Below are 117058 nucleotides of genomic sequence, written 5' to 3' on the forward strand. Positions count from 1 at the left end.
TTTTAAACATGGGATTTTAGCCTCCAGGTAAGGAACTGTATGGCTCCTGAAATCATCCTGGGGACAGATGAATCTTTAGAAACCAAAAAGTGGCTCAGATTACTACCATTTGCTTCACAAAATTGCCTGCTTGAACAAATAATCCAACTCTTTTACCATCCTCTATAAGTCTCAAATCATTATGGTTTGGAAACAATGCACATGAGACCGTGACAGCAATAATTACTTTGAATGAATGAATAAAAGAAAGCAAGATATTGTGTTTTTTCCAGGCAACATTTAAATGCAAAGTCTTTCATTTTAGATGCAGTAAATACCACAGAAGCCAGTAGATAAAGATGATGTCCCAACTCTCAAAACCATACCAGAAGGAGTGGGAATTCCACTCAGGCAGGCAGCTGAGACAAGGACTGTGGGTAAATATGCTGCAAACTCATCATTGCTCAGAAATAATGGTATGTCTGAGTTATGTTACTGTCTAACTATCTTTTAGATATATTTAGTGATGCCTAATATACTAGTAAATTTCCAAACAGAACCACAAAATGGATGACAATTTAGGGTAATTCCATGCCTATAATTTTGTTTTTAAAAAAAAGCCTGGTCCATTAGTCACTTCTATCTTTGTTTAACACCTTTCCCTTTCCCATTCACCCTCTGGTGCAGGTGTTAATGAAATTTGAAATGACTAATGGACCAAAAAAAGTCCTGGAAAATCTATCAAATGGATATTATAATCAGCCTCCACACAATCTAACTTAAATGTTACTTGATAGGTGTAGAGCAAGAACTAGAAAAACCAGAAAAGACATTCCACAAAAAGCAAAAAGGAGAGCGATTATAAAGTTCAATTCTCTGGTAAACCAGAAATTAAAGACTTACTCACGTGAGGTGAATTAACATTACAATGGTTATCTTCTAAATAATTCTCTAAGCCTGCCTCAGGGAGGTAGGAAGTTACCTGTCATGGATGCTTACAGACCACTTGAGAAAAGGCTGTAATGGGCAAGGAAGACTCTGCAGTTTCCATGGTTCTTACAGACACAGATACACGTGTTTACAGACACAGAGCTCACCTCTAACAAAGAGCTTTAGCTAATTGGATAAGGTTTGCTCATCCTTATAGGACCCTAGGTTCTGTTTTGGCTTTGTTTCTGCCCTCCTGCCTCAAGACAGAGATCAGCTTCTGCTTTCATCAGTGTTCCCTCAAGCATCTCTAGATGGCTCCAAGTCAAGGTCTAGAGAAAGTTAGGTGTTCTCTCTCCCCTCTGTAAGGTCCTGTTTGTAGGGCTGATTTCCTATTCCGATGCCATCTCCCTCCACATGAAAGACAGGGCCTGTCCTAGGGTCTGAGCAGGATTTGCATATCGGGACAAAACAGTAATCTTCACCTTTGTTGCAGAGAGATATATAGAGGCATGGGGTCATTATCTTATGTTCTCCAGACCCCTTGGCCTCGCCTGTGGTGTCTCGCCTCCTTCTTCCACCACAAAATCTCTGTGTAGTCAGTTCATACTAGCGTTAGCGAATGTCCAAGTCACCACATATTCTGCATACCGTTTCTATTGCTGTCTCCTTTCTCCCTAGCATCTCTCCATCTATATAGATTCTACGCAAAATGCTTTCCCCAGTATAGGCCAGGTTTAGTATTTAGAAAGAATTTCAGGGATATACAGAAAATATAATCTATTTTTCTAAGGATGTACCATGGTCGGTATTTATTAGAGAAAATTCTTTAACATTTTATTGATCAAAGACATAAACTCTTGATTAATCATATTTCAGCTGCTCAGGAATATGTAAATAGCTACACAACCAAATCTTGCCTGAAAATCTATAAAACCTTGCCCCTTCACCCTTTATGCCCCACAGACCTTTCTCCCACAGTTGCACTTCCTACTCTTAGCCTTTGCTTCCCAGAGGACCGGAGTGGACACAAACGCTGAGATCATCACTGTTCATTTGTTTGGCATGATTAGTTGACTTATAAAAGGAGTATTGACTTGATTCAAATATTTACCTTACTTTAATATTAAAGGAACAAAGGTTGTTCACTGAAAACGGATTTTCTTGGAAATCTCAACCTGGGTGATTTTAATTAGGTGACTGATGTTTGGGGGGACTGATTCTCTAGGTTCAGACCCTGATGGAGGTTTCCACCAAGGCTGCAAATGGAGGACATGCCATATAAAGAAGTGAAGCAAGAAAGAATATTACAATACGGAGCAGAGGAAACTAGAGATACAATACAGGCTGCCAATAGGATCGTAGGGTCAAAGCATAGGAGTGATGTATAGCTTTGCCTGAGTCAGGCTGGGCAATCAGTGCCTGACATCAGACTTCTCATATATGCCTGGTGTATCCGTTTTCTAGGGCTGCCATAACATATTGCCACAAATTGGGTGACTTAAAACAACAAAAATTCATTCTCTCACTGTTTGGGAGGCCAGAAGTCTGAAATCAAGGTGTCACTGGGTTGTTCCCTTTTTGGGACCTCAGAAGGAGAATCTGTTCTAGAATTTTCTCCTAGTTTCTAGTGGTTGCCAGCAATTCCTGGCATTCCTTAGCTTGTGGTAGCCTAACTACAATCTCTGCCTCAGTTGTCACATGACATTCTCCCTGTGTTTCTGATTCTCTGTGTCCAAATTTGCCTCTTCTTATAAGGACAACAGTCATATTACATTTACGACCCACTTTAATCCAGCATGACCTCATCTTGATTACATCTGCAAACTATTTCAAAAAAGGTCACCTTCACAGATTGAGTGGACATGAATTGGGGGGAGGCACTATTCAACCCAGTATAGCTGGGAACTTGAGTGATTAAAAACTAGCCTTTAGATTGGTGTCATAAGAGATGAAAAGGCATTTTCACTGCTCTCTTTATCTCACAATCCATATCCGATGTTAGGAAATACCACTGTCTCTACCTTCAAAATATATCCAGATCGCAACCACTTTTCACTGCCTGCATTGCTACCACACTCATCCAAGCTGCCATCACCTCTCATCTGGATTACCTGCAAGTCTCCTCAAAAGTCTTGCTATTGCTGTTTGTCTTCAATCTACTCAGAAGGATCCTGCTATAATGTCAGAGTATATCCCTCCTCCACTCAGAATCCTTAAAGACCCGCCATCTCAGAGTAAAGGCCAAAGTCCATAGCAGGACCTACAAGGCCTCTCCTACTCTCCAGGTTCATCTCCTACTCCTCTTACTCTCAGCTACTAATGGCTTCCTCCCTGTTCCTTAAGCTGGGCAGGCACAGTCCTGCCTCAGGGCCTTTGCACTAGCCATTTCCTTTGTCAGAATACTCTTCCCCAGAGACTCATGTGCTAGCTCCCTCATTTCCTTCAGATATCATTCAAAAGTGAATTCCTGGAAACTATCTATGGTGACAGATATTAACTAGATTTATTGTGGTGATCATGTCACAACATATACAAATATCAAATCATTATATGTTGTGCATCTGACACGGATACAATGTTATGTGTCAATTATAACTCAATTAAAAAGACAAGTTCGGGGGTGCCTGGGTGGCTCAGTCGTTAAGCGTCTGCCTTCGGCTCAGGTCATGATCCCAAGGTCCTGGGATCGAGCCCCTCATCGGGCTCCCTGCTCCGCGGGAAGCCTGCTTCTCCCTCTCCCACTCCCCCTACTTGTGTTCCCTCTCTTGCTGTGTCTCTGTCAAATAAATAAATAAATCTTTAAAAAAAAAAAAAGACAAGTTCGTAGCTTTTTTTTTTTAAGATTTTATTTATTTATTTATTTGAGAGAGAGAGCGCGCACATGCAAGCATGGGGTGGGGCAAAGGGAGACAGAATCTCAAGCAGACTTCCCGATGAGCATAGAGCCTGATGCCTGGGCTCGATCCCAGCACCCCAAGACCACGACCTGAGCTGAAACCAAGAGAGTCAGATGCCCAACCGACTGAACCACCCAGTTGCCCCAAGGAGAGATTTTTCTAAATACTGTATCAGTGGAAAAATAAAAATTATACATTACAAAAAAGCAGATTCTTCTGTGAGGATTTCCATTGACACTACACTTAAATTTCAATCTGTCACTCTGACACCTCACAACCCCATTCCCTTTTACTTTTTTTAATTGAGATATAACTAACATATAACATTATATTAGTTTCAAGTGTATAGCATAATTAGGTATTTCCTGCAAAATGATCACTACAATAAGTCTAGTTAACATCATCACCATACATAGCTACAAAATTTTTTGTCTGTTATGAAAACTTTTGAGATCTACTCTCTTAGCAACTTTCAAATATACGATATTATTAACTATAGTCACCATGCTGTATATTACATCCTATGACTTATTTATTTTATAGCTGGAAGTGTCAAGTATGTATTTTTTAACCACCTTCATTCTGCATACCCCACTCCTACCTCTGGCAACCACTAGTCTGTTCTCTGTATCCATGAGCTCTTTTTTTTTTTTTTTTCCTGATTCCACATGTGAGATAATATGCTATCTTATCTTTCTTCTTATTATTTCATTTAGCATAGTATCTCCAAGGTCCATTCATGTTGTCACAAATGTCAAAATTTCCTTTTTTATGGCTGAATTTTATACACACACACCACATTTTCTTTATCTATTCATCCATTGATGGACACTTATGTTGCTTCCACATCTTGGCTATTGAAAATAGTGTTGCAAAGAACATGTGGGTTCAGATATCTTTTCAAGTTAGTGTTTTGTTTTCTTCAGGTAAATACCCAAAAGTGAAATTCTAGATCATATGGTATTTCCATTCGTAAATTTTTGAGGAAACTCCATACTGTTTTCCGTAGTGGTGGCAGCAATTTACATTCCCACCAACTGTGCAAGAAGGTTCCCTTTTCTCCACATCCTCACCAACACTGGTTATTTCTTCATGATAACAGCCATTTTAATAGGTGTGAGGTGATCTCACTGTGGTTTAATTTGTATTTCTCTAATGATTAGTGATGTTGAGCATCTTCTCATGTACCTGTTGGCCAACTGTCTTCTTTGGAAGAATGTCTATTCAGGTCCTCTCCCTTCCCTGCTTTATTTTGTCCTTAGCACATATCACTGTCTAACACACTATATACTTTACCCATTTATTTTCTGTTTCCCCAAGTCAAAGGGAAACACCACAAAGCAAGCAATCTTGTCTAATCGGTTTACTGCTGTTTTGAATAGTGCCATGCACATAGCAAGCACTCAAAACATATTTATTGAATGACAGAATTTCTTAGAATAGTTTATATTACCCCAATCAAAGGAAAGAATGGGTGTAAAAGGGAGGGGAGGAGGGGAGAAACAGCTAAAGAAAATTCTAACGAGTAAGAGCTATAATTATAGCTTTCATTTATTATGTCTTCTTTCAATCATTTATTCACAATTTTCTAATTGCATTCTTGATGAGTATCTGGGTTCAACAAAAAAGGAGTGAATGCACTAAGCAAAGTTTGTTTCTTTTTTTTTTTTTAATTTTTTTATTCTTATATTATCCCCATACATTACATCATTAGTTTTAGACAAAGTTTGTTTCTTATTCACGATGTTCCTCTTTTGATTTTGCGTCTTTACTCTCCTGGACTCCTAAGAGAATTGCATCCGCTTCTAGTATAGTTGTATCTGCAGTCGCTCCCAGGAACCTAGATGTAAGTTCAAGATCTAATAGCCGCAGTCGGACTCTGGTTCCCTTTTGGTATTTCCTAAATAGTAAGAAAAACAATTCCATGAATTCTGCACATCACAATATAAACAACTAGTTTAAAGTAAAACTCAAATTCTAATTTTAATGTGGTGGCTCAAAATAAAGAAGTTAATACATCTTTCTTTTTTTTTTTAAACTTTATACCAGTATCTGAAAAATAGTTGTTTTTGACAGAAAAGTAATTTAGATGTATCAGAATTTTTATGTTAAGGTGCCTCTTAAAGATTTTATAAGCAAAATAAAAACATAGTCCAAACCAAAATTCAAACAAGTCAATTCTTGAAATTGACATTTATTTTAATATGTCATTCATTTTTTAAAATCAGAGAGTGAAATCAAGGGGAAAAAAAGATTTTCAGATACATTTTTTTCTTCTAACGTTAAAAATCTTCTTTTAAAGTAAAGGAAATTGTACAAAAGCAAAATGGAAAAAAGTCAAAATGTGAAGCTTAGCGCTGGGGCTTGACCACACTGTAATTAGTGTGATGACAGCCATAACATGCACGATGGCTCACTTTGATCAATAAAATCATATTTTATAATACCAAATGAAAACCTAAAGTCACTTGCCTTCTTCCCTGAACAAGTATTTTAAGAGTGCAATACCAACATTACGAAAAGGTGCAGGAGAATGAAAATATTGCTACTGATTGAAATCCAAAAATCTTTAAAGATCTAAATATACAGGTATACCTTGTTTCATTGTGCTTCCCTTTGCACTTTGCAGATACTACGTTTTTTACAAAGATTTGTGGCAACCCTGTGTAAATGAATGTATTGCTGCCATTTTTTCAATAGCATTTGCTCACTTTGTGTCTCTTTGTCGCATTTTGGTAATTTGCACAATATTTCAAATTTTGTCACTGTTATTATATTTGTTGTGGTGATCTGTGATCAGTGATTACAACTGGTTGAAAGCTCAGAAGATAGTTGCAGTTTTTAGCAATAAAGTATTTTTTAATTAAAGTATATGCAGCTAACCTTTCAGTAGGGTTTGAACTGCACAGGTCGACTTATATGTGGATTTTTTCCAAGAAATACAGTACAGTACTGTAAATATATTTTCTATTCCTTATGATTTTTCTCAATAACATTTTGTTTTGTTTTTGTTTTTTTTTTAGAAAGAAAGAGTAAGCACAAGCAGGGGAGGTGCAGAGGGAGAGGAAGAGAGAGAATCTTAAGCAGGCTCCATGCCCAGAACTGAGCCCGAGGTGGGGCTTGATCTCACGACCCTGAGATCATGACCTGACCTGAAACCAAGAGACAGACACTTAACTGACTGAGCCACCTAGGTGCCCCCAATAGTATTTTCTTTTCTCCAGTTTATTATAAGAATACAGTACATATAATACACATAACATACAAAATACACGTTAATTGACTATTTATATTATCAGTAAGACGTAAGACTTCCAGTCAAGAGTAGGCTATTGGTAGTTAAGTTTCTGGGAAGTCCAAAATTATACACAGATTTTCTACTGTATGGGGGCTAGCGCCCTTAACTACTTCATCGTTCAAGGGTGAATTGTACATTGCTTTTTTAGATACAATGCTTTTATTGCACACTTAGTAGGCTAAAGTATAGTGTAAACATAACTTTTATATGCACTGGGAAACCAAAAAATTCATTTGGCTCACTTTATTGCAATATTTGCTTCACTGTGGTGGTCTGGAACCAAGCCTGCATTATCTCTGAGGTATGCCTGTGCACTCTGAGTATTCTAATTTTATTATTTATTTATTTATTTATTTATTTATTTTAAGATTTTATTTATTTATTTGACAGAGACAGAGATAGTGAGAGCAGGAACACAAGCAGCGGGAATGGGAGAGGGAGAAGCAGGCTTCCCCCCGAGGAGGGAGCCCGATGTAGGACTCGATCCCAGGACCCTGGGATCATGACCTGAGCCAAAGGCAGACGCATAACGATGCGAGCCACCCAGGCGTCCTAAGTTAATTTTAAAATTAAATAATTTTACATAAATGGAAAGTAAAGAAACAAAGTATGCCAAAAAGGTCACTGGAAAAGGAATTTTGTAGAACATATAACGAGTAGGCTCCACATGATGTTTGATTAGGTGTTCTGAAGGAATTTATAAATGGTCCATTAGGTAAAAATGAAGGCTATTCAGTTTTTTTTCTGTTTGTTTTTTTTTTTTAAAGATTTTATTTATTTATTTGACAGAGAGAGCAAGAGTCCAAGCAACGGAAGCTGCAGGCAGAGGGAGAAGCAGGCTCCCCGCTGAGCAGGAAGCCCGATGCAGGACTTGATCCCAGGTTTGAGCCAAAGGCAGACGCTTAACCGACTGAGCCACCCAGATGCCCCAGGCTTCTTGGTTTTTTTAAAAACATATTTTTCTTTCTGATTGTAGAAGCAAACGTTCTTTTGTAAAACTGTAAAACAGTGAAGTCAGTCATATTTTCTAGTCCTTCTATATGTATATTTACATGTATGTATACATGAGTGTGTATTTGACAGCATAGATCTTACTTGTTTAAAAAATTGAAGATATCCTAGAATATTAATTGAGGCATAGCTTTATATTCTTAGAAAACAGCAATTATAAGACATATTCTATATGAATGAACCACTGGGAAAATAAGGTTAGTGCACAGACAAGGTAAAACTGAACACTATTTTCTATATTACTTGGAACTATACTCTATGTTCTAATAGATTCTTTCATTTGTCCTTACAGCATGACTCACAGTAATTCATCCAATCAGCTTTGATTCACGTTGACCCCTCCTCCCCTCCTTTCCTGCAACATCCAGTTAGCAAGTTTAGTTCATTTCTTTAACAGATATTTCTTGAACTTAATCCTTCAAGTCTCGTCACCCCCCCCCTTTCTTTTTTAAAGATTTTATTTATTTGCGAGAGAGAGAATGAGAGACAGAGAGCACGAGAGGGGGGAGGGTCAGAGGGAGAAGCAGACCCCCTGCCGAGCAGGGAGCCCGATGCGGGACTCGATCCCGGGACTCCAGGATCATGACCTGAGCCGAAGGCAGTCGCCTAACCAACTGAGCCACCCAGGCGCCCTAGTCTCGTCACCCCTTAGCTGAAGCTTGAGGCCTGATGTGATCTTCTCAGAGCCACATTTCTAGCCCGCTTCTCAAGATGGGTTCCATACGTTGGCCTAATGCCCACTCCCACATACTTCTATTCCTCTGTACCTTTGCTTCTGTTGCCAGCACTGCTTGAACTTATCATCTATCCCATTGATTCTTAAGCTCTAGGCAGAACTGGATATATCAAATGTAGCTCCCGAGAACCTTGATCTTCTCCTTGTTGGAATGAAGAGTCTGTCACTGGAATGCCCATGGAAGAAAGAGGTTTCGCGGTCATAGACTTAATGTAAATCTGAGCCCTGCTACTTACTGGCTGGGTAATCCTGGGTAACTTGCTTTCTCTGAACCACAATTTCCTCATCTACAATGATAGCGATTCCAACTACTTTGCAGGTGAAGGTTAAATGGGATAATATGTTGAAAACACTTAGCATATGACTGCAAATGTTAGCGCGCCTCACATACTTGTGTTGGTTATCTGCATAAGTCTCTGATTTCTCATTAGTCTGTATGCCCCCCCCCCAAGGTCTGGCACTGTTATTCATCTCTGGATCCTTCCAGTACTGATGTACCAGGTACTCAAATGTCAGTCAATAAATTAGTATGATAAAAGCCACCAGGTCACAGATGATCTAGAATTTCTATTTTCTTGGCTTTAGCAGCTGTGTGGACTGGTCCATTTACTCAACCTCTCTGAAATTTGCCTGGCACTGTGCCTAGCATATAGTGGTTAATAAATGTTAGTTTTCTTCTTCCATTGTTCAATTGTTGGCTTCTTTCTTTTCACTTAGTTTTAGGAGTATTACTCATCGGTAGATTATAAACTAATCATGAGGAGATGAACAGTGGCTTTTTATAAAAACAGCTGAACACGTCACAAACACTAGGGACAAAAAATTCTGGGCAAAGTCATAGCAAAGAAGAAGTTCACAGTATAAGTGGTTCTGTAAATGATAAAAATCTCCAATTAAAATAAAAACAGAAACACCATGAGTGCCCAGTATGCTTGGTAATTTATGGAAGGCAAAAGTTTGTTCCCATTTTTAGATGTGGTAGCCTTTTTCTTTTTTTTTTAAAGATTTGTTTACCTATTTTAGAGAGCGAGAAAACGAGTGGGAGGGGGAGAGGGAGAGAGAATCTCAAGCAGACTCCGCACTGAGGACAGAGCCCGACACTGGGGTCGATCTCAAGACCCCGAGATCACAACCTGAGCTGAAACCAAGGATACGACACTTAACCAACTGTGCCACCCAGATGCAGTAGGTTTTAATGATTTTAATGCTTTGCCTTCATCTCTAAAAAATATGGAAATTCTGGGAATTACCCAATGAGATGGAAATGGGAGATGAAAAACAAACTGCAGGCCTTTATGTGTGTTGAAAGAAGAATTATCCAAATATATGCATTGTGCACTACATAAAACAAAACAAAACCAAACCTTTAAAAGATTCTCTTACTTCTGCTATCTAGAGTAGCTGTTTCTACTTTTATGGTACTTCATTTTTACTCTGTATTATTACAGTTACTTCCATGTGTTATCTCCTTTAACAGACTATAAGATCCTTCAGGGTGGGGATTTCATATCTGTCTCTTACAGTACCATGACGACATTTCACATAATGTAGCCTTCCGAACAGTGGTTTTCACACTTTCCAGTATATCAGAAACACCTGAGGTACTGGTTAAAAATGCAAATAGAGGGAAGCAACCCTGAGAGTGAGGTGGCAAATCTGAGGTGGAACTTAGGAATTTACCTTTTTCGCAAGCTTCTCAAGTGATTCTTACTCAGGCTCCTCTGGTCACCACTTGAAAAAAATCTGGCCTAGAATTATGTTTATTATATACAGTCAAGTGCAGGAGGACAGGACAGTCTACATAAATACAAAAGGCCAGTAAAATGAGGACCTGTGACAAAACTTTGTGACCACCATTAACAAGCTTCAAGAGTAACAGATGTTTTCCATAAGTGACGACCGTCTTCTAGGGTAATTTAGACAGGTGAAAAAAAAAAAAGAAAAGAAAAGAAAGAAAGAAAAAAAGAAAGTCAGGAATGTATCATGGAGAAATGCACCTAAAAAGAGTTCCCTGAACAAAGCCCACTGACGGCCTGGAGTGGGGCTGCCTCCCCTGCACTCAAGACTATCCGTTCTGGAAAATCCAGGACATGGAAAGGTCAGCATACTTCCCCAACAGAAATAGCAGCATACAATTAATATGGAGTTTATCCTTACTTTAACTTTGAAACACTTTTTAAAGAAAAAAAAAAGAAATAACTAATGTATTTCTGAGAACTCCATTTCTTCCAATGTAATTCGAGGTGAACCTTCTGTAGTCTTTGATAATCACTAATATTACTTAGTCTTCCCATTTGGGTTTCCATTGTTCCACATTACAATATTTAAAATGAATATGCCAGGGGCACCTGGGTGGCTCAGTCTGTTAAGCGTCTGGCTTCAGCTCAGGTCATGATCTCCAGGTCCCGGGATCCAGCCTCCAGTCCGGGAGTCTGCTTCTCCCTCTCCCTATGCCCCTCCTGCCTGCTCGTGCTCTCTCTCTCTCAAATAAATAAAATCTTTAAAAAAAAATAAACAAGAAAATAAAATGAATATGCCAGTAAACTCTTTTCTCAGATTGTTTATGCAGCCTTTTTTTTTTTAAATTTTTTGAAGATTTTTTTTTATTTATTTGACAACAGAGACACAGTGAGAGAGGGAACACAAGCAGGGGCAGTGGGAGAGGGAGAAGCAGGCCTCCCGCTGGGCAGGGAGCCCGATGCGGGGCTCGATCCCAGGACCCTGGGATCGTGACCTGAGCCGAAGGCAGACACTTAAGAGTAGCCACCAGGTGCCCCTACGCAGACTTTAAATGGTCACTTTATTCAAATATTTTGGCCTAAGTATAAAAATCCAGAAAAGGCAATGTAGTGATTGAGAACATGGACTCTGGAGTCAGATAACTAGGCATGTGAAGTTTTATCACTTATAGATATATAACTCTGAGCTACTTTATCTCTGTTTCAGTGTCCTCATTTGTAAAATGGGAACCCATGTCCTAGGTTCTTGTGAGCATGAAGTAAATTAACACATGCTGAGCCCTTATAAATGCTCATAACTGTTAGCTATCACCATCACTCACACCCCCCCCCCCCAGCATCATCAACACGAACCCAGTAAAAACTGATCCTCTATGTTGGAGTGATGCAGAGTACAAGAGCACTTTCAGTTACAATGGAATCAATAAAAGATTCATACAGAAGGGAAATTTGGAGGTGGGTTTTCTTCCCATATTTGCTTTGATTCAAATTTTACTTATTTTAATGGTATAAGCACTCTTCTTTTAAAATATATTGTAACAAAAATGTTCTACAAAAATGAAAACCATTTCTTTTGAAATGAATGTTGAATTTCCAATAAGGATGTGAGGCAAAATAGCTCTGAACAAAAGCAAGTAAAATCCAGAGAACTACACACTGAACGGTCATTTCCCAGCACTGACCACAACATAACTAAAAACAAGAAAACCACATATACTGTCAGTCACAAAAGGGTCACATTGATTTATCTACTCTTGTACTTTTTTCGGGAGGGGCTCAGGAAAATTGAGGGGCAGGAAAAGGTGTCTCATTTTACCTATCTGCTATCCCTCTTGCTTCATTAACTTTTGGTGGAGTTAAACCTTTTATGAATCTATTTGTATTTTTAGCACATACCATTTCTTAGAAGAGGAAGACAACAATTTCTATAGATTCATTATTTGTTCCTCCAAGAAGCAGTCTTTAGCTTCATTTTAAATTCAATAGTAGCCTTAACTTCTAACCTAATCAACCATCCCCTTTCATGATTTTTCTAAACCTGAATCTGTCTCCTCTGTCTTCTTTTTATAATGGAGTTTTATTATTCTTTTATCTAGTTCTTCCTCATTCTTTTGATTGTATCAATGGACTCTTCTATAAATTGCACAGATACCCATAACAAAATTTTACTACAGTGTGAAAGGGGTTCACAGATTACCTGAAGGCCAACCATGGACCTCTAAGATTAAGCAGCCCCGCTCTAGATTTTAAGTCTGTTTATCTTTCTTGAAGGAAAAGAAATGGGTTCTCATTTTATTGACACATCATGGCCCTGTGATAATTACTTCTGTTTTATTTCCAAAGTGCTTCTTAAGGAAACCCAGGACTTTACTGCACAAGCTCATGGAGCTAATGCTCAAAGCCATACAAAGCTATACAGCTTTATTTTCTAAGGGATATAAAAATCCATAAAAGGGGCACCTGGGTGGCTCAGTCATTAGGTGTCTGCCTTTGGCTCAGGTCACGGTCCCAGGGTCCTGGGATGGAGCCCCACATCGGGCTCCCAGCTCCGCGGGAGGCCTGCTTCTCCCTCCTCCACTGCCTCTGCTTGTGGTCCCTCTCTCGCTGTCTCTCTTTCTGTCAAATAAATAAAGAAAATCTTAAAAAAAAAATCCATAATAAATGTAAAGAAAAAATTTTCTTTTATTATCCTTGGTCACTTAATAAAGTCTACCCATAAGGAATGAATAAGGGCAGGTGTTCTAAAAGAAGAATTAGATGCACAGCAGCATTATGTTTTCAAATTAAAAATATGGAAGAAGAAAGATAAATCAATAAAAAGTATCCAACAGGGCGCCTGGGTGGCTCAGTCGGTTAAGCGACTGCCTCCGGCTCAGGTCATGATCCCGGAGTCCCGGGATCGAGTCCCGCATCGGGCTCCCTGCTCGGCGGGGAGTCTGCTTCCCCCTCTGCCCTCTTCCCTCTCGTGCTCTCTGTCTCTCATTCTCTCTCTCTCTCAAATAAATAAATAAAATCTTTAAAAATAATAATAATAAAAAAAAAGTATCCAACAAAAAACAGGTTTAAGATGATTATCTTTTAAGAGACTGGATGGACCCACTGTCTTGAATATTGGGCCCACCATAAAGCACAGATTTTCTAAAATGTGTCAGAAATGCTTAGAGGTACTTTTTGGTTGTCACAATGATCAGGTTGACATTTATTTGTCAACCCACCCAGGGGGTGGGTGGAATGGAGACATTCTGTAATATACAGAACTCTCTGCACAACAGAGTTGTCCTGCATCTGTGCTAGACACTGATGTGGGTGGAAAACCTACTTATAATTATCTAAGCCTAGAACTATATCTGCTAAAGACAACAAGTTATTTTTTTAAATAAAAGTTTAAGTATTCACTAAATTTCCAGAAGTGTGATTACTGTGTAAATGAAGAGAAGACTGACTTTGTTCAGAATGTTCACTGTTTCAGAAAAATCACATCACCATAAACAACACCGCCATTTCATTTTTGTGTTTTGCTACATGTGGTAAGTGTATCTTCTTTGTAGTTTAACCTTTGGCCTACTCTTTGCATTGGTAGATCAGTCCCCTCTATACCTGCCATCTAAGACACATGATTTATGTTCTTATATTTCATTGAAATGGAACGATAAAAACTTAACAAAAATATCAATAATACCAAACACCACAGCCCAACATAACTTTTTGTGAGAACAGAAACACTTTAAATAAGGCTTGAGCACTTGAAATATGGCTAGTGTTGAGTGAGGAACTGAACTTTTAAATTATACTTAATTAATTTAAATTTAATTTAAAAAACCACATCACAGTGCCACTTCAGACCATTTCAAATTGACAAGTAAGCATACTTGTCCCACAATATATAAATATACATTGTGGCAGAAAGGCTAGTTTTGCAGGCAAAATAGCATTCTGAAATAATTTGTTATAATAAATACCACTAATTAGATTCAGCAATAATAAAGTCAGATACCTGTTTGCCATCACTAACCCCTCAAACATTTCTCTCCTTTCTGTTACCTTTTGTATTCTTCCTCAATTCCATGTGTGACATTGTACTAGACCCATAAGCAGCTCAACTGTCTTATTAGATATTTTGAGGTTATAGTTAAGTTCTCCATAAAGATAGCTTTCCCCATATTACAGGCATAAAATTAAGATACATGGAAGTAAAATCACTTGCCTAATGCTACAAAGTGGTATGAAAGGATTCACAGATTTTTTTTTCCTCTTCCTTTTCTCAAGTTCTCAATTACCTGTGACTTCTGGCAAGAACTATAAACTTAATCCCTTTAGGGGTGGTAAGAATTTACCACTTCATATAAGCTTATAATGTCTTCCCTTTTAAATAAAACGTAGAACACACTGTTGTCATCTGACTCATTATTTTGACTGCTCCCCCATTAGAAAAATGATGACTTTCAGTGGTAACAAATAATAACATCCAAAAAAAAAAAAAAAGAAATCTCTGTGGCTTTATGCAATTTTTTTTTTTTTTTTATTTTTTTTTTTTTTTTTTTAATTAGGAAAAACATCCCAGATATTATTTTTCAGAAATCTTTTGTTTCATAATAAAACCACTGAATAATACTGCTGTCTTGAAAGGCAAATAGGATGTCTCCAATGAGCACATTCAAAATAAAAATAGCCTGTGTTTCTACTGCTTGGTGTGTTCTTTCTTTTAACTTCAAGTGCTTGCTTCTGACTGATCTTTGTGAACTCCAGCCTAAATGGATTCAATCCCAGCCTTCACCATGACTGCTCTCTTCCACTGTGTGCTTTCTCAGACCATATGCTGTAGTAAATGAGCCTGCATGGCTGAGCTGTTTAGGAAAAGGGCAATTAAATCTGGTTTTGCATTTCTTTATTAAGGACATGCTTTAAAGACTTTCCTTTGGAGAGGTTTTTGACATTCTTTCCATAGACATTCTTTAACATCTGTCAGTGCATGCTAGTGATGGTTCTTACAGACTTAAAATAGAGAGAATCCCTGTGACTAGTTCTTTGATATAAATATATTAATAATACAAAACTGACAAATATAAGGCTTGGATTAAACCTCAGTATCTAAAGAGAATATTGTGAGGAATTCTGCCTTTGCTAGTCAATTTAGCTGTCTTGCTGTAATCATAATTCTCAGAGGTTCTTAAAAATAGTTCTTTTGAAATCATTAGACATCTATGTTTTTATTCCAATGAATTAAAATAGTTTAGAACTTTTTCTGATTTTCATATAATTCTTCATTTAAAGTTTTAAGACTTTAGAAGTAAATTTTTTCTTTTCCTTTTTGAAAAGAAAAAGTTAAAATATTTCTACTGGTTCAATTAACACCTATTTGATTTTTTCGAATTTATACAAATGTTCACAGTAATATTGATCTCTATGTGAAGCCAGAAACTTGTCCGTGTGCATGTGTGTGTGTGTGTGTGTGTGTGTGTGTGTGTGTGTGTGAGAGAGAGAGAGAGAGAGAGAGAGCACATGTGGAAATGTGTGTACTTTGTTCTCCAAATGAACTTTGTGGACATCAATTTCCCATCTTTAAAAAGCACAGTGTTATGGGGCGCCTGGGTGGCTCAGTCGTTAAGCATCTGCCTTCGGCTCAGGTCATGATCCCAGGGTCCTGGGATCGAGTCCCACACTGGGCTCCCTGCTCAGCAGGAAGCCTGCTTCTCCCTCCCCCACTCCCCCTGCTTGTGTTCCCTCTCTCGCTGTGTCTCTCTCTCTCTCTGTCAAATAAATAAATAAAAATCTTTAAAATAAATAAATAACTAAATAAAATGAAAAGCAGTGTTAGAAAAGATCTAAGATCTTTTGCAGTTCTATGATTTTGTTCTACTTTTATACAATGTTAAGTATTTGAAAACTGATATAGTGTAAAATGACTTTAAGTGCAAAACATATATATAAAATGCAAGATTTTAATAATTTTTATTAGCTATGTAAAATATATAAAATGTTATTATAGCCTTAAATATTCAATTAACAAGTGAACCCTATGCAAACTACTTGGTGCATTCTGGATTTGTCTCACTTTTTCAAAATACCATCTGCCATGTTTCCCTGACCTATCTGGTCTACTGCTTCATTCTGTCCAGTCTGTTAGATGTCCTTCAAGATTTTCTCACCACCATATTATCCATACTGTATTATCAAGCACAGTAGCTATGGTTAACAAAATGAAGGTAGTAAGTGTTCATAAAGTTCTACAGCTCTCCAATATTTCCACTCATTAAAATTTAAAATGCAGGAGCACCTGGGTGGCTCAGTCGTTAAGCATCTGCCTTCGGCTCAGGTCATGATCCCGGGGTCCTGGGATCGAGCCCCGCATCGGACTCCCTGCTCCGCGGGTAGCCTGCTCCTCCCTCTCCCACTCCCCCTGCTTGTGTTCCCTCTCTTGCTGTGTCTATCAAAAAAAAAAAAAAAATTTAAAATGCAGCACAAATCTTTAGTTCTAATTTATTATCCCAGGTCATCAGAAGATGTAAATGGGAAACAAAAATTATTATAACTAGAACTTCTGCTACCAAAAGCCCTTTGAAAAAACTAATGATTATCCCTTTTAAAAAAAAAACTAGAGAGCGAATGTGCTTATTTGCTAGGCCAAAATAAACAATGCAAATCAACTGGCAACTGGAAACCTACTTGCCATTGTGGCCAGAGCAACAGATAGTGTTCCTAATACCAAACTGCCCTCCAGTTGCAATCGTCCTAAATAAGGATTTTCATTTTTTTCTGTAATTCTAATATAAATGTATGATTTTGTTTTTCCCCTTAACCAAGTTCTTTTTAACCTTTACTATGCTAGCCAGTATTCTGTGTCACCATAAACAGAAGTTTTGTTTCATTCAAGCATTGATTTATTTTATGAAATGTGAAAATGAAACATCTTTAAATTATAATAACTTTACTTTTTAATAATGTGGAATATGCATACAATGTAATATATTAGATATAGAATCAATAATCTTTTCTCAGAGCTACAAAATAAGATGTATCAAGATTTGAGACACCTGAGATATGCTGATGACTCACGCTGGGATCAAACCTGGAGCAAGTATTATGACAGGGAAGCAAAAAGGGATACATTTTAGGGTATATAATTTTTAAGCAAATATATGTATTTATTGCCAGAAAAGTTTTGTCTGTGTAGAACAGAGGAAGGAGTATGAGCTTTATATAGTCATAGAAAGATCTAGGTTTGACTGTGATTGAGTACAAGAAACTTACCTTGAATGGACTGTTAATTTATCTGTAAAAGGAGGTTAATATATTCCACCTGGCAAGGTTGATGTGAAGCTTCATGCATTATAAGGTATGGAATGTGCCTGGCACATAATACATACTCAATAAATACTAGCCATTATGAAATTCACCACATTCATACTTCTATAAAGTATAACAGACAACTGAAAGGATAATAACGTCAAATATGGATGTACAGAAGACACCAGAACACTGTTCAAATGAACAAGTCTAGTAGCAACAATCTTCAATGTATATAAAAGAAACAAAGGAACATAAAACTCATTGAAGGCATTCTTCTGAGTTTGAATTTGGAGCTGAGGGAAGGGGCTAATAAAATCCAGAAATTACTTTACAATTTATAGGGACAGATTTGTTGACTCTACAGGGAGTCAGAACTGGAAGGCGTAACAGAATTGCTCCTGGAAGCTTTTTACAATTTTTTCCCTTTTCTTCTCTTTTCTTTTTTCTTAAGAGTACGTATGCCAGGGGTCCAACCCAGACCTACCCCATCAAAATCAATGGGGTAGAGCTGGAGATACATGTACATTTGGGAAAAAGCTCTTCAAAATGTGTTTGGTCCCTGACCTTGTTCAAAAAGCATTGGTTAATGTGTTCATAAGTTAGATTCTCTGAGTCTTTGTCTCAATCAAATTCCAAATGAATCGTTCATGGTAGTTTCTGGGCCAAGCTGAATCTTGCCCAATTCAAGCTTTAATTTCCTAACAAGTGCATGCAGTACAGATATTATGTAGAAGGTCAAAATTAGAACTGCACTTTTAAATGTCAAATATAAGATGAGCAAAGTTGTTTTGCCATTATGAATACTGAAGAGATTAATACGTATTTTCATCTAAGCAAAGGGCTGAATCATCTTATGTTAGCTATATAAGATTTACTGCAGTTAAGGATATATTTTCATGACCAAAAGATTTTCAAAATCACTTCCACAGTGCTTGAAAACCTAACACTTACTAACATATACAACAAGAGTAAATTTAGCTCAAAAATTACCTTATGGCAGAGGTTATCTCCTCATTACCTCAGCTCTAAAACATCTTTGATTATTTCCTCCACTGGTAGAACCTCTGTCTCCAGATTCCTAATTCTCTGCACTTTTGACTACATTAAGAGAACAGAAGACTTCTAAATTCATTGTACCAATGCATTTTCAGAGTTTCCTTTTTTCTTTTAATCTTGTTTCTATCTCTCTAAATTAATTACTTATTAAATAAGTATTGTTGAATTTTCAACAAATACCTACTCAACATCTTTATGAGGTAAGGGGATACCAACAAGAAAGAGAGAAACTATCCTGTCCCCTCCCAACCCACAGAGTCAAAAACAGAGTGAAGAGCTATATTCCACTTTGGCGGGACATAGAACTACTTTCGGAGGTTGGTCCTGACTTCTGTGCCCTTTCAACAAGAGATGAGACTATCAGATGCCTTTTGGAAAGCCAAATACTTAAAAGATGATTATTGCAGTAGCTTATGTGGGCTGGCAAGGGTGAGAGAGGAAAATCTTTTATAAAAGAATTGGACCCATACTGCAAATTTCACGCAATCCAGAGTGTTTTTAATTTTTAAACAGTCTCCGGTGTAGGCCAAGAACCAGTGTCAATGAGGAGAGAAGATGGAAGGGGGAGGAGGAGGGAGAGTAGAAGGTGCAGGGGGTGGGATATAAAACTCCTATCACAGACCAATACTGAAGTTAGGTTGGTTTTAAAAAGACCCTCAGACTTGGAATAGAGCTTGTGACTTGACACTCATAAGCCTTGGCTGATACTTGCCCTTCACACCTCCAAATCTGGGCATATTTATTAAACACTCTAGTTCATGCCCTTTAATTAAAAACTGAGGTCACAGAATCTTAGAGAAGTTAGAAATTAGAAATAAAAAATAAAACTAACTTTAGTTTAAAGGCATTTCAAGTGATAAGGTGGTTTTAGATTAAGTTCAAGCTCAATAAAAGTCAACAATGTGGCTTTGCTTCCCCCAAAAATTAATGGAATTTTCGGCAGAATTAGTACAAATATATATTCCACATAATAATCCCAATCTCCTTTCACTTCTCTGACCATATCTAGAGAATTGTCATCTATCTGGGTAACACACTCATAGGGTCTTGTTATTTGAGGTCTATCCCGAAGAAGACAGTAAAATAATGTTATGTTGAATGATGAATTAAGGGAAGGAAAACATGTAGCAGGTTGAAAAAAAGAAAACAAAAGAAGAGAAAGGACCTTATTACATGAGTGAAGAATCTGAAAGGCTTTAATATTAAAGAGGTCACAATATTTATTTCGTGCATCTATTCTGTGTACCTCCAAAAAAGAGAAATAAGAAAAATGGGTAGAAATTATAGGATGGCCAACTTAGCACACTTCAGTTTACTATGAGGAAGAACTTCTAACAGAGTTGGCCGGAAAGAGAATCGGTTGTTTTGTGTATTAATGGAGGAAATCACAGGGAATTTTTTTCCTTCTGATTTAAGTTGTTTCTGAGAACATTGGTATCTCTAGAGTGATTTTGCTCTAAATGCTAACAGAGTAAAATACTGTCGACTCAAAAATCTTGGAATGGAATTCTGCAAAAAAAAAAAAGAAATACTACATAGTTCAGAGTCTCTGAATCAAAATCAAAGCACCTATTTATGATTAAAATTATAAATAAAAGCTTTTTTGTTTGCTTTTGCTTTTATTTAGTAGGAGGCTGTGGTTAATTCCTTGGGGTTAGGTAATGATATTATTTTAAAGTTATTACTACCCAGAACACAACATTCAAAACATACTAAAATTCCAAAAGAACCGTGTTAGGTTAGCATTTTGACTAACGTAAGTATCTCTAAATAAATTCTTATGCTTTTAAGGTAAAGCAAAGCAAGACAGAATAGTGACTTAATTTTTCCCTTTACAATAAAAAGGGATTAGTGGTCCTTAATAAGAAATTCTTAACTTCGGGGCATCTGGGTAGCTCAGTCGTTAAGCGTCTGCCTTTGGCTCAGGTCATGATCCCAGAGTCCTGGGATCAGCCCGCATCGGGCTCCCTGCTTGGCGGGAAGCTTGCTTCTCCGAGCTCTCCCACTCCCCCTGCTTGTGTTCCCTCTCTCTCCGTCAAATAAATAAATGAAATCTTAAAAAAAAGAAAAAAAAAAAGAAATTCTTAACTTTGACAAGTACTCAGTTCCCCTCTCAAATTCTATTTACCTGCATCTAGATTCCCTTGGCCATGTAAATGCACTTCCTAAATCAGTGCCTACAAAATGGGAGAAAAAAAAAAATCTCAAGATCCTGGAGCTTTTTAACTTGCCAAGAAAATGCGAAAGAGCAGCTAAATTCTGTTCAGAGAACAAATGCCACGTCATATTAATAGCTAAAGAAAGCCATAGTTTATTGGTTTACTGACTAGATAACTAAAACCTTGGATAACAAACTGACAGCGTTTAAGAACAATTGTTTCCCAATTTTCTCATTTTATGTGAACAATTCTATGATCATTATGCAATCTTGGGCAAGGCTACTTCTTTTGTGAAATGGGAATCACCAGATTACCTACCCTACTAGGATTTCTGGTGAGACTGTGCAAGAGAATATGTCCTCACATGGCCCTTCCTCAGTGCACACGTAGCAAGTATAACTAGCAAGTATAACTAGCTACTTTCTGTCACAATTAATGTAGGCCTGGCTGTAAGGTTTACTGTGGCTGGCAAATTGATGTGTCAGGAGGTTGATGCTTGTTGGGGACGGAGAGCAGTTGACAAAAAGTTTCCAAAGATGCCCTGTTCATAGAAATTGGATTTAACTTTTGATGGATGTCAATCAGCTAATCTACCAGATAGGCAATAGCAGCTGGACTTCTGAGGAAGTGTGTTTCTAGACCCTAGAGGGCCTCTCTGTTGAGAGCAGGACCCATGTGACTAAGCATATGGGAACAGAGTATGAGCGCTGAGGGAGATGGGCCTGGCATGACTGCTTGCTCTGGATCTGGTGCTCCAACCTGTCAATTTTTCACTGGTTTATTCACTCAACAAGTATTTCTTAAAAGCCCATCTGTGGCAGGTACTCTTCTAGGTGCTGGAGTAACCAGTGTTTAAGACAGGGTTCCAGCACTCACAGTTTACACTGTGGTAGGGAGAAAAGGACAATGAACAAACCAGATAGGAGTAAGTGCTGTATAGAAAATGAAAATAAGGTGATATGATGGAGAGGGATGACATTAGCCTGGGTGGTGAAGGAAGGAATCTCTGAAGAAGTGACATGTAAATGGATCCCTGAATGACAAAAGAGTCAGCTGTGTAAAGATGGGGGTAGAGCATTTCAGGCAGAGGCACAGTTAGTTCAAAGGCTCAAAGGTAAGACAAAGCTGGCATGATTGAAGAAGCAAGAGAAAACCAGCGTGGCTGGAGAGCCCTGGGTGACAGGGAGACGGGTAGGAGCCAGAGGCAGAGAGGAAGGCAGGAGGGAGGCCAGATAGTGCTTCATATACCAATGTAAAAGGTTTGGGGTTTATTTTAGATGCTCACGAAGAGCCCGAGTAGAAGGGGAATGCATGATTAGATTTCTTTTTAAGACCACTCTGGCTGCTCTTGGGAAAATGAATTGTAGGGGACAGGGATGGAAAGACGCTGGGTGGGGAGGGCTCAAGGGCTAATCAGGAACTTATCCACAGGCAAATGCATTTCAGGGGGATCTAGGCTGTGCTGGCATACCAAATTGCAGACTTACAACAACCAGATCTAGCTCTATCGATAATACTGCCTGTCTTGGTTATAAGTCATTCAGGATCACAGTAGAGCTGCGCTGATTCTTTAATATACTGCTTGTATTCTTCTTAGTTTAACAAACAATTTAGGCAGGGGCATAACCATCTATTTCCTATCATAATTGGCATAGGCCTGGCTGTAAGGTTCTCTGGGGCAGGCCAACTGACTTGGCAATAGAGTTGGATCCTTATGAAGACAGACAGCAGTTGACAGCTTTCAAAGATGTGCAGTAGGATCTAGGGATGCAGGACTTTCAAAAGTTTCTAAAGCAGTATTTACTCCTGCACTTACTCATTTATATATGTGTGTCTTAGTCTGCCTGGGCTGCTATAAGAAAATACCACAGGATGGGTGTCTTAAACATCAGACATTTATTTTCTCACAGTTCTGGAAGCTAAAAGTCCAAGATCAAGGTTCTGGTTAATTTGGCTTCTGAAAGAGACTGTGCTCCCAGCTTGCAGACTGCTGCCTTCTCACTATGTCCTCACATGGCCCTTCCTCAGTGCACACATAGCAAGAGAACGCTCATGTGTCTCTTCCCCCTTTTACAAGGACACCAATTCCGTTGGATTAGGATCCCACCTTAATGATCTCACTTACCCTTTATTACCTCCTTATAGGTCCTATTGCCAAATATAGTTGCATTAAGGGTTAGGGCTTCAACATATAAACTTTGGGGGAACACAATTCAGTCCATAACAATGTGTTATTGTCATATGAATTCCTATTTGTACGAGTACATGCAAATATCAATTTGAAACATATATTTGTTATAATTATGTACCACACAGATACTCAGGATATGAAGAATAAGTGTGATCTTAAGGAGTTTAGGAGTCTAGCAGGAGAGACAAACAACTACAACAAAATATGGAATACTACACTAGAAGTATATGTAAATACAAATAGTTCTATTAAGGAAAAAATGTCAGGGAGCCCTACGGAGAATAACTGGTATTTATATTAAATTTTATAGAGTAAGTGGAAATTCACCAGTGAGGCAGACAAGAAAATCAAGAACTACCTCAAAACCCAATTTCTTTTTTATTTTTTAAAGATTTTTATTTATTTGAGAGAGAGAGAGCATGAGCAGGGGGGAGGGGCAGAGGGAGAGAGAGAGGGAGAAGCAGACTTCCCGCTGAGCTAGGAGCCTGATGTAGGACTCAATGCCAGGACCCTGGGATCATGACCCGAGCCTAAGGCAGTCACTTAACCGACTGAGCCGCCCAGGTGCCCTCAAAACCCAATTTCTATGAAAAAGGTCTCCCTCTGACTACCTTAGCCTGAAAATATATATCCTTTTACTGAGTTTCAAGAATAATTATTGTTGACATAGTTCATTTGGCCATTTAAGTAGTGCTCAGAGGTATGACTTCTACTATTGAACTATTTAAATCTTTCATTACCAACAACTTTGAATGAGTGCATGCCTTGTTTTCTAACTAGAATGTAGGTTTCTTCAAGGTAAGGATCATATCTGATGAATCCTTCAACAGAGTAGGAGCCTAGATAATAAATGTTGCTTTGATTTGATGAGACTAAAGGATACAGAAGAGAGCTTAAATGTGAGAATCGGAGCTTCATAATCAATTAGGTTCTGACTCCTCACTAATGAAGAGAATAATACTGGTTAATTTCTCTGGGTCTCACTTTTTTCTGGCTCTTACAAGCTCTAAACCTCCATGAACATACAAGTTCAAACTCTTATTCAACAACCCCATCTAATTAGGGGTGATTGTAAGGGTTCCAGTCTCTACTACTTTTGATAGTCTCCTTTCTTGTTCAGACTTTATATAACAACTAAAAGGCCATAAAAATTCATTCAATATTATATTTAACATAAAAGGGGGAGAGGGAGGGTAACTAAAAACAATTCAATGATCAATCCTTAAAGTTTAAATTTTAACCTTAAAATACAGTTAAAATCTTTGTTAACATCTAGTACAGCACAGCTAATGGTTCTACTTCAAGTAAATTACAGGGAAGACTAGGACAGGTGACACTGGCAAGCAAATGAAAAAATACGAACTTTTGCTTTCTAGTGATTAGATTTAAACATATGGTTTAAACATTTCACAATACAGTATTTATATATAAACAAAAATACTCCAATGCTGACGTAAAACATTTAAGTTTTGCATCTTCTATTTTGTAAGAAAACCTTATCCTAAAAGAACAAGTGGGCTAAGAAGAAGCAATTCAATTCAAGAGTATTTTCTCCAACAATTCTGAAATAGACTAGTTTAGTAATTGTAAAAATGAAAGAAATTAAAAAAAAGAAATAGTTCCATTTGAAAAGTGGTTACAGTTCTAACTTTATAGTGGCAAACTCCTTTGTTAGATCACATTAAATAAATTGGTTGTTAAAAACTAGTGCTAGCAACAAGTAATTCTGATGTCCAAGTATGGGACAAGCTCCATGACCACAAAATGATGCCAGTTCTACCTTTTAAATAGAGTTTGCCAAGAGGAGTGTGTTATTAGCCAGGCTTGGGTGAAACAATCCGCTGCCCACAAAGCTACTTTAATGTACTGTCTCTATTGAAAATCACAGCAATCCAACAATACATGACGATACTTTCCCATCACTGCAGCAATTCCCACCACAGGCAACACTTTGTCTCCAACAAAGAGGGCTCACATTCTATGTCTGCAAAAACCCCAGTCCTGACTAGTACTGTATGGCTGCCAAGAGGAACATCTGTGTGCTCCACAGTACACAGCGCTGTCTCTTTTTTCTCTGTTTTCTTCTTTTTTATTTCCTAGACAATAAACTTTGTGATTGCTTGGTAAGGAAATTGTCTTTCATTCCTTTCCTCTTCCTTTTATTTATTTGTTTGTTTGTTTAACATGACAGGCAAACAACTACATCTGCCATCTATTATTACTTTGAGTCCAAATCCTGAACACATAGTAAAGTTAATTTGTTTTCTGACTTCATTTGATCTTAGACTTGTAATCCTCTGAAAATTGCTGACTTTAAAGTTGAGAACCCTAATAAAAAGCCACTCAATTCTCAGAATATTCTAGAACTTTATTTATATTTAGAAAGTCATAAATTGAAATAAAATACGAAAGAACGGCAATATAGTCTCAAGAATAAAAAACGTGTAAACTACACATTCCCTGTAGAAAACTTACAATATAAGCTATTAGTTCCATAAGAATATTACATTTTGGTATTTTATACCACAAAAGACTTCTGTTATGTTTACCTTTACCTCAAATCAATATTTGGGCTTAAAGAAGTAAAAAAAAAAAAAAAATTAAGGCACACCAAGACATAAATGAACACAGAATATAATTAGCAATTTCCCAGAGATAAAGGACATGTTAGGCCCCCAACTTCTATCTGCTCCCCAAACAAAAGAAAAAAAATGCTCAATTTTATTATTAATCAAATGGATGCAAATTAAATCTAGATACTTTTGCTATTGATATGATTAATATTTGAAAACGGAATACCTATGTTTGCAAAGGAACAGACTAGCTGGGATTTTAAACCAGTACGACTACCTTTCTAGAGAGCAATTCTGCAATATGAGTGTTTATACCAGTTGGCCCAGAATTTTACTTTTAGGATTTTAACCAAAACAAGTGAGAAGAGATGGACATCAAGATGTTTACTATAGCTTAAGAACAAACAATTTAGAAAGAGCCAAGTATCTAACCATAGCAGATTTGTTAAATAAATTAGGATACATCTCTACAAGGAATACTATACAACCAAGAAAAAATATAGTTTAAGAGACTATATGATAAAAATATTTTTACTGTATAGTTAATAAATGAAAATAGGTTATAAAATATGAGATATGATGGTAACCCACCTTTTAAAAAATATGCTTGCTACGGCGCCTGGATGGTTCAGTCGGTTAAGCATCTGACTCTTAATTTCAGCTCAGGTCATGATCTCAGGGGTCGTAAGACAGAGCCCCGTATCAGGCTCCATGCTCAGCAGGGAGTCTGAGATTCTCTCCCTCTCCCGTGCCCCTCCCCTCACTCACAAAAATAAACTAATTAAAAAATCTTTTAAAAAATATCCTTGCCCAGAAAAAATTAAAATGTTAATAATAGTATTATTTCGTGGTGATATGACAAATTTCTCTGTTTTGTAACAAATATGCTCTTAGTTTCAGAACCAGTGAAAAGACCCTAAATTACTGCCTTCTTAAATGATGCCAAAATTTAATTTACTATCATTAATAATAATGGAAATAAAGGGTAACTCATTTCTTCTTAAAGATATATTATATGTTTGGGCGCCTGGGTGGCTCAGTTGGTTAAGCATCTGCCTTCAGCTCGGGTCATAATCCCAGGGTCCTGGGATGGAGCCCTGTGTCAGGCTCCCTGGTCAGTGTGGAGCCTGCTTATCCCCTTCCCTCTGCCCCTCCCCCCAATTCGTGCGTGCGCACACTTTCTCTCTCTCAAATAAATAAATATAATCTTTTTTTTAAAAAGATACCTTATGTGTTTTCAAAACCTGTTCCACTGAACATCATATAAAACTTCACATGAAAGCTATAGCAAGAGACAAGTAGGAAGAGGGAATTAGTACTTAAGGGACTGGGAATGGAAAAATCTCATAGTTTATCATTTTAAGTAGTAGTGGACAATCACAAAATTATAGTTCAGAAAGTTTAATGAAGATAGAGCTGACTTACACTACTTTACATAGCCTGAAAGACCAGTCCATGTGACGTGCATCTCTCAGTTTTAGTAGACTGAAAAAACATCAACAACAGATAACTATAATTTGTGTGTGTCATCACTGATAGAAATGGAGTAAGTGGAAAATAATGAAATTTTTTATTTCTTAAATCAAAGATAATACAGAGTGTATTTTTACCTTTCATAGTTTGATAGTGCCTTACACTATAAAACTGGGTTAGAAAGGAAATCACTTTCTGCTTTTATTTATTTATTTTTTTAAAGGTATTCTCTAATACTTTACATTTAATATGCTTACTCTCCTCTGACATCTTGCATAGGAGCCAGGAAGCTACAAAGAGAAGATCTAATGAGTTCTGAAACCATGTAAAATGTGGACTTAATCCCTTGATTTATATTGTTCTTTTTCCATGACACATTTTGTAAACTAGTATTAAACCAGATAGCTGTTTGTGATTCTGCTAACCTGTCCATGTATTTCTTTTGGAAAAAAATAAAATAATTTTTTTTAAATGGCCAAAAAAAGTGTTTCCAAAGCAGCTATTAAATAAGTGAGAGAGACAGAGCTGTACTCTATTAAGTGATACTGATTTACTACATGGTGTTTAAAAACCATCACCGGAGGGACGCCTGGGTGGTTCAGTCAGTTAAGCATCCGACTCGTGATTTTGGCTCAGTTCATGATATCAGGGTCCTGAGACAGAGCCCTTGTCAGGTTCCATGCTCAGCAGGGAGCCTGCTTGAGATTCTCTCCCTCTCCCTCTGCCCTTGCCCCACTGGCACTCTCTCTCAGAAAAAAAAAAAAAAATTAAAAACCATCACCAAAAAAGCAATGAAAAAAAAGTACCTGGTTTGTGATCTGGATTTCTCCTCACTGTACACAAGCAGAGTTCATGTTATATTTTTCTTTTTTTTTTTTTTTAAGATTTTATTTATTTATTTGACAGAGAGACACAGCGAGAGAGGGAACACAAGCAGGGGGAGTGAAGGGGGAGAAGCAGGCTTCCCACGGAGCAGGGAGCCCGATGCGGGGCTCGATCCCAGGACCCTGGGATCATGACCTGAGCCAAAGGCAGACACTTAACCGACTGAGCCACCCAGTCGCCCCTATTCATGTTATATTTTTAAAGTATTCTTATTATAGAAGCCAATTAATCTGTTTTCTGTATTCAGTAGTATACCACCAAATCATGTTCATAAATAAAGGCAAACTAGACAAATGAAGACCTGTCAACAAATAATACAACTTTTAAGAACATATAGACTCCTTCTGATTTAATTACTAAATAAACGTACTGTGGGGGAATGCTTGTCTATCAAGTGAAATGTAATGCCACATTACCAAGACAAGGTGGGGGATATGCCATAGATACACACATGCCTTCACTGAACACTGAACTTTTTTTTTAATGGAGCTTTAACTCCTACTATTTACATGTTATTTCACTTATCTCACACAAACAACTTTCAAGATAGATGTTACTATCACAATTCTCCAAGTGAAAAAACTTTCCCAAAGTCATACAGATAAAAAATAGTACAGCTCAAGATTCAAACCCTGATCTCTCTGATTCCAATCTGTGTCCTTTTCACTGTGTTATTGGGTCAAGAGAAGTAAAATGATTGAATGCTAACATTTTGTGACACGTTATGGGTTGAAATTTTAGCAGTGAATGCCACCAGATTACAAATACTCTATTTGTTGCCAGTGTTTCCTCTCTCCCCAAAGACACTGGTAAAGTCCATTTGTTCAGACAAGTTAAAACCAAACTAAAGTGTTTGACAAGAGAAAACTGGTAGAGGGGAATGGGGGAAAAAAAAAGAAGAGAGAGAGAGAGAGAGGGAGGCAAACCATAAGAGACTCTACTGAGAGGTGATGGAAGGAGGTGGGTGGGGGATGGGCTGAATGGGTGACGGGTATTAAGGAGGGCACTCGTTGTGATGAGCACTGGGTATTGTATATAAGTGATGAATCACTAAATTCTACTCTTGAAGCCAGTATTACACTGTATGTTAACCAAGTGGAATTTAAATATAAACTTAAACATTTTTTTCATAAAAATTTAATGAGAATTGATAGGAAACTGGACAATTTTTTTGTTGTTGTTGTTGTTGCAAATCTGTCAAAAAGGTACATTAATTGACTGTCAAGTTATGACCTAATTGATTTCTAGAGAAGCTGGACTATCAGTTCAGTGATATAAATGGGTTTTCTGTTCAGGGAACTCTGATACAATCACACACATAAATTAAAAAAGAAACAAAATAGTGTTTATATGCATTTACAAATATTAAGTGAAGCCAAACATTTAACATGAAATCTATGAGTGGAGGACTCTGGATATGCCGAGCCAGCTATGAGAGTGGGGAGGAGCGTGCTGGGGTGTTCTGTGTTGACTATTGCTCTGACTTTCCGTTTCTATCCACATGTACTAGCAATCACAGTTTCAGAGACACTTACTGAAAGATCAGGGCAGAGTTTCTCTACAAATTCCTAAGAATGGATTCGTTTACCTCACCTGATTTCACTAACGACTTTCATCCTTCCCTTCAAGAAAATTTTGTTCAGACTGAAAAAAAAAAAATCTTTTGTGGTCACACCTCATCCTTACACATTTGGAAGCAGGACACACTCCTTTGACAAAGTTGTTGCTGGCTGAGCGACATACTGATTACTTAAGTATCATCAAGATGCAGTCATGCAATCAAACATTTCATATGTCATCAATCAGCCCATTATTTTATTGATCCTTTTGCCTACATGATGGTTTTAACGCAAAAAGTTTACCTAATCAGAGATACACACACTTACTTGCCCTTTTAGGTCGCTGTGACCATAACTGCATGTAAAAATTTATTGTGCATGCAATAAATTATTTTTGTAATACAAATAAACAAAAAATCAGCCTAGGTTCCATCATCATTAAGAAACTGTTACTAAGTATTCTTTTAAGGAAATTCCTTTTAAGGAGGACACCTTTTAGTTTTCTGGTCTCTTTCCACAATGTTATCAATTCCTCCTGCCATGCTGGAACCTGCCTCAATTTCCCACATGGCTTTTTTTTTTTAGTGTTCCATGATTCATTGTTTGCGTGTAACACCCAGTGCCCTATTCAGTACGTGCCCTCTTTAATACCCATCACAGGCTAACCCATCCCCCCACCCCCCTCCCCTCTAGAACCCTCAGTTGTTTCTCAGAGTCCATAGACTCTCGTGGTTCGTCGTCTCCTCCTCTGATTTCCCCCCCCTTCATTTTTCCCTTCCTGCTATCTTCTTTTTTTTTTTTTTTTAACATAAAATGTATTATTTTTTCAGAGGTACAGGTCTGTGATTCCCACATAGTTTTTAGAAGTACTCCTCTTTGTTGGGAAACCAAATAATCTTATTAAGAAATACATGTTAATGAGGGTTGATAAAGCTCTTTATAAAAAGGGCCAGAAACATCAATTCTTAATTTTTAGCAAGTACTTGAAGTAGTTGGGGGATGTACTGAAGGCTGATTTCCGGGCCTCATCCGCAGATACTCTGATTCTTTACGTTTGGAGTGAGATTAATGGATTACATACCAAGCAGAAATGTCTGGTAAGAAGATACCAGGTTCTAATTCAGAGGTTCTGTGGCCACTGTTTTTAGAACGCCACATTATTTTCAGATTCTTTCCTCTGTTTTGGAAAGCTGTCATTACAGGAGTCTTACTCTAGACAAACTACTTCTAAGGTTTCTCTTATATAGTATGCTTTCGACCTCAGTCTTGCAGGATGGTTATATACTACAAAATTCTGAAAGAACAACAGACAAGTGATTAAGAAGCCCTGCCTTTATTTCACAGCAAAAGCATCTATACAGCAGAGCCTTTCTTTCTTCACCATCTCCAAAGTTGCGTGTAGTTTTCCCACAGTATCGGATTGCTGGTCTAGGTACACACACAACCTAGGTGATAATTCACTTAGATTTAAACTACTTTCTTCAAAGCCGACTTTTCCAAACAATGCATCATCTACATATTAAATGCTAGGTGAAATTCTACCACCACTCTCAAAAAAAAGGGGACAAGGAGGTGCATTGTATTGGACAAAAGAAATGGAGGAAAGTATTGACAGTACAAGCAATCTATAGTACCCTTGGGTAGAAAGAATTGTTGAAAAGAGTTTTCTTACACATGAAAAGGCAATGAAGCTCACAACATTGATTATATTTCATGATTTTTTGGACCTAGTATTGAAATACCTGAAACGAAGCCATCGTTTGTAAATAGGTATAATCCCTTCTTCCTACTAATAGACAAATCAGTGATATAAACCTATGCTTAAAAATAAAATTTAAATTTTAAATCAGATTAACGAGATGCTAGTCCCAAGATGCTAGAAAAAAATATGTCTTTGAGAAAAAGTGAGACATATAATCTTTGGTAGTTAATTTATAAATTTAATCATTTAGAGAAATTCATGAAAGGGGTGCCTGGGTGGCTCATTCGGATGAGCCTCAGACTCTTGATTTCAGCTCAGATCATGATCTCAGGGTTGTGAGATCGAGCCCCATATCAGGCTCCACATCAGGCTCCATGCTCAGAACGGAGACTGCCGGAGATTCTCTCTCTCCCTCTGCCGCTCCCCTGCTCACACTAACTAACTAACTAACTAAATAAATAAATAAATAAAATCTTAAAGTAATACATGAAAATCCTCAAATCTTCTAGTCCTTCCTCAATCCCAAATGAGGCAGTATAACATCTTGATCCATTACTCCCTCTATTCTTTCAGATCACCAGTTGAAAAAAGATGCTCAAATAGTACAAAGCTGTAACTACTATTCTATTTTCTCTGTATATAACACATTGTGTTTGTATAAACTTAAAGCCAGAGATCTTCAACATTCACTTCCCCACACTACACAACTGTTAAGAAAGACATCTGTGGAACAAAACAAACTAAATGTAGTCTAAAAATTACATTCTTGAGGCTCTCTGAGAAGTCACCTAGTCAAACTTCCTGCCCTTAGCCCTCCTAAATCAACATGCTGCTTATAATGAAACTCAGACTCTTCCACGATTTTAGACTCAACTTTTTAAGTCAAATTAGCTAGCATGATTTTGAAAGGTTTGGTTTTAAGTGTTAAAAAATTAAGTTCAGGGGAGCCTGGGTGGCTCAGATGGTTAAGTGTCTGCCTTCAGCTCAGGTCATGATCCCAGGTCCTGGGATTGAGTCCCATGTCAGACTCCCAGCTCAGCAGGGAGTCTGCTTCTCCCTCTGCCTCTCTCCCCTGCTCATGCTTTCTCTGTCTCTCTCTCTCTCTCAAGTGAATAAATAAAATCTTAAAAAAAAAAAAAAAGTTAAATTCATTACGAAAGGTAAGTCACTTGGAATGAAAGAGAAAACTTTCAACAATTTAATCAGATCTAAAGAGAAGGTAGATATGTATATCTTCCATTTTATTATTCAGCATAATTTATGACTTGAATATTATAAATTAGAGAGAAAGAGGTTAAGATGAAAAACATTTTTCATGTTCATGCTCATGCTAATTACTCTGACCAGCTGCTATGGAAGAAGGCAAAGCATATGGGGTGCCTGGGTGGCTCAGTTGGTTAAGCATCCAACTCTTGGTTTTGGCTCAGGTCATGATCTCAGGGTTGGGAGATCAAGCCCCGAGTGGGATGGGCTCCACACTCTCAGTGCAGAGTCTGCTTGAAATTTTCTCTCCCTTTGTCCCTTCCCCTGTGTGCATGCATTCTATAAATAAATAAATAAATAAATAAATAAATAAATAAATAAATAAATAAATAAAAATTTTTAAAAAGAAGGTAAAGCATATCATGTGCATTTAACTTATTTTAATGTGGTCAGCTAGCAAGGAAATTTGTTGAGGAGGTTAATAAGTAAGCTAAATCGGATAAATCATCTGGAGATCTAAGACTCAACTAGTGCACACAGCTTCCTACTGAGGTGACAAGAGATCTGAGCACAGTGAACTTAAAATTGCAGGGTAAAAACTAGAACATATTTGAGTTGCTTGAGGAGGTGCAGGGACTATATTTTAATTCCACAGAAGTGGGTAAATAGATGGCAACAGAGTCCACACTGACTCCCTGGCCGATCCAGGCTGCACACTCAAGGAAGGGTGGTGGGAAAGGGTGGAAATAAAGTCATATTTTCAAGAGATTCACAAGTTGTCAAGAGCAGGAACAGTGCTTTATACTTACCTCAGGATAGCTCAGTTTCAAGAACTGACTATGCTCAAATTAAAGACATGACTGACATCTCTGGGATTTTGAGGATGAGGACGAGTCTCAAAATCCCAGAATTCTCCCCAAATTTCTGGCTAAATGAGCAACTGCAGGAAATGTCTGCATCCACCTGGTTCTGTAACACTAGTTTCTCTCATGAAATTTCTGTCAACAAAGCTGAGAGGACCAGTCCTGGAAGCCTAAAGTCAGAGCTGTTACGAGGTCAATGTGAATTTAGCCAACAGTTCTCAAGTGCGTTCCCGGACTTCATCAAAACTGATCTCTGGACAACACTAGACCAGTATTTGTGCACTTTTATCATTTAAAGTTAATTAAATTGGTCTTTTAAAATATTAAAAAATTAATAAATATTCTTAAATTTTCTAATAAGGTATTATAGCCATAGTTAATATATGAAAAACCCGTCATATGCTGTCCATAGATAAAAGGTTTGACTGTGTAGCCCACTTTTGAATAAAACAAACAAAAAACCCACGGTTGTATGTCCCAGTCCTAAATTAGTCAGGAAGGGGAGATTCTGAAAAAAAGAGAAAGAAAGAGAGAAACAGAAAGAAAGAAAGAAAGAAAAGGAAAGAGAGGAAGAAAAGAAAAAAAAAAAAAAAAAAAAGGCTACCAAGAAACTCAATTAAAACTATTTCAATATCCTTCCATTAATTACCTATATTTTTAGGAGGAATCAATAGCCCCATTTCATTTGAACTGGCCAAGATCTAAGATTAAAAGACTTCCCCCTGCCAATTGTCTTTTTCATACTTCTGTTAAATTTTGTTGCTAATACCAAGTGCTATTTCCCCAGCTGTGGTCAGACCAGCAGCTGCCTTAGCAAACCATGCCAACACTACACCAGTACATAAAGACAGCTGCCTTTCCTGTCCTTACAGATGAAAGAAGAGTGCTAAAGGCCTAGAAAAATCTCCAGCACTGGCAATGGCTGTGAAGGCAGCTGCGTGCCTGTCATACTGTTATAGAGTGTACTATGTGACAACAGATATAAGAAATGAAGAAAAAAATAAATACAACTAATTTTTACGGATAACACATATTTCCAAATTATTTTATTTATGGGCTATGACATTATTTTTGACAATTTTATTTTTAGATTCCTCAGCATTCTATGCACAGAAGCAAAACCTTACTATTTATAAACACTTACATAAGTCCTAATTTCTACTTTAACAAACTAAGCAATAAAGCATCTTGAAGATTTGTATCCAAAATTTTAAGTTACTAACAGCAATTGATTTTTCTAACATTAGTATTGTTATAAAGCTTCAAAAATCTGAGAATCATACCAAGATAGAACAGAATTTGAGGCTGGCAATGATCTGGTGGGAACTAACATTTCCAAGAAAGACTGTTTTGTTTCATTAAAATGGACCTCTTTCCATACATTCAGAATGGATTAAAAGCCTACATAAAGTTTGTAGGCAGAACTGATATTTGTATTTCTCTTTTAGGAAATATTTTTACTTAAAAACATACTGACTATACTTGATCATGATGTCTGCAACTTACTTTGACATATTAAAATATATACATTTCAGAGGGTGGTCAATTGTAGTCATAATAAAAATCCATATTCTAGGGGTGGCTACTATTAAGTGCCTCTGTTGTCTATATTTATGTAGACAACTGAACCTTGGCTAATTACTACATTAAATGTCAGAGAAGGTCTCATTGGTGAAAACAGTGGGCTATAACTAGCATGAATATTAAAAATAGGGCCCCATTTTTTAAATAAAAAGCATTTGCAAAATATGGACTGGCTAAACAGTATTTTAACAACTTGCCCCAGCCTTTCATAAAAAAAGCATAGGAATTCACTAGAGCATGGATCCTTTTCCCTTATGGGTGATGTCCCCCTTTAAATTAAATACTTCTCTATCCAGCCATGAATGTGGAGGATTCTATTTGCCAGTTGCTGGTATGAAGAGAGCAGAATTTTCCCTTATGTGACCCCTTTCTGCCATGTTGGTCAAAGCCTCTCTGAGGACTCAGAGATGGGGTTTCCTCAGGTTCCAAAAACTGCCTTGTGCCTGCTTGTTAATATTTGGTTAATAAATCTCTATATATGTGTCCATATGTGCAACAGAATTTGTCTGATACTTGCTTTTAGAATTTGTCTTGAGATTTTGCTAAAAACAGGGCATGACCACACTGGCTTAGGTCAGTATGGAACAGTAGTAAGATATGTATTAAACACTTAAAAATAATCCTATTTAAAGCCACGATCTTGCCAAACACAAAATTTCAAATCAACATATGACTATTACTATCAAAGCACATTTATTAATAATATAGTTAGATTGATCTGCATAAGAACATACGACTTTACACCAAAATGTATAAAGCATAGTAAGTTTCAATGGAGCCAGTATGTAATTTTGCAAAGTCTAGCATCCTGGTCACGTGGAAGGCCCTTTAGAGATCTGTTATAGCTTATTAGGGAAAAGAATACACACACACACACCAGAACTAAAGAGATGATAGAGCCTGGCCAATAAAGCAATATATTTTATAAATATTAGAGAGAACTGAGAAGAATAAACAGCCCTTAAGAGAACACCTGACTGTATGTAGGAAACTTGGTATACAATAGAGAAAGCATTTTGGGGCACCTGGGTGGCTCAATCAGTTGGGCATCTGACTCTTTTTTTTTTTTTTTTTTTAAAGATTTTATTTATTTATTTGAGAGAGAGAGCATGAGAGAGAGCACATGAGAAGGGGGAGGGTCAGAGGGAGAAGCAGACTCCCCGCCGAGCAGGGAGCCTGATGCGGGACTCGATCCAGGGACTCCAGGATCATGACCTGAGCCGAAGGCAGTCGCCCAACCAACTGAGCCACCCAGGCGCCCTGGGCATCTGACTCTTGATTGCAGCTCCAGTCATGAGCGCAGGGTCATGGGACTGAGCCCCGCATCAGGCTCCGTGCTCGGAGCAGAGTCTGCTTGAGATTCTCTCTCTCTCTCCCTCTGCTCCTCCCCCCACTCACACTCTCCCCTTCTCTCTAAATGAATGAATAAATAAAATCTTAAAAAAAAACAGAGAAAGCATTTTACATTTGTGAAAAAAAGAAGGGGCTATTCAATAAATCATACTAGGAAAATTGGCTATATATCTGGGAAAAAAAATTAGATCCCTATGTCAAACCATACATAAAAATAAGTTACCTAATGGGTACAGGGTTTCCTTTGGGGTGATGAAAACTTTTGGAATTAGACAGTGGTAATGGTTGCATAACACTGTAAGTATATTAAATGCCATTAAATTGTATACTTTGCTATGATTAAAATGTTAAATTCTATTTTTTATTACAATAAGAAAAATAAGTTGCAGATATATTACAAAATGAAAAATCAAGTTTTGAATATAACAAACACAAGGGAAATATCTGTTTGACCTCGGGGTAGGAAAGGCTTTTCCAGATAAGACACAAAATACTATTATTCCAGCTGCATAACAAAATTACCCTAAAACTCAGTGACTTCAAAGAACAACAATCATTCATTTTGTTCAAGAATCTGAAATATGGGCAAGGCTCAGCACGGAGAGCTCATCTCTGCTCCATGCCATGTCGCTGGGATGGTCTGACCGGAACTAGAGAATCCATTTCCAAGGTGGCTCACTCATGTAGATGGCAAGTTAGTACTGGCTGTTGGTTCTTGTCTACGTGTACCTTTCTGCAGGGTTTGGGCTCCCTCACAGTATGATGGCTATATTCTAAAAACATCCTAAGAGACAGGAAGTGGAAAAGGCCGGTTTCTTAAAGCCTGGGCCCCCACATCTGGCACAGTGTCACCTCTGCTATATTCTATTATTCAAGGAATCACTTAGCCCAGTGTTAAGGGGAGATACAGACTCTCTTGATGGAGGAATGTCAAAGGGTTTGGGGGCCATGTTTTAAGACTACACAGCAACTCATAAAGGAAAAGATAGCACAGCTGACTATATCAAAATTTAAAACCCCTGCATGACAAGTTACTGTGAAAAAGGTAAAATATGAGATAAACTGAAAAGAGGGAATTTGTAACACATGTAGGAAGGAATTAATATGCAGAATACACAAAAACTATAAATCAGTGAGAAAAAGGTAAACTATCAAATAAAAAATGCATGAAGACTATGAACAGTCAATTCATGGGAGAGGGACCTCAACAGCCAACAGACATGAAAAAGATGTTTAATATCACTTTATAGAGATTAGGAAAAAGCAGATCAAAATATCCCACATTAGACTGTCAAAATAAAGTCTAAAAATTTCCTCAAGTTTGGTGAGTACATGAGAAAATGTGGACCACCATAAACTCTGGGTGTAAAATGGAGTAAAAACATTAGAGTGTAATTTGGCAGTATCTAATAAAATAGAATATGTATACACAGTCTTCAACCCAACATTTAAGTTTCCAGGTAATAACAGGCAACAAATGCATTTGTCCCTGGAGACATGTATAAAGAATGCTAATGTTCATAATGTTCATAAATAATTAAAAATTAGAAACCACCTAAAGGTTCATCAACAGGGAAAAGTATAAATAATAACTGGGATATATTTATAGAATGGAATTTATATTGCAGTTAAAATGAATGAACTAGATCTCAATGTAGATTCTTAGATTTCAAAAACATGTTGATCAAAATGTTACAAAGTGACACAAAATTAAACACAAACAAAAACACATATAAAGCAGTATGTATTTTTTATGGTTATGTATACACATAGCAAAAATATAAGAACCTGAAGTATATGCTACATATTCAAGATGGTAGCCGCCTCTGGAGAGAAAGGTAAATATAAATAGTACAAGGAAGCTGAACAAAGTAAAGATACCAGAGAAAACTAGCTGTTCATCAAAGATTTGTATGCCCTCTTCATAAGTTGTTGCCAGGAGGCCAAGGATTTTATTTCCAAGCACCCTTACATCTAGATGTGGTCCTGTGACTTCCTCACTAATGGAATATGAACAGAAATGAGGCATTGTCACATGAAGACCAAGGACCTTAAACAGTGGGAGCACCTTCCACAATCTCTCTTTGCTTTTCCATCTGCTTATTATGCATGAGCACTATGACCTTGGAAACCATGTGCTGAAGGTGGTAGAGTCCTAAAATGGAAAGAGTCTGGCTCTTTATATCCCCACATGAAATGCCAGCTACCAACCAGGAATAGTTACATGGCAGCGCTCATGTGAGTGAGAAATAGTGGTAAGCCAGGAGAATTCTGGGATTTGTTTCAGTTTAGCTTCACCCAACTATATAAAAGGGGACTTCCATTTTTTTTAATCTACTGATATCTGTTTCTTTGATTAAAAGGAAGTCTGAAGTAAAATCACCACCACCACAACCACCAAAATGTCAGAGTCTGTTAATTCTAGGTGGTGGACATTCAGGCAGCTGTTATACTATTTTCTGTAGTTTTGCAATTAAAAAGAAATTTTATTAAGAAAGATTCAAGAGAGTTGGCCATTCCTCTAATATTTTATAGGAACACTGTATTTTTATTGTAGTTTACATTTCCAGTGTGGCATACTCCTGTAAGTTATGTTCTCTGCTGTGGCCACCCCAGTTTTCCCCAGATTGTACATATCACTTTCATGTCAAGGATTCAACTCAATGAAAATGTGTAGCTCCAGAGCTTTCCTCCTTTACTTCCATGTTTATCTGAATAAATGTAAAAACCACATTAATTGTTAAAATAATGAGTGACTTAACATTTTTCCAAACTACATAGAAGAAACTATATGGTCTAAAAAGCTATGGGAGAATAAAAGAAAAAGCAAGTCCATGCATGTAATCCTGTGCAAACTAGAAGAAAAATAGCTAACATTTAATATATGCCAAGTGCTATTACAAGTCAATATTTTTAGTATTAACTCATTAAGTCCTTAAAACAGCTCCACAAGGTACATTACTGTAAAGCCCCATTTTACAATGAGAGTGAAAGACAGTAGATGAGAAATCTTCCTAAAACTACTAAACCTAATTTGTGTTAGGGACCAATCCAAAAAGGTCTAACAATTTCAAGACCAAATTTCACTTAAAGATTCTTAAGATGGAAATCTAAAAACCCTCCTTGACCCTAATGTTCCATTTTAAACACCAATTCCATTACTTACTATTTTCTAAATATTTCATGAACTCATTCTTTCCTTTATATCCCAATGTCACTGCTCAAAGCTAAATCAACCAAATACCACACCTTGATAATGGCAATAATCTGTTACCTCTCCTTTGGGCTCATCTCATTCTTCTTCCACCTGAAAATTACCACCTAGATCTGTTACTTAAGTAATCTGTATAAAATGCTTCCCAGTGGGATATAACCATATTCTATTACCTTACTTCTCAGGCTTGTTTTGAGACTTAGAGATACTTGTAGAAACTCAAAAAATGTCAATGTCTTTGAAAAGCAAGAATTATCAACCCTATTTTATAGAGGAGCTAAGCAGTCCAGAGAAGTTAAATAATTGAACTGAAATAACTTGATAAGTGGCAGAACCAGGTTTGAACCCAGGTCTGTCTAGCTCCAAAACGTATGTATTTTCATTATAACCTCACTGCTTCCTAAATACTTTTTCCCAAATTAAAATTTCAAAAATAAATTTCACTGTAACTTGAGGAGGTAATGAAAATCATGCTGTTATATTTCTTTTCACATTTAGCAACAGAGAGAAGCTTTTTAATAATGAGAAGTGCCATTCTGGCCAATGTATTTAGAAAACAGAAATAAAAAGCATAAAAATTAGGAAGGGGGCAGATATGTTTTGTTCACAGATGATGGTGGCCCTGGAAAATCCAAAACAATCAAAACAATAAGTAATACAAACTATAAATTTAGGAAGGCAATTAGATACAAAATTAATACAAAATCAAGCAGTCTTCATAATATGCAAACAAAAATTAGAATAAGACACCACTGGCAATAATAACAACAAAAAGATAAAATACCTGGGAATAAACATAAAACACGTACAAGATCTCCATGAAAACCAACCAGCAGACTCTGGAATGAACTTGTTTTAAAAAAATTATTTTTGGAATGCTAGCATTTTGTTAAGGGTTTTTGCATCCAAGTTCATGAGCGATATTAGTCTGTAGTTCTCTTTTTTGGTGACACTTTTGTCTGATTTTGGTACCCGATACTTATTTTCTCTTATCCTTATGAGTTGACAGAGAGTAGGAAATCAAACAGGGCAGGATAAGCTTGCTTGTGCTTGACAATCAGTAGCCGAGTAAAAAAATTACATCGACGAATCAATATAAAGTAGTAGTTTGGTTGAACTCTGGAAGCAAAAACAAACCCCTAAATTTTAATACAGATCCTGTCACCACAATTATATTTTATTAAATATTATCCTTGAATTCCACCTTCTCAGGTATCTCTTAAGATCAGATATTATATAGTATAATAATATGTGTATTATAGTTCTTGGCATAATATATTTACATAAGGGCTAGTTCACAATAATTGTTGTTCTCCTCAAATGACAAAACAATCATTTTTTATGGCTCTCATTTTGTTGATGGGAAAATGATTTGTCAACAAACACCAAGTCTCTGGGATGGGAGGGAGGCTGACTTAATGGAATCACCAACTAAAAATAAAATACTGGATATGATCATAAAATTTGATTAGCGTTTCCTTATTTCATCTTCTTGATCTCATTCTTCTACCCCAAGGGTACAACTATATAAGTTTTCATACTTCATACATTCTTTCAAACAATACTTTTATATTATCAAAAAAACATTTGCTTACTTAATTTTTTGGTGGTGATCTTTATTTTTAAGGAGCTTGAATTAAACAAAGACCCTGGTCTTCAACGTATTTCTCTGGCAGCCTTTCTCAACTGGGGTTCACCAGACAATTAAGCCCCACAGAAAATGACTTCAATGACTTTCTTCTCAATTCTCCCAAGGATGATAAGAATAAGAAGTTAACTCATTATATAAAATGTGTTAGGACATTAGGGTATAATTCTCTAGCAAAACCTTTATGAAAAAAGTTACCTGGTAATTCTTTCAAAATGACCTAGGTAATATAGTAATAAGATTTATCTGTAAACTGTAATATATGTAACAATAATTAAGTGTCTTAGATATATGAGTGAAAATAAGAATAATTTCACAAAAATCTAAAAGCATCTTTACTAATATAGTTAGAATAAATGTCTTGTGCTATCTGAAGTAAAATTTTGAGTGTAGGGGCTTTTCCTTATCAGACTAAATGACAAGTGCTAACCAATGTTAAATAAATAAATCCTTGCTGCTAACCATCCTGGAGTATCCAATGTGAATTCAGACATCTGCCCTTGTGAGTTGTACTTTGGGGCTAATATTCCAAACCACTGCATTTTCTCTGGTCATGGCATCTTACAGCAGACACTGTTGATTCCCAACTTATTACCTACTCTTCTCTCTCACTTCCATTTCTTCCTTTCTGACAAAGCCCCATTTTGAATGTTCAGGAAGCCACCCTGATATTTGTCAGGGTGGCTGGCTATAGTCCCAATCCCAAAGAGATCTTAGCTTAGTAGGAGTAAGAGTATGACCTTAGTAAGTATGATACTTAGTAAGAGTATGACCAGTGCAGTCACTCAGGGCCTCATGCACCAAAAGGCGCTGTGCTTGCGGTTTAATGCTCTGTGGTCGCTGACCTGAAATTCTTAAGAACTTTATCTTTGCATTTGTGTTTTATAAGTGAAATATGATGGAACAATGGTGCATGGACTGGAGCCCTGGCTTACATGTGAAGGTAGCCCTCAGCTACCTTCTTCCATCCCAAGATGGGTGGGGAAAGCCCATGTTTCACTGTCACCCACAGTCCATAATGGGGGCCTGAGCACATGCGTAGATTGGACACCTACTCTTAAGAATCTCAGTGCAGGGACGCCTGGGTGGCTCAGTCGGTTAAGCATCTGCCTTCGGCTCAGGTCATGATCCCAGGGTCCTGGGATCGAGTCCCGCATCGGGCTCCCTGCTCCGCGGGGAGCCTGCTTCTCCTTCTGCCTCTGTCTCTCTCTCTGTCTCTCATGAATAAATAAATAAAGTCTTTTTTTAAAAAAAAAAAAAGAATCTCAGTGCAAGGAGAGTAGGTGGTCATTCCTACCTCAAGCTGATGGTGCCACGTCCCATGGGTTAACTGGCTGGCACCTCCCACTCATGCACAGTAGAGGTATCTCTGTGCATCCTGGCAGGCAGGCAGCAATCCCTCATGGTTGCCCTCCCCTGTGTGGACTGGGGTGGTGGGCTCAAGGGAAGAGTAGATTAATTTCCCTACCCCCTGGCTTGGGCACCACATTTTCAGTTTGCACTGAACCCTGTTAATTTTGCAGTGAGCCTTAGAAGATAGTGTCTGAATCAGTCATGGTGGTCTCTCCCTGAGTCCATGACTGTTTTATACCTAGGCATGTGATGAAATTTTGGCCATAATATATGAAAAAAATATCTGCAGGGGAAGTTCTAGGAAAGTTTTCTTACGCTTAAAGAAGACACAAGAAAGAGAGGCCTGCTTTTCTGCATCTGTAAGTTCTCAATTCTGGATGTGATGCCTGACATCCACTGCCACTTTGTAACCGTAAGAGATCAAGCCTGAGTATAACCTGTCTGGGTAGGAGGGCCTGGTTAGACTAGAGTTACGAAGAGGAGGACCTAGGGCTCTTTTCACAACTAAATTACTGCCCCATCTCTGGATTCTTTGTTATGTTGGTTAATAAATTCCCTTATTGTTTAAGATAGTTAAAGTGAGGTTTTCTGTTAATTGCAGCTGAAAGCATTGTAAATGCTGACAACACCTTGATACATATGATAATATACTTTTAATAGTAATACAGATTTCAAAAGAACCTAGCTTATCAACTCTGGAAAAAAACTGTCCATCCCTTTGACATGTTCCCAGCCTCCCTTTCCCCAAGTGAATTTTATATATTACATAGCCCATATTTTAAAATCAAACCATTTAAAAATACCTACTTTCAAAACGTGTTAAGATTATTTTCAGCAGTTTCTAAGATCACAGATAAAATTTATTCATTCAAATTGGGATATATTATCATGATGGACTTAACATGGAATATTAGAAAGAAAACTACATTTTTAGTAAGCCTACTTTCTTTCTCTTCCTACCCAGCCTTCTAATATCCAGCTCATCATCAGTGAGCTACATACCATATAAATGGAGAATAGGAACAAACATATTTCCATTGGAAACAGAAATGTCACCACACTCTACTTGGCAAGAGAATGACATGAAATAGTTTTCATGTACAGGTAGAAATGTTTTTCCTATGGAATATTCTGGTGTCAAGATTCAAAGGGGCTGGGGAGCGCCTGGGTGGCTCAGTTGGTTGAGTGCCCGACTCTTGATTTCCGCTCAGGTCAGAATCTCTGGTTGTGAGATCCAGCCCCACGTTGGGTTCTGCACTCCACAAGGAGTCTGTTTGAGATTCTCTCTCTCCCCCACCCTCGCACAACTGCATTCTCCATCTCTCTCTCGCAAAATAAATAAATAAAACCTTAAAAAATACAATAAAAAAGATCCAAATGGGCTGGAACCTCATCACCACATGGCAAAATAACCATCACAGAAAGTGCACCAACAAAGACATCCCAGTTCTCACTAGTGGATTTCTTCCTACCTCCTCCATGGGGAGTTTCTCTGCTATAAGAACCAGCTGTTCAGTACAATGATAGGGCCTCTCTTGAGAGCTGACTAGTTCTGGAAGGCAAATTATCTATTCCCAGATAATAATAAAGAGAAGATTGAATAGTAACAGTTACAATTAGATAAAATTGATAAACTTGTTAGGTAAAGCACACAAGAGCAGGCCAGGGACAAAAATTTCATCGGATTTGGGGGGGGGGGGAGCATTATAATCTCTTGCGAAAAAACAAAACCAGTTAAAACACATGATTACAGCTTTCTACGAGATAACTTTTGGTAGTGAGAAAATTATTAAACATTCTTCAGAAGCCATGGAGCTGAAGTCAGTGCACTGACTAACAGAGCAGCTGTCGGTGCAAAGGGGGTTCCTGTTGTAAGCCTGTTCTGACCTCAGATTCAAGCCTGAGAACCTGTCAGAAAGGTGCTCTCACAGTAGAAGACAACAAACAGCAGCTGCTTGCACTCGTGGGCTGCAGCCCTTGCCCTCCCTTGTAAAAAACACAGCGCCCCTCTGGTTGTGGATTCATGATACAAGGCGTTTGCGCAGTCCTCGCTGCTGCGGAGGACAGTGAGTTTTCAATTCCATTGGTACACTGCTCCCAAGGGCAGGGTGTCTACCAGACTCTCTTCAGGATCTGGAGCTGCATCTGTCTGTACAGATACATATAGTTCTAGCTATAGAGTAGTTAGCAGTAAGAGAACTATCCTTTCCCAGGAGGTTAGATCTCATTTACACAACTGAAACAAAAATGACTTTTAAAATTCCTTTTAGGACAACTGAGGAAAGAAATGAAATAAAAAAGGTTGACGGAGAGGTCAATCATATACTATAGAGAGCCAGACAGACTGATACATATAAAGAGACAGATATCAATTTAGAGAAGCATGACAGAGACATGCTGATACGTCCTTTTAATTTGGGATGGTCATTTGTGTAACAGTGCTATATGTTGAGTATGTTCTCCCCAGTGGCAACATTTCCAATGGTTTCTCTCTGATCCGTCCCTTTTATACTTGCCAGTTGAAGGTGAGAAAGTCATGATGAAGAATAATGGAATTAACATGCTTGTGAATTCTTCTTGATACGACTACACAAACCCTTTACAATGCCTGACCCAGAATGGCCGCTCCATGGGTCTCTTTCCCAGGTTTCACTACTACCCGCCCTGCCCCCCCCCCAAAGTGGTCATTTCTCTTATCTCGTAGGCAATAATGCTATTAAAAATACCTGTGGCTTTACTTCTTCTACACTGATTGGTGTTACATATAGTAGATGGTTAGTTTTATGTGTCAATCTGGTCAGCCTCTAGGACCCAGTTATTTAATCAAACACTAATCTAGGTGTTGCTGTGAAAGTATTGTGTAGAGACTGGGTTAGCCGCCAGTTTATAATTACCCTCAAAAATGTGAGTGGGCCTCATCTAATCAGTTGAAGATCTTAAGAGCAAACCCTGAGATTGTCTGAAGAAGAAATTCTGCCTCAAGACCAAGATAAAGTAAGCTAGAGGAAAAAATGTAATTAAGAAAATCATAAGGAAAATCATAAGGAAAAGACATATATGATGTCTTTTGCAGCATCAACTCCTGCGTCAGTTTTCAGCCTGCTGACCTGCTCTGCGTATTTTAGACATGCCAGTCTCCACAATTGTGTGGGCCAATTCCTTAAAATAAATCATCTACAGCTATATCTGTATCTCCAATTGGTTCTTTTTCTCTGGGGAAGCCTGACTCATAGAGATGGTAACACCAACTTCTATTTTGTGAGTGGAAAACCTAAATTTCCAATCTATGATGGGTATCCTGTCAGGGCTGGGATACTGATTCCAGGTGCTATAAGAGACTCAGGGGCATACAGGCTCCAGTCTCATGGGGACTAAGTTCACTACCTTAAGGTTTGATGAAGGTTTGAACCTTTCATGCCTGACCGGCAGCTTTCCTTACTGTGCCATCTCAGCTGGATTCCCCCTGGCTGGAAAACTGCAGAGAAGAAGGGCCTTTCCTTTCCCTTTTCCTCCATATCCTTTGCTATATCTGATTCTAATTAAAGCTAAAAAAGTATATATCATATACATATGATATATACATATACATATGATATATATAAATATATATCAGATATAAAAATATAGATATTTAAATAATAAAAATTATATATAAATACATATAAATATATAAAAATAATATATAAATACTAAATATATATCATATATATTTTTAAATTTAACTATATATTAAATAAACATAGTTATATATAATATACACTTGACCCCTTGAACACCACCAGTTTAAATTGTGTGGGTCCACTTATATGTGGATTATTTTGATAAATACAGTATAGTATTGTATGTCTTTTCTCTTCCTCACGATTTTCTTAATTACATTTTTCTCTAGCTTACTTTATTGTAATAATACAGTACATAATACATGTAACATACAAAATATGTGTTAATTGACTGTTTATGTTATAGCAAGGCTTCCAGTGAACAATAGGTTATTCGTAAAGTTTTTGGGGAGTCAAAAGTTACACACGAATTTTTAGCTGCATAGGGGTTTGTGCCCCTACCCCTGGGCTGTTTCAAGAGTCAACTGTATATATTTTTTATACTTTAATTTTTAAAAATACACACACTTAAAAAGTGTGGTACTTTTCTTTCTTGAAAATACAACAGGAAGATATATGCAGCAAAACCTTGATTATATCAAAAACTTAAGAGGATGGGGCCCCAGTTAACTGAATTTCCTGGGTTACTGGAAATGTCTACTTTCTTTGTTGGACATATTTAAAAACAGAAAAGGAGGAGGGAAAAGCAAATAGTAAAATGTTGATTTAAACAGAAATATATGAGTAATTACATGAAATGTAAAAGGTACAATTAAAAGTCAAAGATTGGCAGACTGGATAAACAAAGCCCAAGGAAATGCTGCTAAAAGAGTAATACTTCAAATAAATATAAGACACAGAAAGGTTGAAAGTAAAAGCATGGGAAATGATATACCACATGAATTTTGACTAAAATAAAGCTGGTGTAGCATATTGATAAAAGACAAAATAGACTTCAAGGTATGAAGCATGAGTAGAGATAAAAATGTTTCATAATAACAAGTAGACCAATTCTACCAGAAAGATAAAAATGTTCTAAATTTTTAGGCACTTAATAATATAGCCTCAAACTAATGTAAATCAAAAACTGACACAAATAAAAAGAGAAATGGCAAATATACAAACACAGTAGCTACTTTACCAGTACCTAACATACGAAGCAACTTTAAGTAAGATTTTTTTTAAGGATTTGAAGATCTAACCACAATAAACAATATTTTACCAATTGACATATGCAAGCCACTGTACCCAACGAGTTAAGAATACACATCTATTTTTCAAATGTACATGAAACATTTTCCAAAGCTGACCACATGCTAGGCTATAAAGTAAGTTTCAACCAATACAACTATAATATTTAAGATACTAGGGTACTGGTGCAAGGACATATAAACAGACCAATAGTACAGAATAGAGAATCCAGAAATAGACCCACTCACCTACAGCATTTAATTTCTGAAAAAGGCAACATGCATAGAACTAGAGAAAGGAAAGTGTTTTTAAAAATGGTTCTGGGGGGGCGCCTGGGTGGTTCAGTTGTTAAGCGTCTGCCTTCAGCTCAGGTCATGATCCCAGGGTCCTGGGAATCGAGCCCCCGCATCGGGCTCCCTGCTCCGCGGGAAGCCTGCTTCTCCCTCTCCCACTCCCCCTGCTTATGTTTCCTCTCTCGCTGTGTCTCTCTCTGTCAAATAAATAAATAAAATCTTAAAAAAAAAAAAATGGTTCTGGGGTGGGGTGCCTGGGTGGCTCAGTTGTTAAGCGTCTGCCTTCGGCTCGGGTCATGATTCCGGGATCCTGGGATCTAGTGCCACATCGGGCTCCCTGCTCCATGGGAAGCCAGCTTCTCCCTCTCCCACTCCCCCTGCTTCTGTTCCCTCTCTCGCTGTGTCTCTCTCTGTCAAATAAATACATTTAAAAAAAAAAAAGTCTTAAAAAAAGAAATGATTCTGGATAACTGGGTAATCATATAAAAAAATAAAATTTGACTTCTACCTCACACCATACTAAAATCAATCCCAGGTGGATTTTAGAGCTATATGTAAATGGTTAAACAAGGAAACTTCTAGAATATATAATAGGATCTTATCTTTCAGAGTAAGGAAGGATTCTTAAACTGAAAACAAAGATTACTGCATACAGAAGATGAATACATTGAACTACTACCTCTATTTACCAAGATGCTGTTAAAAGAGTGAACAGGAGAGCCACAGATATTTTCAACCTATATAACCAATAAAGGGCTGATATGCAGAATATACAAAGAAATCCTACAAATAATTTTTTTCAAAATGACAGAAAATCCTATAGAAGAATAGGCAAGTGACTTAAGTGTCACACACATATATACACAAAAAGGATTTCAAAATGGCCAATAAATATATGGAAAGTTCTCAACCTCGAGGAAATACAAATTAAAACTAAAATGAAATAACACTACCATCCACCAGAGTGGCTAAAATTTTAAAGACTGGTAATAATAACTATGTGAAGTAACTGGGACTCGCATTCACTCCTGGTAGGAGTATAATTGTTATAGCCTTTAAAAAAAAAACCATTTGGCATTATCTCCTAAAGTTGAATATATACATACCCTACGATGGAGCAATTTTACTCCTATGTGTGTGTGCGCAGGTACACTAAAAAACATGTACAACTTTAACAGCAATAATAATCAAAATAAGAAATAACCCAAATGTTCATCAATAAGTTATGGTATATTCATACACTAGTATACTATCCAGTAACAAAAATGAATATACTACTGTCATGCACAGCAACATGGCTCATCTCAATAGGCTAGCAAACTAATCTAGATATAAAAAACACCTACTATATGATTCCACTTAAATAAAGTTAAAAACTAGCCAAATTAATCTATGTTATTAGATGTCAGGATAAGGAAGATTTTTGCAAAGGAGAAAAGAGGTAGTGACTGGAAGGGGGGCACATGCAAGTCATGTGAGGTACTAGTAATTTCCTATTTTTTTAAATGGGTGGTGGTAACATATGTGTGTTCACTGTGGGATAATTTGTTAAGCTAGATACTTAGGATTGGTACACTTTTCTGTATATATGATATTCTTCAATTAAAATGTTCAAGAAAAGAAAAGAAGAAGAAGAAGAAGACGACGACGACGAAGAAGAAGAAGAAGAAGAAGAACTGCCAACCAAAACTAATAGCTACTCTGACCAAGCAATTTATCAATGAAAAACCAGCAAGCAGCTCTCACTCCAGGTTCCTTACATGGTGATAGTCAGTCGCTGGACCTAAAGTCATTTCAAAGGCTTCCTCTGACACAGGCATGGCAGGTGATACTGGATGTTGGCTGGGCCCTCAGCTGGGGCTGTCACCCAGAATACCTATATTTGGCCTCTCCATGTGGTCTGGGATTCCTCACAGCAAGGTGGCTAAATCACAAAAGACAAAAAGGTATCTTTTGTCCATTATCCCAAAGGCTGCACTGCCTTATGACCTGGCCTCAGAAGGTGAAGGCTGCACTGCCTTATGACCTGGCCTCAGAAATCATGTCACTTCCTTAGTCACCTCCACTGCACTCTGTTTGTGATGAGTAAAGCAAGCCTATTCAAAAGGAAGGAAATTAGACTCCACCTGTAGATGGGAGGAGCATCAAAGAATTTGTGGACATGTTTTAAAATCACCAGTCTGATGCCGCTCACAAATTATTCACATTCCTCTCAGAAGCAGAATGCACTCATTCCCTCTTCCAAGATCTTCGCAAAGTCTCATTTTTATAATCATGGCACCAGATATGGTTCAAGGTCCAAGACCTTATCATCTAAATCAAGTCCAGGTGCAGATGAGGCTCCCTGAGTATAGTTCCATGGGAATGGATCCTTTATTACTATTCCTCTTGATATGAAGATCACTAAACTAAAAAACCATATGCCTGCATACATAAACACCCAACACACAATGGTGGGACAGGCATAGGATAACTGCTAAAGACACTTCATTCTACAAAGGGGGAACCAGGAGGCACATAGCAGATTCTAGTCCACAACAACTCTGAAATCCAGCCAATGTTGCCAGTTGCTTGCTTAGGACTTGGTCTTACTGTCTGGGAATGAATGACTCTCTAGGGCTTTCCTCTGCCCTAGGGGTTCTTGGTTTCATCCTATGAATTATGCTTCCTTGTTCAAAAAGTGTAGCCTGCATTTACAGCTGAGCAGTAGTTCTCTCAGCCTGCTTCCTCTCTTCAGAAATTCAGGGATTCAAATACATCTTCATTTTATTTTAGACTATTTCTGTACCTTTTAGTCAAAGCTGACAGTGCCTTATTCAGTACAATTCTCTTAAAAACTCCGTGAGTTTTCTATGAGTCATATTAGGGGCTCACTCCATTATACCAAAGTTAACACCCACAAATCTTGTTGAGATTAGCCCTTCTCTACCTTTACAACTGCTATGGAAAAATGTCCTTGAAAATATTAGAAGCTCTATTTAATCTCTAATCTATGAGGCACACCCTTAAGACAATCTATGAGGCACACCCTTAAGATTTTTAAGAGGGCCCTTTTGAAAAAGTCTGTAAGACACCACCTTAAATCATTCTGAGGTCTTGACAAAGGGTTTTACAGTGACATCTTTAACTTCATCTTTAGACCATGTTTTCCTGAGAGCACCCTTGGATTTCATCTTTGCCCATAGCCATTTCTTAATTTTAGAATCATCTACCATCCAGAGAGGCTTAGAATGAGAAAATAAATTTATATTTGAACCCAGGAAGTCCTAGCTGATTTATATTTAACATCTTGTTTTTTTAGTTCATCTCTTTTCTCTCCTCATTTTATTACAGATAGGGTAGAAGAAGCCAGGTGGCACTTGTCACCTCTGCCTGGAAATCTCCTTAGCAAGATCATCTGATTCAGTAGGTACATTTTCTACTTTCCCTATTATTGCAGATAATTATGTTGCTAAGCTTTCCTCTAATGTATAACAAATTCCTCCTTCCCTTCAACTTCCAGTAACATTTAAGCCTTCCTGATGCCCTTTGGGCTTCTGCTAACATATCAAGGTCCTTACAGCTTCTGTCCACTGCCTGGTTCCAAAGCCAAAGCCATATTTCTAGGTTACTTTTATAGCGGCATTCCACTTCCAGGTACTCAAATCTGTGCCAGTTCTGTGGGTATATAAGAAACCACTCTAAAACTTAGTGGCTTAGAATAAAAACAATCATACAGTTTATAAACCTATGATTTCAATCAAATTTCAAAACAAATGTTTTGGTTGAAATATTTGTTTTATGTGTAAAGCTGACATTCCATAAATAAGGATGACAATTTTTTAGTACTTCTTAGTTATCACTGGACAGTATTAAAAATATATTTCTGAAAATTAAGAGTAGCTAACATTTACTGAGTGCTACTAAGCCTTTCAGCCTCCAATTTTCCAAAGGCAAGCAACATAGGGTCAATGTTGCTGGAATGGGACTCAAGAGTTCTACATTTCAGTCCTGGTTTTACCTCATATTTTCTGACTTTTGACAAAGTTTAGTTTCGTCATTTAAAAAATAAAAGGCTGTACTGAATACTTCCTAATTTCTTTTCTGTGCTTACATTTGGTACTTATAAATTAATTAGATTAAATAATTAAACAGTTCTCACAGCTGTTCCATAATGAATTTAGCAAAGGCCTGTGCTTGCCTTCCTGGGCAGCTCCCCTCCTGCCGCAGCTCCTGTCACATGAATCCTGAGCTCAGAGGTGACCTGGGCTACCTGCAATTCTTGAACGGTCTGGGCTTGTTTTGTTTGTTTTCATCTGGCCCCTATGCCTTGGCATAGTCTATTCATCTCTCTACCTAGAGGGTCTTTTCTCTCTGGGACATTCTCTTTTCCCTTCAACTTAGACCAAAGTCCTCAAAGAATCTCAAAAAAAACACCTTAAGGTAGAGCACAGCACTTTCTTTCCCCCTCCCCCAAATGCTAGTCAGCTATAAAAGAAGAGCCATATCTTTACAACATCAAGTCTGATACTGCCACACTTTGTGGCATGCTTTTGCTTTTGTCCGTCCACTCTACTAATGATGAGACACTAGAGGGCAGGAACTATACTCTGGTCATCTCTGTACCTTCAACATCTAGAACAGTATCTGACATAAACTAGAAAACCAAGAAATATTTGCTAAATAAATGCATTTTAACTCTCCTAATAATGTAGCCCAAGAAGCCACAAAGGCTGTTAAACAGTCAACTTTTAGGACTATACAGATTAATGCTGTTATATTGTGGGTACTATTGTAAGATATTAAAATCAAGCTAGGCTAATGGTTTAGTTCACATATAACATATTTACTACTCTCAAGTAGGGTACACTTTGGGAGAGGTTATACATTTTGCAGATATTTTCAGAACAGCATTCCACTTTCAGGTACTAAAATCTATGCCAGTCACCTATCACCTATATAAGAAACCACTCCAAAACTTGGCGGCTTAAGACAAAAACAAGCATATAGTTTATAAATCTATGATTCTAATCAAATTTCAAAACAAAAGTTTATAAGCATAGAATATTAATAATTTTTAAAAATTATTAACTGAAAATTCTTCCCATTACTACAATTTTTTAAAACTCTTTATTGAGATATAATTCACATATCATAAAATTTACCCATTTAAACATATAATTCAGTGATTTAGTATATTCACAGAATTATAACACTATTACCAAATCTAATTTTAGAACATTTTCATCATCCCAAAGAGAAGCCCTGTACCCGTAACAGTCTCTCCCCATTTCCCTCTTTGCTGGCCCCCTAGCAATGACAAATCTATTTTCAGTCTCTGTAAGTTGCCTATTCTGGACATTTCATAAAAATGAAATCATATAATATATAGTCTTTGAAGACTGGCTTCTTTCATTTAGCATAATGTTTTCAGGGTTCAGTCATGTTATATTACAACTTCTTTATCTTTTACAGTGTTTTCAAAAGTAAGAGCTAGAAGAGAAACAGGTTATCTTCATTTTTGAAAATCTCCCCCAGTTAGTGAAGGAGAAAATGTTGAGATTCAGAGGAACTCAAGAACTGTTTTTAAAATAATTTTTAAAAACTGAACCACTTTTGGGGTGACTTGCTGGCTGGCTCAGTTGGTAGAATGTGCAACTCTTGATCTCAGGGGTGTGAGTCTGAGCCCCATGTTGGGTGCAGAGATTACTTAAAAATAAAATCTTAGAAAAAAAAAAAAAACTCGATCACTTTCTTACCAAATGCAAAAATAAATTAAAGACCTAAATGTTAAGACCTGAAACCATAAAATTTCTAAACGAAAACATAGGCAGTAAACTCATGGATGTCAGCCTCAGCGATATTTTTCTGGATATGTCTCCCCAGGCAAGGGAAACAAAAACAAAAATAAATAATTGGAACTGCTGTAAACTAAAAGGCTTTTGCACAGCAAAGGAAACCATCAACAAAACAAAAAGGCAACCTAATGAAGGGAAAAGATATTTGCAAATGATCTATCTGATAAGGGATTAATATCCAAAATATATAAAGAACTCATACAACTCAACACCAAAAAACATATAATTTGATTAAAAATGGGCAGAGGACCTGAATAAACATTTCTCCAAAGAAGACATACAGAAGACATGTGTACCACAGACACGTGAAAAGATGTTCAACATCAATAATCATGAGGGAAATGTAAATCAAAACCACAAAGAGATATTACCTCGCACCAGTCAGAATGGCTAGTACCAAAGACAATAAGTAACAAGTGTTGACAAGGATGAGGAGAAAAGGAAACCCTTATTTTGTTGTTAAGTTACCAGCTTTACTGTTGGTAAAAATGTAAATTGGTACAGCTACTATGGAAAACAGCATGGAGGTTCCTTAAAAACTAAAAATAGAAGTACCATACAATCCAGTAATTCCACTTCTAGGTATTTACCTGAAAACAAGAGAAACACTAATTTAAAAAGATATATATGCCCCTATGTTTATTGCAGTATTATTTACAACAGCCAAGATACGGAAGCAACCTAAGGGTCCAGTGATAGATGAATGGATAAAGAAGATGTGGTATAAATACACAATGGAATATTAGTCAGCGACAAAAAAGAATGAGATCTTGCCATTTGTAACTTGTAACAACATGGATAAACCTAGAGGGTACTATGCTAAATGAAGTAAGTCAGACAAAGAAAGGCAAATATCAAATGATTTCACTTACATGTGGAATCTAAAAAGTAAAACTAACAACAACAAAATAGAAACAGATTCATAAATCAGAGAACAAACCGGTAGTTGCTGTGGGGGGAGGGGTAAGGGAGATATGTGAAATAGGTGAAGGAGATTAAGAGGTACAAACTTGTAGTTACAAAATAAATAAGTCTTAGAAATAAAAAGTACAGGATGGAGAATGTAGTCAACACTGTAAAAACTTTGTATGGTGACAGATGGTGACTACACTTACCATGATGAGCATTTTGTAATGTACATGACTGTCAAATCCTGTTGTACACCTGACACTAATGCAATATTATATGTTAACAATACTTCAATAAAAATCAAAATTGTTTAATAAAAATAAAAGTAATTTGTATTGCTAACTAATTTTACTTGTTACACCAGTTTTTAAAAGACATTTACTGAGAAAGAGTCACTAACTGATTCAGTTGAGTTTTTCTTGAATGAGAAAAGGGAGGCTGGAGACTTTGCTGATGAGCGTATATCAACACAAACTGATTTAGAGAATGACAGGTGCCCTGTTATTCTATCTACTCTGTCCACACAGCTAAAATAATAACAAAAGCCATGTGTGCTCTACACCACAGACACTGGATTCTGTTAGTATACAGAATCAGGTGAATTTTTCTTAGATCTTATAAGAAATGTTACATTTAACCCCCCAAGGGCCTACCAAAACTAGTTTGGATTTGCTTAGCTCACTTGACTCAAGCAAATTACACAACTGAAGTTAATAAGGGTTCACTCTGAGTCTTAATACCAACACTGCCTTCAGCATAAACATGGGGTTACAATCTGGTTTTGGAGACTTATGTGAGTTAAGGAAATAATACAAGTTGTCTACAAATGAGTACCAAAATAAATGCGTGGTATGAACAACAGCAGTATGCACTTCAGCAATTGCAGCTACAAAACAGACTTTAAAATGAAATGCTTTTCTATTTTCACATGTAGGCATATAGAACATCAGCATGTACAGGATCATGTTATTTTAATGCAACAAAGCTTACTGAACTAAGAACATTCTATTGTTAAGTTGACTTTAATTGTAGCAGTAAATCAGCTCCAAAATACTGTTACTAATTTTCTTACGGTAGTAAAATAGTACTATATTAAGTAATGCTTCAAAAAACAGGTCACTGGATAAGTGCTAGAAATCTTTGTTCTACAGAGGCTATAAAACATGAAAAAAAATTATTATTCTCAGGGAGATATTCCACCTATTTTGAAGAGTTATGGGAAAATTGGCTTTTCTAAATAAAAAGACTACTGAAGCTTTTTCTAAGAACTACAAGATTTTGTTGCATATACATAGTCTTTTAAAGTTGGATTTCATCCTGAAAGATTAAATAGTACACCTCTAAATAAATGGGACAGATGGAGGTTTCTAATACAAAATGGTTTCCTCTATCTGAAATAATTTTATCCAGAAAAACTTTTCAGCAGATATAAATTCAAGCCCGTTTACAGGAAGGGGTTTTGGTTTACAGGTTACTATAGAAGCTTTATTCCTAAAAACTTCAGTTATGAACCATCCAAATAGGAAATCAATTTATTTTACCTAGTAAGACACGTAGAAAATATTGAATTACAATCCTTGACCTTTTGGATTTGTAAACTTCACAAAACTAGTGTATATATGTTTTAAAAAAAATATATTTGTTTTATTTCAAAGGCTCCTAATCTTATGACCAATATTAATTTTATCTATAATAGCAACAATAAAATCATAGTACTTTCCTTTCATGAAAAAACACAGAGTCTAACGTTGACTGATTGAAACTTCTCGACATTGCCAAATCTCCCCATGGATCCTTCCCAAACTTCAAATCCTGACAACATCCTGCTTTACAGGGAACACTGCTTTCCACACGGTGCAGTCTCAGAGAGACGACAGGGCTTTCCTCAGTGGGTTTAAACTAGCCCTTCCTGAATGGAGCAAAGCATTGAGCAGTGAATCACTACAGAAGTCGTGCTTGATGACAGGTACTCCTGCCTCCTTTTTAAAGAGACAAATACAATAGGAAAGCTGGATGGGAAAATGCCTGGCTGCTTTGTCCCTTGTCTGGACAGCCTCTCACTTTCCCACAACAGGTAGGCACAAGCACAGACTGCGGCTGAATGCTCCAGACCTTGCCAAGATGCTGAAACCCACTGGTTTCTGTGGTTGTCCCATTTTCTACTGATCCTGGCTCTTTGCCAGAGCCTAATTAAGCCACTGAAAATGCCGGATGGTTAACCCTCTCTGCACTACACCCACCTATAATTATTTGCAAAGCACTCCGATATGCTTTCACTTTTACCAAAGATAAAGATATGTACCAGACTGTACCAATGTACAATGCTGGGGAGCGAGTGCATGCAGGTACCCAGAGTCCAGGACTTGCTACCAGTACTTACTGTAAAAGATGAGAAACCCAATACCTGAAGCTAGCGTTCAGAAAACCGCTCTAAAATATATGTGCACTTTGGTTTTATTTATTAGGGTTTGGAATAAAGTGCAAAAGAATTCTATATTTTAATCATGTTTAATCTTAGGGAAGTAATTTTCCATTAAGAAAAAGAAACCAAGTATTTGATCCCAATGTCTGTGGTGAATCCTTTTTACCATATGAACAAAACATTCTAGAGCTTTTGAAATTCCCAGAGCCACTGCTGTTCATTAAAAAAAGAAAGCACCCTTTTAAGATGTAGGTGCTTTATCTTTTTTACAAAATGAAAAGATCAAACATAAAACCTTATTTGTAAGCAAAGCAATAGTGTCTCTGGGTCTCTTGCTAAGATCAACAGCAAAGAGGATGAATGAGGGGAAGCAGTGACAATGGTCAAAATGGGTGAAAGGAAGCTCTCTGTTGAGGCCAGCCTTCCCTGATTGCAATCTTCAGACCCAAGGCCCATAACTCTGTTTAACTACTATATCCTGAATAAAAAGTTAATTTTGCTCTAGTGAGAAGCAAGTAAAGTTACAGAAGAGGAACGCTAAGTAAGCTAATTGAGCCCATACGATCTGCTATCAGGGAAGACCTGTATTTGAAGATAATTTAAGAATTTATAAACTGGATTTAGCAGAAACGCAGGAAACTGACTGGTCAGGCTAATTATTTTCTCTCTTTGATAACAGGGTATCCACTATATACACAACACAGAGTTAAGTAGTTCCTTCTCATTCTAGATTCTCGAGCAACAGACATCTGCTACAGATGTTCAGCTTTCATCTTCCTGTCAACAGTGAGACAATTTTAAATGGACCAAAGTGACAGGAGTCTCTTTTTAGCTATCCCATGCCAAATTCATATTCACATTTTATCCCAATAGCTTTTCCCCCTTCTTCTTGTGCTTCAATTACGTGTACTTGCAATTCCTATTATTTTGTAGGAAGCCACACCAAAGTTGCCTGCTCTCCCTAATAACTATGGTGGATACATAGGAATATTCCTATCTGATGAAGACAGAAAATTTCACACCTATGCAACACCACAGGATGGCCAAAACAAAAGAGATGCTTAATTAATTGCTGGCCAAGAGCCACATTCTTTCCAAATCAAGGCTTCTGCAAGATGGCATGTGGTTTGTTATTACTCACAAATATGAAAAGCCTTTTGGTATCTGTTAAAATAATTCTGTGTATGAAACAGCAGCATGAAAAAATGAAAAAAAAAAAACCTATTTGTAAAAAAGATTTCATTATAAGAATTTGAAATAGTTTTCACTTCTAAGGGTTAAGACAATGACTGGCATGCATTTCAGTAAATATTTTAATTCCACATAAGGTTCCATGTAGAAGATGACAAATTTACTTAGGAACACTAAAAGAAAACATTTTTTAATTGGAGGTAAAACATATTTAGTACTTGATTTTTTATTATATTACTTATTCCTTTAAATCTAATCACTATGCCTTTTTTTCCCCCCAAAAATTGTGGTCGTGGTGAGGATGGTAAAAAAAAGAAGGCATTTAATCTGAGTTCCCTGAGGGTAAGGGTTTTCTATTATTTATCATTGTATCTCCAGGACCTAGGATGCAGGAGGTGATGATGAACTGTCGTGTCGTCCTCTGAATAATACCACAAGCTCACAAAGAGCCCAGCGCCACCAGCCCTAGCAAACTCTGAGCGGCACACGGCAAGAAGGCATGAGCTGAGCCCAGCTTACCAGACTGTGACTCAAAACTCGGCATGATCCGGGCACTCAGGCATCCTGAGATTGCTCACCAAGGTCCCTGTGGGATTTGTAACTATCCACTTAATGAGCTACTGCAGCAAAACCTGAAGAGATAGAAAGTGCCAAAACATAAAAACCCTGAAGTTACAAGGTCTTAAAATTGTTTTCCTTGATCTCCTGCTTAAGATCCACTCCTGATATACCTCATAATGCTACTAGTGACAGTGAATTAGAAAAACTAAGGCAACAGACTTTATTTTTATTTATTTTTATTTATTTATTTTTTATTATTTTAAAAGATTTTATTTATTTATTTGACAGAGAGAGACACAGCGAGAGCAGGATCACAAGCAGGGGGAGAGGGAGAAACAGGCTTCCCGCGGAGCAGGGAGCCCGATGCGGGGCTCGATCCCAGGACCCTGGGATCATGACCTGAGCCGAAGGCAGACGCTTAACGACTGAGCCACCCAGGTGCCCCAACAGACTTTATTTTTAAACTGCACCCAATACCTAGCACAGACTCTATCACCTACCAGGATTTTAATAAATTTTTTTAAAACAAAGGGTGGAGGTGAACGAAAATATATGAATAGCGTGCTCTAGTGGTAAATGGATTTTCATGGCTGATGGGAACATATTTCTAAACATTTTGTTCTTCTACTAATAGAAAAGTAGTGCTTCTCCAGGACTGATTTATTCCTAACTTTTGCTCTTTAGAATACTGAAACTAGGGGCGCCTGGGTGGCTCAGCCGTTAAGCATCTGCCTTCGGCTCAGGTCATGATCCCAGAGTCCTGGGATCAAGCCCCATATCAGGCTCTCTGCTCCGCGGGAAGCCTGCTTCTCCCTCTCCCACTCCCCCTACTTGTGTTCCCTCTCTCACTGTGTCTCTGTCAAATAAATAAATAAAATCTTAAAAAAAAAAAATTAGAATACTGAAACTAGAAAGGATAGGCTTTATTAGCATAATCACTAGCCATAAGGCTCAACTCACTCCAGTGTACTTGTCATGACTGGGAACCATGGATCTCTTGCAAATACCATCCCAGGCTGGGGGAGCAGAGCAATGAAACACAATGGGTAAAATCAGTAGGTGAGCAAGCAAAATGAAGTTATGAGAGGCAAACTTTTCAAAGTGACTTAGTATGACGATGAGATCATATAGGATGGAGACATAAAAATTATCTTTACTTACACTCCTTAAAAACTAAAACTGAACGAAGATGACCCAATCTGGAGTCATGGGAAAGCACTGTGTTATCAAAGGAAAATAGATGCCAACAGCTGTGGCAGAGACTATTTTAAAGTATCACCTTGTTGATCTTCTAGTCCTCCTAATCCATGATCTATCTTCAGTTAAAAATCATTAATGTCCAGCATCTAAGAACCTAGGCACAGGACCAAAAAACCACGCATATTTCTTTCCTATGGGGCGGTAACCAGATGTCAGTAGCTGCAGCTGTGACTATATAATTACCTGTTTGCATTACCGTAGACCACAGTTTAGATTTAATAGGTCAGATGACAATGCAGCAAAATGCATTTAGCCTATGATTACCCCTTTTCAAACATTCTCTCACTCGCAACTTCGACCCTGGGAACATAGCAAGCACAGACTTAGGTCAATACGAAACACTGGCCAGCACAATAGGCCTTGCCTCAAACAGCGCTGTTGACAGACACCAGCACAAAGGAAATGAATAGAGTCCCCCTCAGTTCTCACACAGAGCGAAGAATGACTCAGTGTACTGCTGCTTTGGTGCTCTGTTTGTACAGTGTATACAGCTTTTGTCCTCAGCCACTGTTCACAGCTCAATGGGGGCTAAAGAGCCGAGGAAGTGAAGGCGGAAGAATGCTCCACACTCTTCCCTGTGGCCAGCACTTGTATCCATATGCACATGACAGGTCAAGTGAGAACTGGAAAGTCACTAGATAAAACTCCTCCTATCCCAGCTTCCATGAGTAAAGTGATTTCTGAGTTAAAATACAAAGAAGGCATTATTTAGAGTGTCTAGAATAGTCATCATTAATCTGATACTAATATAGCTATCGATTGAATTATTGTTTGGCTTTTTCTTTTCTGTCATTTTTATCTTTCAAAGGCTTCATTAAGTGCAAGGAGACATCAGGACTGGGTTAAAGTAAGGAGCTCAAGTAATATAGATCAGGACTCTGTTAACAGAGACCACTGTAACAGGGCCAGAAAGCAGGTGAAAAGGCGAGATCCAGGCAGGGTGTCCACAGCATTAGCAAGACTGGCAGTGGCATTTCACTCCTTGTATATATAAATATCATATTGTCCCAAGTAGATACACAGCTCTCTTTATGCCTACTTCCCAAGGTAATGGGGGTATAACAACAAAGAACCGAACCCCGGGATAAAACAGAATTCTAAGACAATTCAGTGGAGACCATGAACAGACAGCTTCCATAGGTTTAAGACTGGTCTGCTTGATACTGGCCAAGAAAACCTAGCTAGCTAGAGCAAGGGACAAGCTCCAGTGCTGAGTGAAATGTCACTGCCCTAAGCCAAAACATGTTGGCAGAACTGCATCTGCATTTAAGGGGACATGCTTTGGAGTTAGAGTGTGTTCAAATTCTAGTTCTGCCAATTACTGCTTTGTGACTTTCTATTACCCCTTGATATCTTAATATCTGTATCTGTAAAATGGGATGTCCGCCCATTTCTTTACTTAAAAAATAATTATTGAGATGATAACAGGACCCATTTCACTAGTTGCTGTGAAGAGAAAGTAAGTTAATACATGCAAGATACCTAGAAGAGGACCTGGTACCATGTAAACGTTTGATAAATATTGCCTACAGTGAGCATGAGCCCCAACTGCTTTAGCTCCACTACAACAATTTCACAAGTGCTGCTAACACTGCAAACACCAACACCACTCCCATAGTGAGGTAACTGCTATATTCATGACTCTACATGGAAAGTCTTACCAGATGATTGAGATCACTGATCCTTGAGTCTCTGACATTGTCCCCTTTACTCAGAGGTTGTTTTTAGTTGTCTCTAGTAAACAGATAAATTCAAGCTTTATGGACGCTATACATGTAAAACATATAGGACAAACCTATTAATATTAAAACTCCTAAAAATGTAGATGATTGGAATTTTCCCCCAAATCTACATCAGTGTACAGCCCAATGATTATTATAAGAGGAGAAAACAAGAGCAAACAGTTGCTTGCTATTCCAGGGGCAAGATATTCTTCTAAGTGATTTACGTAAGGCACTATTATTTTTACAGTGACGAAACTGAAAGACACGGCATTAAGCAACTCACTTAAGATTACACTGTTAAATAAGCAAACCCAGGCAATTTGACTTCTGATCTTGTGTTCATAAACACTACACTACACTGTCTCATTAATATTCTTATGAGAGCAGCTCTAACAACTTGCTAGGTAGTACTATCATTCTTACAGTTAGCAAAGAACTCACTTTCTTAGAAGGTTCTGGCATAGAGTCAAGCCATATATCCACAACAGCCTCATAAATAATGTGCTGTGAATTAGAATATGCTTAAGGTATATCCTTTTATCACTTCTGAAGAACAGGCAGTTGCTGACCACAGCCAGGCTAATAGGAGTCAAAAGTAAAATGCTTTGTTTAATTGCTTTCATAATTCTTTATCACCACACAACCATAATTAGTTTCATGCTTATGAATTTAATCTTATATGTTAATTATATCTGCGTGATTCTGAGAATGCAAAGAAGTTAATTAATGAAAAAAAAACTACCTTGAGGATAGATGCTTTAAGCATATAAGTGATTACTTAAAAGAAAAAAAAAAAGTCCCCGTTCCAATAACTTTTAGAATGCCGCCCCATGTTTAAATCTCTCATGGTATTGGTCAATGGAACATCAATACCAAGCAAGAACCATGTTAGAAGTTGAAGTAAAATTTTGCGCTTATTTAAAAGTTCATTCCATGGGGCTCTGATTTAATATATTCTTAAAATCGAAACCTATAAACATATACAAATATTCGTGAATGGTCTCCATTACAATTAAATTACAAATAAAGGTAACGGACTTCCATACTTAGCAGTATGTTACATCAAGTAAACTGACCAAAGCTTCTGCTAAAAAGAAATAAACATAGTGGTTTAAATACCAAAAAACATTTTCTTTAATTGTATCATTGAGTCGGTAATTTAGAATTGATTATAGAAAGGCAGAAAACGAAAAGAGAGCTGGAACTCAAAGAATAAACAGACAACTTGAAGTCAGGTTTCATAAAACGTGAGCTTCTTTCAACATTTCTTTGGTACAAAGGGTCACTGGAGAAAATTACCCAGAAGACAGGAAAATCCTAAACTTGTATGAAAGTGGTGAGATAGCCTCATTACAAACAGTAAAAATTGAAAGACAAGACAAACCCACCATCAAAATTGTTTTGTAAATGGAATAAGTTACAGAAATTGACCAGACACAACTTAAAAAAGAAGTTTTAACAAATTTCAAAAATTGGTGTTACCTCCTGTGATCACAGTATAATGATGCTAAAAATTAATAATAAAAAAACCTCACTTGTTTGGAAATTTTATATCTGTTTCTATATCACCTAGGAGTCAAAGAAGAAATAATGGAATTTAGAAAATAGCATGAAAAAGTACATGAAAAATACGTAACTTAGCAAAGCAGCTCAAATGTACTATGTAATAGCCTAATACACACTAGCAGAGCACTTTGAATTCTTGTGACTTATTTAACAGCCTGCAGTTTGGCTTTAAGTTCTCTTATTGTCTAAAAAGAATACTTGGTTAGCACAGTATAATCATGTACGCTATGTATAAAAATGTGACCAATTATTTTTTCATTATAATAAATTCTATTCTTTTTTTTAATTTAAATTCAATTCACCAACATATAGTACATCATTAGTTTTTGATATAATGTTCAATGCTCTACTCTATCTCACTTTCTATTTATTAAGAAACTTCCTCGGGGCGCCTGGTGAAGCGTCTGCCTTCGGCTCAGGTCATGATCCCAGGACCAGCCTGGACGGGCTGCTGCTGAGCAGGGAGTCTGCTTCTCCCTCTCCCCCTGCACTCCCCCAGCTTATGCTCTCTCTCTCAAATAAATAAATAAAATCTTTTTTTTTTTTAAAGAACCTTCTTCAACTAGGCTCTCCCAAAGTATAATTTGTTTAAGTTTGGCATCTTAAAATTTTCTATCTTGAAGGTATGCATTTATGATTTTTTTACTCCAATGTACATACTCTTTTCTAAATATTGCTGAGCAATTACACAGATGCATTTAAAAGCAATCTTGATTCCTGAATGCTACAGACTGAATGTTATCCCTTCAAAATTTATATGTTAAATCCTAACGCCCAAAGGTGATGGCAATAGGAGGTGGGGCCTTTGGGAGGTGATTAGGTTATAGTGTAGAACCTCAAGAAGGAGATTACTGACCTTATAAAAGAAACCCCAAAGAGCTCCCTTGCCCCTTCAGCCATGTGAGAATACAGCAAAAGACAGCCATCTCTGAACCAGGAAGCGGGCCCTCACTAGATACCAAATCTGCTAGCACTTAGATCACGGGACTTCCCTGCCTCCAGAACTGTGAGAAATAAATGTTTTATTTAAGCCACCCACTCTTGGTATTTTTGTCAGAGTAGTCCCAATGGACTAAGACACTGAATAAGTTCCAATTTCTCTATATTCACAAACTGGCTACAATACTTGGCAAGAATCATTTGAAAATAAGAAGGAAAAGAACAGGGGTGCCTGGGTGGCTCAGTCGATTAAGCGTCCTACTCTTGATTTCAGCTCAGGTCATCATCTCAGGGTCCTGAGACCGAGCTACTCGTCAGGCTCTGTGATGGGCATGGAGACTGCTTAAGATTCTCTCTCTCTCTCTCTCTCCCTCTGCCCACCCCCTAAAATAAAAAAATTTTTTTAATTTTTAAAAAAGAAGGAAAAGAACAGTAAAATTCAGAACGCTGAATTAAGTTTTAGAGACATACCAGATATGTACCTGAATTAAAAAAATTGTGCTGGGGGGGGCCTGGGTGGCTCAGTCGTTAAGCGTCTGCCTTAGGCTCAGGTCATGATCCTGGGGTCCCGGGATCGAGTCCCACATCGGGCTCCCTGCTCGGCGGAGGGCCTGCTTCTCCCTCTCCCACTCCCCCTGCTTGTGTTCCTGCTCTCGCTGTCAAATAAATAAAATCTTAAAAAAAAAAAAAAAATTGTGTTGGAATGCATACCAATGCATTTCCCACTCTAAAGTGCTCATTCTGATAATGTTCAATCCAAACACTTAAACTGGACTAATAATATGAAGGCCTGATCTTCATACATGAGTGCCTTAAGAAACCCTAAAGCAGATTCAACAAGGGCTGGGCCCAGAAACTGAGAAGCCATGAGAGACGTGGACAGTGATCACTCTCTCTCCTGATTCTCACCTCTCTTTGCTCCACATGTCTGCATAATTCTTTCTTTGAATCAGCTTTCTCTGTTCTCCAGTCTGCATGGCATATAGTACGGCTGCTCAAAGCCCTTGATTTTACATAGTAAAGCCCCACATGTGAAGAGACTAATTATCTTTCTCTTGTTGTCAATTCCAAACTCCAAACTCCAGAGGAAGAAACTTGGATTGGTTCCAGCCTGGGATACCTACTCCGGCCTAAATCAGATGGAAAAGGCCACATGGTTTCAACATGGCTGCTCACAGATCACTGCTTGGGTGGTCAGGAGGTAGCTAAAGGTGCTGTTATATACTGGCAACTGCAAAAGGCACTCAGCATGAGCAAGAAACAGGTGCTATACCCCCAAGATGCTGCCAATTCTTCCTCTCTACTTTCTCTACATTTGGCTAGGACAGAGAGCTTCTGAAAGAACTGCTAAGCCTCTTCTCCCTGCAGCCTTTAATAATATCCTGAGTTTTTATTTCCTATACTAAACATTGTGCTTTCGTCTCAATTCATATAATTTGGTACATATTATCTACAATATCATGACTGTGCAGATTTAAATGAGCAAAAGTTAGTATGGCAAAATGATTTTGCTCATCTCTCAGATAAAGAATGATTATCCACCCATTTGCTCAGCGTATAAATCCTAACATTATCCTTTCTCTCTTTTCTATCTCCTTCCTGCTTCACTATCACTTCTTTCTCTGAAACATCCTCTTAATCAGTCCCCTCAATTTTATCAATACCATAATCTTAATTCAAGATCTTATTATCTTTTCTGAATTTTTAATATAGCTTCCTAATTGATCTTCCTGCTTCTAAATCTCCAATACGTATTTTATTAGCTTGGATAATTTCCATTTTAAAGCAAAATCCTGTCCTTGTCACGCCCCTATTTATAAGTCTCTCCTGGTTCCTCACAGCCTATAGCAGAGCTCCTAAGCATGCCTATCCATCAGAGCCACCCAGATTCCTAGTCCTCATCCTAAACTTTCTGAATCAGAGTCTCCTAGAATGGGGCTTAGGAATTTGCCTTTTTAATGAACTCCCCACTTGGTTCTGAGGTAACCAGCCCCGCATCAATCTCTGGATTTGCGTCATGGAACTGCTCTATAATATAAAGTCCAGCCCCTGAATAGAACAAAAGTCAATTCACAATCTGATTCCAACCTATCCCCTTCTCTTCCCATCCCGTGCAATTCTCCCTTCCTGGCCTTTCTCTCAAAATACAACCCTTTCACACTCCCAGCTATCCATACATCTGCCGCCTTCTCCTCTTCTCTCCTTTGGGAACTTCCACCACTCATTTTTCAGGAATCAGCTCAAATGTGACCTCCTCTGTGAAGCCTTCCTTGACTACCTCTAACATTTATTCATTCTTGATTATTGGGGTTAAGAGGTAGTCTAGTGTGATGGTTAAGGGCACAGGCTCTACAACCAGACTGCGAATGTCTGAATCCAGGCTCTGCAAATTACTAATGAGCAAGTGAGAAACATGTGGCCCGTGACAAGTTATTCAACCTCTGTGTGCCTTCAGTTGCCCTCACTGTGAAACAGGAATAAAAACAGTGTGTGTCCAACATAATTGTGAGGGTTAATGAGTTAATTCATGTAAAGCAGTTGCCTGGATTGTAGCAATTGGTCATTAAATATTAGCTTCCAGTTTAAAACTTATTCCTATTTCTTAGACTATGAACCAGGCTTTTATATTAAGCCAATCAATTTAAGAATTTTTTTTCTTGGTTGTGGTACAAAACTAAAAGAAAAAAGTAATTTATATATAAGTTTCAATATAACTTCTTTTCATTTACTTCTCATAAGGTGACTAAGGATGATGTACTAAACCTATTTAAGAAAAAAAAAGTTCTTTATATGGGAAATCTTTTGAAGTCATTCACTAGGGAAGCCGAAACAACTTGGGAATCTTAGATATCTATTTGAATTTCAAAAAAGAAAGGAAATATTGACCCTAGCTTTGGGCCATTATTTTCTAAATGTATAGAAAAAGAACTGAAAGATCTGGAACGAAATCTTACAGAACAAAATTTCCAAAAACCAAACTTTTAGCCAAAAACACATTTCAAGAAATCCTGTAATTTTCAAAATAACAAGAAAGACTACAAAAACTATTTATGAAGCCTGCTTTTTCTTTAATTACCAAAGTAATACTTGACATGGAAAGCACAGAATGATAGAAAAATTTGGTTGTCTACCAATAAGAAAAACAAATTACAGCTGTGCAAGGTGAGAAGCAATCAGGAAAGCTAATTTTGTGCTCAGATGCAAAATGAGCATCTTCTGTAATGCTACATCATTACTAGATGCATTCCTATCTATTTTTCTTATTCTGCCTCTAAAATACCAGTTAAGAAAGGGTAGAAACAAAATAGAGTGAAATTAGCTCTTATGCAGAACCCATTCATTCCTTCAATAAATATTTATGGAGCACCTACTATTACACATGCTTGGATACAGCAGTAAACAAAAGAGCCAGGCATGTGTGAGGCATTCCTATGCTGCTTATCATGGGAACAACCGCTATCTTCCAACAAGCCCAGCAACATTTTGCATACCTTATACACTGCCATAAGTCACCATTAGTGACTCCAGGAGAGAAAACCTATCTTGTTCCCAGACCTCCAGATCATGGGTTTTAACGTAGGTTCATGGGTCCCTAACTGTTAATGGGTGTGTTGGGGGAATCTGTGAATCCCCTAATACTAAATGCAAAACGTATGCATGGACATACATTTATAAATCTTCCTAGACAGACAATGTGCCTCAATGCACTCTCAAGTGGGCCTATTACCTCAAAGAGCAAAAACATAAGTTCTAGGTGTAGGAAAATTCCCCAAATCTATCCTATTGAAAAGGCTGCAGCCATATACCAACACTAAGAACACTTGGCAAATTCCTCCTCTGACATTTTACAGTACAACGTTCAACAAAGTTATCACTGACACGTTGTGCTTGCCCCTCTAAAGCCTGCCCTTTAATGTTTGAGTACCAACAATCTAGTCAGTCTCTTAGACAAAGACTTCTTCCAAAAAAATTGTTTACAGAACTTGGGCTCCAGCAACTCTTGCAATATAATTCTTGTGTATAACTGCACCACAGAAAAATAACTCCTTAATTTGTGGTTAGAATAACCACTGCAGAACAACCTATAGTGGGTGGCATGAAACTATCACAATTATAAAGTAACCAAGCAAATAATATACTATGTCTATAACAGATAAAATGTTATAAATCCAAAACATACATTGCTATAAATAAAGTCTGGTTATTTGCTGGGATACTCTGACTAACATCCGAGTGACAAGGGCTACTCTTAGCATGTTTTATGAAGAAGTAACTAAAGCTATTACACAGTAGACTCAGTGGCACCACATGTATTGTTTGGGCTAAAAAATGAGGTAAACTGCACTGTATAGTAATGTTGGGAAAATGCTGCCTTTAATATAAACAAACAATGGACTTTCCTTTAGAAGCCATGATAAGGGCGAGGAGGACAGCAGGATTAGTCCTACTAAACCAGCATGCCTGCAATTTGGGAAACCACTGAATAAGAGCAATCAGTGTGTGTAAGTGCGTATTTGTTGACAGCTATAATCAGATCATTTCCCCCCAAATTAAAATCAGAGCTTTTAGAATTGGGAAGGCTCTAAAAATCAACAAGAAAACAGGATGAGAACCACAGAGGGTACATGACTTGCTCAAGTTCACAAAGCAGAACAAAGAAACTGTCTTTTGACTCCCTGATGTTGCCATTCTTGTACAGAAAAGTTCTTCTTTTACTTCCAGTTTTGTTTTGTTTTTTTAAGTAATCTCTACACCTAAGTGGGGCTTGATTGAACTCAGACCCTGAGATCAACAGTTACATGTTCTACCAACTGAGCCAGCCGGGCACCCCCAAAAGTCTTTTAAAAATTAAAATATAATTCACATACCATAAAATTCACCCACTTGAAGTAAGCACTTCAGTGCCTTTAAGTACACTCACTAAAGAGCTGTGCATCCATATCACCGTGAAATTTTTAACATTTTCATTGCTCCAAAAAGAAAGTCGGTATCTCTTAGTCATCACTCCCTTAAGTCCCTCTCCTCATCCTCCCACCCCTAAGCAACCAACTAGTCTACTTTCTGCCTCTAAAAATTAGCCTATGCTGGGACATTTCATATACATGGAATCATGCAATATGTGATCTTTTGTGACTGGCTTCTTTCACTTGGCATAATGTTTTCACCGTTCAGCCACGTTATATCGTGATGTATCAGTACTTCATTACTTTTTATGACTGAATAATATTCCCTTTTATGGACCCATACATATAAATCAGTTCATCAGTTGGTAGACATTTGGGTTGTTTCCACCTTTTGTCTATTATGAATAGCCTTGTTTTGTTTCTTTTGTTATATACTTAGGAGTGGAATTGCCAGGTCATATGGTAACTCTAAGTATTTAAGGAATTGCCAATCTATTTTCCATAGTGGCTGAACCATTTTACATTCCCACCATTCAAAAAGTTCTTGTTTTAAAACCACAACAGGGGCGCCTGGCTGGCTCAGTCAGTAGAGCATGCAACACTTCATGTAGGGGTTGTTAAGTTTGAGCCTCACATTGGGTGTAGAGATCACTTAAAATAAAATCTTTAAAAAAATCATAACAATCAATCAGATCATAAATACAAACTCCTTGTTTTCTGCTAATAGGCAACTGAAGAAAAAATAAATGTGTTTTTAAAAACCACACACTATTAGTACATGAAATTCAGATGCAGAGTTCAGACAGAAAGATAGCTTTAAAAGGGTTCCCATGTAGTAAATATTCCCTTTATTATTTAAGCCATATGAAAATGTTATACATGGGCTACAGATATATGGCAAACATTCTAAAATACTGGAAAATCTTAAACATGAATAAAATAGAACAGATCGAATTTTCTCAAAACTAAATTAGAATTTATCTAATTAGGTAATATCTACATACTTTCATTCATTAGAAGAAAAAAACTGTATTTAAGAGGGAAAATTGATGGGTGCTCAACAGTGCAAAGTAAATGCAATACGCTGATTTGGAAAAGAAAATGAAAGCTAGCTTCTACAACTATTTTGTAAAGATAATAAAGAGTTATTGTCCCAATGGATTTGTGGTAAGCCATTTGGGAACAACAACTTTATAAACTATGCTGTAAACTATATATTCTGGACAGTAAGGGGCTTTGCTTCTATCTACTGGGTGTGCTTCAGGAAGGCTAGGGCAAGTTAGCATCTAGGAGTACTAAGTATGAAGCAGAGATTGGAGGATACTTTGGTCAAGCATCACTAACCCCCATCGGTGTTTCTGCCAAGCACAGACTAGAACTTTGGTAACGGCAGCAGGCAGATGAATGGCGAAGAGGAAGGGTGACAGAGCAGAAAGAGAGGGTGAAGATCCTCAGAAGATACAGGGAGCTGGTACATAGAAATCTGAACATTCATCACATTCCAGCACCAGCCATTTTGTCCTTTCTTGTCAGCAGTGGTTACAATCTTCCATAATTGCCTCTGGCCTCACCATTACAATCTCTGAACAACAGTGGCTACCCAAGTAAGAAACAGTTTGTATCATAACCCAGCTCCCTCACAGAGATCCCTTTCCACACACATATTCACACAACTAAGTTTCCCAAAAGCAATAGTTTTGCTCTGTATAGTGCATTCTAATATTTCCTAATCTATTTTACTAAAAACAACAACAACAACAACAACAAAAAAGCAAAGAATGACCCAATACATGTGATATAGTTTATCAAGGACAGTATCTCAAAAAAAAAGACCAAAACAAAACGATAAAAGGTTTCCCCCCACTACACTATGCAAAAATTTGCCTTACACCATTTACACCATTTCACTTTTACCAAAGACCTACATTAGTACCTGCTTTCAGTAACTAAAAGAAATCTGAAGATTTTAGGGGCACCTGGGTGACTCGGTCGATTAAGCGTCTGCCTTCTGCTCAGGTCATGATCCTGGAGTCCTGGGATCGAGTCCCGCATCGGGCTCCCTGCTCGGCGGGGAGTCTGCTTCTCCCTCTGCCCCTCCCCCTGCTCATGCTCTCCCTCTCTCTCAACTGAATGAATGAAATCTTAAAAAAAAAAAAAAAGAAACCTGAAGATTTTCAGTTTTATGAAATGGTAATTGCTTCCTCACTTGATGCCATCTTAGCTTACAACAGATTTCAAAGAAACAATCTGCATTTGGGTAGCAGGGAGAAACATGTGATATAGTCAAGACTAACTTTGCATACTGGCAGGCAATGACAACTATGTCACAAGTGTCACCTGGCCAAACAGTGACTTCAAGGAGACAAGAGATTAACATGCAAAGAAATATGTATCTTAGGAACAATGAAAGAAGGTAATAAGAGTTCAGTGAATATTTGCAATTATTGTGATGGGCTGGGGGTGGTAGATGACTTACTACAAAATAAATTTCAAATAGTTTAAAATAAGTTAAAACTGCAATATAAAACTATAAAATACTAGAAGGAAACATGCCAATATTCCCATGGAGGCAATGGACTAAGTATGACAACCAAACTAGAAACTGTAAAAGGAAAAAAAATACATAAAATGAATTATATAATAAAAGAAAAACTTTGTATGGCCAAAGTAACCAACAATAAACTGAAAGTAAATAATTTCAATCATTATGAAAAGGGGTATAAATTAATAAAGTGATAAATCCAAAAGGTTAATGAGCAACTGGAACGAGCTAATAAAACCAGAATATAAAATTCACTTCAGAATTAAAAAATGGGAAGACGTTCATCATTGCCTCAAAAATGCAAATTAAAACAATGATATATTTTTGTCTATTAGACTGACAAACATAAAAAATAAAATAGCACCTAGTATTAAAAAGAGAAATAGTTACTTCATGGCAAATTGGAAATATGCATAGATTTTTAAATAAGGTATTTCCTGTCTAGTTCTCTATTCCAAAGAATTTAATAAAAAAAAATCAGATAATGATACCAAGGTTTATGAACAGAATTGTCACTGAAGTATTATTCATGAAAACAGTAAAAACTGAAAACAACATCAATATATATAGATAGGGGACTAGTTAAATAATTTATAGTAATGGAAACCTATGTAGTCTTTAACAATTTTAGGACATATTTACAGATCTATTGGGGGAAAGTAGTTATAAAATGGTATTCAAAACTAAGATTTTTCGGGATGCCTGGGTGGCTCAGTCGTTAAGCATCTGCCTTCGGCTCAGGTCATGATCCCGGGGTCCTGGGATGGAGCCCCGCATCGGACTCCCTGCTCCGCGGGAAGCCTGCGTCTCCCTCTCCCACTCCCCCTGCTTGTGTTCCCTCTCTTGCCGTGTGTCTCTCTCTCTCAAATAAATAAATAATCTTTTAAAAAAAAAATAAGATCTTTTATGAACTTTTTTACGTAGATATTAAAATGTTTTCACAAGGTGATCTTTGTTTTCTTCCATTAGTTTATCTTAATTTGTATTTTGCAAGAAGCGTCAATTACTTCTATAATAAACAGTACTTTTAAAATAAAAAGATGAGGGGTGCCTGGGTGGCTCAGTCTGTTAAGCTGCTGACTCTTGATTAGGGCTCAGATCACAATCTCAGAGTTGTGAGACTGAGTCCTGAGTCGGCTCCATGCTCAGCAGTAAGTCTGCTTGATATTCTTTCCCCTTCTCCCTCTCCCTCTGCTCCCTCTCTCAAATAAATAAATAAATAAAATCTTAAAAAAAAAAAATCAAGCTCATGTACATTTATCAGGAAGACACTATAATCCCAACAAATAACCTAAGTAAAGAAACTGACAATTTAAAAAAAATTACTATTGGGCGCCTGGGTGGCTCAGTTGGTTAAGCGACTGCCTTCGGCTCAGGTCATGATCCTGGAGTCCCTGGATCGAGTCCCGCATCGGGCTCCCTGCTCGGCGGGGAGTCTGCTTCTCCCTCTGACCCTCCCCCCTCTCATGTGCTCACTCTCATTCTCTCTCAAATAAATAAATAAAAATCTTAAAAAAAAAAAATTACTATTAATAAACATATAAAGTGTTCAATCTGTTTACATAAGACTGAAAAATATCAATAACCTTTAATCACAGTTATTCCACTTAATCTTTTACAAAAAGATAATCCTAGAAATCTTATCCATGAAGTTGTCCATAGCTGTGTCACTTATAAGAGATAAAAAGAGAAGAAACAACCTAAATATTTAATAAACAAACACTTAAAGAAATTGTCTTATATTCAGTGAGATACAAAAGCATCCTTTCCAGTGAAAAATGCCAGGCTATAAAATTGAGGAACTCATGATTCAAAATTCTATAAGAGAGTATGATTAAAACCATATACAAACAAAACAAAAATCCACATCTACATGAAATGACTGGAAGGACTGGTGGACCTATGAAGGTTTTTGTTTTAGAGTTTCAGTATTGTTTTAATTGAGATAATTGAAATATAACGTATTAGTTTCAGGTGCACAACATAATGATTCAATATTTATATATTGCAAAATGATCATCACAATAAGTCTAGTTAACATCCATCACCACACATACAAAACTAGGCCTATGAAATTTTAAAATCATCTTACTTAGGGGATTTCCCACAGATTTTTGATTGGTTTTTTGTGTGTGTGTGTTTTTTTTCTTAATGAGACTGTGTTACTTTTACAAGCTGAAGCAAAAAGAAAAAAATTAATAACAGAAATACCAACATAATATAATTTTAGCAATTTGACTTATCACTGAAGAATATTAGCTTTGACACTGTATTGATTAATATATAGAATAAGTAAGTGAATTAAAGTTTCAATCTAAAATTAAGAAACTGGGGGTGCCTGGCTGGCTCAGTTGGTGGAGTGTGAGACTCTTGATCTTGGGGTTGTGAGTTCAAGCCCTATGTTTGGTGTAGAGATTGCTTAAAAATAAAATCTTAAAAATAAAATGAAGAAACCAATAGAATTAATTGGGTTTGGTTTGGTCAATAGTGTATCTTTGTAATAAACAAAAGAGCATACAGTAAAATTAGAACAAAAACTTGCATAAATTAAAACTAATGCATTTTTCAGTAAGACAAAATTTTAATGTAAAAGAATACAGTATTTGTATTTAATGGTATTTACAATGATAAATGTATAAATACTTCTTTAAACTTGCCTTTTTCTTATAAAAATGCAACTAAAATATTTTGCTTGGTTAATTATCCAATTAAAAAAATGAACCTGAAAATAGAGCTCTACACACCGAACTGTAGATAGACATATCACCATGCCATTAGTTAAAAAGACATATTTTGAAATTCAGACTAGAAAGGTCAAACAAGTAACAGTCCATCTGTTTTATTAGTCAATGACAGTTCATGGTTGACAATGATATGGCTGAATTTAGCTTAACTTAGATAAATATTACTTGATAACATCTCTGGTAAAATGATTTGGTAGGAAAAAAATCAGAAAATTGTGGCCTAAGATAAACTATGACTTACAGTTAACTACGTTTCTTAATTATTTTACAAAAGATTATTGCAACAAAAAGTTGCTGAAATGTAAAAAGTGATACGTAGAGGTATATTGCATTTGATAAACATGTCATTTAAAAATTTTAAAAGAAACAGAAAGATCTGTCTTAAGTGGAGACTGTTCAAGATTTCAGGCTCACAATGAGCCGTGGAACAGGTCTGGCTCCAATCCAAACTCTGCTGTGTACCTGCTTATTGACTCTACCTAAGTTTCATACTTCTCTAGGCCTCAGTCCTCTTGCCTACAAAATGTAGATATAATGTTGCCTAGCTCAAAATGGTACTCTATCTTATCCCTTTTTCCTCTACAAAATTCAGTGTAATTTACCTCAAATATAAACAAGACAAAATAAAAGAGTAAGCAATGGTTAAGTCTCTGAGGACTGAAAAGAGAATTTGAATTATGTCCTTAATTTCACCCACTCTTCACCCCACCCCCATCTCTGAAAAAAACAAAACAAAAAAAATAAATAAATATGTAGTTTCCAAGAATTGTGACATAATTTTATTTTCCAGAAAATGAAATCAGTGGATAACCACCCCTTAGGAAATGAGCATAGAACAAACTCATTTGCCATGAGTTAAAACATAATAATTAGAACGGAAAGAGGCAAAAACTTATTACTTTAATTATGTATTATGGCTTTTCTTTTTACTATAGAAAGTTGAAAAATGTTATCAGAAATCCCCCGAAACAAACATATCTTAGTAGTTATTTCTAATATACAAAGCATTCAGTCACTAATTTTTATTTTGTTTTATATTTTTATTTGAAGATAGGGAGAGACACATAACCTATAACTTCAAAATTCAGCCAGCCTAAAGAGGTAAATATTTTTTATTCTGAAAAATACAAAATTTTAAGAAGAAGAACCGTACCTATATAGATGTTGGATAATGTTTATTCAAAATGTTTGCAATGTGGGTGTCTTGATTATTTCTGAGGGGCAGAATTGGAGAAACAGGCCTCTGAAGTGCAGTATAACTAGATCTGTAGCTCAGTTCTGCCGCTCAACAGCTGGAGCTCAGGCAAAGGAGCCGAGCCCACGGGCTTAGGTAACAGGAGAGTTACTTCCCCCTTCTCCCCAGCAGCACTACACTATGAAAAGATTAAATGCTTGTTTTCAGAGCTTTCCCTGTAGCTAGGGAGGGGCCAACTTATACAGGTCTGATCAAAGAAAGGTTGGCTGAAGTCTGGAAGAGATTTCTAAAACAGCTTTTGTTTTCCTGATAAAAAAGAGAAGCTAACAGGCCCACCCCATTCTCTTTCTTCTCTTGAATACAGATCTGTTATCCAGCAGCCTTACTGCACCCATGATTCAGGAAGTGTGGAGCCCGTGCGGTGCTGATGTGTTCAAGTCTCTGAAGCAACCTCCAAAGCCATCAACATCCAGAATTCTTAAACAAGAAAAGTAAGTCTCTATATGTTTAAGCCACAGGCTGTCAGGTTTTCTGCTATGTGCAGCTGACACAAGTCCAAGTGATTTGGAAAGTCACTTAAATTCTGAGGCTCACTTTCCTCATTTGTAATGCAGGTGTAATGCTATGTATGTATAGTATCTGTCTGACATGTAGAAAAGGTTCAATAATGTCAGCTGCTGATGAGGAGGAGGATGATGACGAAGACGATGACAACTTCATTTAGTTCTCATACCAACCATTTGAGGAAAGTCCTATCAATTCATTCACCCATTTTAAAGACACAAAAATTGAGACTCCAAAAAGTTAAGCATCTTGCCCAAGATCACACAATTAATAAGTAATATGGCCAGGATTCAAATGCAGGAATTCTTATTTCAAGGCCAATGAGGTTAAACCACAAAGACATTTAGAAGTGCCTAAACATGGCAAGAGCTAACAGCTGATAATTACTGGCTAAAATGATTATGATAATACTAGACAACTATGAAGATAAGAACAGATATCTACTAATTTCTAATTCTGGAAAATAATAAATGCTCATTGGGCACCTGGGTGGCTCAGATGGTTAAGTGTCTGCCTTCGGCTCAGGTCATGATCCCAGGGTCCTGGGATGGAGTCCCGCATCGGGCTCCCGGCTCAGCGGGGAGCCTGCTTCTCCCTCTGACCCTCTCCCCTCTCATGCTGTTTCTCTCTCGCTCGCTCTCTAAAAAATAAATAAATAAAATCTTAAAATAAATAAATAAATAAAATAATAAATGCTCATTGAATTCAACATTAGTTTTATTTTTCTTCCTAACAGTTCTTGGTACTTTACTCAAACAGGAATACTTACACCTCCTCGACGAATGTAATTTTGTTCCTTTGTAACACCAATGGAAAACTAAGAACAGTACATCTCAACCAATAATTGCAACACCCTTCTGTTAGCTAAATGCTTAATATTTATGGCAAATTTATCATCTGCAGGGCACTCGGCCAGACACTTAAAAATTATTTTTGCCAGAAGCTATAGCATATGTTTGTTTTGTTAAAGTGACTTAAGATTCCTTTGGAGAGAGAATTTTGTAACAGTTCTAAAAATTAGGAAGTGGCTGCTACTATAATCAGCCATCACCATCACCACCGTCATCACCATTACTAACATACACAGAACTTCTACGACAAATTAGCATATGCTAAGCTTTAATTCTGGAACATTTCCCTTCAAACTTCAGATGTTTCCTTCACTGAAACAAATGAAACAAAGAACTTAAAAAATTCATGATGAAGGTACAGTACTTGAAAAACAAGCTAAATTCAAAATTAAAGTTTCTAAATAAATTACATTCAGGAAACAGGCAGGCTAAAATATTTGCAATTGCAATCAGGAAAAGACATTTAGTTTCTGGATTAGACTGTGAGATTTAAAGAGTTTACGTTTAGCTGTTAACTTTCAAAACCAGTTTGGCACATCGTATCATCCCAGTAAACAAAAAGTAAATGTAGTGTAAAGGCCAAAACAAAATGGATGGTGAGTAAAACAAAAGTTCTGAGGTAAGGTTAACTCAAGCAAAAATGCTGAGTCTCAAGATATATACATTCACAGGATTATATTCCTGAAGCCAAGTAACTTCAAATCATATATTCCACACTGAAAGAGGGATAGTTCTCTCTACTACATGCCATAATCAATTATCAAGTAATTGATAATTCCATTTTCAAAAAAAAGTACTGTATATAAAGAAAAATGCTTTAAAGGATAATACATCCAGGAAAGAGTCGTTGCTTAATAAATTCAAAAATGACACAGTCAGTAGCATACAATCCACATGAACATTATAATGTGCTCAATCAGTACTAATTAAGGATTTAATTATACCTACTTAATACTAATTTGCATTTTAAAAAAGAAGACAAAGTATTCTATTTTAGGTCCAAAATTAAGGTTCTGAATTAAAACTTTAAAAGAAATTTAACTGTAGTATATTTATGGAAATATCTTTCCTTAAGAATTAAAACAAGCTAAAAAAAAAAAAAAAAGATGTGTTGGCATCCTAAAAAAAAAAAAAGAAAGAATTAAAACAAGCTAAAAACAAAAGCATTATATTTTCAAGTATGGCACTATGTTGAACCTGAATTCCTAATTTACTCACAATTAAAATAAAAGAAAAAGGGATACATATAAATGGAGACATTTATAAGGGTCACTTATAGGCATATAAAGTGCTTTTCAATGATGATATAGAATTAGAACCACGGCCTCTTGACCTCCACCCCTACATTCTTCCTGATATTTGCCCTGCTCACTTCCCTGCACATGCCCAAAACTACTATATCTCCTCCTTACCATCTTTCTTCCCTAAAATTTTATAAAGCACTTTTAGAGGGATGTATAAAAAGAACAGGGAAATAGAAGGATCACCAAGAATATGAAGGTATATGGCAGTTTCAGAAAAGGGAAGAGCCACTGGTGTTGACTGAGAGCTTGAGCAAACTGTTGGACAGATGCCTGGGGCATTGCCAAATTTAAAAGGGTGTTTTCATTTAGTAGGATGGTGAGGGCAAGCCAGGTGGGCTACCTGAGGTATGAATGGAAATCTGGAAAACAGGGAGGAATAGAACAATAGTCTGAAGGGGGAAACAAGGTAAAACTGTTTCAAATTTTATCAAGTTCTCTAGAAAAGATGATTTAAGGTAAAGAATAGGAAATTGAGGGATATTAAGTTGAATCAGATATTCAACTTTTTTACTTAAAAAAATAGTAATTTCATAGGGATTAAACTAATGTATGAACCTGATTTCAATAAAGAAGGAGATAAGGTTATCTGCTAAGGAGGTGGAGGAGAGGAACAAGAGGCCCAAGAGTGAAGAAGGTAAAGTAATAAGAAATCTTCTAAAAGTGAGTGAAAGAATTCTGAGAACTCTGGTCGAAGTTGAATAATACGAACTTCTAACCTGGCAAGGTTATGCTACTTCTCCAGGATCTCATCTGTTACTGCTAAATCTGTATTCCACTTTCAGAAGTAAAGCTGTTTCAGTTCTAAAACGATGTCTGAACCTGAACACTACAAGGTTTCTTCAAATCAGTCCCTCTTCCTTAATGTGGCACTAACTCAAATCTGCACTGATGCTTGTTGCCTTTGTTTTGGGGGTTTTTTGTTTTGTTTTGTTTTTGCTGATAGAAACAGAAGATACAGAAACTTACAGTCCAGTATGAACTTGCTAATTCCAGGTCTACTGTTACTCTACAGCCTAATTTTTCATCAATCCAATCCCACATGGCCAAATATCTACAGAAAACCCACAACATGTTTTTTGTTTTTTGTTTTTTTTTAAGATTTTATTTATTTATTTGACAGAGAGAGACACAGCGAGAGAGGGAACACAAGCAGGGGGAGTGGGAGAGGGACAAGCAGGCTTCCCGCAGAGCAGGGAGCCCGATGCGGGGCTTGATCCCAGAATCCTGGGATCATGACCTGAGCTGAAGGCAGCTGAAGGCAGATGCTTAGCGACTGAGCCACCCAGGCACCCCACTACAACATGTTTTTTTTTTTTTTTTTTAAAGATTTTATTTATTTATTTGACGGAGAGAGACACAGCAAGAGAAGGAACACAAGCACGGGGAGCAGGAGAGGGAGAAGCAGGCTTTCCGCCGAGCAGGGAGCCCGATGTGGGGCTCGACCCCAGGACCCTGGGATCGTGACCTGAGCCGAAGGCAGACGCTTAACTGACTGAGCCACCCAGGTGCCCCCACTACAACATGTTTAAAACAGAGCTCCATATCCTGTCCGGTGAACAGCAACTCTGCCTAACTTCCTATTGCTGTGACCTCTATTTATCTAGCCCCTCAGGCTGGAAACCTCAAGCACCAGTCATTTCTGTGAACAGTTCCCCCTAGTTTTCCTTTCCCATCTCTCCTCACTCTGGGCCAGCCCCTGCCTGGACTACCATGACAGTCTAGAACTGTCCTTGCTGCGTCCATTCCATCTCACACCTCACTGTGGGTGTCATCACACAAAAATACCACTTCCCAAATGCCACTCTGCTATCTTTCCATTGTCCTAAGTTCTTAGCCTGAAATCCAGAGTTTTCTATAAGGATCCTTGCCTGCGTATCAGAGCAAGTATTTCATTACCCCCCTAAAACTTTACCAAGCCATGGGCTCCTAACCACTGTGGTGATTTTAAAATATGTACACATATTTTGTACACAATTCCCTCTAAAAGGTGGAGACTAATTCCCTTCCCCTTGAGTGTGGGCTAGGTTTAGAATAGAATAGAATAAGGCAGAAGTGACAATGCATGACTAAGTTATAAGAGGTATCACAACCACCTCAACCTTTCTTAAATTATTCACTCTGGGGGAAGCTAACTACTGTGTTGTGAAGACACTCAAGCAGCCCAATGGAGGGGTCCATGGGATGAGAAACTAAGGCCTCCTGCCCACAGCCAGCACTAACTTGCCAGGCACATGAGGGAGCCGCCTCGGAATCAAATCCTCCAGCCTCAGTCAAGCCTTCAGATGACTGCAGCACTAGCCAATATCTTGTCTGAACTTCATGAGAAACTCTGAGCCATAACTGTTCAGCTAAAACTCTTCTGGATTCCTGCCCCACAGCAATTGTGTGAGAGAATAAATTTTTATTGTTTTAAGCCACTCAGTTTTGGAGTAACACGTTACACAGGTAGAGATAACTAACATGATCTCGCCAAGCTCATTCTCAATTCCATGCCATTACTCATGCTTTTCCCCCACAGATGTCCTTTTACTATCCATCTCCTAACACCCCTCCCCCTATCCTTCAGAATCTAGCTAAAGTTTCCTCTCTTTGAGAAGGCCCTTTTTTTAATGAAACCATTTCCACTTTTATTTCTCCAGCTTCTCCTCTGATTTCTGTGCTCAACCACATCATTCATGTAGGCATTTATCCCTGTATTCCTCTGTGTTACTGTGCTCTATGCACCCTTCCTCCTAAAGACATCATACAGTGCATTTAAAGTGCATTCAGCACACTATAATTAAGATACTCGATAAATATTTGCTGAAAAAATTAACATATCATACACACACACACACGGGAAGTGTGTTTGATCAGTATAAAGTAGTGGTTAACAATATGGAGCTACACTGTCTCAGGTCTGCTTACTTACTAGCTGCTACCCTTGGGGAAATGACTTAAAATCTCTGTAGCCTTTGTTTCTTCAGTGTTTTTTAAATGAAGATTCTAATAGTATCTACCATAGAGTAATAAAAAGATTAAAGAAAATAATACATACAAAACTCAGTAATGTGCTAGCATAGAGTGCTTAACAAACGTTAGCTATTATTGTTCTTATTATTAACCACAAATTACAGAATACATACTGAAATCCCAGGTCCCTGAGAGTTTCTAGATGTTATAAAGTGGCAATCTAAATTAATACAAAATTGTACAAACTAAAGTAAAACTTACACTTTCTATTTAAGATAGCTTTTAATTTTTCTAAAGTCTATTCTTAAGTCAATAGAACTACAGCCTGAACCAATTGTAGGGAGTGCAGCCTTGACTTTTTCTCCTCTTCATCCTATTAAGGTATTAACTTCAAAGCTTTTGTGGGAACACTTAATTGCTTACATTCCTTAATAAGCAGCCACCATAGTAGTTTCCAGATTCACTTTTAACCTTTACAGTCCCGGGAAAGCATATATGGCAAACTTATTAGACATTTAATTTACACAATCTCTAGACTAATACATATGTGAATATGCTATATGAAGCAAATCAATTTTATACATCAATCAAGATAGAATCTAATAGATAGCAGGAGGGGAAGAATGAAGGGGGGCGGAAATCGGAGGGGTAGACGAACCATGAGAGATGATGGACTCTGAAAAACAAACTGAGGGTTCTAGAGGGGAGGGGGGTGGGAGGATGGGTTAGCCTGGTGATGGGTATTGAGGAGGGCACGTTCTGCATGGAGCACTGGGTGTTATGCACAAACAATGAATCATGGAACACTACATCTAAAACTAATGATGTAATGTATGGGGATTAACATAACAATAAAAAATAATAATAATAAAAAGATAGAATCTAATAGAACAAATCAATCCAATAGAACACTGTTATGCCATATATCTGAGGGGGGTAAAAAGAACCTCTAATGCTCTTCATTAAAAACATTTCTTTTTTTTTTACTGAGGTATAACTGACATATATAACATATCAATTTCAGGTGTACAACATAATGATTTGATATTCGTATATATTGTGAAATGATCACCATGGTAAGTCTAGTTAACGTCGTCACCATACATAGTTATGCAAGACATTTTTTTCCTTGATGAGAATTTTTAAGATCTACTCTTAGCACTTTCAAATATGCAATACAGTATTATTAACTATAGTCACCATACAATACATCACATCCCCATGACTTATTTATAACTGAAATTTGTACCTTTTGACCCCCCATCACCCATTTTGCCCACCCCCTACCCCCTACCTCTGGCAAACACCAATCTGTTCTCTTTATCTGTCAGCTTGGTTTTGTTGTTGTTATTAAGTCTAATGCTATTCAAAAGCCTGACTACATGTGTTTCATGAACTTAGAACACTTCTGGGATCATAATTTATAATTTACACATATTCTTAAGGCTTCTTACTCAAAAGTTAAATATAATAGATGCTCTTTTATCCTAAAAAAAATAAGCAGAGCTCTGTTAAGAAAATATGATAGAATGATTTTCAATCACAAATCTATTTCAAAATGTTCATACTTTTTAATTGTGTACCATGTCCTCTGGAATAAAGAGAACCACTTAATTCAAAATCTTATTTTCTCTTTTCCCCCACCAACACATCTTGAAAACTTCAGTCTTTGAAACGTTCAATATCCATCCCACTCTTTATTTGACCCTATATATCATACAACCTGAAATAGAAACAAAGACTGGGAAATTAGCTCGTTTTTTCTACCTTAATGTCAAACAAAAGTACAAATAATATTCAGTGCACATGCTAGTTACCTTAGAACTGCCAATCATGCTTGTTTTGAAACTCTTCAATTTTCAGAACTGTCAATCATGTGTGTTTTGATAGGGATGCCAGTGTAGAAATAATGCTTTAAAAGACGTGATCTTCATTAACACATTAATAAATAAATAGACTTCATCTGTAAAACTGGACTTTAGGATTTTACAGAAATATACACAATTCTTAAAAAATCAAAATTAAAATATAATAATGAAATAAGATTTAGAGAATTTGGCTCTTTAACCAAAAATATAAGCATGGCTTACCCACAAGGATTTTATATTTCAATAAAAAGAGAAATGTTCCTTAACTGATACTTATCAGAAGTAGTATGACTATGAATGGGAATGAGAGAATCAAAACTGACCTAAATCTGGGCATTTTAATTTTTATTTTTCAAGCAGACAAAAATATCAATATAATCCATTCCCCTTCTACCTACCCAAAACAACCAGACTTAGTAACCACCTAGTCATTCATGTCTTAAATCAAACACCACTCAAAACTTCTACTTCACTATCCATACTTAGTCATCAAGACCTGTTTCTTCTATCTCCTAAATTGCTAATGAAAGTCTCCTCTCCTGACCCTCAGACTTAATTAACATTCTCATGACTTCTTTCCGGAAGTTTCTTTATTGGCTTAACTCATTTCATTCTTCCAATATATGTTCCACACCAATGCCGGAATGATCTCATTGAAACACAAACCCAGTCCATGTTTTAATGGCTCTTCATCACTTTCAGAATAAAGCCCCAATTTTTTAAAATGATATATAAATTCCTTGAAGATCTGCCTCCTGCCCAACTCCCCACTCTCTCATCACTTCTCAACTTAAGCCGACTAATCCCCTTGAGTTCCCGGAAAAGCCAGGCTCTCTCTCACTTAAAACTTTTCCAAGTGCAGCCATTTTTTGCACTTTGTATCTCCTACCCTCGGTCCTTTACAACTCAATTCAATTGCTATTCCTCTGGGAAACCTTCTCTGACAACCTAACAGAATCACTGATCCCCTCTTCTCCATTCCTGTAGGATACAGTAAACAGAACTTAAACAGTGTAATATATATCGATTTACTTCTCTATCCCCCTGACTGAATCATCAGCTCCCTGAAAGCAGGCACTGTCTTTAATCTGAACATCAACAGCATTAAACACAGAGGTGACACATGACAGCTGCTCGTTAAATGCTTGCTGACTCAGTGAAAAACTGCACCATGACCTAGTTTATTTAAAAATAAAATGAACTGATAAAGAATATGTGATATATATGGAATATTATTCAGCCATAAAAAACGAAATCTTGCCATTTGCAACAACACAGAAGGAGCAAAAGGGCATTATGATAGGCAAAATAAGTCAGAGAAAGACAAACACCATATGATTTCACTCATATGTGGAATTTAAGTAACAAATGAGCAAAGGAAAAAAAGAGAGAGAGAGGGAGAGAAAGAAACCAAGAAACAGACTCTTAACTATAGAGAACAAACTGATGGTTACCAGAGGGGAGATGGGTGGGAGGATGGGTGAAATAGGTGATGGGGATTAAGGAGGGCACTTGTGATGAGCACTGGGTGATGTATGGAATTGCTGAATCATTATATTGTACACCTGAAACTAACATATCACTGTATGTTAACTATACTGGAATCAAAATAAAAACTTAATTAAAAAATAATAAAAATAATAAAATCATCAGCTTAATTCTTGAGACTGATAAAATATACTACAGGTACAATCCAAGCAATCAAACTAACCAATGCTATATAAAACAATACTTCGGGTTTAATAATGTTCTTAAGGAATTTACCCATTTACTTACAAATTTACTGTAAGAATTGATACCATCTCAAACAGTATTTGAGGTCCAATAATCCCATCTTATTTTCACTAGTGTTCCTACTGGAGGTGTTAAAGTCTCAACCACAATAAATACTCATGTCCAAGACACTCAGCATGTTGACTAGTTCAACAAACACTGTCCTAAGATGTGACAATCCCTATCAAAGGCATCAGTGAACAGGCCATCAACACAGACAAGACCCCAACCTAGTTACACTTCATTTATCAGGAAGTTACTTATCTGGTGACATCAAGTCTCCACAGAACTCAATGAGAACTAAGCAGAGGAGTTTAGAAGCTGTCAAAATACATGTTGAAGTCCATGTACTGAAAGTACATACACTTTACTTACAGAAGAGGCTGAGAGGTCATACTCAAATACTAACTGCTCTTATTTTAAGCACAATGAATTTGGTGGGCAATTTCCTGGGCATCAAAATATTAGAAGAAGAAAATTAAAAAGTTCCAAAAAAGCTAAAAATGGAGACACAGGTGCAACAGCAGAGAAAGAATAATGACATCTAAAGGCAAAACACAAAAACTACAAAAATTGGAGGGTTGTGTAGCTAAAAAGCAATAATTCTATATATTTGAATTATGATACAACACAGAAATTAATGTTTATAATTATGACCTTGGTTCGTCAAAAACAAAGACCAAAAAAACAGGTTAAACTACTTTAAGTCTGACAAGGTTCAAGGAAAGTAGATGATGTATTTTATAAAAAGAATCAAAGAATTAAAAATTGAGTATTACATGTGAAGAGTCAACTTTCTACAATTTGAAGAATAAACTTTTTTGAAATAAAGCATTCCCAAGCCAGGTGACTCTGAGTTATGAATCACTGTCAAACATTAACCAGCTCCCGTGACTACAGGTCTCACCATAATTACGTTACACATCCATTCTGAAACAAAGCCTGGACCCACTGGTCATTAGCTTATCAGTGGTGACACTATCCAAACATATTAGATCATGGACACCACAACCAAGGATATTATAACAGGCTACCTACCATTCTTTAACAGACCTCCATAGAGCCTTCCCACCACACTGTCTTCAGGGTCCCTGGTATAAAAACTGGCTCATATGTGAGACCATTTTAGGAGGGTCCTATGATACTCAGTAACTATATGTTGTGGGATCTAGAGAGCAGAACAGCAGAGTGAAAAGAACATTCCAGGGCTGTGTTGGAATACACACAGCCTGAGGTTTGAATCCCTGCCTTATTAATTACCAGCTGTGTCACTGCAGCACAGTATGCTTAGAAAATGGAGAAAATATCTCCTCCTTTTTTTTTTAATTTCTTCATTTAGAAAATGGAGAAAATATCTCCTTTTTTTTTAAATTTAAATTCAATTAGCCAACATACAGTACATCATTAGTTTCTGATGTAGAGTTCAGTAATTTATCAGTTGCATATAACACCCAGTGCTCATCACATCATGTGCCCTCCTTAATGCCTGTTACCCAGTTACCCCACCCCCCACCCACCTCCCCTTCAGCAACTCTTAGTTTGTTTCCAGGAGTCCAGAGTCTCTCATGGTTTGTCTCCCTCTCTGATTTCTTCCTATTCAGTTTTCCCTCCCTTCCCCTATGATCCTCTATGCTATTATTTTCCACATACGAGTGAAACCATATGATAATTGTCTTTCTCTGATTGACTTAATTCTCTCAGCATAATACCCTCCAGTTCCATCCATGTCAATGTAAATGGTAAGATTTCATCCTTTTTGATGGCTGTGTAATATTCCAGTGTGTGTGTGTGTGTGTGTGTGTGTGTGTGTGCGTGTGTGTGTATACCACATCTTCTTTATCCAGCTACTGTGGACAACGCTGCTATGAACATTAAGGGGCACTGGATCACCACATTTGCATCTTTGGGGTAAATACCTAGCACAATTGCTGGGTCATAGGGTAGCTCTATTTTTAACTTCCTAAGGAACCTCCATACTGTTTTCCAGAGTGGCCATCAGACAATACATATAGAGTGCAAATGTAGGTTTTCGAAAAACTAGCTATTATGTTTATCAGATGGGAATATGGAAAGGGAACAATTTTAATTCACACTAGGACAAATCTTGTGAAATTGTGTGCTGTGTTAATAACAGAAGAAAAAATGTCTAAAGAAAGGGCAGGCAGGTTTCACATGATAGGAAAGTGTTTTATATTTTTAAGTCACAGTAGAAGCCCTCTGACTTGTAGGTTGGCTCATGGGAAAGTAGGTTAAAGTGAGAATCCATTAAAAAAGCATACATATACACTGTGAAGACATTAGTTTAGCAATTAATGCAAATATTCTGATAGAGGTCCAGGCCTTCTCGCTGAGGAGAGGTCCACTCACTGGAGCTCTGCACTGATGTCTTTATATAAGCAATACCCTTACTACAATGTCTGGGATTGCCAGAATCAGTCACTTTAAAGCCAAACAGGAACAGAAAGGCATTTGGAAAGCAATTCCTTCCATATTTTTATGATTCCCCCTCCCCATCTTTATGGTTTACTTGCCCAAACTAATTCAACAGTAGTTTCTTTAACAACAACAAAAAATCTCTTCTTTATGAAGGTCTTTCCAAAATATTAAAATTAGCTTTCTTAAGAACAAAAACACTTTCCATACTCATATTTTATGAATTTATACAATAATCAAAAAATTACTTACCAATAATATAAATAGATTTTGGAACAAACACAACTAACTAGCTTTAACTAAAGATATAGCTGAACTGGAAGAAGCAAAAGTACCAGATATAGTAGAAGACCACCAATTTCTAATTTTCCAGTTAATGTTGGTATCAGTCAGTGGGTTTTAGAGAACAGAATGTTGATTAATTTAGCAAGTCAGTTAATTCAATGATAATTGCCAAAGAAGTTAATGCCTGCGAGTCATTCATTCTAAATTGTCATAATCTGATTTCTGATTTCAAGTCACAATCTGACATGAAAGAAAAACAATATAATGGTTAAAACTTTTAAGGTTGGTATTGTTAGAATTAGGCCCACCCACACCTCCAAAATCTCTGAATTTACTTATTTCTATTTTGCAACTCAGTCTAAGTAGATCACAATACTTCTACTCATGCTTAAATACCATAGCTTATACTCTGAATGTTACTATTAATATAATGTCTTTCTAGAATTAGTTTTCTTTTAAAAGTGTTTTTCAAACTTTTTTTTTTGTGTGGTAGAAATAGTACCATTTCCCCCCTACACTTTTTTTTTAAAGATTTATTTATTCATTTGAGAGAGCGAGCACGCGAGTGTGTGAGTGGACTGGAGGGGTGGGGAGGAAGAGAGAGAATCTCCAGCAGACTGAGCATGGTGCCCAAGGTGGTGCTCGATCTCAGGACTTTGAGATCATGACCTGAGCCAAAATCAAGAGTCAGACATTTACTGACTGAGCCACCCAGGTGCCCCCCGACTCTTTAAACAAAATGTTCCCAGAATTATAATATATAAAATAATGAGGGTAGAGCCACTCTGAAAGTAAGGTCGAACTTCCCAGCTACCCCCAGAACAGTCTCTGAAGCCTTTCTGCAGAACTCAAGAGCTTCTTGGGACAAAGGCTGAAAAGTGTTCCTTTAAACTATAATCAGGGATGCCTGGCTGGCTCAATCAGTAGAGCATGTGACTCTTGATCGGAAGGTCGTGAGTTCAAGCCCCATGTTGGGCACAGAGCAAGCTATAATCAAAAACAAATATTAAAACAAAAAAGTTATAGAACTTACTAAAAGGATATTACTTAGCTAATTAGAATATTCAGTTAACCAAAATAATTTCTGATTCTTATCAGCTGCTCTAAGTTTGAAACTATAGTAAAAGCAATGATGAAAGAAACAACAACTGTTGGCGAGGATGTGGAGAAAAAGGAACCTCGTGCACTGTTGGAGGGAATGCAAAGTGGTGCAGCCACTGTGGAAGATAGTATGGAGGTTCCTCAAGAAGTTCAAAATAAAACTACCCTATGATCTAGTAATTGTACTCCTGGGTATTTACCCCCAAACACAAAAACACTAATTCAAAGGGATATATGCAGCCCTATGTTTATTGCAGTATTGCAGCAGCCAAATTATAGAAGTAGCCCAAGTGTCCACTGATAGATGAATGGATAAAGAAGATATGGTATATACATATACAGTGGAATATTATTCAGCCATAAAAAAGAACGAAATCTTGCAATTTGCAACAACATGGATAGAGCTAGAGAGTATAATGCTAAGTGAAATAAGTCACTCAGAGAAAGACAAATACCATGATTTGACCCATGTGGAATTTAAGAAACAAATGAGCAAAAGGAAAAAGAGAGAGAGAAGAGACAAACCAAGAAACAGACTCTTCACTATAGAGAACAAACGGATGGTTACCAGAGGGGAGGAGGCGGGGGAGAGGATGGGTGAAACAGGTGATGGGGATTAAAGATTACACTTACCATGATGAGCACTGAGTAATGTAGAGAATCACTGAATCACTATATTGTACACCTAAAACTAATATAACACTGTATGTTAACTATACTGGAATTAAAATAAAAAACTTAATAAAAAATCTTTAAAATAATGAAAAAATTAAAGTATTTTGCTAAACTGGGTATTTTATTAAATTTGAGTTATTTTTCTTTGCACTTAATTAATTTAAACTGTCCTAAAGTAGAAGAGATTCAATGACACAAAAAGTCAAACTGAAGAGAAAAAAAAATGGTTCTCAAAAGGGATTAAAAAAACAGGTCAGGTGGATGAATGATGAACAAATTATGTAAATATCTACATCTTATTTGTAGTCTCTTAAGTAAATGTATCAAAGCAAGAAGTTCTGCCATTATTCAGTTACCCTCCTAAAATCTACTCAGAGGCAGCCTGACATCAAAGAGATAGAGAGCAAACATGTGTCCAGCCCAAAAAGCTGTTCTATCTAGTCATATAATCTAAATTTGTAAGTATGAAAAGGGGATGAGCAGAGACCTAGCTGGATCTCATTACTTTCTCATTTGGTATTATCATCTTCCTGTCACCTAGAAAGATAACAGGTAAGATCTAAATAAAATTATTTCCCACCTACAATTTGTCCTGGATACAGGTAGAAAAGCAAAGTAACTGAAACAGTATTTATGCTGATCTGACACTTTTCTATAATTCTTTCCTTTTTTATTTTTTGGGGGGGTGAGAAGGAGAAGGGGCAGAGGGAGAGGGAGAGAGAATCTAAAGCAGGCTCCATGCACAGCGTGGAGCCCGATGCAGGCTCAATCTCACAACCCTGAGATCATGACCTGAGTCGAAATCAAAAGTCGGACACTTAACCAACTGACCCACCCAGGCGCCTCAATACTTTCAAAGCATAAGTGACAGGTAGCTATAAGAGACCTAGGGAAGGGTTTTGGAAATAACCTAAGCGTTTCTACATATAGAAATCAAGAAATTTAATAAATGTTCTGTGAAAAGTATAAACCTTCTTTCCATGATGAATTAAAAATTGATTTGTGTACTTTTTTACTATATATTCTCTTTCCCTCCAGTAGAAGTTGTTGCCCCAACTTCATGAGAGCAGACAAAGAGCTAGTCTGACTAGTTTACCAGCCCCTACGACAGTGCCTGCCAAACTGAAGAGGTCCAGTAAATATTTAGTGAATGAATCAATGAATGGATGAACAAACAAATCAACTCCTGCACCAGTAAGACTGCCCCCTCTTCATGATCCTCAGTCATGAAGGTACTGATTCTGAGTGATTTGGAAGGTGAAGTGGGAGTCTCTGGTGAGAATGATTGGATCCTAGGCAGTCAGATGGAAGCAGTAGTTGAAAGGTTAACTGTTGCAAGTAACTACAAAACAAAGAGATGCAGGCATTTAACTCTGCTAAGCACATAAAAAAAGACTCTAATATAGTGACTGCTCCACAGGCTAGACAATTTACTTGCAAAATTATTATGAGCCATCCATCTGACCCCAAACAAACAATTGTTAAACAGATCACTTCGCTGGCAGGAATGCATGTGGAGGTGAGGTTGCTTCAAGCACATAGTAACTTCTGTAACAGAACACGTGCTTCTACGGTATTAGTTGTCAATGAAAAATTAAGACAATAAATGTTGCAACAAATTCGAGTATTTAACCATTTAAAGCTATACTGTACATAAAATAAATTCAAACCATATTATGGCACTTACTAGAGAAATATCTAGTCACGAACACTGGTACTTAAAATTCTGATGCAGTAAGTATGGCCTGAGAATCAAATCAGACATTCTAGTCCCTAAGGCATTCTTTAATATTATGCTCAAACATATAACATAATGACAAAACTAATGTTTTAAAATTGTAATGAAATGGTGAAAAAGAACAGCATACATAAAAGAATATCCACAAAGAAATAAATACCCATGAAATAAGTATCATAAAATTCCTTCCACAAACATAAGGAAACATGTATACTACATTTGCAACTTGTAATAAATCTGACTGAGCAGGTGAAATATTCATAATTCAGCAGAGTTATCTGTAAAATGTATTTTTTGTAAAGTTAATACCTGATGTTCTGGCTGCAAGTTAGGTCAGCTTGTAAAAATAAAGATGGCCATTGAACCTGGGTAGCACCCATGGGAGCATGATGAAAAGCTTATCCATTGCAAGGAGGAGATGAGAAGATTTCTTTGCATAAAATAAAACAGTACTTCACTTTTAGATATAGAAAATGATATATTTTTCTATTAATGAGAAATGATCTGCCACAGCCACTACTGACAGTATCCAAGAGCTTAGGATGCCTCTCTTGAAGGATAACTTTAGGACCACAAATCTTCATAGTTGCCTCCTGCATAAACCCTCCTCAATAGGAATTCTTGAGGAATGTCATCATTAGTTCACAAAAATCCAAATCACGAGGATTTCAAGAACAGTAATAATAGTAGCATCTGTTTATTATATGCCAGTCACTAATCTTTAACTTTACATAACTTTATATACATTATCTGATTTAATCCCTTCAATGACCCATTATACAACAGATAGACAGTGTTAATATCTGCATTGACAGACTTACTCTACTTAGAAATTTCTTGAGGTCTTACTATTTTTGACTAAGCGTGTATGTTATTTGATATATCAAGACAGGCTGTCTTGAGCCATTACCTCTCAATGCCGGGTAGCATAAGCAGCCCGTTTTCTTCCCCAGGTATGACCTGGTTCACAGCACTTACCTTGCAAGACACTGTCTAGCTTGTGATTATCCGAGGTAGAGGTGTGCTGGAGCCAGACTGCACCACCTTGCGGGAGCTGACTGTGTACACATATTCCCAACTCTGCATTCAGGGACATTACATTGGTAACTTAAGATTGGCCATGGTGGGAGTATTTTAGACTACAGAAATTGGCAAATCAGGGCCTTTTTTATTGGAGAACTAGTTATTAAATATTCCCATGCCACTGATCTGAGGAAATTTGTACTAAGTTTGTCAGGTCCAATTCAGATTCAGGAAGAATGAGTTCATGTCTTCCAATCATTTGAGTCCAGTTATCAACTGGACCTCTAGATATCCAGAACTCTCAGCAGAGAGGCAACCCATTTTCATAACTGCTCTCTTAGATCTAGAGCAGATTCTTTCCCTATTCATTTCTACAATATGACTCATTCTTAAACATCACAAACTTCTTAATCACTGTAATTCATCCTAAGATGCCACTGAGTACTAGATTCACCATTACTTTATGTACTATTAAGAATAAAAAACATGGCCAATTAAGTCAACATAACATCAACTCTAAGATACATCCTGGTATCAGAAATACTGAAATTTTTATTTTATTTATTTTTTTTTTAAGATTTTTATTTATTTATTGAGAGAGATAGTGAGAGAGACAGAGCATGAGAGGGGGAGAGTCAGAGGGAGAGGCAGACGCCCCGCTGAGCAGGGAGCCCGATGCGGGACTCGATCCCGGGACTCCAGGATCATGACCTGAGCCGAAGGCAGTCGCTTAAACAACTGAGCCACCCAGGCGCCCCAATACTGAAATTTTTAAAATGGGCACATTAAAAACTGATGGGAAAAAATTATTTCTATACTGCTTACTATTGTTTTCCAATCCCAGAATCTTAGTTCTGTATCTCCTTTCACTCTTGATATTCTACTCCTAGCTCTCCCACCTTAAAGGTTTCCCCAGTGCATACTTATACTCACAAATATCTTTATTTATAGGCTATAAACAGAATGAATTCTGTTCTATAGTAGGAAAAATTATAATCCTGAGAGAGGATACAAAATAAGAAAAGAAAATGATAAAGCATCGGAATTTGGTAGCAGGAGAAGAAAGGAGCATGAAGAAGTAGAAAAGGAGGCTTCTCTGAAAAGCAGAAGACGGTGGAACAGAGGAAGAGGCAAAAAAGGTTATATGTAAAATGCCCTGAGTAGCATGTATTACTATAAAGCTGGTTTTAATTTTATGGTGGGGAATAGTTTATTACCAGGATGAACATCAAAATCTTCTCCAAAAGTGTTCTCACTGCTTTGAGAAGATATGAATCTAGCCTAATGTGACTAAAATGACATGACATGAATCCCACCTAACTTCCCTAACTAGCATAATGAAGAGAAATAAAACATATTTTGTCTTTTAGCAAATCACCAATTAAAGTTCAATAATACTTTTGAGGTATCTCAACTTTTATCAACACTCTTAAAACATGTGGAAATGATTCTACTTACTCTCCATCCACTTCTGGTCTTCTACATACACAATGAAACTTGCCACCAAAATCTATATAAAGATCATTCTCTACAATATGGAAGATTCGTCCAATGACTAGTTTATCCTTGGCAGGTCCCATTTGTGTAAGAGGAGAATGTCTCAGCATAGATGCAAAGGATTCCACATTTTTTGGAGAGCCCTAAAAAAAAAGAGGAGAGATTTATATATATATTATTCAAGATAAAGGTATAATATGACAGATATGATAAAATCTTACAGGGGAAGTTTTTAAAAGTGAATGTGCTGTATATTTATATTTTGTGGCAATATGAAAAAAATATTTAAATGGAATTTTGCTTTAAAAAACTAGATATACTCTTCAACTCCTCTTCCTCCCTTTCCTTTTTTTTTTTTTTTAAGATTTTATTTATTTGACAGAGAGAGACACAGCGAGAGAGGGAACACAAGCAGGGAGAGAGAGGGAGAAGCAGGCTTCCCGCAGAGCAGGGAGCCCGATGCAGGGCTCAATCCCAGGACCCCAGGATCACGACCTGAGCCGAAGGCAGACGCTTAACGACTGAGCCACCCAGGCGCCCCTCCCTTTCCTTCTTGAAGAGGAAACCAAGAAAAGTGCTTAGTGATGCTGATATGGTGGCTCAGAGTAGAATCTGGAATGTGAGCAGAGTAAGGAGCATCCTTAGACAAAACCTCCTACCATGGGGACAGAGGGAGGTCAGAGTCTGAGCATGTGAGTAGGGCATCCAAGAAAGTGATTAACTTTATTCCTAATACTGATAATCTGGAGGAAAAAAAAAAGCCTTCAAATTCAAGTTTAGTGGGAGTGACTAAACAGTATGGAGGTTCCTCAAAAAAATGAAAAATAGAATTACCATATGATTCAGTAATCCCACTATTGGGTATTTAACCAAAGAAAATGAAAACTAATTTGCAAAGATACATGCACCCCTAAGTTTACTCTAGCATTATTTACAAGAGCCAAAGTGTGAAAGCAACCCAAGTGTCCAGTGACAGATGAATGGATAAAGAAGATGTGGTACAAATACACAATGGAATATTACTCAGCCACAAAAAAGAATGAGATCTTGCCACTTGCAACAACATGGCTGGAACCTAGAGCATATAATGCTAAATGAAATAAGTCAGATGGAGAAAAACAATTATTAGATAATTTCACTCAAATGTGGAATTTAGTGATTTCACTCATATGTGAAATTTAAGAAACAAAACAAACAAATGAACAACAAAAAAAGAGACAAATGAAAAAACAGACTCTAATAAAGAGAACAAACTGGTGGTTGCCAGAGGGAAAAGTGGGGGGCAGGGGGAATGAGTGAAATTGATAAAGGGGATTAAGAGTACACTTATCGTGTGAGCATTAATGTATAGAATTGCTGAATCACATCATGTATCCGAACTAATACTATATGTTAATTATACTTTAATAAAAAATAGCCCAATAAGAGGTTTTTTTTCTTAATTTAAATACAGATTAAAATAAAAGTGATTAAGGATCCTTCAATTACCAGGGTGAACATGAGTTCTTGTTATATAATATTTTTAAACAGTTTTGTCATAATTTTCTTCTTTTTCTTGTTTTGTGCTGCTCATTTTCTAGGAGTCTTTTTACATACTGAATTTACTTGAGGTACAACTGAATATATAATGCAGGCTCCTTACTTCTTTTTTTCTTTAACTTACAAATTTTTTCCCAAACACACGCTTTTTCAGAAATCCATGAGTACAGACTTGCACCTTTTACTCATCTTTAATTTGTGTCTGGTGTGGTATGTGCATTCTTTGGGTCAAACTAAGGGAAGTACTAAGTTTCTGTTTGTGAGAGCTAATTACAGAAGAATACTAACAATTTAATCTACCTACATCCTGTATTTGGAATAAGTTTTACATCTGTTATTTCAGGGAGAATTATTAAGAGTCTGATAGTATGCTTACTTTACAAACTATAAAACCATATTTATGACTCATTTTTAATACATGTAGTACTCCAAGGATTACAAACTCAGATGCCAGGCTAGGTGGGGACTTGGTGAGCAGAAGAATATGTGCTAGTCTAAAAGGTACAGCCACTACTCAGCTCCAGCTGCAGCTGCAAATCGAGTCCAGTGTTGCCACATCTTTTGATTCTCCAAGAAAAGCCAGAAATCCACGTATTAACGTAAAATCCCCAATTTTTCCATGTTTATTAAAAAAAAAAAAAGCCTTTTATTTTATCAGTCTGGTAAAATACACTTTGGCCCAAAGACCAAAAGCTTATGACCTTTGCCTCAAGGTAAAGAAAGTCAAAGAAGGGGCGCCTGGGTGGCTCAGTCGGTTAAGCGGCTGCCTTCGGCTCAGGTCATGATCCTGGGGTCCTGGGATCGAGCCCCACATCTGGCTCCCCGCTCAGCAGAGAGCCTGCTTCTCCCTCTCCCTCTGCCTGCCACTCTGCCTATTTGTGTTCTCTCTCTGTCAAATAAATAAAATCTTTAAAAAAAAAAAAAAGTCAAAACATTTGGCTGATGCCAAGTCCCTTAGATGCAGGAAGGAGGGTATGGCGATGGATTTGTTTCAGTGAGTTGAAACACACTGGGAAGGAATCCTGAGCACCTGAGTGTCCATCTAAACCAAAAACAAGTCAGTAGATCTAGATGCCAAATAGAGCTGAAAAGGTAGCCAGGAATATTATGCTTTGAGCCATACTACTAGTTTTATAACTCCACAGAGTATAATATTAAAGGTCCTTAAACAAGAACCTCGAAAAAAATAGTTCTTTCTTGTACAGAGCCAAGGATGAAGCACACTCTATGCAGACACAGGCTATGAGTTGCCCTCTAGAGGCAGCGCAGAGTCAGACGAACCCAGCGGTGCCAAGAGCAGCTACTGTGACACTCCATTCATAACAGCTGCCCCCAGAGCAGGTGGAAAAAGCACCGCTCAAAGGCAGAGTATCAGCTTCTGGGTCTCATCCTGCTTGCAGTCAAAGAGGGTCCTTCCCCCCTCTTCGTAGGACCTGCTTTCCCATTACCCCACCCCCATGGTTGACAGCTCCTCCTACCTCTCTCTCCTTCCTTTTCCTCCTTCTCTTCTTCTCCCCCCACCACCTTTGGAAGACTTTCAGTTGAAGCCATGGTCTAATTAAAACAGCCTTAGATGACAGGAAGATCCAGTAGTAAATCTAATAGTTAAACATTTATTGAAAATAACTTAGCCATCACTAGGGCCTGTTCCTAAAATAACATAATCTCCTTTATAACTGTGAAGAGATGTTTGGGCTAAGATTAGTACGACAGTAAAAGGTATATTTCCTCCTAAGTTTTAGGAAATAATTGTTAACAACTAATAATTTAATAAGATCTCTTAAGACTTTTTAGTAAATCTGTTGTAAAATATTTATATTATAAATTTCATAAAATTATGAAATTATTTTTATATTGAAGTACAATCAACTTATAATATGATGATATTATAACAGTTACAGGTATACAACATAATGATTTGATATTTGCATACACCGTGAAATGATCACCACAATAAGCCTGGTTAACATCCATCACCATATATACTTAACAAAAAATTTTTTTCTTGTGATGAGAACTTTTAATATCTGGTCTCTCATCAACTTTAAAATATACAACACAGTATAATTAACTATAGTCACCATGCTGCATTCCGTTGACCTATTTTGTAAGTTTGTAGCTTCTGACCCCATTCACTCCCCCACCCCCCATCCCACCTCTGGCAACCCCTAATCTGTTCTCTGTATCTATGGGCTTTTTTTCTTATGAGCTTTGTTTTTGTTTTTTGTTTGTTCAGATTCCACATATAAGTGAGGTCATATGTATTTGTCCTCCTCTGTCTGACTTATTTCACTTAGCATAATACCCTCAAGGTCCATCAATGTTGTTGCAAATGGCAAGATTTCCTTCTTTTTCATGACTGAACAATACTCCATTATATATACATATATATGTGTGTATATATGAATTGCTGGGTCATATGGTAGTTCTATTCTTAATTTTTTTTCAAAACCTCTGTACTGTTTTCCACAGTGGCTGTAGCAATTTACATTTCCACCAACAACGTACCGGGTTCCCTTTTCTCTACATCCTCACCAATACTTGTTATTTCTTGTCTTTTTGATAATAGCTATTTTAACAGGTAAGGCGATATCTCACTGTGGTTTTGCTTTGTATTTCCCTTATAATTGATGATGTTGAGCATCTTTTATATACTTGTGGCTCATCCATATGTCTTCTTTAGAAAAATGTCTACTTAGAATTTCTGTCCATTTTTGGGTTTTTTTGCTATTAAGTTATATGGGTTCTTTATATACTTTGAATATCAGTCTCTTATCAGATATATGACTTTTAAATATTTTCTCCCATTCAGTAGGATGCCTTTCATTTTGCTGATGGTTTCCTTCCTTTGCTATAAGAAACTTTTCAGTATGATGTAGTCTCACTTATTTTTGCTTTTGCTGTTTTTGCTTTTGGTGTCAAATGAAAAAAATCATCACCTATGTCAAGGTCCCTACTACCTATGTTTTCTTCCAGGAGATTTATGGGTTTAGGTCTTATGTTCAAGTCTTTAATCCATTTTGAGTTACTTTTTTGTGTATGCTGAAAGACAGTGGTCGAGTTTCATTCTTTTGCATGTGGGCTATACAGTTTTCCCATCACCATTTCTTAAAGAGACTATCCTTTCCCCTTGTATATTCTTGGCTCCTCATCATAAATTAACTGAACATGTATGTGTGGGTTTATTTCTAGCTCTCTATTCTGTTCCATTGGTCTATGTGTCTGTTTTTATGCCAATAACATACTGTTTTGATTACTACAGCTTTGTAATATAATTTGAAATCAAAGATTGTGGTGTCTCCAGGTTTGTTCTTTTTTTTCAAGACTGCTCTGGCTTGGGCGCCTGGGTGGCTCAGTTGGTTAAGCGACTGCCTTCGGCTCAGGTCATGATCCTGGAGTCCCGGGATCGAGTCCCGCATCGGGCTCCCTGCTCAGTGGGGAGTCTGTTTCTCCCTCTGACCTTCCCCCCTCTCGTGCTCTCTCTTTCTCATTCTCTCTCAAATAAATAAATAAAATCTTAAAAAAAAAAAAAAAGACTGCTCTGGCTATTCATGGCATGAATAATTATATTTTAAAAGAGATTTTAAATTCAAATAGTAATAGAATGCTATTGTTTTTTGTTCCATTATTTTTGCCTACACTTTGTTACATTTTACAATGGAAGTCAATGTATTTTCAGTGAGTGAAACAGTTTTACCACAAGCATAAGACCCCTAGATTAACACCTGAATTTGCTTTTAAATTGTATACTTACTATTGTTTGGAAGCTTTGTCAAGTAATCAGACAAAGCTCTCCTTCAAAAATCATAATCTAGAACCATTTCTGAATTCCTCATTTACTTGTCAATGTCTAAAAACAGTAACTGTAGGGGCGCCTGGGTGGCTCAGTCGTTAAGCGTCTGCCTTCGGCCCAGGTCATGATCCAGGGTCCTGGAATCGAGCCCCGCATCGGGCTCTCTGCTTGGCGGGAAGCCTGCTTCTCCCTCTCTCTCTCCCCCTGCTGTGTTCCCTCTCTCACTGTCTCTCTCTGTCAAATAAATAAAATAAAAATCTTTAAAAATAAAAAAATAAAATAAAAACAGTAACTGTAGCAACTCCCTCAACCCACTTTGACAACATTCTTAGCTCGTCTTACGCTGATGCAGACAGCAGAGACGGTAGGCACCCTGTCACCCACTGGCCATACCATGGAGCTTAGTGTCCAACCCTGGTTACGGAAAATGTTTCTATAAAGCTCATCCACAGAGTTATCATAGCGACAGCAGGTACCTTAGAGTTGACTGCTTCCTTTAAGAATTAGTCACAGGGCTCAGATTTCCTAAGTATTCCTGTTATTCTACTGTACCATTTTTTCCCTTTGAGGCCTAAAAGTTGAACAGGACTGTCCAGGTAGAATGGGGGAAGGTGAAGGGATTACAAATATAGCGAACAGTATCACTTTAATTTATTCATTTATCAAATGTGTTCAGTATTGAGTGCTTGTCATGTACCAGGCTCTAGTTGAACCTTAATATAAAAATATGTGAAATGGTAGGGAAATACAGAGTTAAACCAACATGACAACAGAGATTAGAGTCCAAAAAGTTGCTGTAAACAACTGCTACCCTCACAAAGGTGTAAAGAGTCTTGTACCATAGGCTAAATGGAGTCAGATTCAAAAGAGGTGTGTCATTAATGGAGTAACAGTACTTGCTCCTTGTTTTTAAAAAAAAAAACTTTGACAGCAGTATGCAAGATGGACCAGAGAGAGTGGAAAAAATGAAAAGAGAACTGTTGAGAGGCTCCTCCAATTAGCTAGGACAGAGATGATAAAGGGCTTACGCTGAAGCAGTGGCCATAGAAATATAGCAGAAGGAATAAAGAGCTATTTACTGGGGCGCCTGGGTGGCTCAGTTGATTAAGCGACTGCCTTTGGCTCAGGTCATGATCCTGGAGTCCCAGGATCGAGTCCAGCATTAGGCTCCCTGCAGGGAGTCTGCTTCTCCCTTTAACCCTCCCCTCTCTCGTGCTCTCTCTCTCTCTCAAATAAATAAATAAAATCTTTTTTTTTTTTTTAAAGAGCTATTTACCAAATAGTACAGCAAAGACTTGATCTCCAACTGGCTAGAGAAAGTAAGGCAGAAGAGCAGCCACAAATGAGGTATAAGAGGAGTGCAGTAAAGGCAAGAGAATAAGTTAGTTTTGCACATAATAGGTTGTGATACCCATAAAATTTCAGGGAATACTGGCTATCTGGTAGGTAGTTAAAAATAATGGTGCAAAGGGGTGCCTGGGTGGCTCAGTCAGTTAAGTGTCCAACTCTTGATTTCAGTCAGGTCATGATCTCAGGGTCATGAGACCCGAGCCCCGTGTCAGCTCCGCACTCAGTGGGGAGTCTGCTTGAGATTCTCTCCCTCTCCCTCTGACCTTCCGCGCCCTTCCTCCCCTGCCAAAATAAATAAATAAATCTTTAAAAAAAAAAAGAAATAACTGCACATATTTATATACATACTAACATAAATTTACATGTTTATTGTGATATTATATAAAGATACAAGTTCTTCAAAATAAATATATCAGATGCTAACTGCAATAATTTCTAGATAGGACTAAGTTTTCTTTATATTACTTATTACAGAAAATCTAGAACAAAGTCTATGTATTACTTTAAAGTTTCAATGTATATTAAATATATATAACTTTCATGCATATGAGGACATTCAATATATAGCTTGGAATTAGAGGCTATCAGTGCCAAAAGAAACATGAAATATCAACTACTAGTCCAACTGCCTCACTTTACATGTGAGTACCATACCTGCTATTCAAAACTACGTAATATGGCTAAACAGTGATTCTTAAATGCAAGTTGCTTCAGAAGATGGAAAGTAGATAGAAACATTATTTTAAGACTTGAAGGAAACATACGGCAGAAAAACAGAAATACTCAGGAAACCTCAGTTCTATGACCAATTCTGCCATTAAATAGCTAAAAAATCTTGAATAAGTCATTTAAGTCTTAAATTTGTCTTCTTATTTGTAAAAGAAAAATTGGATTGGATACCTACAAATTTTAGTAATAGGAATTCTTAAATATTCTAAAATGTAAAAAGGATTTTATAAATAAACATTATAAATGGAAGACAATTTCCTAGTAAATATTGGAACATATGCTCAACAATTTTTTAGTGAAGGGGCATGATAAGAAAAAAAAAAGTCTAGAATCTCTATAATAGAGGTATATCATAGTAGCAGGAGAATAATTATGTAGATAGGGAGAAACAGAATTACAAGAGGAGGCTGGATAATCAGTTAGTGGCTGTCTGTCCCTCTCTCTGAGATGAGCTTGAGCCACACCCTCACAGATGCTGGGAGGGAAGTGGAGAAACAGACACAACCTGGGACCCAAAGGATGCCTTAAAGGTTTCTAGTAAGACAGAGGTTGTCTGACCAAAAGATAAGGCATGCAGGTATACAAATGGAACTGTACTTCCACCCATTCTGGAATATGGGACACTTCTAAAACTGAATTAAATGCCATCTTCTAAGATCCTAATTAACACAGTACTATACAGTTTCTTTCTTTTAATTGAAGTATAATTAACATACAGTGCTATATTAGTTTCAGGTGCACCATGTAATGATTCAACAATTCTATACATTACTCAGTGCGCATCAAAGTAAGTGCACTCTTAATCCCACATATCTATTTCCCCCACCCCCACCCACTTCCCTTTTGGCAACCACCAGCTTGTTCTCTGTATTTAAGAGTCTGGGTTTGTTTGGGGGTTTTTTGTCTCTTTTTTCTTTGTTCATTTGTTTTGTTTCTTAAATTCCATATGAGTGAAATCATATGGTATTTGTCTTTCTCTGACTTATTTCACTTAACATTACATCTTCTAGTTCTAGTATTATGCAATTTCTTTAATAAGTCATCACATTTAAAATCAATTGTTAAATGTCTGTCCTCTTTGCTATACTTCAAGATGGAAAAGGAGATATCTGTCTTGTTTACTACTAAAAAAGTTTACATAAATATATTATCTTAGTTCCTGGAAGACAAATAAATAGGATGGATGTATTTCCTGACTATTCTAAAAAGAACCTTCTGAAATCAATCTTCATCCTATCCATGGCACCCTCCCTTTCTGTTACCCAAGTTCCAATGTTTAACAAACTCAATAGTCAAAACATGTTTTCAGGGATCTGCTATAAAATGCACTGCTATCTACTTTTACTTTTTATTCTAACCCTGCACAACAAAAACACAGGGACAACAAATAAATAAAGTCCAGAAGAACTGCCCAGGACAGGAATTGGCTCATAAATAGGCACTCAAAAAGTCCCTAGGGGTAAGGCTGTGAACTCAAGGAGATGAGACTACCAAAATGGTTCCACAGGAATACAACTGTAAGAAGGGTTGTCTAAATTAATTCTGAGCTATCTGGGGTTGGTTCTCTTGATTCAATCTAAAGGCATTAGTGATCCCATTTCCACAATAAGGGACACTGTTCGTCCATGGGGTACACTGGCAAAGCAGTTTCTTAAATTAACATCTGTAGACACCTATAACCAAGTGCCTATAGAAGACAAGGCTTTGTCATGGGAAGTAACTTCTGCCTCCTATCAATTAGGGTAAAATACAAAAGTATAAAGTGTGCTGTTAAGTGAACTGGAAAATTATAACCTCAGGGCTTTAAATTCCCAGCTAAAGGTTAACATAAGGGATCTGAAAGCATCTATAACTGTCCTAAAAGAAATCTTTATCTCCTTTAGCCTCAGGCCCGAGATTTAAAAAAAAAAAAAAAAAAAAACCAAAAAGTCTAATTCTGCCGATGACTGAATGACAAAGCAAACTGAGTTCCCAATTTCACAGATTCTCTAGTGTTAAAATTGGGGCATTGATTAGGAAGGTAGTGGTGAATCCTGAAAATCAGAATGGGAATATGGGCAGATGCTGAAGAACCTGCAGACCCCCTAAGCCCCTAAACTCTGCCGAGTATCCTTTGCTGGTAGAAGAAGCCCTTCCATCCCAATCTGAGGAGGTTAGTCTTCCCTTTCCTGAATTACCTGCAATGGTCTACCCTGAGGTAGTTGCAAGGGCTCATTGATCCTCCTAAGCACCCATCTCTCCCACTTCTCATTGCTTGTAGACCTGCGCTGTTCGATACGGTATTCGCTAGACACGTGTAGCTATTCAAATTTAATTAAAATTAAATAAAATTTAAAATTCAGTTCCTAAATTGCACTAGCCACATTTCAAATGCTCAACAGCCATATGCAAACAGCCCAGATAGTATAGGAGATTTCCATCATTACAGAAAATTCTATTGGATAGCACTAGATCTATCACCAAATTCAATTCTCAGCAGACCCCAAGGGGTGAGATACAAAGTATAGTCCATGAAGAGGTACAGTACACACCAAAAGAACTGCATGATTTTGTTAATTTATATCAATATAAACTAAGAATCTGTAGGGGAATGGATCCTAAGGGTACTGAGTCAGAATGAAGGGAAGACAGTATTGCCTTGGGCCAAATTTACTAGTATGGGCTTACTCAGCAGAGATTCAGATACAATAAGTTAGCTTCAGAGGCTAGGCATGGCTTTTAATAGTTTACTTGGTTGGCTGAATCAAACCTGAACCCAAAGACAGACTACACTATATGAAGTTGAAATACCAGAACTTCCTTAGTATACCACAGAGGAAGGTATCCATATGCTTGGAGAAAATAATAGAATGTTGAAGTGGATTTATCATTTATGACCTTTTCACCTAGCCCTTACTGTGGTCCCTAGCAGGATCTATAAGATACTCAGTTCACCGAAGCTAAGGGGTGAGGGGAGCACCAGCTTTTCTGAATTGTTGTGTGGTGACTATTCTCCGCATTAGGACTGATTGGTGGGAACTGCTTCCAATAACAGCTCTCTGAATTCAGTGGAGATAATGAGATCATGGTTTTCCAGGAGTCAGGTCAGCACTTACCAGCCAATAATATGATGGGCATGGTTATCATTATTCGAGAGCGCCTAAACAGTAATCAAAACAGTCTGACTTGAAGAGCTCTTTGGTGTTGGCTGATTGATTAAGGTGTCCCAGAAATGAAATAGATGGGAAAACTCTATAGTTCTAATGAACAGAAGTCTGGCCTACATCACCACAACTGACTGTCAGGGCCACTCAGCAAATTCCCAAACCTGAACAAATTCCCAGACACTGAGTCCTCTGAATGAAGAGAAGATCATGTCCCGTTGAGGAAGGATCCTGCTACATAGTTAAAAAAAATTTTTTTATTTTTTTTATTAACATACAATGTATTATTTGTTTCAGGGGTACAGGTCTGTGATTCATCAGTCTTACACAATTCACAACGCATAGCTAAAAATTTATACTGCCAATCTTCCTACTAGCTTTCCTAAAGAGAGTGATGACTATTTACCAGGGTGTCCACTGGGGAAGGAGAAATAATCACACTTTCCAAGAATTACATGAACTGACATAACTCTTCAGACTCAATTTGCTTCCAGTCAGAATAGAGGCTTATGGTGGGGGTCACATGATTAATGGGAGTTTTAGCTCAGGCCCATCCCCTGAACTCACTGTGGTTATCTCTCCAGTTCTAGAATGCATAATGGGAATAGAATTACTCAGCAACTGGCAGAATGCCCACCTTAGTTCCTTAATCTGTGGAGTGAGGGCTATTAGGGTAGGAAAGGAGAGGTGGAAAATACTACAACTTCCCCTGCCTACAGAACAAGTAAATTGAAGGCAATACTACATTCCTGGAGGCACTGCAATGATTAGTGCCAAGGACCTAGAAGATGCAGGGTGGTGATTTCTACCACATCCCCACTTAACTTGCCTATGTGGCCCTAAAGAAAACAAATGGATCCTAGATAATGACAATTTTTTATCACAAACTTAATCAAGTGGTAAGTCCCACTGCAGCTGTTGTTCCAGATGTGGTTTCATGGCTGGAGCAAATCAAATATCCCCCAGCACCTGGTATGCGCTAACTGATCTGACAAATGCTTTCTTTTTCTAGATCTGCTAGTAAAGACTATATACCTCAGAGTTATACCAATTCACCAGTTCTGTGTCATAAACTGGTCGACAAGGACTTTGCCATTTCATTCCACAGGATATCATGTTGGTCTATTACACATACTTATTGGCCCCGGAAGCAGAAAGTTGCAACTACTCTAGATACATGTATTCCAGAGGGTGGGAATAAATCTCACAAAAATGCTGGGCCTTGGTGAAATTCCTAGGAGGCCAGTGGTCTGGGACATGTCGAGATGTGCATTTTTTCCACTAAGAACAATGCACAGTACTTACTAGGTCTCTTTGAATTTTGGAGGCAATAAAATACCTTATTTGGACATTCTTCTCCAACTCTTTAAGTAACCCAAAAAGCTGCCTGTTTTGAGGGGGTCCCAGAATAAGACAAAGTTCTGCAACAGGTCCAGACTACCAAGCAAGCTACTCTACCACTTGGGCTTTATGACCTGGCAGAGGTGGCAGTATTTCAAGTATCTGTAGCAGAAAAAGATGTAGAATGGAGACTTTGACAGACCTCACTAGGTGAATCATAATGCAGAGCTAGAGTGGTCCTGAAGGACAGTAATAGCCTCCCAATGGGCAAAACTTTGAGCAGTGCACGTGATCGCTTTGCCTGGAAGGAAAGACAGCCTAAGGTATGGGTCTATATTAATTTGTGTAAAGTGACTAATGATTTTGCTGGATGGTCAGGGATTTAGAAGGCACATGATTGAGAAATAGATGACAAGACAAGGTCTGGGAAAGAGATATGTGGATAGACCTCTCTGAATAGGCAGAGTGAGAAAATAAATCAGTCACATGTAAATGATTTCTTTAGCAAGAAGGAATCTTAATAATCAGGGGATGATAACCAGTCCTGTGGATGTCATCCTCTTTCCCCAGCTATTCCTGTCCCCACAAATGGGTTCAAGAACAAAGCTGCTACAGCAGCAAGGATGTGCTTCTGTCTTAGTGGTAGAAGGGGTATCTCAACACGTCCCAGACTGTTAGCCAATGAAAAATTTCACCAAGGTGGCAGGTCCCTGAATTTCTGTGGAATGGAGGTTATGCATGGATTCAGAAACATTGACTTCTACTCACCCATGTTGATCTGGCTACAGCCACTGCTAAATGACCAATCTGCCAACAGCAGAGACCAAAAATAAGCTTCCAATATAGCATCATTCCCTGAAATGATCAGATGGCTACCTGGTAGCAGGTTACACTGGGCCATTCTATATAGAAAGGAAAGTGATGTAGTATCACCAGAATAAACACTTACTCTAAATATGGATCTGCCTTTCTACCCACAAAACTTCTTTCAAAACCACCATAAACTAAGAGAATCTCTTATTCATTGTCATGGTATTCCACACTTCTAACCAAAGAAATCATTTTACAGGAAATGATGTGTGATAATGGGCTCATCTTTATGGAATTCACTGGTCTTACCAGTGCTGGGCCTGACAGACTATGAAATAATCCTTTTTCTAAAAAAAATAAATCAACTTTATATTTGATATCATTGTAAATTCCCATGTAATTAAAAGAAATAATACACAGAGATCCCTTCCATCTTTTACCCAGTTCTCTCAAGGCTAACATCTAAGACCAGGTAAGATACCAAAACCAAGAAACTGACAATTGATGCAATCCACCAAGAGTATTCAAATTTTACCAGTTTTATATGCAATTATTCGTATGTGTATTTAGTTCTACACAATTTTATCATATGTGAAGACTCATGTATTCACCACCACGGTCACATTACAGGCAGTTCCGTCACTGCAAGGATCCCTCATGTTGCCCTTTTGTACCTCCCCATCTTTCTTCTAACCTCCACCCCTATCTCTAACTCTTAGCAACCACTGATCTCTTCTCCATCTCAATAATTTTGTCATTTCAAGAGTGTTATGAACAGACTTACACTATATAATCCTTTGGAACTGGCTTTTTTCACTCAGCATAACACCCCTGAGAGTCATTTAAGTTGTTATGTGTATCAATCGTTTGTTTCTTTTTACTTCTAAGTAGTATTCCATGGTATGGATGTACCACAGTTTGCTTTAATCATTCAACAGCTGAAGAACATATGGGCTGTTTCCAGTTTTTGGCTATTACAAATAAAGCTGCTATAGACATTTATGTACAGGTTTTTATATGAACATGAGTTTTCACCTCTCTGGGATAAATACTCTGTGCGCTTGTGTACACGTATCTCTTTTGGTAGAACCCAACCATCTCAATTTGGGTAACTGGCCAAAGAGGAGGAGCTGCTGAACTGTTGACTCCAAGAATGGAAGTCTACCACTCATCTGCCAGTGGCCAAGAGCAGAGTGCTTTAAAAAGCAAGGCAAGGGGCACCTGGGTGGATCAGTCGGTTGGGCATCTGCCTTTGGCTTGGGTCATGGTCCCAGAGTCCTGGGATGGAGCCCCACATCAGGCTCCCTGCTTAGCGGGGAGCCTGCTTCTCCCTCTCCTCTCTGCTTATACTCTCTTTCACTATCTCTGTCTCTCTCTCTCTCTCAAATAAATAAAATCTTAAAAAAATAAAAAATAAGAAGCAAGGCAAAACCCAAACGAATCAACTATTTAATTTTATTCCCAAATCCCTACAAACCAGGCTCCACTCAACTCTGATAGTTTATTTCCTTTATTATTTAATGCCAACAGATAAAAACAAACTTAAGGGAACATAATCATGTTATAAAAATTATTATTAATATAGGGGCGCCTGGCTGGCTCAGTTGGTAGAGCATGTGACTCCTGATCTTGGGGTTGTGAGTTCCAGCCCATCTTGGGTGTAGAAATTACTTAAAATAAAAAAACTCTTTGGGGCACCTGGGTGGCTCAGTCGGTTAAGTGTCCAACTCTTGATCCCAGCTCAGGTCTCGATCTCAGGGTCCTGAGTTCAAGCCCCACACTGGGCTCCACACTGGCTATGGAATTACTTTAAAAAAAAAAAAAAAAAGGAGAAAAAGGTCTTTTTTTTTTTTAAAGATTTTATTTGTTTGACAGAGAGAGACACAGTGAGAGAGGGAACACAAGCAGGGGGAGTGGGAGAGGGAGAAGCAGGCTTCCCACTGAGCAGGGAGCCCGATGTGGGGCTCGATCCCAGCACCCTGGGATCATGACCTGAGCCGAAGGCAGACGCTTAACGACTGAGCCACCCAGGCGCCCCCACAGAGAAAAAAAATCTTAAAAAATGCTTTAAAACATTTTTTAAAATTATTATATAATTAAAAGAGCAAATTTTAATATAATCTTTAAAAGAAAAATAAAACCCAAACACCTTAAAAGAATAGAGATTTCTGAGCATAAGTGAGAGCTAATAAAGATACACAAAGTTAATGCTGATTTGGGAAGTCATAAAAGACTCTCATAGGGTATGATCAGATCATATGACCACCCATGAAACAAAATACATACAGGATATAATATATTTATCTTTTCTTTTAGGAACTGTATAGTATTAATTATAAGTATATTATAGGTGTTGACTTCTCCCTAGACATTTATACCTACCTCAATTCACTCTTCCATTGTTTTTACATTAACTGGTAATTTTCTCTAAATATGCTTTGAAAATGTTAGACTCCACTGTGAAACTAAACATTTCAAAAGATTTTTCTTACTAACTCAGGATAACTCACCTAGAATTTCATAATGTAAAAACCAGCTGGCCCCACAGCTAAAACCTTAAATATTTTTCAACATTCCTTTACATAATTATTTTTAAAACATTGGTATAATTCTTAAAGTTGTCAATATAAAACAGAAGAAAACAAAAGTTTAAATAAAATACAGAACATTGCTACTATATGAATATAGTAGGCTTAAAACTTACACTAAAAATAAGCATTTTTTCCTTGATACTAAGACAAATCCTTTAAATAAGCTATATTTTGGAATTTCCCAATATTCTGAAAGAACAAAATATCTGATTTATATCCAGCATCTTGAAGTAAAAAATATCAATAAGAAAATTCATGAAAAAGTGAAAAATAACATTTTTTAAAATCTGCATGAAATGTAATATATTGCTAAAATAAAACTATAAACTGTCTTATAACATCAGTATTCTACATAAATAAAATAGTAAAATGTTATTCTTTACCTTAAAAGAATAAAATGTTCTATTGTGTGGTCTCGAAAACTCTTGCAAACCATTTTTCAGTGAGCTGCAAGTCATATGCTACCCTCTACCGTTAAGATACAGTATTAGTCACAAAGCAGAAAACCAAATATTTGCTCAACTATTGCCATCTTGTGGCTATAAGATAGGTCATCTGCTATTGCAGAGCTTCCAATTGGCTTAACAGATTCTACAAATCTCTATTGTCTAAGAGACATAAGAGGATCAGAGTTTTTAAAGTACTTCTTTTAAAAAAAAGAGGAAAAAGTATCTAAGTTAAAAAAAATATACTTAGCAAACATTTACCTGGTCCTCTATACATAAGAATGTGTTATGTTGGTTACAAAAATGAAAGGAATTGGTCCCTACCCTCAAAAACCAAACAAATAAAAAACTAATTGAAGAGATAGCTGCACAAACCAGTATTAAAGGTAATAAACCAAAGAAAAACAGAAATGGATAAGTGAGCATGGGATGAGTATAGCACCTACAAACCCCCATACCGAACAATGGCATTTTAGGTCATTTAAATTTGAGATCCCTTTAGCTAGTAGCTTCAGTGAAATCTTAGGATAAGTATTTCATGATGAACTGCCCTTGATAAAATTCCTGTCTGCAGGGGAAGATTCCTTTTGAGGATAACTTGCATAGCTCTTACTGAGTATCACTTACTTCTTAGGTGCCCATACACATACCGAAGTTGGCACTCTAAGGATAAGAATGAAATCAATGGGTAAAACTTCAACCTATATTGTTGACTATGCATATATATTGTTAAATCTAATAATAGGCCACCCAAGATATTATAACTGTGTAAGTTTAATTCCAATATAAATCAACAAATATATATTCAACTCCTAACTTATGTAAAGGGTGAATAAAAAATGATCCCTGATCTCCAGGAACTACAATCTAAAAAACAGGCTAGAACAAGTTCTTAAATGACTTCAGTATAACTTAAGAGTTGTGTGTGTACCATAAAGGGAATATAAAACAAAGCTCCAGGACTTTCAAAAGGAGTTTCGTCTGGTTGATGAGAGGATAAACACCAATGGAAGAGGTGATTTTTATAATGGAATTTGAAGGCAGGGAAGCTAATTCCAGGGGGAAAAGCAAAGACAAAGAAACAATGATTTGTTTGGGCAACAGTGAAATATTTATTTTCACACAGAAAAATTTTTGAGCAGAAACCATATATAAATGAAAATTACATAGAACCCCAGTATATATGACATAACTGTAGTATTCTGTTAGGATGTCTATTTTATGGTTCAAATTGATAGCATTTACTTATTATGAAGTCAAAAAATGTGAACCTGCAGTTATTTTGATAAAAAGCGCAAGTTGATATCAGTGGTGAGGAATAACAACCCCAGATCCCAATTTCGGAATAACAACCCTAGTTCCCAATTTCTGTATTTTTTTTGAGGGCTCAATATCAAGAAATACCCCACATGAGGAAAAAAAAAAAATATCCCACATGGACAGAGGTGAGTAAACAGGCATTGTCATGCACTCCAAGTGGGAGTGTGGTACAAACAGGTTTTCTTTATCAAAACTCAAACCATCTATACACTTTGACCCAGCATATATCCCATAAGCATGCAAAAAATAAATAAATGTTCACTGTAGCACTGTCTGTATTAAAAAAAAAAAGAAAGAAAGAAAAAAGAACAAAACAGAAAACAACCTAAAGTTCATTAATGAAGGCCTGGTTAAATAAATTATGCTACACCCATACCATGGGATACCAAGCAATTTTTTTTCAATGAGGTATATACACATTATACATATGCAATAAGGAAAAATATTCAAAGTTATATTTAACCTGAAAACAGCAATTTTCAGCAGCAGCAACTAAACTGTACGGAGTGCTTATTAAGCATCAGGCACTTGTGCTAAGTGTTTAAATAATAAATTCATTTAATCTCATAACTTCATGACAAAGAATTTTTACAAAAAAGAAAACAAAGATATACAGATATTAAGTAATTTCCCAAGAAAACACAGCTAGTAAATGACAGAAGAACCAGGATTCAAACTGAGACTATCTGAATCCAGAACTTACACACTTAAACAGTAATAATATAATTCAAAACAGTACCAACCAATTTGTGTTTGGGTGTAGAGATTACTTAAAAATAAAATCTTTCAGGCACGCCTGGGTGGCTCATTTGGTTAAGTGTCTGACTTTGGCTCAGGTCATGATCTCAGGGCCCTGGGATGGAGCCCCATGACAGGATCTGAGCTCAGCAGGGAGTCTGCTTCTCCCCTTTCCTCTGCCCCTCCCTCTGCTCATTTCTCTGTCTCAAATAAATAAAATCTTTAAAAATCATATCAAAACAAATCAAATCTTTAGGGGCACCTGGGTGGCTCAGTCAGTTAAGTGTCCAACTCTTGATTTTGGCTCAGGTCATGATCTCTGGGTCATGAGATCTTGCCCCATGTTGGGCTCCGCACTGGGCAAAGCCTGCTTAAATTCTCTCTCCCTCTCCCTTTACCCCTCCCCTGTTTTCTCTTTCTCTCTCTCTCTCTCTCTCTCTCAAAAAACAAAAAATAACCATCACCACTACCACCAACAAAAAATACACTCTCAAGTGATTCCCTATGATCTCCTTATTTGCTGCATATAAAGTTTCTTTTGTGTAACAACTCCAAACCAAACCAAACCAAACCAAACCAAAACCAAAACCAAATCAAACAAACACATTCTCCAGCCTGGAAAGCAAGGAAAAGGAAAGGGGGGGCTTTTACCTTTCCCATTATAATCTTCAATGCTATTTGAATTTCCTTTTTAAAGTAAGCAAATATTTTTATACTTTTTCAAAAATTTTGACCATATGACAACAGTGAACTTGATTCATCTTGCAAACTAAGGATACTCTCCAATTAACTGGATCCAGAAAACTTCAAAAAGTGAGTTTCTTCACAAAGTTGAATCTCTTTCAACACCTCACAACTGCTCATATTCATCATCATAAATATGTCAGAAAAGCACTAAAAACTTCCAATAGCACTAACATTAAAACTAACGTGGTACTTTCAGTTTCATTACCCTTAAAATTGTTTTGCTCAATTATTATTCTGGATAAGCACACCTAACTGATATGCTGAAACCCCTACTATTCTTAGCTATACAACTGTTTCTGAGCAGTAACACACAGATCTCAACTCATGGACAACACAGCAAAATTAATAACACAGGAAACAACAAATGTTGGCGAGGATGTAGAGGAAAAGGAACCCTCCTACACTGTTAGTGGGGATGCAAACTGGTGCAGCCACTCTGGAAAACAGAACGGAGGTCCCTCAAAAACTTAAAAATAGAACTACCCTATGATCTAGCAATTGCACTACTAGGTCTTTACCCAAAGGATACAAAAATACAGATTGGAAGGGGTACATGCACCTCGATGTTTGTAACAGCATTATCAATGATAACCAAGCCATTGAAAGAGCCCAAATCCATAGACTGATGAATGGATAAAGAAGATGTGGTGTATGTATACAATGGAATATTACTCAGCATTCAAAAACAATGAAATCTTGCCATTTGCGAGGACATGGATGGAGCTAGAGCGTATTGTGCTAAGCGAAGTCAGTAAGTCAGAGAAAAACAAATACCATGATTTCACTCATATGTGGAATTTAGGCAACAAAACAGATGAACATGTGGGAAGGAAAGAAAAAAAGAGGAGAGAGGGGACGGCAAATCCTAACAGACTCTTGACAATAGAGAACTGAGGGTTGATACCAGAGAGGTGAGTGGGGAATGGGTTAAATGGGTGATGGGTATTAAGGAGGGCACTTATTATGATGTAAGTGATGAATCACTAAATTCTACTCCTGAAAGCAACATGCTAACTAACTAGAATTTAAATAAAAATTTAGAAGGAAAACAAACAAAGACAGCCCAGGATAATGAAGTTCAAATATGCACTATGTGTACTATTCATTCATTCACCCATTTGGCAAACATTTATTAGTGCCCATTTATTACGTCAAGCACTGTGCTAGGTGCTGGGGATATAACAGAACAAGACAAACCAGGTTTCTATCCTCTGAAATTTATATTCTAGTGGGGAAAAAAGCCAGGAAAAGCTTTATTCTGAAGTATGCACACGTTTCTCTGAAACCACAAGCTAACATACTAATGATTACAAATGACCTTAAATTAGGATTAAACAGAATGGCATGTGCATATTTTTTTAAATTAAAGTTTAATTATTATTAATTATTTAGGAAAGCAGTGGATTTCATTCAAAGAACTATGCAATCCTGGAAGCATCTCTCTCTGTGAAACTATTCTCAGAAGGCAGGAGGTTGGAGGAGAAATGGCTGAGGCCACACAAAGCTAAAATGTACTAAGTTAAAGCTTACTCTGCAGCAGTCACTGGACTGAGAGCATTTCAAATGTATTATTTCATGCAAACTCCACCATAACCCCAGTTAGAGTATTATGCCCACTTTGAGATAAGAAAGCCAACTAAGACAGGCTAAGTAACTTGCCCAAAGTTAACTAGTAAGATCGCTGCACCAGTCTCTGAATCCTGGCCTTCTGAAACGGAACCTAAACTCTATAATCTCTGCACTGGACTGGGTCCTGAATGGCAGCAGGCTGATGATGGAGAGATGTGTATTTAATCTTGTAGGCAGTGGGAAGGAGGGCTTACAAGATTCTCAAGCAAAGCAAAAAGAGCATCTCATTAAGTCTGATTACAGAGGCCAACTTTAGGAAGTTAACTCTGTCCACTGTGTATAATGACCTAGATCAGGGAGTCAGTGGCATCAATGAGTAAAGGGATCCACACACCTGGAAATGTTCGGAAGCTAAGAGCTCTTAGAATGGAGACTACAACCCAGCCTCCTGATACCCTCCTCTCCAGGGAATTTTCCTTCCTTCCATTAAACCGAAATATTGAAAAATTTTGAATAATATGTGAACCACATGTCACAACCACATTTTTTAAAAAATAGGCTCCACGCCCATCGTGGAGCCCAGCTTGGGGCTCAAACTCACTCTGAGATCATGACCTGAGCTGAGATCAAGAGTCGGGACACTTAACCGACTGAACCACATAGGCACCCCACAATCAAACATTTAACCTCCATCTAGTAGAATAATGTTTTCTAAACTGTGTTAGGCAGAGAACAACCGCTCAGAGAGACTCTATTCAGCCTGAGCTGGACTGAACAATTTTAATAGATATGCTGGGACTTCCAAGAAACACTCCAGCCTCCTCTTGGAAAAACCAAAGAGAAAGGAAGGCAATGGAATCCTGATCAGGCTCAAATACCTTGGTTGTTTCCTTCAGTAAACAAACATTGCTTACCATGTGAAACCCCCAAGTATGATCACCACATGGCGTTTCAAACACTCTACCTATGATGTTATAATTTCACACTTGCCACAATTAACTCAGCAGATGAGAATTATTTTCTGGTAGTTTCTGAATGTGTTTGGAATGTGGTGATAAGACATGCAGGAAGGGGTGTAAGTGAGAAATGCTGGAAGATGAGAAATAAGAAATCCCTTACCTATAAAAATATTTTGGGGAAGGGAAATGTGAATTATATTTATACTTTTCCTACTTTACCGCACTTAATCCTCAAAGCCATCCACCAAGGATGGATTTAAATCCATCCATTAGTCAGTTTCAGGTCAGTCACCGGCATCCTTTTAGGACTTTATGACTTCTCCAGGTATGGTAGACAAAAATGTTCCCCCCCCCCCCCCCCCCCGCAATATGTCCACATCCTAATCCCTGAAATTTGTGATTATGTTACCTTCCACAGCAAAGGAAAATCAAATTGCAGATGGAATTAAGGTTGCTAATCAGTTAACCTTCAAACAGGGAGATTACCCTGCATTATCTGAGTGAGTCCAAAGTAATCACAAGAGTCTAGTAACTGTGAGAAGGACTCAATCTACTGTTGCGGGCTTTGAAAATGATAGAAGGAGGGGCAGTAAGTCAAGGAATGCAAGCATCCTCTACAAGCTGGAAAGGCAAAGAAACCGATCCCACCCAGAACATACAGAGAGGAACAAAACCGTTCCAACACCTTGATTTTAGCCCAGTGAGACATCAATCGACTTCTCACCTACAGCACTAAAAATAATAAATCTGTGTCTTAAACCACTAAATTTGTGGTAACTTGTTACAGGAGCAAACAGAAACCTAATACAGCAGGGTTCTTCTAATCCTTGGATTTTAGAAAAATTTTGTCAATAATAACTATTAACAATTACTAAATTCCAGGTAGTTTTCTATAATCCAGGACACTACCAGTCTGTGAACTGTTGGGGGCTGGTCTCCAAAGAAATAAGTACAGAAATTGAGAGTGTTTATTTTTATATAACTTAACATTGCCAGACATCCAATTTCATGTCTGCTGAATCTAATTAAAAAATGTGACTCGTATTTATGTCTATCTGTTCCATTTCACTTATCTATTGTATCCTATTTTACAAAGTGTTGCCTGAGACATGTGAAACTTTTGTCATTTCCAGAAAAGGAAAGCAAAGCACTGACAGGTTGAACGCTTCTCAAGTTCAAAGAGAGTAATTCTCTTTCACCTATTCACTGGATTAACAAATATTTATAAAAAGCGCTGCACGCCAGACACCAAGCTCCACGCTGGAACTTCTGTGTTATAAAGAAGTAGACGGCAGAGCGCCCAGCCTTCCCCGATGGGAGTCCAATTCCTCTCTGAGACCCAGGAGTCGCCCTAGACCGCCTCACTGGCAGCGCTCCCTGCTGGTTTCCCGTCCAGCACTCACCCAGGAAGATGTGCGCAAAGGAGTGCGGACAAAGCAAGTCCAGCACGTAAATGCCGCACAGAAGTACAACAAACGGAGAAAAACACCAACCACTAGCTCTCTGCGGACTAGCCCGCGGCAAGGCCAAGACACACCCCTGATCCTAGCCCCACCCGTAGGCCAGGCTCCGCCCCAACTCCCACTCCACCCACCACGCCGGGGCACCCCTCAAACCCCAGCCCCGTCCACCGCGTCTCTGGCGAGCTCCCGCCACTCACTGTCTTCTGCCCGAGCTCCGCCTTCCGCCACAGCTTCGAATGCCGCTCCAAAGCGCTCGCGAAGCCGCCTTGGCCCATTTTAGGCTCTGTGGAGTCGGAACTCTCACTCCCGGAGCTACTCTCAGTGCCTGCGCCTCGACAGGGCCGAGAGAAGAGAAACACTCGCAGGAGATGGCTCTCGGCAGTTACGGCACGGCTCCGACACAGCGCCGCCATGACGGATCCGCAACCTCTGACCTTGGACCTCTCCGCAAGCGCGCAGGGCACGGGGCGGAGCAACGGATGGTCCACCCACTTGCCGAGTACTGGCGACCCAGGAGTGCAGTGTAGTCGTAGCAGGGGACGGGGGTAGGGAGCGATGGTTAAACTGAAATCGGTGAATTAAATCGTTGGTGCCTAGGGGTCCCCTACAGGCAGCGATCTGCTAGGTTTTTCGTGGAAAATGTTTTTGACTTGCAGGAATTTCGTTCCTCGGAGCATCGCTTGGCCCTTGTCCTGCCGCAAATTCTAGTAATGCGACATTTGCTAGCCCCCTGCCTGGGTTTTTACCCCAGATGGCCGCAAGATTTGTTTTTCGGGTCTCTGCTCAAATATGAGGCTCTCCGTGATTACCTTATTTAGAACTGGAACCCCAAACACACTATCGGAGTCCCCGGGTTTCCTTTGTACCATTTAGCATTCTTAACATT

General features: G+C 37.4%; 1 protein-coding gene across 1 annotated transcript; it reads right to left on the reverse strand.

The window, feature by feature from the left end:
• Positions 1-5339: 5339 nt before the first annotated feature.
• Positions 5340-116589, reverse strand: MRPS28 (mitochondrial ribosomal protein S28). The gene is made up of 3 exons (XM_021688653.1): positions 116370-116589; positions 93596-93777; positions 5340-5706 (listed from the first exon to the last, which is right to left on the reverse strand). Exons 1-3 carry the CDS (start codon positions 116583-116585, stop codon positions 5541-5543), a joined length of 564 nt encoding a protein of 187 aa, XP_021544328.1. The 5' UTR covers positions 116586-116589; the 3' UTR covers positions 5340-5540.
• Between the last annotated feature and the right edge of the window lie 469 nt (positions 116590-117058).

Source organism: Neomonachus schauinslandi, chromosome 4, assembly GCF_002201575.2.
Source record: "Neomonachus schauinslandi chromosome 4, ASM220157v2, whole genome shotgun sequence".
Taxonomy (NCBI): domain Eukaryota; kingdom Metazoa; phylum Chordata; class Mammalia; order Carnivora; family Phocidae; genus Neomonachus; species Neomonachus schauinslandi.

Bases quoted from the DNA above. Each gene is read 5' to 3' on its own strand.
- MRPS28 (XM_021688653.1), bottom strand. From the start codon at position 116,585: ATGGCGGCGCTGTGTCGGAGCCGTGCCGTAACTGCCGAGAGCCATCTC. The intron at 93,778-116,369 runs GTGAGTGGCGGG...CTTTTTTTTTAG, and splicing joins CGGAGCTCGGGCAGAAGACA to GGCTCTCCAAAAAATGTGGA. The intron at 5,707-93,595 runs GTAAGTAGAATC...CTTACTATTTAG, and splicing joins AGACCAGAAGTGGATGGAGA to GAAATACCAAAAGGGAACCA.